Source organism: Perna viridis, chromosome 11 (assembly GCF_037379345.1).
Source record: "Perna viridis isolate PV_CMFRI_1.1 ecotype Kerala chromosome 11, ASM3737934v1, whole genome shotgun sequence".
Taxonomy (NCBI): Eukaryota; Metazoa; Mollusca; class Bivalvia; order Mytilida; family Mytilidae; genus Perna; species Perna viridis.
Window position 1 is genome coordinate 13,193,755 of NC_142455.1, and position 133,649 is coordinate 13,327,403.

At 33.7% G+C, this 133,649-nt stretch overlaps 7 protein-coding genes across 10 annotated transcripts; 5 read left to right on the forward strand and 2 right to left on the reverse strand.

The window, feature by feature from the left end:
• The first annotated feature begins 9,043 nt into the window (after positions 1-9,043).
• LOC148603051 (MOB kinase activator-like 4) lies at positions 9,044-26,037 on the forward strand. The gene is made up of 8 exons (XM_088551880.1): positions 9,044-9,125; positions 12,965-13,027; positions 13,601-13,701; positions 15,429-15,477; positions 16,815-16,901; positions 17,313-17,392; positions 18,593-18,704; positions 23,885-26,037. Exons 1-8 carry the CDS (start codon positions 9,057-9,059, stop codon positions 24,008-24,010), a joined length of 687 nt encoding a protein of 228 aa, XP_088408006.1. The 5' UTR covers positions 9,044-9,056; the 3' UTR covers positions 24,011-26,037.
• Positions 26,038-31,020: 4,983 nt separating this feature from the next.
• On the forward strand, positions 31,021-38,994 carry LOC148603052 (uncharacterized). Of its 2 annotated transcripts, XM_088552877.1 has the most exons (4): positions 31,021-31,513; positions 35,390-35,599; positions 37,466-37,578; positions 38,492-38,994. In XM_088552877.1, the coding sequence occupies exons 3-4, from the start codon at positions 37,468-37,470 to the stop codon at positions 38,759-38,761; spliced, it is 381 nt and encodes a 126-aa protein (XP_088409003.1). In that variant the 5' UTR covers positions 31,021-31,513; positions 35,390-35,599; positions 37,466-37,467; the 3' UTR covers positions 38,762-38,994. The 2 variants fall into 2 exon arrangements, with proteins under 2 accessions (XP_088409003.1, XP_088409002.1); XM_088552876.1 differs by lacking the exon at positions 35,390-35,599 and having other exon boundaries at positions 31,025-31,513; positions 38,492-38,869.
• A 13,299-nt stretch (positions 38,995-52,293) lies between these two features.
• On the reverse strand, positions 52,294-62,299 carry LOC148603053 (transmembrane protease serine 2-like). The gene is made up of 7 exons (XM_088553165.1): positions 62,168-62,299; positions 61,537-61,652; positions 60,038-60,144; positions 59,220-59,488; positions 57,174-57,322; positions 54,104-54,161; positions 52,294-52,479 (listed from the first exon to the last, which is right to left on the reverse strand). The coding sequence occupies exons 1-7, from the start codon at positions 62,208-62,210 to the stop codon at positions 52,352-52,354; spliced, it is 870 nt and encodes a 289-aa protein (XP_088409291.1). The 5' UTR covers positions 62,211-62,299; the 3' UTR covers positions 52,294-52,351.
• LOC148603054 (uncharacterized) lies at positions 62,268-73,137 on the forward strand. The gene is made up of 5 exons (XM_088553166.1): positions 62,268-62,410; positions 70,407-70,496; positions 71,381-71,584; positions 72,010-72,081; positions 72,978-73,137. The coding sequence occupies exons 3-4, from the start codon at positions 71,398-71,400 to the stop codon at positions 72,075-72,077; spliced, it is 255 nt and encodes an 84-aa protein (XP_088409292.1). The 5' UTR covers positions 62,268-62,410; positions 70,407-70,496; positions 71,381-71,397; the 3' UTR covers positions 72,078-72,081; positions 72,978-73,137.
• A 17,843-nt stretch (positions 73,138-90,980) lies between these two features.
• Positions 90,981-94,515, forward strand: LOC148603055 (uncharacterized). Of its 2 annotated transcripts, none has more exons than XM_088553141.1 (4): positions 90,981-91,102; positions 92,132-92,330; positions 92,750-92,822; positions 94,391-94,515. In XM_088553141.1, the coding sequence occupies exons 2-3, from the start codon at positions 92,144-92,146 to the stop codon at positions 92,815-92,817; spliced, it is 255 nt and encodes an 84-aa protein (XP_088409267.1). In that variant the 5' UTR covers positions 90,981-91,102; positions 92,132-92,143; the 3' UTR covers positions 92,818-92,822; positions 94,391-94,515. The 2 variants fall into 2 exon arrangements, with proteins under 2 accessions (XP_088409267.1, XP_088409268.1); XM_088553142.1 differs by having other exon boundaries at positions 90,982-91,102; positions 92,137-92,330.
• Positions 94,516-113,602: 19,087 nt separating this feature from the next.
• LOC148603056 (uncharacterized) lies at positions 113,603-126,340 on the reverse strand. The gene is made up of 7 exons (XM_088552351.1): positions 126,054-126,340; positions 124,366-124,459; positions 123,266-123,399; positions 122,008-122,095; positions 120,924-120,994; positions 117,686-117,812; positions 113,603-116,789 (listed from the first exon to the last, which is right to left on the reverse strand). The coding sequence occupies exons 1-7, from the start codon at positions 126,221-126,223 to the stop codon at positions 116,733-116,735; spliced, it is 741 nt and encodes a 246-aa protein (XP_088408477.1). The 5' UTR covers positions 126,224-126,340; the 3' UTR covers positions 113,603-116,732.
• On the forward strand, positions 126,312-132,947 carry LOC148603057 (uncharacterized). Of its 2 annotated transcripts, XM_088552349.1 has the most exons (6): positions 126,312-126,405; positions 127,112-127,335; positions 129,893-129,998; positions 130,500-130,606; positions 131,459-131,631; positions 132,471-132,947. In XM_088552349.1, the coding sequence occupies exons 2-6, from the start codon at positions 127,206-127,208 to the stop codon at positions 132,744-132,746; spliced, it is 792 nt and encodes a 263-aa protein (XP_088408475.1). In that variant the 5' UTR covers positions 126,312-126,405; positions 127,112-127,205; the 3' UTR covers positions 132,747-132,947. The 2 variants fall into 2 exon arrangements, with proteins under 2 accessions (XP_088408475.1, XP_088408476.1); XM_088552350.1 differs by lacking the exon at positions 126,312-126,405 and having other exon boundaries at positions 126,531-127,335.
• The last annotated feature ends 702 nt before the right edge of the window (positions 132,948-133,649 follow it).

The following is a 133,649-nucleotide window of genomic DNA, read 5'->3' on the forward strand; positions in this document are numbered from 1 at the left end:
CCGAGATATCCGAAATAACGCCGAAATGCATTCTGGGTTCTTCGGTTTTTGGACAAACCATTTAAACGTAAACAACATCTCCTAGCAACCCGATCACTGTAAACATGGCCGACTTTTTACAATGTAAATATTGGCACCGAGAATTATAATCTGACCGGAATTTAACGATTCAATGTTAAGGGAGACGCCGTTTGGCTAAACGAATGAGCAAGTCATTTAAGACAATTTAAACGATGGTAGGTGTCAATAAAATCGTAGAAAATATTTTTATTCAAATTTTAACAGTATGTTATTTATGTGACGCCGAGTATAGTGTTATCCTTTTTCTTGTTTCGCAGATGTTCAAGTGTGATACTTCTTTTTAAGTGCTCTGGAAGAAATTAAGTCGGTGATTAAAGCTTTTATCGATCTGTAACATGTGCTTAGCTAAGCGATTCTCAGGATGAATTGGATAAAAGAAATAAAATACTTAAATGAATTAAGATGAATCAAAAATATAACTGAAAAACCCAAATGGTTAGAAATCCTAAAATACGTATGCCCCGTGCTTCCTGTGCATCGTTTAATGCATCGATCCTGTAAATTACTTGATTGTTTAATTACCGCTCAAGAATTATGAATGTACGCAATCAAGGGAACCAAAATGCTAGCGGAAGTCAAAAGAATGTAATTCAGGGACAAAGACCAGACTTGGAAAACAGAGAAAACAACAAAGAAAGTAAAGTACTAAAATAATACTTACAAAGTAACAAAAGTAAACGAGCAACTCGGAGTCCACTAAAACTGGGAGCATGGGCCAGGTGTACCGGTAGGGTAAGCGTCCTCTGCTTTTCTAGAAACACCCGCCGAGTTGCTCATAAAAAGTCAAGTCCGGGGTAGACGAAAGAGGAACGGAAAACTATGACCCATTGAACAAATCAGTTTTCATGGCGCAGATGGATACACCGTAACGATCCACGAATTCATGATGACGACCATAAAACGTCAGTAGTGATGACATGTAGCAACATAACCCTGTTCCAGAAGCCTAATTGTAAGAAGTCTAGCGCGATACAAAATGTCTGCGTTATTACGGCAAGCTCTGGCATAACATATGAGTTGTGATATAAACACTCTATACGCAGGTGCTGAAAGGATGTTGCCACAGATGAAAGGAAAGCTGACAGTTTTGAATGAAAAGTCATCACGTTTGTCGTAAAGTTTGGTCAATAGATTTCCTTTACCATCGATCTCTAAGCGTAGGTCAAGATATGAGGCTAACTTTACAGTGTCTGTATTATCCTTTATCTCAAGTTCTTTTGGGTAGATGCGATGTATCAAATATCCCCGAAACGAAAGGATTGTTTAACGATAAGGACCTAGCTAAACGATGTTCATTCTCTCGGATCAGATCAGCTATAAAGTCAGCCTCATAAGAGTGAAGGAGTATGTCAGCAAGTAGAGGAGCGCTGTTGAAAAACCTCTTCATGGCCACTTCTTCCAAAGTTGGTATTCAAATATTGAAAATGGTGCTAAAACATTGAATTACCGACTATTCAAAAAGATCATGGTATTGAGAAATATTTTGATATACTTAATGGTAAAGATAAAGCAACGATTTCTAAATTTCGACTCATAAATCATAAACTTCTTGTTGAAAGTAGAAGACGGAGAAACATATCAAGCGATAACAGAATCTGCCCTTTTTGCGGGGACGGCGATTTAGGTGATAAATATCATTATATGCTAAAATGCAAATCCTTCATAATGGAAAGAAGAGTATATATAGATACGAAGTTTATAGTTACCTACAATGTTTTAAAGTTCAATAAACTAATGAATACCACAAAAAAGTCTGAACTCCGCAAGTCGTGTCAATTTATCAGAATTATCAATAAGAATATGGATTATCTCATTTAGCCATTTACTCATCACCCTGATTTGATCCACCATACATAGACCCACATCTTTTTACATGCTACTTATCTTTGTCTTTACCTCTCTTACTTTTTGTTAGTTTTTGTTGTTTATACTTCAAACTTTGTTCCTGACTGTATTCATCTTTCTTACTTTTTTTGTCTGTTTGCTATCTATACTTCAATCGTTGTTCCTCAGCAACTGTACATTAATATTGTAAAACATACATGTTTATCTGTATACCAATGTTTCTACATAGGTTTAGCAGATATAAAGCATAAAAAGCACAATTTGTTCCGATTGGAATGCCGACTGTTTGTTGAAAAACCCCTCCACCTCACTGGACAAAAAAATCACATGGGCCATGAACAGAAAAAATTATTCAATATAATCCCCATCTTCTATAGGGGGGTTGTAATTTGTGGTATGTTTGGGCCAAGGTTTTTAAGTGTTAGTCTTTTTAAGAATCATGTAAATTCTGTAATATGTGATACACCCCAAAAAAGGTTTTTTTAATTTTTATTTTTGATATTAGGTTGCTTTATAGATCTATATGATGAAATGCATAATTATTCATTCCAATCTGTCTGCTCTTAGAAGGTAATCCGCATTGAAAATCAAACAGCTTCTATTGTTGTTTTATTTTAGTTTCCTTTACAGAGTTATCTCCCTTAATTTTGAATACTACAGTACATTCTATATGATTTTTATCTCATAAGAACAATGGTTATATGAAAAGCCACATGTTAATTTCTGTTTAGTATAACATTTTAAACAAAATATCAAAAATAAAAATGTGTAGGCTTTAATGTCCAACCATGAATAACATTTTGCATGATTCTTATATAATATTGTTTCCTCTTCCATTTGTATTAATTCCCACTATTTTACTTAAAATAAACTTTCGTGCGCTGCCCAGAGACACCAACGGCAACAAAACCTTAAATTGTACATGTATAACTGGTCAAAACTTACTCCTACAACATAAGATATCGGAATTCCGTTCCTACATACCCCAAGGTGATGGCACCAAGTCAGAAAATAACTTGCCAGACAACCTCTATCACTGCTGGAGTAGTAAAAACTTACAGCCATTTAAAAACACACCTTTATAATCTAATTAACGGAACCACTGGTTAGAACAAATGCGACAGGCCGGGGCTTTCACATGCATCTTTTTGTCCCCAAGCAGGGAAATATATAATATACAATTCGGCTTTCCGTTCACCCGTCCGAAATTGTTTTCCAGGGCATAAGACACCGATCATTTTTATATTGAGGGGGGCTGGGATATTTTTTTTCCTAAAATATTTAAGTCACTTTGAAGAAAAATATAAAAAAAATTTCTGTGGCAAGGAAAAAATAAATGAAGTTCCCCAATGGTAAAAAAATAAATAATGTTGTATTCTGTTTTTCATAAAAAAAGAGTTAAAAAGTTTAGGAAGAAAGAAATAGAAAAAAGAAAAGGAGAGGAGTGGAATCTCATGTACATATTGTGAATGTGTCATAAATTGCTATTCAACATGTTTAAATTAGGTATGAAGAAGATTGTAACAAATACCTTTAATATCAACATTTTTACGGTTTATAGTCGCAAAATTCATGATGTTATAATGAACAACTATAAATGGATATCAATATACAGATACTTTTGTTTTATATTTATCCAGTATGTTAAACTTTTAAGAAGGATGCATAAAAATACACGAACTACCACTAAACATTATAACCAATTTAGATTTTATCTCCCAGAGAAGAGATAAGGATACCAGGCCGTCCGATTATTTCCCATTGTGGTTCTCCGACGCATTACTTGTGTAGACTTTTTGAATAATTTTTGCTACCTATAGTTAAACACCAAGGAACTTATGTACGAGACAGCTCGGAATTTTACAGTGTCTAAATAGCAAAAAATTTCCTGTGTACTTATGACATGACAATCATGTATTTAGAGGAGTTTTACAACCAGCTCCAAACTACCCTAAATAGAACACCACGTGACATCTTCATATGTAATGGGTGACACGAATGGCAAAGTCGGAAAAAATAACACAGGGAGAGAACTCATCATGGGGAAGGAAGGAATTGGTAAGAATCATTTGGAGAACTATTTGCAGATTTATGCTCCCACAACGATCCTTTTATAGGTGGTACAACATTCCCTCACAAGGATATAAACAACCTGGGTATCTCCAGACATGAAAACTAGAAACCAGATAGAGCACATTACAGTCGCCAGGAGATGGAGAGAGCATGACAGACGTTAGAGCTTATCAGCGTGCTGATATAGCACCCGATCATCAATTTGTGGTGGCTAAATTTAAGATCAAGATAGCGAGGGCAAATAGACAATATCAGATTAGAAGCAGAAAGTACAGCATAAGGAATAAGCACAGTAAACAAACAATGGGAGAATGAGTAAAACCCACATATAACACCACATGCCAAGAAGAACTTGGATTTTCAAAGAAGGAATACAAGATATGATTATCTGACGATACAATCGAGACAACTAAGACGCGTAGGTCTGTTAAGATACAACTTGACCAAGTCAAGACAATATTGAAGAAAAAATAGTTGACGAGGTAACACATAAGCATCAGGAAAGAAGTAAAGAGAAAAACCAAACGGGATAAAAGAACCTACATCAACGAGCTCGCTTCAAAAGCAAAGAATGCAATGGCCAGAAAAGACACCAAGACTGTGTACATCACATGCCAACTGGCAAGTAGGAAGATCAACACATCCAAACCAGTGATAGACAAAGATGGCAATGTGATAACAAACCTAGATCGGCCACTTTAAATGGAGAAGATATACCAGATGCTCCTGATCTACCTCCTGGAGAAGACCTTGATGTTGATACTGGTCTAATCACGGAGGATGAAATCATAAAAGCTCTATGGAGAATCAGGACTGGAAAAGCCCCTGGACCGGACCAAACTCCACAGGAGCCAAATGGTTCCTACTCCGATAGCATACCAAAGAAATGTTCTTTAACATACAAGGAAAGTTGCATCTTTCTCAACATACTGATTTTGCGTATTATGGCATGACAACCCCAGCAAGTTAAATGCCAAGGTTACCCCATTCCATCACCTATGGCACACAACCCAGTTGCTCCGTTGGCAGAATACCCTTAGCCCCCTCCAGAGCTCTGAGCATTATTTAGTTGCCCTTTACGACAAGCTTAGCGCTGCTGTGGGCCTATTCTTTTAACAGCCGCTCCGGGGCCCTAAAGCATCCTGCATGAGCTGTTTGACAATATCTGGGAAAGAGTGAAAATCTCTGAGGAGTTGAGTTTGGGTTACATCATTTAACTTCCAAAAAAGGGTGACCTGCGCAACTGCCAAAACTGGAAAGGAATTCAGCTACAATTCAAAGTAAAGTCCTGGCAAGAGTCGTTTTGGAAAGAATCAAGGCAGCAATAGATACAAACATGCGTGATGAGCAAGCAGGATTACGATGCAGTCGATCATGTAATGACCAAATTGCCACGTTACGGGTCATCATCGAGCAGTCCATAGAATAGCAATCATCCCTCTACATCAACTTCCTGGACTTCAAAAAGGCCTTCGACATAGTTGACAGAAATACAATTTATATGTACTAAGACACTATGGAATTCCCGTCATATAGTAAAGATTATCCTATGACTTGACAAAAACACCAAATGCCAAGTCATTCACAATTCCACGCGCTCACAATCCTTAAATGTACATACAGGGGTACGCCACGGTTGTCTCCTGTAACCCCTTATCTTCTCATAGACTGGATTATAAGAACACTGCAGTCACTACTTAGAGGAATCTAATGGTCACTCACTACAAAGCTAGAAGACACTGACTTTGCAGATGATGTGAGCCTACTATTCCACCAATTCCAGCACCTACAACTGAAGACATCGGCCTTGTACGAAACAGCCAAATCAACTGGTCTAGAGAGAAACACCAATAAAGTCACTCAGAGTTAACATACATAGCATAGTAGCCACCAAGCTCAATGGTGATTCCATTGAAGACGTTAGCAACTTCACCTACTTAGGCATTGTCGTTTCAAGGAATGGATGAGGACATCAAAGCGAGACTTGGAAAAGCCAGACAAGCATTGGTAACCCTAAGACAAATCTGGAGGAGCAGAAACATCAGCCTCAAAACAACAATCAGAATACACGAGACAAATGTCAAGTCAGTTTTTTTGTATGGATCGGAGACTTGGAAACAGACAAAGAAGTTCGAACATGATCAACAGGTCTTCGTAAACAAATGCCACTGACAGATTCAACAGATCAGATGGCCTGATAAATTACCAGAGCTATGGGAACATACCAACCAAACACCTATTACTGACACCATCAAGCGTAAATTGAGATGGATAGGCTACATACTAGGAGGCACAGATAGCAACATCACCGAACACTATCGGGAGTGTAATCCGCCAGGTGAAGCTTCCCGGACTGCGCCTGCACGAGTCCCATACTTTCTCGTGCTATCACAGGGGAAGCTTCCTGGACTGCACAAGTCCCAGACTTTCTCGTGCTTTATTATGGTTTATAAAAAAGAAACAGCTCCTTGTCCAATTCCTGGTTACAGGCAAGACATTGTCTTGTTTGGGCCAAGTAAATTTTATCCAACCCTCACCAACTATATTGGGTGGTTGGTAGGATATTATTTTTTTTATTTTTTACTCCTTACCAAATGTTTTTAATCCTAATTTTAGCTATTTGATGTAAAGACATGTTCTAAATCCATAGCCACATCAGTTTCAGAGAATAAACATTATTTTGGTCAACAAGAATTGAAATATTTGTATGTTATACCCAAAGCCTAAATACAAGAAACTGACATGAACAAAAATCCTGATTTTGAAATTCCCATCCCATTTTTTTTTAAAAGATTGTTACTTTTTAGGAGCGGGATGGGATTAAAATCTACTTATTTATTTTATTTGGCCTTAACAAGAATAAAATATTTGATTGAACTGAATCTTTACTTTTATATGCCCTCCTTTGATATCTATACAATATTTTCCATTTATTGTATATGCAAAAAAAAAAATTTTCTGCCATTTTCCTGAAAAAAAAATTATAATGGTAGGTCAATGGTCAATTGAGGTCACAAGTTCTTAATGACTTGAACTTGTAACTTTTGGGTTGAAAATTGGCTTCCGGGTATAAATTTGGATCATGTTCATATACTTTCATTAAATACTGTTGATAACTAATAATGTAAGCGGCGAGCGAGCATAGAATTCGGCTTACCGTCCGTTCGCCCGACATAGTTTAGTTTCCGAGGCATTATTACTTTTAAAGCAATAAACTTTTTCTCATTACTAATACCCCATGCATGCATGACCTCACCTCTGTTGCGAGGCAGGAGAATTGGAGCACTACTCTTGTAAATGTGTATACACACTTAAGAAATATAAATTTATGTGTGATGAAATCTTCAGATCATTTTACTGAACTGAATTTGATACTTAGGAAATAAAAAGAATTTTAATTTACCCCTGGTTACTCCTGAAAAAAAAATCTCATATATTACTAAAAATCACAGCTATCACCAACCACCACTGGAGAAAGAAAAGTCGATGTCTAATATTTTTTCAATGGAAATATATATAAACTTGCCTGTATGCAAACAATTCTCATACAGTGCATGTGTTGTTTTTTTTTGTGATGAGCTCACAGTTCTTCGTAGGGTAGTCATCAGTAATTTACCTAGCTGTGGTATGATTATTTTCAATTATCAGAATTATAAATTATAATTTGATAAATTATGTGTAATATAACTGTAATTTGACCTTATGATTAATATATGCATGACACCCTTATTGTACTGAACGACCTTTCTCAGATGACCAAGTGCTTTTAAAAAACAGATACATCTTACATGTATATAACACATATATACATGTATATAGTGGTGAATAAGTTGAAATGTATTACTGTAGTCTTACCCTGCCAGTGCACCTGGTCCATGCTCACAGTTTTTAGTGGAGTCCAAGTTTCTCATTTGCTTTTGTTATTTTGTATGTATGATTTTAGTTACTTTACGTTCTTTGTTGTGTATGTCTGTTTTCTATGTTTGGTCTTTGTCCCCGGATTACATTCTTTTGATTACTGCCATATCCTTGTTTCCATATGAAAGAGTTCAGAATTCAGTTTCAATATGATCAGGTTGTGGTATGAACCAGGTTTATCAATGTCCTAGCCGATGAGGTAGCATGTTAAATGGTGGTGATAAGGGCAGTGATACATTTATGACATAATATGAGGTAAAATGTTTCATGAAATTTTACAAATATTCAATATTGCTCCCATTAAATGTCTGTAAGTATGTAGAAGGAGTATAATTTCCTATAACTAATATAATTACAACTTATGGAATGTGTCTTTTACTGTTGAAGATATATAATATTTTAAAAATACTGAAATTATAAGGGATGTAACTGACATTTTAAATAAACAAACATGTGCAGCATGCAATTGTTTACACCGTTAGTTCTACAAAATTTAGACCTGTTAACATGGAAATATTTGTAAAATTAGTTGTGCAGTAGAAATTAATTATTAACTAATGATTGGCTGTCCATAAAATTGTTGTAGATCCAATGGATTCATTTAATTTCTACTTGTCAATCATTATCCGATAACCCTGGTCAGCTGATTGATCACCGATAATTACCTGAGGTTGACCTGAGGGTTAATTACGACAGCATGTAGTTCATGAAGGTGACACTTCTTAATTGGCTTGGGGTATTTTATTAACAAGAGTGAAAATCTCAAAGGGCCATTCAGATAATTGTAAATGGGCACTAAGAGGGTACTCAATAGTGGCAGAGGGGGGCGGGCGTGATAGGGGTGCAGCGCCCCTCCATTTTACCCTAGCTAGGACACTGATATTTATTTAATCTTAACAGAATCCAAACTGGACAGATATACCAACTTTTAATTAAAAGTTAACAAAATTAGGCTATTAACTTGGTGTTAAGTTAGACCTTCTAAAATATTTACTGATATTGATTTTGGTGTTAAACTGTTTAACACTAAAGAAGAATCAATTTTGAAGCGATTCTAATCCAGAATGTATAGGCACTTTGATTACGTTTTATTTTTTGGAGTTAGCGTTCGTTGCTCTTTATTTACAGGTGGCGCTGCAATGAAGATGAAAATGGCTGATGGAAGCACCGCCGTACTTCGTAGGAATAGACCGGGAACTAAAGCAGAGGTAGATTTTCTGCGAATGTTGAATTTTTTCATTTTAGACCTCAGATATCTGTTTATACGATAGAGTAAAAAAGACATGTGACCGACAGTACACACCGCCAGTAACATGCTAATTACCACGACTCAGATTCATTTTCCTGTCACGATTATTATGACTACACTCATCCCATGTCAGTCAGTATCATTTCATTTTATCATTCATTATATTTCATGAGAAGATCGAGAAGATGAATGTGAAACAAATGCTCTCTGCTGTTTCATAGACATGTGCTAAATGACAGGACCTAGTCCAAATAATTATGCCGTCCTTGCCCTTGGTGAAGTTGGGAGGGTAATTTTTATTTTGGTTGGTCTCCTCCCTTAGTTAGATATTGCTGCATAGATGTTAATTCTCCCCTTTTTTGCAGGACTCTCCCATAATTTTACCTTTTGACCTGCAAAATAAAAAGTCCCAATGTGGGAGGCAACGATCTCCTGGTTTCAAGAATTCCTCCTCTCTTAAAAACCTCCTGTAATTGAACTTATCAAATTTCTGTCAATTTTTGTCCGCCATTTTTGTTTATGTCAGCAACCGTGTGGGTCGTGAAAGCACTTTACCATCAAAATGCTTGGAACAGCTGATTGACATACAAGTCTCTCTAGAATTATCCTCATATCAACAAATAGCATGATTTACAATTTCAAATGGATAGTTTTGTCAAGGTTTTACAAACATTGTGGCCGAACACAACTTCCTGTTCCTTGTGGCTGATCATTTTACTGACTTTGTGAAAAAATACTTTCACTGAAAATTAAATTGCTAAGAAATTTTAATGTAAAAGGACTAAATGTACCCAAATCATATAGCTGGTTAGCGTACCAAGTCTTGAGGCTACAAACGTACAGTGGTTGAAAACTGAAAACAGAAACCATTCAGTATTTTATGTGGTGAAAGCAATGGTAGGGGTGCCAATAAGATCTTTGCTACTCTTGTTCATATTTTTAAAGATGGAAGCAGGTCCATCAAAACCAGACTCATTGATATGCCAGTGATGAAGATTGAAACAGGGCAAAATCTTTTTTATGCCATACCAAGCATCATTCTGTGAATACATGTATAATTCATTTTGTTGATTCATTTGTATACAATATATATATATGGTTTTGAAAAAAAAATATTTAAAATCCTATGTTTTATTTTATTTACATGTATAACATAACAAAATATGTCAATAATGTCGTCACACAAAATCCCCTGCAATATTATGATGGATTACAGGAGATCTCCCACAATTAGGTTTGACTAGGTTAACATGTATGATTACTGTTGGGTTTGAAAAAATGCCTCAGTGAACATCATGATTATAATGACTAGACAGGACCCTGCAGAATACATGTATATACTTGTATGGTACTCTTCCCACCCAATGCAGGACAACTCAGCACTTTGCAAATGTGGCATTGCAAATTCAGCATATTACAATCTCGACCTACTATGAATAAAATGGCTTGGGGAAAAAGATATTTCAGCATATCTATTTTATGATAAGATGTGTGTTTTATTCATCACAAAATGTATATGTATTCTGTATCCACTACTTGTACATGTAGGAATAAATACCTTTTATCCTGCAATGAGGTTATTTGTTAAACGAATAAAGGTATACGATTATTTTTTTGCTGTATCCGTACATAGCAGGTTATCGACTTTCTGGCTCCTCCCACTGACGTGATCGGGGGAACTACTTTTTTCTGGTATACGTAAATTAATCATGGCCGCCTCCATAGATACAATATAAACAAATTGCGATTGTGTATCCGGTTAATCTTTTTTTTGCTGTTTTGTTTCGTTGTCACCTGAATGAAATAAAAGATTTTATGTAAACCAAATAATGATTTTGTATTTTTTTCACCGTCATATATACACATGTATGGCAAATCCCAAATCTAGTTCAGATTTGATTCATTATCAGTTTGCAGACGACTTCCCCTATCATTTCAGTCATGTCGGACTCAGAGCCAGAGTGTCTGTCACAATTTAATATAAACTGGTCCCCACTTAAAGAAATTGAAGCATTACAATATGATAAAACTCGTGAAGAGACAAATGACCAGGAATTGTTATGGTCTTGGATTTATTACTGCATAAACCCCAAGATAATGAATCAGAGGAACACTACATTATAGATCTGCCCATACAACTGCCTCCTCTTCTTCAAAAATCTCAAATATTTCAAATCCCAAAGAAACTAGTGCACAAATTTCACCCCTGAACTCTACTGCCATATACCAAACAGAAACAAGTCAGCTTCCACCTTCCTCACGAAATTCAAAACTTTAATGTTCTTAAAATCGACTTTACAACATTCAAAATATTCGTATTTATTGTTCATTTTACTTATTTGTCTCTTGGAATTAAGTAAATTTTGATACATTGCTTATTTTCTTCAAACAGCTTTGATGGATTATATGGTGCGGATTGAATTTCAATGTTTACTGAGTCATGCGCCATGCGTATTAATTTTTTTTCTTCTGGTTTAACGATCGGGGCCCCTCAGGGGATATGCATTTTAAAATTTTATTTTAAAAATGTACACATGCACAAAACTATTAATATAACAGGATAAAAACAATATAGGTACATGTATATGCATTGCCTTATTCTTATTTTGCATTGTAATTGCCATCACTTGTCGTCCGTCTTCATCGTCGTTAACAATTATACAAAACTCTTCTTCTCTGAAACTACTTGACTGATTAGAACCAAACTTGGTATAAATGTTCCTAGGGATATCCTACAGAGAACTGATGTGGGGATTTTTGATTTGTCAAAAAACACGGCCGCTGTTACTAAAAATAGAACATAGCAGTCTGACAGTAGTTTTTCACATACATTGTATGTCTCCAAAACCATTAGGTTTAGCTGAATTCTGACATGGTCAAAGTGTTCAGCATGTTTAGATCTATCCAGGTCAAATTTTGGTTTTAATCTGTTAAGACATGTTGGAGTTATTTCCAACAATTTTTTGCTTTATTTAATGTTGTATGTATTTCTTTCAAAAATCTTCACCTCTGAAACTACTTGACCAATTGAAACCAAACTTGTTATGAATGTACCTTGGGATATCCTGCATAGAACTTATGTAGGGATTTTTGATTCGTTGAAAAACATGGCCACCATTACTAAAGATAGAACATAGGAGTCAGACAGCAGATTTTTGCATATATCTTCAAAACCATTAGGTTTAGCTAAATTCTGACACAATTTAAAGTGTTAAGCATGAGAAGATCTATTTCTTGTCAAATTTTGGTTTTAATCCATTAAGCTATGTTGGAGTTATTGCCCTTTTTCAAAGATTTTTGCTATTTTTTATGTTATTTCTTTCAAAAATCTTCTCCTCTGATACTACTTCACCAATTTAAACCAAACTTGGTATGAATGTTCCTTGGGGTATCCTGCATAGAACTGTTGTGGGGATTTTTGATCCTTCAAGACAGTAGTCTTTCACATATATCTCCCAAACCGTTAGGTTTAGCCAAATAGCTGAAATGATTCTTATTATTAGGACTACATAAGTCTTCAGGGATAAAGTTGCCAGATGACTCCTTGTAAGAGTTATTGCCCTTGAAAAAGAAAAAATGCCTTTTTTTTTAACAGTTTTCAGTTAATATCTTGAAAACTATGATAGATTAAAAGAAACTTTCATTTGTTGAAATGATCCTTATGATAAGCCCTACAAAAGACTTCTTGAATCAAAATTGTTGGACAAATTTTTGTTAAATTTATTGCCTTTGAAATGCAAAATTCAACCAGGTGGGCGATTCAGGCTCCTAGGAGCCTCTTGTTTAAATATCTTTTAGGTGTGGTCAAAATGGAGTGACTTAGCTTATGAAGAAATGGACAACACTCTTGCTGTTCAACAGGTACATACATTTGTTGTATTTTTTTACTTCTGGCAGTAGTTTGGACATAGAAATGGCTAAAGTCATACCCACTTCAACGTACATACATGTATCACTATACTTTGTAATGACACAAAATTTTTATGTATATTTTGTACATGTATTATCATACAATATGGGCCAGACGTGCCTTGCATTATGAAGGATGGCTTAGTCCTCTTAATTTTGATTCAAATTCATTTTGTATACATGTAGCTGCTCATTTGTGTATGTCAATGACTTTCAGTTTTACAGCAAAGGTTAAAGAGAAAACTGGAGAAAAAGTAGGATAAGAAGCAAAATTTATCTACATGTACATGTACAAATAATGTTTAAAGAAAGACCCTATGATACAGGTATTGCTTTGACCAATGATGGTCAATGACGATTCAACGGTGAATTGTTACAACTCAACTTTCAACCTTAAGTTTTTATAACAATGTAACTGTTCAATTCATTAGTTCAGTGGATTGTTTCACTATATACAATGTAACTAACAATGTGGTGAAATCCAGCACAATCCCTTACATCGTAATCTTGATATATATATTTCAGTACATTCAGCAAGCTATAAACAAGAATGTAAATGATGTCGAGGGCATTCTCAATCAGCCTGATGGTGTGGACGAGGGAGTCTGGAAATATGAACATCTTAGGTATAGTTCTAGGAAAATATGGTATTCAAACTATGTATGTATGGCTATGATGTGACCCATTTAACATTGAAAATGATACATGTATGTCTATAGATATTTATAACATGTCAAAGAGTAATCAAGGGAACCAAGGTTATAGCGGTAATCAAAAGAATGTAATTCAGGGACAAAGACCAGTCATGGAAAACAGACACACACAACAAAGAACATATAGTAATTAAAATCATACATGCAAAGTAACAAAAGCAAATGAGCAACTCGGACTCCACTAAAATCTGGGAACATGGACCATGTGCACTGGTAGGGTAAGCGTCCTCTGCTTTTCTAGAAACATCCGCCGAGTTGCTTATAAAAAGTCAAGTCAGGGGTAGACAAACGAGGAAAGGTAAACCATGACCCATTGAATAAATCAGTTTTCATGATGCAGATGGATACACCATATAGATCCACAAGTTCATGATGACACCATAAAACTTCAGTAGTGATGACTTCAATCTTGTAGCAACATAACCCTGTTCCAGAAGCCTATTTGTTAGAGCTTTAGCGTGATACAAAAAGTCTGCATAGTTTCGGCAAGTTCTGGCATAACGTATGAGTTGTGATATGAACACTCCGTATGCAGGTGCTGAAAGGATGTTGCCACAGATGGAAGGAAAGTTGACAGTTTTGAATGAAAAGTCATCACGTTTGTCGTAAAGTTTGGTCAATAGATTTCCTTTACCATCGCTTTCTAAGTGTAAGTCAAGATATGAGGCTGACCTCACAGTGTCTGTAGTATCCTTTATCTCAAGTTCTTTTGGGTAGATGCGATTTATCAAATCCCCAAAATTAGGATTGTTTAAAGATAATATGTAAAATAGCCTTTGGTATAAAGGGACATACAAATGTCTGTTTATTGTACCCTCCTTCGATGTGCCCCTTTCTCCTTCGTTTCAATCACAAAATATTATTGTCCTCTTTTATCCCAAAACTTTTTTTAGTTCTACCAACTTCTACATGTAAGTGCTTACTTGAACAAGGAAATACAGGTATCATGCAAATTGCAATTGCACTTACAAAAAAAAATTGTGTCGCTTAATCATAATTTACCCAAAATATATAACCTGTCTAGTCCAAAATGAACTTGTTACAAATCAAAAGTAATAATTGCATACCTGAAAATTATGAAGCTGTTTTTTATATATCTAACATTTTACCATCCCCTTTTTCACCATTACATGTACATATATGTGGTGGGATATCATTAATTTTAATGTCTCATTAAATACACTTTTTTTAACATTTTTCTTTGCAATGCCTTACCCAAAAAATATATCTGTAGCGAATAATTTCAACAAAGTTCAGTAAACTACATGTCCTCAGGAAGTTCATCAGGTAATGATAATTCAATCAAGGTAATGTGCGGTTAACCATGTTTCTCGCCAAAATGCAATTTATTACTATTACTGAAAAGCACCTTGATTGTTAAAACCTGAAACAGCAGCATAAAAGTTTCGTGAATTCCAAATTTACTCAAATTATGAGTGGCACTTCCTTGACTTCAAGTTTAAAAATAATGGTCCTCTTGTGATAAAAAAACAGAAATCCTCAACCAAACTGTCAGTGAACAGGGTTGAAAGTTTAGAACCTAGGTAATTCAAATTTGAAAGATCCTTTATCATAATTTGAAGAGACTTCAGACCCCAAGTTTACATTATTGTTGATGTTTTAATAATTTCTCTTTTCAGACAATTCTGTATGGAACTTAATGGTTTGTCAGTAAAGTTACAGGTATCGGTAAGAAAACTTACAGTTATTCTCTTCTTCAAAAAATTACAATTCCAAGTACAAATCAGGCAGAATTAGTAGGAGCTACATGTACATATTTAAAACTGACTATTCTCATATATATATATATATATATAATTATATATATATATATACACACACACACAGGTTTAGGCAGGTTTTTTTTTAGATTATTCATGGTTTGATTTAGACAGGTTTTTAAATTATTCATGGTTTGTTTAAGACAGTTTTTTTTCAGGTTATTAATGGTTTGTTTAAGACGGGTTTTTCTGATTATTCAGGGTTTGGTTTAGACTGGTTTTCAGATTATTCAAGGTTTGGTTTAGACAGGTTTTTCAGATTATTCAGGGTTTGGTTAAGACAGGTTTTCAGATTATTCAGGGTTTAGTTTAGACTGGTTTTTAGATTATTCTGGGTTTGGTTTAGACAGGTATTTCAGATTATTCAGGTTTTGGTCTAGACAGATTTATCAGATTATTCAGGGTTTGGTTTAGACAGGTTTTCAGATTATTCAGGATTGGGTCTAGACAGGTTTCATTGTGCTATATTCAAGAAATAATTCCTTTCAGTTGTAGATTTGTATTCATTTTAACACGGGTACGGCATTTATATTTGATTATTTAACACCGTTAATTCAGAATATAAATGCCAAACCCATGTTAAAATGAGTACAAATCTACCCCAGAAGGAATTATTTCTTTTCTAATACGGTAATTTTTGTGACAGAAATTTCCCTAGGCGTAGCCGAAATAATGGCTGTTCCATTTAAAAAAGGGTCAAATTATACAGAATTATAAAACAATCAATAGTATTTGATGTTCTACTATAATGTAGCTTTACTATAATGATAACTTTTGTCTCCTAAATCATTCATGAAAAAAGTCAATTTAAATCTTATTGTAACTATATATTCTAATGATTGGATGTCCATAAAATGGTGATCAATCCAAATGGGGTCCATTTTCTAATTTTCAATCTTCATCCAATAACCCCGATCAGCGATAATTACCTGATGTTTTTACCTTGGGATTTTTTATTACGACAGGATGTAGTTCATGAAGGTTACACTTTTTAATTGGCTTGGGGTAATTAACAAGAGTGTAATCTAAAAGGGATATTCAGATAAGTGTAATTAATAGGGCACTAAGTGGGAATTCAAAAGGGGCAGAATGGTGGGGTGCAGGGCCCTCCATTTTGCCCTAGCTAGGACACTGCACATGTATGTACACTACAGAAGGTTGATTTTAAAGAAAAGCATGTACATGTAAGTGTAATGGTGTAACAATAATGTATACATGTATGTACAGTGTTTTGTCTTTTTTCAGGCGGAGTGTAACCCAGAGACATGTACACAGATGACAGCAACAGATCAATGGATATTTCTATGTGCAGCACACAAAACACCTAAGGAGGTATATTTAAAAACTTCTTGTAGAATATGCACCATCATCTTTTAATGTTTCTGACTTTCATTTTCTTACCAGTTGTGAAAATCTACTCAAAACAATTTGGTTATCTTCACTACACTAAGAGAAATGTCCTCATATTATTAGCTGCAAATTGAATTCAAAACTCTTCTCCTCTGAAAGTACTAGACCATTTAGAACTAAACTTGGTATGAATGTTCCTAGGATATTCTGTATAGAACTGGTGTGGTGATTTTTTCATTCAATTTATTTTTCAATGACAGTTTATGGTGATAATGCTGGTTTTAACATCTTTGACTTCTGTTAATAATGCTAATATATAAGATGATAATATGAATGTATTTGGCAAGGGAGATAATGCAAAATTCACTGATTTCACTTGTTTTTTTTTTTCAGTGTCCTGCCATAGATTATACAAGACACACACTAGATGGTGCTGCTTGCCTGTTAAATAGCAATAAATATTTTCCTAGCAGGTAATTGTTTACATGATTCAATATGATTTTCTCTTTTTAAATACTGTAAACATATTAATTTTTGCATTGGACAGGAAAATGGAAGACATTTAAACTTTCTATCAGACAGTTTGAAATACTTATCAGAATGATATAAAATTTAGACCACATTCTCAATTGTTCAGTAAACTACATGTGCTCAGAAAGTTTATCAGGTAATGATAACTCAATCAAGGTAATGTGCGGTTAACCATATTACTCACTGAAATTGATAACTAGCTAATGTCTTTGACAGAAATGTGGTTGAGTATATGTAGACAAAAAATTGGTCTAAAGAAGTCCAGAGTAGGGCCCCAATGCAATGCTCTTGCAGGGTAGGAAACTCGTTCAAATTCTAGCCAGTCCTGAATACAACTTTTCAATACATTTACTATATGGCTATATAGATTTTTGCCAAAATTAGCAAGCCCTGTCAAAAAAAATTGCCAGACTTGGGCTGGCGGACAGGCTACTATTTCTTACTCTGGATCTTGGATTTTTTTAAAATTTAAGTTTTCCAGAGGAAAATTGCAAATAAAAATAAACCTTCCTGCAATTTTAGACTGCTTTCTTAATTAAAAAAATCCCTGCAGAAATTTAATTTTTTTTATTTTTGATATGTTTTTCATAATGTTTCAGGTAATAAAAGTTCAACAATGGCTTCAAATAATCTTTTTTTTTGTTGTCAGAAAAAAATCCATGGTATTAAGCTATCATTTTTTTTTCTTGTAAAGGGAGATAACTCTGGTTTTACCAACATTTTCTCTTTTAAATCATTTGCTAGAGCTCCATATTTAAAGTGATATTCATTCCAGTTTAAATGCCTCAAGCTAACTTTAATATAAAGAAAAAAATTTGCGACTGTTTTGAAATACATCAATTGTACAATATATCTAATTTGCATGATCCTAACATGGCTACTACTAGTAAAAATGAATTTTGTTTTTGCAAATAGAGATGTTCGACCCCCAATTGCATCTCTACAAGTATTGAACTACTTTTAATCTTGCGTATTTAACACTTGACGTTACCACTCAAAATCCAATGCACTGGAATGATTGTAGTGACTAATTATATTTGATGCTGAAGATCTTTCGGTGGTTTCCCGAAAGTATTTACTGGTAGGTTACAGGCTGGTGCATTTCTTGCATTTCACCATGTCTTTACTGGTTTCCTTTTCAGAGTGAGTATAAAAGAATCATCTGTAGCAAAGCTTGGATCTGTGTGTAGAAGAGTTTACAGAATTTTTTCACATGCATATTTTCATCATAGGACATTGTTTGATGAATATGAGGTAAAGTATGCTTAATTTAAAGCTATAAGTAGCAGCCTTTATAGATAGCCGGCAGGAGGGAATTCATGCATGTAAAAAAAAATACTTACCGACCACATAACCAGTCTTAGTTTGTCATTTGGTTGAAGGAAGGATTTATGATATACATGTACATAAATAAAAAAGGAATAATTTGTTTGGTAAATCTGCATCTTGAGTCACCTCTACATTTGGCAATGCCTGAATTTCATTTAGATTGATACTTAAAGGGCATAAATTGTTCTTAGGCTTTGACATACAATGTACTAACAGAACAGATAAAGCTTAATATTAGGCCAAAAAAAATATTCATTTGTTTCCTGTTTCCTGACCGACCTGGACTAATATCCCACACCTTGATTTTTTTCTAGAATTTCCGGAAAACACCTGTAATTTCAGAATTTTTATAATTTTCGGTTCTGAGTTTCTTTTAATTCTGATCCGCATAGGCCTTGTTGACCAGCACTCCTCGGTATTTTTTATTCTGAAGTAGGTAGTGTTCCGAAACGCAGTGGCAGACGTAGGTTTTGTGTTTAGCACTGCACACATACCTTTCAAAATTCCCGGACATGCTTCAATTCTAACAATGGTTGACAATCGGATAACATTGCGTAAAATCATTCACTTTTCCTGACTTTGTAAGATTCTTGCATTTTCTGAGGGCTGGCTGCAGTAAAAATCAAGACGCTGTTTCGGATCTTGGGGAAGTAAGTTCAGACTGTAAATACGGAACTGCAGTCTCTGCTTTATTTAGTAATGCACAGACATTTTTAGATAATTTTTAGCAATACCATTAACCAAAACAAAAACAAGCTAAAACAGTATGAAGCGCATCGTCTATCGGTAGTAGGTGACAACCAGGGAGAATCACTATAGGTACATGCAACATTACAGTTGGGGAAGTCGTTGCACTTTTCAATATAAGGAAAGAGGTGCAGTATTGAAAACAAATTTACATCTCAACCTCTATGAGGGTAAGGTATATAACAACATACAAATATATCTATAAATGTTGTCTCCCCAGTATCTTGTCCTCCTTTTTTTATTTTATTTTTTTTATAATCAATGAACAACAAAAAAATTAATCCATTCATCTATTGGCCTCTCCATTGGCCATACAACTTTATATACTTCCTTTGGGCAGGGTTTTTAATGTTTACTTTGTATTTTTTACCTGGTTACTTCCTCATGACAGTTAATAAGTAGTTCCCACATCCTTAACTTCTTATTCTGGTCCCACTCAGTCCCTAGATCCTGCCCCTTTAACTCCTGACTCCCTTCTTGGTATTGTGATTGAACATTTTTTATATGCATTGAGCCATGCTTGGCACACTTTTCAGTAAATTATTTCCCGTTCATTGTGAAAGGTGTTTTATTTTTTGTGTTCCATTCTCTCAGCTGCCCTTCATACCATCAACCAAGCATCATTTTTTACAAAATGTAGTTTCTCGATCATGTGATTGTAGTTTACAATTCTCATTTTTCTATCCTCATAAACCCCCTTTGCCACCTTTAGTATGAGGTTCCTCGATTTCAGGTCTTCCACACTTCTATTTCATGTGTATTTATCCACATACTCAGTGGTGGCAACTACATTTAGGGTAGAAGCTTGATATTGTTTTGCAACTTACTGAAGTATATACCGGTAGTATACTGGAAATTTTGCAGCCCATGCAGGATATTTTATCAAACTTCAGCAGACGTTTGTGTCAGTCTTTTATATACTCAGATAGAAAATAAACTTAAAAAAATATTTTTATTTAGTTATTTTAAGATTAATATTGGAAATTGTTTTATTTCATCACATACTCTGTCTTTTACAAACTATCAGAGCGAGTGAATGAGTTTGGTTTCAACCACACATGGATGTTCTAATATGTAAACAAAACTTTGTATCTCTCAGACTTTTTCATCACATAGGCAAACAGTCGAAAACTTCCAAGTGATGAAAAAAATGTTCATTATTTATAAAAGAAAATTGCGGACACATTTTGTTCTATATTTACAATTGAAATTACAACAACATAAGTATGACTTGGACAAATAATTTTGTTATGTCCAACTCATGACAGTAGGGGGCATGCAGTGTTTGGTTCTGTCTGTCCATCCGTTAGTCCAAACCCTGGTTGTAAACCTTATGTTTTAATTTTCTTTTCCATGAGAGAAATGTGCATAAGTTGTCATGACAACATGCATCTGACAGGGTGTAGTCAACAGAAAATCAAAAAGTAATTTTTGCCTCGATCCACATCTACAACATTTTCATCAACGACTTCTTTACTCCATCAAAGTTGGACTTTTCAAAATCTGTTGTTGAAACTGCCATATACCTACATACTGTTCTGTGTTTAAAACATAGAGTTACCCTTATCTGCACCATGTCTTGGCACAACTTTTAGTAGTAGCTTATTTCCAGAAATACATTAATATTTGTCAATGCAAAACAAATAATGCACACCTGTCGTATTAAAGTGCATTACTTTTTGACTGTGCCAAAAATTTTTAAAAAATCCCTACCTACCTACCTGGATTTTTTTTAAACAGGAAACAAACCTATTTGTCCCTTACCCTAGTTCTACCTCCTTGAGCCTAGATTGTTTGCTGTTATCTCAATGTAAAATGGTTTTTTTAAAATAAAATAATTCACCACCTACATGTATCTTCCCCTTTTTTTCTTGCTGGTAGCAGAAAACAAGACTTTTTTTGGCTTGAGCTACATCTAATCAGTTTTATGCTCTGATTCAACAGATGACAGATTACACATTTGCACACACCATGTTTGTGAAAAAAAATTCAAAGTTTGTTCAAATTGTTATAAATGTTAATCATCCTTCTATACAATATACATGTATATTGTAAATTGAATCAGCGTTTGAAGGTCATCTTTTTCTAAGTTCCAAGCATGAGTCATGACCTAAATATAGAGTACCATCAATACGTGTACATATACATGTATGTTAATTGAACTCATTTGAATGTCATCTTTTTAAGTTGTTAATATTGAAAGCTCAATTTCAGTACTTTACATTTGCGTATGATTTGCATATTTCATGTATATATTACTATTCCACATTAAGCTGCTGATTTGTAGCGTGTTTACCGTCATAGTTTCATAGTTCTGGTTCATAGTTCAAAAGAATAGGCCAGCAGCAGCGCTAAGCTTGTTGTAAAAGGCGACTAAATAGTGCTCAGAAACCTAGCTGGGGGCTAGGTGCTCTGCCCTCAGACCAACTGGGATGTGTGCCCCAGGTGGTGGAATGGTGTACCCCTGGCATGTTACATGCTAGGGTTGTCAGGCTATAATGCGGAAAACCTGACTGCAAACCATAGTGGTGCACTGTGCTGGAAAAGATGCCACGTTCCTCGCATGTTAAAGAACCCTGCTGTGTTATTCGATAGGAGTAGGAACCTATGCGCTCTGCCACAGGAGGCTAAATTGCCTGAACTTACCCATCCCTCCCTTTTATCTTGTGGCAATCAAACTTTATCGACCCTTTATCCTTGTGTCCCATCCCTTTTTTCATTTCATCATCATCATTGCATGTTCATTTTATCATCCCTTTCATGTTCATCACCTCAATATAGCTGAAATATTGCTGCTCGGCATTAAACCCCAACAATCTATCAATCAATCAATCGTAGTTCTGGCTTCATTTGAGATCAAAATGTTCCTCTTAAATATCATACACATGTGTCCTTCATGTGTTTTTGTTTGTATGAGAACGGGAAGTTTACATTAAAAGATGAACTGATCAGTTAGCATTGAACCTTACCCAGTTTCTGGTTTACAGGGGCTCTTTACAATCGACTATATAACTCAAATACAATATCATGGCCCTGATATTTATATATAGCATTTGCAAGTGGTTGAATCTGGTTCCTGGTAACCAGTTGTTTTGATTTAAAACCTTTTGGACATCAGAAAAAGGAAGGATTATGAAAGAGTAATCATATCATGGGATTCAAGATTCTAGCAGAAGTCACCCGATTTTAGAGCATATCACATTTGTGGCTTTTTGGGTGTTGAAATCAAGCCAAAATCAGGCATAGAATATTTGACAATTAGCACCTTTTGAAGACTTCAGTCTTTGAAAGTTCCCAGCATGAGTCATGACCTTAATAAATACACCTACATATAAGTGTATTGGAATTAACAGTCTTCAGTCTATGTCTTTAGATAATAGCCACATAATGTCTAGATGTACAAGAACATATTATAGTAAAATTTGTTTTTTTCAATGAGTACCAAGGAGTTTAAAAAAATAATGGTATAAAAGCAACATATTCAACTATGATTAAGAATTGAATTGGACAAATTTAAACAGCTACCTCTGCCTAGTACATATGCTTTATGAGGTTTTTATACACCCCTCAGTTTAGACATATTTTGGTATACCAATGTCTGTCTATCTGCCTGTCCGTCTATCTATCGTTAACAATTTGCACAAAAAAATCATACATGCAGCCACCAATTGTTGTGAGCTACCTCTTGATTTTTTTTAACACAAGATTTTTGTTGTTGAGTTAATATGGGACTTTATTTATACAAAAATGGGGTGGTTTTATGTTTTCAGACTAACTTAAAAACCCTTCCAGCAATGTCAATGAAACTTTCAATTTACCCATTTTGAGTTATGGGACTTTGTTCATAAAAAGGTCGGATTTCACAGTTGTTTGACTATAACTTAGTTGTGAGACTTTGTTAAAAAAAGTTTATTACTATTGATGTTAGCTCAGTCTTCAATTGTTTTGAATTTCTGTTCTTCTGTTTTTGAGTTTTTAGACTTTATTCTCAAAAAAGAGGAAATATCCAGTATTGCACAGTAACTTAAAAAAACTTTAAGCAATTTTTGTGAAACTTGGTTGACCTTGGAACTGTTTTTTTTTTGGTTTTTTTTTTAAATAATGTAAGCTTCTTTGTGATTTTTATGTATTTTGTATCAAATACTTAATCACAATCAAGTTCAGAGCTGTATCAAGCTTGAATTTTGTGTCCACATTTGCCCCATCTTTTCAGTGTAGGCATATCTAGCTGCACTCTGTGAAGCATTTTATCATTTTGTGTTGAAACTACTGTATGTATTTGAATTTTTTAACCCTTATGGTATTCAAGTTCATTTGTATGTGACCTTATTCACTTATCTTCAATTTCTTTTTTTTAGGCGGAGACGAACTTGTGTAGAAGATTCACCATATTTGTGACAAAGTACAATTTAATGTCGAAGGAAAATCTAATCGTTCCCATTTTAGATGAGCAAGAGTTGATAGAAGGCGAGAGTGAAGCATAGTCCACTTATTCATGCATTAATCTATAAATTTTGAAAGCTTTAAGTGAGTGATGGTTTATACTATATGGGTAGTATCAAATTTAGTGCTAAAAAGACACTTTGTCAAATGATTCTGTCATAATAGTTTGACCATTGTGGTAAATGATTTGCTTTGTATTGTCATGACAGTAAGACAGTATGTCAAATGATGCTTTCATGACAGTTTTACACTGTGTCACATGATACTACCAGGAGAGTTTGAAAATGTGTCTGTCATTATTGTCATGACAGTAAGACAGTATGTCAAATAATATTGAAGTGACGGTTTTACACTGTATTAAATAATGCTGTCATGACAGCTAGACACTGTGTCAAATTATACAGACATGGCAGTTTATTTTGTGGAAAGAAATATTGATAGTGGGTATCAGCTTCCTTGATTTTTTTTGATGGTTTCATCCATATCATTTTGTTAAACAAAATTTCAATAGCTCTAAAGAAATCCATACAGTGTAAAAGCGCACAGATTACTGCAATTTAGTTCCACAAACCTTGAAAACTTATTTCTACAAATAAAAGTACTTTGACAGTAAGAAGGAATTCATTTGATATACTATGTAATATGCATGAATATTCAAATTCAAAGAATATAGATCTGATATTTAACTAATAATTTATCAAGAATCAGTTGAAATCAGAAGTCCAAGGTTCACCCAGGAAAAAGTCTATGATCCTTTATCAATAATGAAAGGTCCCGAGAAAAGACAGGTTTCAGGTACCAATGTAGTTCTTGTTTAAGGTGTCAGTAAACAAAAACAGTTAAACCTGTCTAAACTGATCCCTGGATAAAGCAATAACCTGTGTAAACCAGACATTATCTAAAGTCCCTTTATATCTGTTTCATTACTTTTTAACCTGTATAAAATGAATACCTCTCATAAGGAGGTAGAACTAGGGTAAGGGACATAACTCTTACACATCATCCAAAAGTTTCTGTAAAGCATTTTACATCAATCTCATGTAAGCATCAAAGTAACTTAGATTTATTTCATTCTATTTCAAATGAAAGCTTGATAGGCTTAGATGAAATTAAATATGATACAAACTGATTTCAAGAGTTATGTCCCTCATCCCAGGTCTACCTCCTTAATCAAAAAAATCTCTTTCAAAAGGGGTTTGGTTTAGACAAGTTTCACTGTATAAACTTTACATTATTGTTGTATGTATGATCCACTTATTAGGTATCTAAACCTGAACATCTATGCCAACTTCACCTACCTAAACCTACTTCAACAATGCTAGATCTTGTCTGACAAGCCATTTTTCGACCCTCAGTTCAATGGAACAGAGTTTCAACCTCTTAGTTGTTGGAGTAATCTAATTCTACACATGTAATAGGTTGGAATTAAGAGAGAAAAAAAAATTTCACCCCAACTCTAGCATTGCTTGAGTATTTACAAATATTCTGCTTTCAGACATGATTTTCTTCTACTTTAAAGAAAATTCCGCTTGTTCACAAGCAACTTATTTTCTTTTTTTTTTCGCAATAACAAATAATATCAGGAAAAGAAGTTGTCTTGATTGTTGTATAAATTGTCATTTAGACATAGCTAGTTGACAGAATAATGGAAAAAGCTTGTAAGCCTTACATTTCTCTCCCAAAGAAAAGAGAATTGGGAAAGGTTTCCATGAAATCTTTAATTGTCTCATATTTGAGACTTCAAAATGTTTTTGCCTCGTTTCACTCAACTTTTAGTTCTAGTTTAATTTCCCTGACATAAAATCCTTCACCTGACCCAGGTTAAAAAGGATTGAGGAATGGGATAAGGCTTTAATTTAGTGGCTGGGATTAAAGGAGAAATTATATATACATGTATCAGTAAATATGTTCCTTATACCAAGAAAAGAGAAAAATGCATCTATCAAGCAATTTATATTACATATACTATATACATGTAATGTTCATTTGTCATTGTTCAAAATGTAACTGCATTTTTTAATCATGTGACAATTTTCTATTTATATGAAATAAAAAAAATATCATCTTATTTACATTAACTTTTTATTCCTGCATAGTTGAGTTAATTTCTTTAATTATGAGGTGATAAAGCTATGATCTTAACCTTTGGAACAGTTCATGTGGGAGAGTCTCCCTCATTAACACTGTCTCGTGTGGGAGATTCTCCTTCATTAACACTGTCTCAGGTTGTAGATTTTTACAGAAAAGCAATTTTTTATGCAAAATTTCGATGATTTAGTATTTTCACAGAAAACATGGTAAGTTTAACCAAAATTCTCCCACAAATCTTACATTCTTTATATTGGGGATTATTGATTTTGTGGGAGTCTCCCCCCAACTGTTGGATGGTTTACAGGTACATTGTATGCGAGATGGATCCAGATCCTGATATTAGCAACCTATTAGCTTACAATTTGATGTGTATGTGACCCACCATGTCCTTCTGTCTGTCTGTCTGACCGTGTACTCTAAGAGTGTCACTCCTAAAACTGAATATAAACCTTGAATATTATCTGTGGATCATGTGCATGGAAGAAAATAGTCATTGTCTAATGTTACTAGACAAAGTTGAGGGGTTTCATATTTTCAGAAAGGAACCTTGGGGTATCATTTTGCCTTCTAAATGTGGTTCAATTTAATTCATTTGTTATAAGTCGTTAATTCTGCTTTCAATGTTTATTGAGTGGTGTTTTATTGTTGGGTCAGACAGTAGTTTTATCGCATATATATCCAAAACCATTAGGTTCAGCTAAATTCTGACCTGGATAAAAGTGTCCAGTCTGATGAGATCTTTCTGCTGTTAAATTTTCATTTTAATCCATTACGCCATGTACGAGTTATTGCCCTTTTTCAAGGTTTTTTTTTTTTTCTTTTTTTTTTTTGCTATCTTTAACGTTATTTTTTTAAATATTCTCCTCTGACACTATTTTACCAATTGAAACAAAACTTGGTACAAATGTTCCTAGGGGTATCCTGCATAGAACTGATGTGGGGATATTTGATTCGTGGAAAAAACTTGGCCGCCGTTCCTAAACAGAGCGTAGAGGTCAATCAGTAGTTTTTCGCATATATCTCCAAAACCGTTAGGTTTAGCCTAATTCTTTCAGTAGCTGAAATTATCCTTATTTTTAGGACTACAAAAGTCTTCAGGCATAAAAGTTATCAGATAACCCCTTATAAGAGTTCTTGCCCTTGAAAGGGGAAAATTATAATGTTTTTTTTTACAATATTCAGCCAATATCTTGACGTTGGAGATTTGATACATCGCATCTATCCACAAAGAACTTGAGATAAAGTATACTACAGACACTGTGAGGTCAGCCTCATATCTTGACCTACGCTTAGAAATCGATGGTAAAAGAAAACTATTGACTAAACTACGACAAACGTGATGACTTTTCATTCAGAATTGTCAACTTACCTTTCATCTGTGGCAACATCCCTTCTGCACCTGCGTATGGAGTGTTCATATCACAACTCATACGATTTGCAAGTGCTTACTGAAACTACGCAGACTTTTTGTATCGCGCTAGAATTCCAACAAACAGGGTTATTTTGCGACAAGATTGAAGTCATCACTACAGAAATTTTATGGTCGTCATCATTAAATCGTGGATCGTTACGGTTTATCCATCTGCGCCATGAAAACTGATTCGTTCAACGTGTCATAGTTTTCCTTTCTTCTTTTGCCTACCGCGGATTTGACTTTTTTATAAGCAACTCGGCGGGTGTTTCTAGAAAAGCAGAGGACGTTTACCATGCTCCCAGTTTTTAGTAGAGTGGGAGTTGCTCATTTGCTTTTGTTACTTTGTATGTATGATTTTGGTTAGTTTATGTTCTTTGTTGTGTATGTCTGTTTTCCATGTCTGGTCTTTGTCCCTGGATTACATTCTTTTGATTACTGCTATAACCTTGGTTCCTTTGATAACTCTTGAAAACTATGATAGATGGAAAGAAACTTTCAGTTGCTGAAATGAACCTTATGATAAGTCCTACCAAAGTCTTCTTGAGTAAAAATTGTTAGGAAACTTCTTGTTAAATTTATAATTTGCCCTTGAAAGACAGAGTTCAACAAGCGCACCAAAGAATTATACAAAAAAAAGAAAAAAACAGTTAGCCGAATTATAATTGACTGCAGACTTTCCTAACAACTTAATCTTTCAGACAATCACACCATAGATGCGTGAAGAATGGATACTGTGCATCTCCCCCTTTTTTCTACCCCAAACTCCTGAATAGCACATACCAGCTGAGAAAATATTTAATGGCATGATACAATTGTTGCTCGACATATCTCGACTACAATATGCATATGGAGGTAGAAATTAGGCCTTGATCACTGATTTTGTGTTCTGTTTTTTTTTGGGGGGGCGAGGGGATGGTTGAGTGCAAAAGGGAGTATAGTACTCATTGTGCACATCTATACTAAAAAAATACCATGAAACACCAGTAGTCTTATCGAGTTAGAATAAGAACTGAAGTTGGAAACTATTGAAAAAAATCACTAATTATCACCATAAAACCGACATTTTTTTCTTTACTAAATTTACTTTGGATGGCTCTTGAACACTCAAGCTAAATAAAATTATACCTCAGTTTCCTGTTACATGACAGAAAAAAAATGGGTCAGTTGGTCGAGATTTTATTTTATTTTATTTACTCCTCCGCGACCAAATTTCACAGAAAACATCTTAATACTAACAGTGCGGACTCTGGAGAAACTAGTCTGGCCGGATGTCACGGCATGAGTCGGTCGGATAACAGGAGACAGAGAAAATTTATTTGATCTAATACACGATTCTATTAAAATTTTTAAAATTCAAAAAAATACATAATTTTCGCCCCGATATGAACGATTTGAATGCACTTTCAAGTGTAAATTACTTTTTTTTAAACTGCATGTCCTCCTGTTTTTGAACCTAGTTTCGAATACGTCACAATCAGGTGGCAGTTATTTGATTTTTACGCAACCTCAACCAAGTCTAAATGAATTGGTTTTGTCTTCCGGGTTCTTAGCCCAACGACAAACGCTGTCATTGATAAAACTAAAGAAATAAATCGAGCAAACCGAATTAACGCATTATATGTCCAGAAGCATCCAAATTAAACGAATTATTCACCATTATAATCAATATCGTCGACATAACTTGATTTAAGATGAATCCAAATAAAATGTAATATCGGTTAAAATAAGAAAATCCTTGTCATTCAGAACTTAATAGGAATCTTGTCATTCACATGTCCAGCAAATCATTATTCGAAATTAGTTTGTAATCTCCTAAACGGTTATTTACAAGGAAAAATACGCAACTTATTCTACTGACAGAATTTAGAATGTTTTTTAAACACAAAGACCGGGATTTACATAAATATCTTTATGATGATTTACCACTAAAAGTCCACAAGGAGAGGATACAAGAGTTCTTGAAATTCTTATTATATATTTTATGAATTAGATTCCCTAATCTGTGAACGAAATGGTGGAGGAGGCGTTTAGATTTTGGCCGAGGATAGGGTCCGTCTGTCCATCGCGCCTTATTTTAATACTTTAAAACTATTCCATTGAGGTCGGCGTCCAATAGATTTGCTTAAAGTCCCTTTCTGCTTAAAAATAAAATTATATCAAGTTTATATAAAAAATGTTGCTATGGAGGTACCTGATTTAGTCATAGAAGTTTTCATCAAAATGTACACAGGCAAATGTGCCACACATGAGAATCATATGGTTTTGCATCATATGATTATCATGTAAATCGAGCACCACATGATAATCACATGATTCGCTTTACATATGATAATCGCTTGATATATATATATACGTCTCAGAATGTGACGGCTCTATTCGAAACACTGCTCCCTCGGATCAAATTGATACAGGGAAGATATGTAAACGTATAGAAGGGTCTGAAAAATTCCCAACGATGTTAGAACTGTCAAATTTGAGAAGTCAATTTTTAGTCGTTCCTTTCGCGGGACTCATATGTATATAAATTTAAGGGTCTGATACATTTCCAATCAATGGGGAACCGATGGCGGGTCTAGAGAATCGCCTAAGGGTGGAGAGGGCACAAACACACCCTTGGTAAACACAGTCATTTTAATGCATGCATTTAAATACGCTTTTTCAAATATTTTGCGAATTGATAATTAAGGAGGAACAGCACCCCCCCTTTGATCCGCCTAGCCTATGATAACTGTATAAATGTAAACAAGTACAATGTATGTGGTTGTTAGCTTACATTGTAAAGTCAGCAAAAATAAAATAACTATCCATACTCCACCGATATGTTGGATTTTGGCTAGGTGTATCATTCCAGTGGTGGGTCTAAGGTTTTTGGTTGGTGGGCCCAAGTCTTGATTCCCCCCTCATTAGTTGGAAAATTTGTTTCATTTCGTTCGATATTTGATAGCATGCAATTTACCAGTAATAGTCTGGAATCTCTCTCGATCCCCTCTAAAAAAAGGCTTGATTAACTTTCTGAATAAATGCTCCGCTACATTATATTTGTTTAAGAGAATAAATGCTTTCCGTTACAGTGGCAGACCCATGAGACCGGACATTAGGAATTTCGGTTAGTTTCTGGCAAATTAAACAAAGGATAGCCTATAAGGACCCCTTTTCTATAAATTGCAGAAGCTGACAGAGTTAGCTTAGTATCGTATATACAAGTGAAAGAAGTCCACGAATTTTCTAGGTGGTCCATCCTTCTCTGCTTTTGAAATTTTCAGCATTTACGCCCCCTCCCCAACGATTTTGTTGATAAAGGTCCCCTTGTAAAGTGACTTACTGCATGAATATAATTAACATTGCCTATAATATGTGCATGCTTCGGTTAAGGCTGGTTTTACTGTTATCATTTATGCACCAATGCTTCTTCAAGCGTAGTTTCATGTAACTACTAATTACAGAACTTCTAGGTAAATTAGTGATTGTTTTATTTTTAGTTGCTGATGACCAATAAAAGACTATTATCAAAACATATATGTATTGATTTTTTCACGTTTTGTGTTCTTTATAATATGGCCAGAGTTTTAGTTTGACAATTGAATGGATCACGCAACTGATCAAATAGACTTTGATGTATCGTTTCAATATTGAATACAGTTTGTTCAGGTGATAGCTATCTTTATTCAGTCATATCTTATATCTTACAAACTATGCTTATACAAATGGATGTTTTGAAATCTAACAATTAGAGCCATTATGAATAAAATGTTTGATTTATACAATTCAAGGAGAATGCACTCACAATAGCATTGAGCAACAACTGGTGGGACAAAAATGCTACGATGTAGTTTCACTTTAATCATTTGGAAATAAAGTTTTAAATATTATCTGATGGAGTAATGGTTTCTTTTTTCGATGTTTGTATTATGTATGGACATATAAGATAGTGAATGTGAAAAAAATATCTCTAACAATGCGTCGGTATAGCTCTGACCCCAAATCATGAGAAAAACTTTCTCGATTCTCTTATTGATGGGATATATGTTAGCAAGCGAAGGTAAGGACTATTTTTCAACTTATACTTTTAAGCAAGCCGCAGATCCGGAAATTTTGGAAAGAGGGGGAGTGTCCAGACTAATGTTGATAATTTCTCACAAAATGCAAGGATGAAATAAGATGGGGTGAGTTTAAATCATCGAAAATTTTCAGGACCCGCAACAGTAATACCAATTTCCTCGCTATAAGAATAGGGATACATAAGAATACTCGAGTCCGTCCGTCCGTGTACCTTCCTATGTTATAAAACAAGTATATGCCATAAAGCTGAATTGTTAACTTAAACAAAATAACATACCGATTATAACCACGTGAGGTATTCAGTTAGAATTAAAGGCAAAATCTGAAGCTTGGACGTCCATTATAAACACAAAAACGTGAAAGTATCAGTACCATACTAACGATGAGAATTCATCGGTTCTGGGATGTTTTTTTTAGATTTTACCTGTATGTAAATGGATACCATTTCACCTTGTATACAATAACACTGATTGGTACGACTGATTATGATTCCAATTCTAACAATTTCTTTTCCACCAGTTTTGGATGCTTGTGTGTGGTTGCGGGGCGGGATTGGGGTATTTCTCTTTCCACCATGGAATTCGTTTCGTTGATAGCTTCTAGATTGTCAAAGGAACATTTCTGTAGTATATCAAGGAATGAGATCTTTATTCAAATAGTACATTTAAATTGTTACACTATCATATCTGTATAAACTTGATACCCGAAAGCTTAACACCCATATGACTGTTTTTTTTTATGTAAATTAATTTATAATTATTTGTTTTGCGGTTTTATAATATTTCGGAGAAAAAAAATAACTGTTTTCGAAATTAGAAGTTTTACTCGCATTGCTAAATCTTTAACTTGATCTAAGCAGGGTTATTCTCCCAAAAAAAAAACAAAAACAAAAAAACAAAAACAAAAAAACAAAAACAAAAAAAAAACAAATAATAAAAGAGATATAAAAGCTTTTTCTCAAATCTTTTGAAAAAAAGTATTCGAATAAATCGATGCCAAATTATATCACTCTTCTAAAATAATTGGCTATTTGAACTTATCAAAATTATATACTAAACCTAGCAGAATACCGAAGTCAGGAAGGATCGACCCAATGGGTCTCAGACAGTGCGTAATTACATATTAAATACAAATGTATACATCCTGAAACGATGTTATATCTTTTTACCAAAGAACAAGAGTGTTCAAGAACATGTGTTATTCCATCGTTATTTTGTTTTATTCTTTCATACATGTATGATTCGAACCCAACACCCCCTTTTCACACGATTACTTAATTGTTAAATTTATAATATCAGTTTAATCTAACATTTCCCCGAAAGTCCAAGGAGGGGGTGAGCTATTGGAATCCCCATTTTTTGCTGAAACAAAATGGTTGATTTTGTGCAAAATTTTGGCAGAAATTAGCAAATGCGATAGCAAGAGCCCCTTTAAAATGTTTGGCTCGGAACTCACCCTGTTATATATTTCTGAATCCGCCTCTGGATTGTGTCAACTCTTACATTTCCCTTCTAGTAAGATTACATTGGTTTGTGAAAATATTTATTATCACTGGTTCATTGATAGAAGTCTGTATGTAGAAACAATTCTTATTCATATTGATCATTTATTCTACGATAGGTAGATGAATCGTAGACAAAATTCGTTATAATATGAATGAACGCTTAAATTTCAGGGTATCAAGTCCACGATGGGCTGCCCCAAAATTTTCCACACCCACAGACGTTATTTTTAAGTTTTTAATTATTTTTATTCACATGTGGAAGACAAATAGACATATTAGTGTATTGGAAACAGTCTAATTATTGGTGATGTTTTAAACTGTGGTTTTAAGTCCATTCCACAAATAACGATAATTGTGCTTTGATACTCCAATTTCGGTTTATGTACATTTGATGACGTAATTGATTTTGGCAATGACATCTTTTTATGCATTTGAAGGCAATGAAATAAAAACGGCACATACAACGCCCATATAACATTCGATCGACTTTAGACAGTTACGGTTTCATTGATCGTTCTAATGCTTAGTTATTAAATCTTACCGGTTTTTGAAATGCTGACCAATTTCAAGTGACGTCAAAGACTAAGTTTGAGGGACATTAACGGTAGTGCGTACAACAGTCAAGTTGAACTTATTTATTGCTTAATACTTGCACAGAATTGCTGGCAACGGTGATGATTGGGGTTACTACTGTACGAGGCGCGGAAATTGTCAAATATTTTCATAATTCATGGAAGTCTTAAATTATTTCAGGATATCATTTATGGATCTCCATATTCGATTTCAGAACCTCCTAAAATGAGTATTTATGGAGGTTCTGAAATTGAATTGTAGAGGTCCTGAAATTTTTCAGGAGCTCCTGAAATCGAATTATGAAGGTACAGAAATTTAAGGACTTACTTAAATAGAAATACTACCCTCATGGATTTTTCCCTTTACACAAATTATTTTACAAGTAACAGTGTTATTAACCCGAACAGAGCAAACGTCTGGACTGTTTTAATTTTACTCTGGTGACGAGGCCAACAATCGAAACAAGTCTAACTTTTTGAAAAAAGTAGTGGATCCGATTTGGCCGAGCTGTTCCGGTTGTTGTTGCCAACCGTGTTGTACATGTACATGTTGGGGTGCATGAAATCTTGATCTTTTTTCGCGAAATTGTTTCGACTAACTTCGCTCAACCTTTAATTCTATTAACGCCCCAAACCTGAAATCCTAGATCCACTCCTGGTCCATTTACACTAGTTGCACAAGTACGCTAAGTAAATTGCGTGTACTTCGACCGCCGTTCCTCTTTTTATATTTTCTTGCTCGTATGTTCAAATTCGACCTGAGAACAGTCCTAAAAATTGTTGCATTATAAAATAAAAGGAATGTACATTTCCGTTGTCTTAATTTGATACGTTGGTAGAATCTTAAACTTCTGGCGTCGGTTTCACAGAAAGTCGTAAGTCTAAAATTGATCGTAAATCATGACGTCACAATGTTATTTTAGTTTATGACGTCATTATTTCCGATAAATTTTACACTTACGACTTTTTGTGAAATTGACGCCTGGACCCCATTCTCTTCCACGGAAAATCAATAACTCTTTGGAAGAGGATGCTATCTGGACCCCATGTAAAGGAAATGGAAGTAATTAAATATAGGTTAGTCAGACAGTGACGGTCCAGGGGAGAGTTTTGTGGGCAAAACTGAGCATATGATGGAGCCCTCTCTATAAATTTCTGAACCCTTTCGCTAGCAGTACTGCAGCCCTTTTCACAAAAAATCGTAAGAGTAAATTAGTCGTAAGTTATGACGTCACAATACTTTTATTTACTATGACGTCATAACTTACGTCTAATTTTACACTTACGATTTTTTGTGAAAAGGACCACTGAATAGTACACAACAGTAATCCCTGTTGGAATACTTCAGATTATAGGGAAACTTGTTTAAACCAGACCTTGAATAATCCCAAAAGCCTGTCTAAAACGGACCCTAAATAATCCAAAAGCCTGTCTAAAACGGACCCTGAATAACCCAAAAGGCTGTCTAAGACACTTTATAAGTTCTTTAACATTACTTTTAATGTATTTAGACTGGTGTTGTAAACCGCGAACTCTTGTTTAAACTGAATCGATTTTTTTCAGAAGGATTTTTGTGAAGACAGGTTTCACTTTAGATTGTTTTTGTTTGTTGATATTGCCATATGTATATCACCGTCTTTTTATAAATATAAAATTGTTAGTCGCTTGACCATCCGTCCGTCCAACGTAAATAAAAAGGGGACGAGCATGAGATGTCACATGCTTTATAAATCACAAGATCTTCCTTATTCTATCAAATATTGTGCTGCGTATTCGACAGTGAGAGCAACCCCCTGTGATCAAGTCTAAGACCTTCGTCGCTGAGTTACGACTCCAGCTAAAGCTACAAATTACATGCACTTAATACAAAGTGTGGTTTTGTGAAGAAATGGTTTACGCTCCAATCAAAGACAAAATCGTTGAAATTAATACGTCAAAGACACAGAAACCTTACTAAATAGCCACAGCCTAGATGGTTCTCGAAATAATAGTGAGTAGTCATCAGCTCAAGACAGTCCACATGCCTTCTATTAACAATGAGAAATTCCTACGCCAGGAGTCTGTATACATGTACATTTGGAACGTGTAAACAAAACACATTTCTACTTACCCAATTACAATACCGAAGTTCAGTTGAGCCGGATTTGACTGTACATGTACTGTATATAAATTGCATAATTTTCAGAATCCTCTGTGATTATTCCTGTTATTTCATGGAGGAAGAAAGTTAACATTTCGGAAGCTTAATGTTTATAGCCAGTATTTTCTGTAATTATTTTTAATAATAGCATAGAACTGAATTATTGAGAATTTAACGCCGGGTAATTTGATAATAACTCTCTATCTAATACTTGGAATCCTCACTTGAGTTGTTCAATGTTTCATCCTGATAGTTTATATTACAATTAATACGCCTAAGTTCGTTGAGAAAACACAGTCACTGCATGCACTGGTAGCTTAATCAATATAGTACAGCAGAACCTGTCTAAACCGAACCCTGAATAAACGGAAAACCTATCTAAACCGAACCCTGAATAAACGGGAAAACTTTCTAAACCGAACCCTGAAAAAAACGGAAAACCTGTCTTATCCAAACTGACCAAAGTATTTGCTTTTATATCATGTACAAACTGATCCTTTGTAAATCGAACACCTTCAACCGGAAAAGATCATTTGGCTTCGACAGGTTTCATTGTATAAGATTTTGTTTATAATAACAACAATTATGTACGTCTTCATATGTATATAGTTTTTATCTAGATTTTATCCTTGGGTTTAAAACTGTTACACTTACATGTAACTACATTCAATTTGTACATGTACACGCGCAGGCTCAAGCTGTGAATACATGCAAGAGTTAGTAAATACATGTATTAATATGGTTTGAAGCCCCACTTTGACATTTTCTCATATTCTTTTGTCATTAATTTATTTTACAGACCATTACCCTCCCCTTTCTCCTCTAGCCCTGCGATCAGAAATTGATATACGCTATAGGTATTACTTTCGAGGATTACTAGAGCATTGATCTCATATATTATCCTTTTACTGAAATAGTCTGGTCTCGCGTTCGATGTCTTAAGGAAACGCAGTCAGCGCTTTATTTCTTTTAATTAAAGCAAACAAACCACGTAAACTTCTTGGGAAATTTATTCTGTTCTTCAAACGCTTTCAAAAACCGAATATGCCGTTGTTATAATATAGATAGCAGTGTTTTCTCAAATGTTCCCAGTGTAATAAATTTTGACAATTTACACTGAAATAAATTCGGTAATTTCTTTCTCAGACTTTCTCCCGCCAAAACGTCACAACTTTTATATCAATCCGCCATTCACAAAATTTAAAATTCATGTTGAAAATATCGATAAAATACGAAGAAAATCTATATAATAAATAGGATAATCTCATGGTTATCGTGAATAATCAAAATATAATCACTCGTGCCAAGAACGCTTGAGGATTAAAATTTTAAGTCGTGCGCGAAACAAGTTCCGCACACTCGTTAAATCTTGGCGTTCTTAGGCACTCGTAATAATAATTTGGTTTTTCACTCTTTCCAATTAATTATCCTATTAATCTCTGTTAGTCAATTCGTCATTTCCTATTTTTTTTTAATAGAAAATAGACGCGAAAACAGGATGCGCCCTACCTAAAATTCCGAGAAAATTAAATTATTTTCTTGCTTGAAAGCTAAATATTTCGATATCTGTCTTGTATTTGTTTTTCATTCAAGTTGAATATAAATTCTTAGTTCTAACTTAAGTTTTGCATGACATGACCGTTCCAATAGAATTAAACATCACAGAAAGCTTCGAAACACATTAACCATTTGCTTTCAGCTACCTTCTTATTGCAGATATGGTGAATAGTTTGCAATGCTGGAAGTGTATTTCCGACGACTGTGAAGGTGACATGGAAAGTAATAACAAAGCGGAAAAAGTTACATGCAAAATTGAAGAAAGTTGTATGGTAAATATAATACATAAACTTGAGATACCGATTTTCGTGGTTCGAGCATCATTGAAACTCTGCATCCTGAGAACTTTTGCCATCGTTTTCACTGAACCTATTAAAAATCATTTTACGAACCAAGTGAGCACATTATTGTATCCATGAATGTTACTTTACTCAATAAAATTTACAACCACAAACAGGGGCTTGCTCCTACTATCAAATATTTGCAGCCCGACTCATAAACACTCACTACATGTAAACACTATACTTCCACAATCAAATACTAGTATGCACCTCAGCGTAATACAAATTGAGCTGCATATTTTAGAGGGGGAACAAGCTCCTGTTTACCAACTATACACAGCTGTACAAAAAATAGTGTAAAAAAAAAATTACAAAAGTACATTCAACTTAATTAGAAATAAACGGTAAATTTTTTGGACCTCTATAAAATGTTTTCAATCAGACAGTACAAACCACGTTTCACTCTTTGTACTTCCGGTTTGTCTGGGACATATACGAATCGATGATATAACCTTGAACTGTAAGGAACGATGAAAAAAAAACTTTTTTGTAAAAAAGCCCAGACTATGACAAAGTACACACAAAACTCAAAACTAAAAGAGCAATTTGAGCTTCTTAAACACACATATATATAATAGGTTACCGTGTTATACACAGAAGGGGACAGATACAGTGAAACCTCTTAACCAAACCCTGAATAACCCGAACTTTGTTAAACCCATACACTATTTGAAAGTTTCTTGTATCGATTGAACTATACCTTGAACCTTGGTAAATCGAACACCTGTAAAAAACAAAACCAATTTAAAGTTCAAAAGGGTTTGTTTAGACGGGTTTTGCTGTATAAACCAATTCTTGAGTTTTTTTCATTTTTTTTTTATTTAAAGTTATAATTTTGTTTCAGAAAGTATTGTACAAATTTCAAGACAACAGTACGATATACGTATCGGTTATCAAAACCTGTTCCTCTGGCCAATGCGAGCCCACATCGCTTGATGAATTCAATGACTGTTTAGAAAGTGATCATGATTACTTGGTGCGTGGATGTTCGCGCAGACTCTGTTGCCATGATAACATGTGTAACCATGGTGGCAGCCATTCCACTGATCTGAAAACTTTTCTTGGCAGCATAGTGATTGTGATTTTTAATTCAATATCATATACTTTTGCTTAATTGTTTACGTGATAAATTTACTCAGGGTTTCCCAGACAATGTGTGTGTGTGTGTGTGTCTTGTCATAGTTGTGTGTGTCATAATTGTAATATTCATTTGATTACTTCATGTGATTGTCCTTTTTTCATTAGTTTTAATAGTTCGCTAACCAACAAATCTCAGTGATGGATTAAAACATTAGAAAGAAAGGACATATTTAGGAATATTTCAGCAAATTAAAAAAAAAACAAGTATCAATTTGACCCATCTTTTTTATGAAAATGATGACATCCGCCTTCTCCATACATTTCCCCCTTTACCTTGTTCTTTACGGAGGTAGACCTAGGGTAAGGGACACAACTCTTAAAAATCATTGGAACGTTTGTATTCAGCATTTTACATCAGTCTTATCTAAGCATCTAATTAACTAAGATTCATTTTATTCTGCTTCAAACGAAAGCTTGAAAGTTTTGGTGAAATTGAATATAATACAAACATATCACTGATTTCGTGAGTAATGTCCCTTACCCTAGGTCTACCTCCTTAAAATTTTTGCCTTTTTTATATTGTTCTATGTAAATTTCCATCGCCATCTACTTACATCACATCTGTCCTCCAGACGATAAAGGATAGGAAACAGCTGCTTCAACTGGTTCTAATACTATTATGAAACGTACGTATTGCATAATTTAAGCATCATAATAAATAAATAAGTTAATTGTTTATCTAAGTGACTCTTACACGATCTCACGAAGTCACGTTGTAAATATGAAGGGTATAATAATAACAAAATTACCGAACTGATAAATTCTAGGCAATTGTCAAAAGAAAAATCCGTTTATCAAATGGAAATATCAGGGTAAATCCGAAAGACACTGCTATGCAGAAGTTAGTTACATGCATCAATCTCCTCCACATACCAATTAACCACTTGCATGTATAGTCGAGAATCATGCGAAATGTGATAATGGTTGAAGAGCCTGTATATTTTTATTTTTGATATTTGTTGATTATCTTTTAAGAGCAGACAGATTGGCATGAATAATTATACATTTCATCATATAGACCTATAAAGCAACTTAATAACAAAAATAAAAATATGTAGCCTATTTTGAGGTCTATCACATTTTACAGATTTTGCATGATTCTTACAAAGACTGCTACTTAATTCCTGATTAAGCACGTACCACTCGGAATGTAATACATGGTGCTCTAGAAGTGCACATTTTTCACAAAGCATGATCACTATACATTACAAATCTGCAACACTGCTTACGGTTAAATGTACTATGAATACAGAGGCGGAACTTAGTTTTGAATGTTGCTCTTTCTTCTGGGCCGAACGTATATTCGCTAGTTTGAAGCTTCTACACCTCTGCCACACTCAGACTTCGTGCAAATCAATACTGCAAACCGGAAAAAAAAACACGGAGATTTGTGAGGAGAAAACTTCGTGATATTTGTTAATTTTCTTACCCTGAAATGGCAAAGCTAGTGGAGTGATGAGTAAAAAACCGGGAAGCAGTTTTGAGGTATGCGGAGGAGATTGCTTGTTGTAAAGTTATTAGGTACCAGTCCATATAAAATTCAGACGCCGCCAGTGGTAAAATGATTCATGGTGTAGAAAAACTTAATAATTTTTATCTCAAAAGCGCAACTACCAAATGAAAACCTAAGACAGGTTATGTTACCAGTGACCGTTTCTGAACAAGGAATAAAAGTGAATTTGGTGGGATTTTGACATGCATGAATCACCTCCTGTCTGTTTTGTGTACAGACAGCTACTTAAATTTTTTTAAAAAGTAATCAAGGGAACCAAGATTCTAGCGGAGACCAAAAGAATATAATTCAGGGACAAAGACCGGACATTGAAAACAGATAAACGACAACAAAGAACATAAAGTAACTGATATAATACATACAAAGTAACAAAAGTGAATGAACAACCCACTCGGACTCAACTAAAAACTGGAAGCATGGATCATGTGCACCGATAGGGTAAGCGTCCTCTGCTTTTCAAGAATCACCCCCGAGTTGCTCTTAAAAGGTCAAGTCCGGAGTAGACGAAAGAGGAAAGGAAAACTATGACACGTCGCGCTAATAAGTTTTCACGGTGCAGATGGATACACCGTAACGATCCACGAGTTCATGATGACCATAAAACTTCTGTAATGATGACTTGTAGCAACATAACCCTGTTCCAGAAGCCTAATTGTAAGAAGTCTAGCGCGATACAAAAAGTCTGCGTAGTCACGACGAGCTCTGGCATAACATGTGAGTTGTGATATGAAAAACTCCATATGCAGGTGCTGAAGGGATGTTGCCACAGATGAAAGGAAAGTTGACAATTCTGAATGAAAAGTCGTCACGTTTGTCGTAAAGTTTGATCAGTAGTTTTCCTTTACCATCGATCTCGAAGTGTAGGTCATGATTCGCAGTGTATGTAGTATCCTTCATCTCAAGTTCTTTGGGGTAGATCCGATGTATCAAATCCCCGAAACCATGATTTTTTAACGATATTACGACATTTATATAGAGTAAACTGAGATTAAAGGATCTAGCTATACGATGTTCTTTCGGATCAGATCAGCTATAAAAGCCAACCTCATAATAGTAAAGGAATAGGTCAGCAAGTAGAGAAGCACAATTTGTTCCCATTTGAATGCCGACCGTTTGTTGAAACACGCGCCACCACACTGTACAAGTATGTTGTCGATCAAAAATTCCAGCATTTAGAAAACATCTTCTTCTGTATATTTGGAAGATGATTTGAAATTATTTTTACAAAGTATGAGGAATCTCTACCAGGAACTTTATATTTGTATATACATGTAACTATACCATCTTTTTCGGAGAAACAATGGTGTATAATAGTTTTGAGTCGGGATTTTAACTGAGTATGGGGAATAGAAGTATACAGTGTTAAAAAAATCATAGGTTTTAATGCAAATATGTATGTATTTCTGCGCATGATAATGAGTAGGTCTTGGTCCAACTTTAAAGTTGGTAGAGCTTGCTTGACACTAGTGCTATTTAGGAGAGGAGCAGTTTGATTTAAAGGCATATATTTCATGTGAAAAATCAGAAATCAGTGATTAGCTAGAAAAGGATAAAAAGTAAAGTTTGTTGTTTTGCTCATGAAGTCAAGGTCATTATCATGTTTTCCTTATGAAGTCAAGGTCATTATCATGTTTTCCTCATGAAGTCAAGGTCATTATCATGTTTTCGTATGAAGTCAAGGTCATTATCATGTTTTCCGTATGAAGTCAAGGTCATTATCATGATACTAAAACCACACTTGCAAATTGATTTTGGTTGCTGTGTATTCTTTGTTGTGTATGTCTGTTTTCCATGTCGGGTCTTTGTCCCTGGGTTGCATTCTTTTGATTGCCGCTGTGACCTTGGTTCCCTTGGTTGCTCTTGCAAACATACAGAAGGTTGAGATTATATTATAGTGATACGAGTGTGAGTTTCATTCATTTCTTACTTCCGTTACACAGAGAGGAACTTGTCATTTAGTTTAAACAGTATTTTATTTTTAAAAAGTGCACAAATAATACAATTATACAATATAATTACTGGGATTCGGAAAGAAGAGGAACTTCTATAAATCCGTCTCTCTTTAAAAATAACAAAATTAGGAACATAGTATAAGAAGCCTGTATAATAAAATTTTCAATTCCCATTACATATTTATTCTGTGGTTTGCCCGTTACTCAGAAGTCAGTTTGATCGAAAAATGTTATCAACTCATTTTTTTTTATAATTGTGGTCTCACATGTAGCAGTGAAATATGTAAATGTTTCGAAAATAAAGCAAATTAAATTAAAGTTTCAACATCTAAATCGACATAAAAATAATTGTTTATGAACCAAATCTCCCTGTTTCTAAAATTAATCATTGTACAACTTTAAAAATATTTTCGTTTTCCTCATCACTGATGAGTTCACTACCTGGTAATAATGTTTGTATTTTATATCTTGGTAGTGTAGAAATGGTTTGTGTCCTGATGAGACTACAATTATCACATTTTAGCAAATAGTGTTCGGTGCTCTCAACCTGTCCACATGTACACAGGCTGGAAAGAACAATATTTTTCTGGAAAAGGTGTTCATTTAAGCCACTGCAGTTCAACCGGAGTCTGGCGTGAAGTATTTGGCCTTTTCTACAACCAGTATTATAATATGTAGGGACTTTCTTAATATCTCGATTTATATAATTTTTAAGTGTAAATTTAGATGGATTACATCTAACATCTTGTGGAAAGCTGTTCCATTCACGAATAACAGATGGTAGGAAGGAATTTTGATAAAAAGTAGTTATACAGTTCATATTTTGAACATCAAATCCCCTTTTAGTATTATATTTATAGACTTGATAAAGTTGTTGAGGTACGACATTACAAAGATAATTAGGAGCTTGATCATGGAACATTTCGTGAAATTAAATAATTTTATGTCTCACTAGAACTTCTTTCACTCAGAGATACCCATCCAGTATCATTATAAAGTTTAGATTAAGAGCAATGTTTGGTGGCACCTGTGACTAGCCGCTTCTACGTGAATGTCCGTCAGTTTGTCCTTTAAATAAATTGGTATGTTATCCCACACAGTACCCGCATATTCGAGAATAGGCCTGATGAAACTGATATAAATAACTTGTAGATTATTACCGGATAACTTAAACTTTAAACTCCTCTTAGTATTTAAGATTTATCCTTTCATTTATTCGTCACTCCTCCTTCACTGCTAACTGGAATTTAAAAAAAAAAAATCACCAAATATTTGTTAAATATTGAAGATGTTTTTTGTTTGTTTTGTTTCAGGTTTTTTTTTGTTCTATTAAAGTACCAGCATTGACAAAAATATAGATTAATCGTTTAAAATTTCCCTTAATAACTTTTGTAAGTTAATCGCGCCACATGCAAAAAATACATGTATCTATAATTCATGGTGCATTTTTCGCAATTGAATAAATATCGATATAAAAAATGGTACCGATGCAGTCAAAGATAGAAACAAACTGGCTACACAAGCACATTAAATGCAATTTCCTATGCATAATTGTAGCATTTCCATGACCGACACAAATGCATTTAGACATTTTATGATGGCGGGATTCGTCATTTACATTTATATTGCGAACGTTACCAATCTAGATCTTAATATTTTATCTGAGATTACTGATACAATATCAGGAAGTCCGAAGATGTCGTAAACTGCCCTTTGGGTTTTTTTTCTAATTGATGTACATTGTACGTACAAATTTAACAACCTTCAATTTTACCGAAAGCAATTCTGTTGTGTTAGTAGGATAAGGTACGATAAGGGGTATATATGGTCCCCTGTTCATAAGGAATAAGTTTAAATGACAAAAAAATGCGAAACGCCGAAACACAGTATTTAAATGATGATAATATTGTTTAAAAATTGTTTAAATGTTTCACAATATACCAGTTGCCAGTTTTATGGAAGCTTAAAATCTGCAAAAACAACAAAATGGGGGAAATATCAATTTTCAATGCTACATTTGTTAAATTCAAAAGTCTCCACCAACGTGAGCCAGGATTACTTTATCTGATTCAGTCTCCTATCAAGAGGCATTTACAAATCATAAACAGTAATTAAGGGTCAAGTTGGCGGAGGCACTCAATAGTTAGGAAAATGTTCCATTTTAGCGTTCGTTTAAATGAACGATAAACGCACGATAGAAGCGTTCGTTACAGCGCACGATAGAATCGTTCGTTGATTACAGAAACGCACGATAGAGGCCTTTGTTTAAACGTACGATAAAAGCCTTTCTTTAAACGCACGATAGAAGCGTTCGTTTATTTTTGTACTTTGATTATTTCCTTGATTCAACTGTTATTTTTATATTTTTTGCTGTTATTATGTCTAATTTCATTAATTTTATTATCCATTTTTTCTTTCTTCATTATTTGTTAATATTAATATTAGTTTTCATTGTTCCTCTATCGAGCGTTTAAACTCACGATATGAGCGTTCGTTCATCGTGCATTAAACGCATGATAGGAGCGTTCGTATAAGGAGGTAGACCTAGGGTAAGGGACATAACTATTGAAATCAGTAATATGTTTATATCATATTCAATTTCATCAAAGCGTATGAAGCTTTCATTTGAAATTGAAATGAAAATAGTCAAAGTTACTTTGACACTTACATGAGATTGATGTAAAATGCTGAATACAAACGTTCCAGTGATTTGAAAGAGTTATGTCCCTTACCCTAGGATACCTCCTTAAACACATGATAGAAGCGTTCGTTTATCGTGCGGTTGGTGATCGTTTAGTGTGCGTTTGGGTATTGTGCGTGCGGGAAACCTAACGTCTCAAGGAGTGTAACAGAAAAAAAAAGAAAAAAAGAAAAAAAAAGAAAAGCTGGTCAAACTATATTTTGAGGCTTCATTACTTTTATTCAGGGGCGTAGCTGCCTATACGCAAATACGCAGTTGCGTACTTTGGGAAAAAGTAACAAAAATAAAAACACAAATTTTAAAGATGAAATAAAGGTTATTTATCACATATGCATACCATGAACGTAGTATAGGCTCTGAAAAACTGGCTCCAAAATCGTTAAAATTCAGGAGTTTCCATCAGGGCTTTGCCTTGCCGGACTCACTGGGGGCCTTGAGCGACCCCCCCCTCCCTAAGACCCCTTGCCGTAATTTTGCGTACAACTAAAACAGGCCTAGCTACGCCCCTGCTTTTATTTAAACATGTGCTACAATGTTGCAGTTCTACTGACATACTCTCGTATAATTCATCGATGGATTCCTACATTTGAATATTAACATATTTATATATATACAACGTCTCAGAATGTGACGACTCTCTTCGCTACACTGCTCCATCGGATCAAATTGATACAGGGAAGACAACGTAAACTTATAGAAGGGTCTGAAAGATTCCCAACGATGTTAGAACTGTCAAATTTGCGAAGCATATATATATAATCTGAACTTTCTACGTATTTTTGTTCTAATGCTAGTGATGAGAGGTTATACAGTGGCGGATCCAGAGGGGGTGCAGGAGGTTGGCACCCCCGCCCCTCGTAAATAGCAAATAATGTCCTAGCACCCCTCCTTATTCTGATGAGCTTAGACTAGCACCAACACCCCCATCCACCTTTCCAAAGTGTCTAGATCCGGCCTTGTTATATATACTACCTGAAACACGTGTAATTGCAATATTTATGGTTGTTCCATGTACTTTAGTATTTCATGTAGTTTTAACAGCATGACTTTGCATTTCTCCTTGGCACATTAATGCCATAACATTTAAGACAAAGTATTGAATAGGTGCTATTTGCCATATACATCACAGACACATTTCAAAAAAATGAACTAGGAACATTATTTTGTTGAAGTCAAGATAAACTACAAGTTTAAATGCCAAAGATTCGCACTAGAGAATTATGGATTTTGTTTTTTGTTTTTTTTTGTACATCAGGGACTACATTATTGTTGGATAACGTATGACAGATATAACACATTTTAAAATTGAGGACGTATTCGTGGATAACAGCAATAAACAATCGATATGGATGCATTCAATTACCGTTAAAAACTCGGTCATCTCACGCTTAATTACAATATTGTCAATCAAAAAATAAATTTGTGGAAAAATACTGGAATGTTTTCTTTTGATATCTTTAATCATATCTCGTTTTTTACAAAGAAATCGCTTTTACAGATAGAAATAAGAATTTAATTAAGTTCGCACCTTTTCACCTTGCCGTATAGATTGCGTAACGAGTAGTTAATGGATATTCTAATGAGAAAAATATTCTAATACAGTATACAATTCAAAGAGATAAGATGTTTATCTAAAGGGACATTTTTCGTGGGTCTACCTCGATAATTATATCGATTTGGAATGCCAGTTCAATCATTGGTATGTTATTTGTATCTTTCCGACCTTCACACATTACGGTTTACGTTTGTGTTACATGTATTATTGCATAAATATAAATTTGATAAATCACGAATTATTGAAAAAAAAATCACGAACTACAAATAAGCCGGTATGGTTTTGCGTCTATTTCCATACATTCGATGAGTAAAGCATTTTGTTTCCACTCTAAAGAGAACGTATGGGGTGTTACATGTAAAACTGGAGGCTCAAGAGAGCCCGAATCGCTCACCTGGTTAACCATTTGCTTACATATCTAAGTGAATAACTTGAGGAATGAGACAGGCTAAGTTAAAATTAACCGAATCGTTAAATGCAGGAAATGCTTTTAATAGCATTCTTATGACCTGAACTAGAATTTTGCTGAAGGCAATTTTGAACTATTTCCAAAAAACTGTCTTCCAACCCCTACAGGTACGATCTCTTCTAACCTCTCTTAAATTCTGTCAGAATCTGTCAGGATTTCTGTTCTACGACAGCAGATAGAACAGAAATCCTGACCGATCCTGTCCTGGGTCAAGACACATTTTCTCCTATTCCCAGACAGATCCTTACAGAAACTGCCCTGGGTCGTGACAAAGAAAATACGAAAAGCTGTTCTAAACTGTCATACCCCTGGACAGTTCCTGACACTAAATCTTTCTATTCTGTATGACGTAATTTAGAACAGGAAGTCCGCGATTAATAAATGAAACTGTGTGACTAATGTAAATTAGCTAACCCAATTAGGAAAAAAATCTTTATTTCAAAATTTACATTGAATTTCCAATTGTATATATATAGAGCTCGTCGTGATCGTCATCCCACAGACAGTAACTCGATCGTTGTTCATGTTCCAATTTTCGTCGATCACGGTCCAGTCACTCATCGTTCAAAAAATATCATTGTTTACATTTATATGTTCTTTTTACATTCTGTCATACAACTGTGATATTAATTAAATCATTTTTTATAAAATAAAAGGTCTATTTTTCTGTTCTAAGTGTAAAAGTCATAACAGATAACTTTCAGATGTTTGGTAGTTCTCACGAAATTTAAGATTGACAAAGTTCACGTTTATGACTTTGAACACTTCCAATTTCAGTACATGGTCTAGATCTTATATGTATAAAATGTAGAAATTAAAAATGTGAGTTTCATATAAGTGACTGTGACACCTTTATTTCATTAAAAATTCTTCAAAAATGTCATATTCCAGCATATGTATGAGTACCCACACTTTTAACTTGCTTGAGGGTGTCAAAATTAATGACTAAAATTCTATTTTTTTTTCAATATAAATGTCATATAGTGGCTGTGACACATTAATTTGAGTCAAAATTCTTTAAAAATGTCATATTCTTGGAAAATATATGAGTGCATGCACTTTTCATTTCCGTGAGGGTCTAAAATGCTAAATTTTTCAATATAAATATCATGTGGTGGATGCGACGCATTTTTGCAAAATTCTTTAAAAATGTCATATTTTTGCAAAATGTATGAGTGCCCACACTTTTAATTCGCTTGAGGGTATAAAATTATTGACTAAAATGCTAATAATTTCTATATAACTATCATATAGTGGCTGTGACATATCATTTTGAGTCAAAATTCTTTAAAAATGTCATATTCTTGTACAATGTGTGAGTGCGAGCACTTTTTGTTTCCATGATGGTCTAAAATTAATTATAAAAATGCTATTTTTTTCAATATAATTATCATGTGGTGGCTGCGACATATTAGTTTGAGTCAAAATTCTTTAGAAATGTCATATTATTGCAAAATGTATGAGTGTGCACACTTTAAATTACATTTGTAGCTTGAGGGTATAAAATTATTAACTAAAAATGCTAATTTTTTTCATAGACCAAAAATTCTAACAGTCAATGTGTGCGAGATGGCCTGAGGTACAAATACGCCAACTTCCATTGAATTCTGTAAAATGGGTTTTGAGAATAACAGATTCAAAGTTGCACATGAAAAAAAATGGCAAAAAAAACTGTTTCAGGAACCGTAACTCCTTCATCAAACTATGAACTGTTTTGAAAATTTCGGCATAAGCCCGTCTCATGACGCTTAACAATATTACTCTGCCAAAGGCAACAACTTTTGAGTTATTTGAAAAAAAAACTGCTTTCTGACCACTATGTTCTATTTGTAGTAACAGGGGCCATGTTTTTTTTTTCATGGATAAAAAATCCCAACTTTGAGTGGGATACACTGAAGAACGAAATATGCAAACTTTCATGGAATTCCGTAAAATGTCAAAAAGTTGTTTCAGTGACCATAACTCTAGTCCAGCAATGCTAAAGGTTGTCTGGTAAGCTATTTTCAGACTTGGTGCCATCCTAACCTCTAGCATCTGACATGTTGAAAGCCACCGCCAATGTGAATTAGCTAAATTTGTATTTTAAAATATTTCAAGTCATTTATTTATATAAAAGATGTTTAATTTACCGGAAAACGAGCGATAAAAATCCTAAAAATGCCTAGAAAACATTTGTAACGAAGACAGTTGTAAAAATGACCAGCCATTTTGAATTAGGTCACTTATTTTACGGAATACAATATGTTTTTGACAAAACGAACTTAAGGTTGGTAAAGGCAATTCTTTGGTTCACTTGATATGTTCGTTTCGCAAATTTTAAAATCCGTAATTTTATCAACCGCAATTACACACTCAAAAAGCTAAAAAGCAAATATGAAGTTCATTTTAACTGCCTTTACAAAGGATTTCCAGGATTGCTGGATTTTCTCATCAGGTAGGTCATTTGTTTTTCTTCAGTTTAGTCACCTTCTGCCGTGCTATGGTAAAGAAATTATATAAAACGTTTTAACTGTCAAATAGTTAACTATAATTCTGCCGATTTCCAAGAGCGGCGGAACGAGCGTTATGCAGTATGGCGCTCGGAAGTAAGAGGTTGGGGTATGGAGGAACGGAATTCCAACCTCTTACGTTGTAGGAGTAACCATAACTCCTACTTCATTTGATAAACAGTTTTGAAAATTTCGGCATAAAATTTTGCTTAGGGCAACGGTTTTTCAGTTATTTGCAAAAATGCCTTCAGACCCCTGTGTTCTATTTTTATTGACGGCAGCTATGTTTTTGCACGGATTATAAATCCCAACGGTCACTTTGTGCACAATACTCCAAGGAAAAATCATGCTAAGTTAATATCCTGTCGGTCCAATAGTTTCAGAGAAGATTTTTAAAAAAACTGTCCTCGACGACGACGACGGACGCCAAGTGATGGCATAAGCTCAGGCTAAAAAGTAAATTCCTGTGTTTGGTTTCCGGTCTACTTTCCATGTTTTCAACACATTTCACGGAAGACAAACTGATTCATCTTCAGCTTAGTCTTGTTTTAAAATATTTCTTCGATCGATTGTAAAAGCTTAGATTAAACTAGAAAACAGGGCATTCATGGAACATTAAGTGATACACCCCCACGTAATGGTGAAAAAAGTTGAATTGCAAAATATTCAAAATAGCTTAACTCGAAAATTATATTTTGGATTTTGCTGAAAATGACCTGACCTGTCAAACAACAATGCAAAAAGTTTATTAAAAAAATCATTGTTTCGTTTTCAAGCTATCATCTGGAAACCGTCATAGACGGACAGACAGAGGGACAGAGGGATGGACTGACTGACGGACACGCAACTTTTCGGAGGGTACTATTATCACATTATACTCCGCCACTTTGTGTGGCGGGGTATATAAAAACAGTGATCAGTGCTCACCTAATTGATATCCCCACATCCCATTTTCATAACGTACCTTTTGACCTCTAAATGAGTTAGACGAAAATCTAAAAAAACAATATGCACTATAGTAACATGTAATAAAAATTTTGACTGTGAAAGTTTCATTAAATTTCACTCCATTTACTGGTGTAGGAGAAGGTACCCTATGTCCGGCCTCATATTCATTTTATGACAAAGTCCATATTTTACTATATGTGAAACATCCAATATGATTTTGGTCCAAATCTAAAATAAGAGGTGCACAATAGGATTATGAAACAATGATTCTGTGAAAGTTTCATTTAACTCCAATAAATGGTGTAGGCGAAGTAACGGATAAGGGATGCCCCATATCACCGTATTCCTTTTAGAAGTCCATGCTTTGCTATGTAGAACTACCAAAATTGATTTGTATCTACATCTAAAATGAGAGGTGCACATTAGGAATGTGTGATAAAATTCTGTGAAAGTTTCATTGAATACTATTCAGTGGTATTGGAGGAGTAACAGATAAGAAATGCCAACCTCCTCCTCTGCGTAACGGACGGAAGGAAGGACGGACACCCCTATCACAATAAATCCCCACTTTAAAAAGCGAGCTCTTATGAGCTTATGAGAACGTTTAGAACTGAATTTTACCATCTTGAGTGAAAAATGATTTAAACATCTACTTTCTAACCCCCTCCCCCCACCCAACAAAAAAAAACGCAAAAAAAAAACAACCAAAAACAAAAACAGAAGCAAATCTGCGTGGTTCATATGTAACACGCCGCTATTATTTCAACAGCTTAAAATCTTAAAATATAAAGCGATTATATTGAGATAACTGCGGATGCGTGAAAAATGCACTAGGAGGGAAGAGTATACGTGTATAAATTTCAGCCAACATTTCACTGGCTTATCGCACGTAGCGGATTGAGAGGGTCGTTAGGGAGCAATAGGAATTCTGTTTGTTTATCTGACTGGTATACAATTGAAAATAAATTTGATTTGAACCCTGGGGAGTTAAATGAGACTCCTGTATTATTTTGGCTATTTTAAGTTCCGAGTTGTGTATGACTGTTTTCCATAGCTGGTCTTTGTCTGGATTACATTATTTTGATTTCCGCTAGAATCTTGGTTCTCTTGATTACTCTTTCTAACTGGCACGATGAAAATATTTGGTTAACAGGGGTGAATTCAGGCGGGGCGTGGCGGGCATTCCCCTCTAAAATTTGCAAAGCATGGGTTTTCAGGGGTAGATTTAGGCGATTTTAGGTTGAAACTTTAATTTCCCGCTAATTGTACCACTAAAGATATCTACATTGCATCCACTCTAGAAAAATATCTCAAAAATTTAACCTCATCAAAATTCTCGCCTCGCTTCGCTCGGCCAATTTTAACTTTGCGCCCCCCCCTAATCTAATATCCTGGATCCGCCCCTGGTTAAAGTAAATTGTTACCTTGTTAACTATTGTTTGTACAGTTTAGAGTACTAGTCATTGAAAGAATCATGTATGGTGTGAAACATGGGTTGCTCTCTTTTATACCGCTCGTTCACCTTGAACCACAGATTAGTGTTCCAATATTCCATCATTGGTTCCTACCAACTGGTGTGTCTAAGATATCGAACCGGAAGTAGAATTAGTGATTTCGTACCATTTAGAACAAGTCAGGTAATAAAAAAGAACAAAAAACGTCATCACTTAAAATTGAGAGTACATGTACCCGGTACCACCCAACTTCTACAAATTACAATTTGTTTGGAATGTTGTTTGAAACAAACTACTGTGAAGCGAACCAACTACCGCACAATTATGTGACTCAACTAGAGAAACGCATAATTAAACATTGTATTTCAACATCAAAAGTAAACAAAAATGACCAGAATGACCTACCACTTTATCGTTTAGTTAAATAAGATACTTATATTTTATTTAATAATTACAACATAAAATCAAAGAACATTTGCATGTTCAGCCGACTACCGGAGAGCTTGTAACAGGGTTCGTATTGTCCATTATCCATTGAATAAAAGTGTATACTTCGGTATAAACCCCTGGGTAACCCGGCTGTGCACATCCAAAACCCCAGCTACTCATACCTGCAATGTAATTAATTATCTAATAAGTAAACACATTATAAAATTCCCTAAAATTTTCTAATTTACGGGCAGTGCTTAACTTTTGAACGAAATAGTTTTCAATGTAGATATAAATTATAATTCGTTTCGTTTCGCTTTGTATACTTAATTGGGTTTTGTCTTGTTTCGTTCAATGCGTTTCGATTTCGTAGTTTATACATGTAGCACTGCCCCCGATTAAAAAAAAAAACTAATTATAATTCTGCTTCCCAAGATGTGAAAATTTCGAAATGCATGACAGTATCTATTTAAACTCCTTTGGGCTTCTTCCACTGTTCTAGACTAATTGTATATAGAATCTGTATTTAGCCCTAAGTATAATAGACGCATACAAGCTTTGAATTGCAATTTCACAAGGTCTATGCGGCGAAGTTTGTAAAATGGCCAAATTGGCCTTATACAGCTAGCGCAACTAAGCAAGAAATATTTTTTCTAAAGAGATTACCTTTGCCCATCGATTGTTTAATAGCCCTTCATCATATTCCCGACTTTGATTTATTTTTTTTAAATTTTAAGCAAAGGGAAGTAACTTTCTTACCAGGCAGAGACTGGTTTAGTGTCCAATTGGAGCAAAGAATAGCAGTAGACTTAAAATTCAAATATTTAATTTATACGAGCACCGGTAATCAGTTGGATACTTTTAAATAACTTATTTCAAACCATTTTGGTACTTACAGAAGTGAAAATAGTTTAAGTTTCAAAGAAAAATGTTTACTGTTCGTCTTTTCCCCATGTGTTAGAAACCCTGGTAATATTTTCGATCCAGAGTTTCAAATATATTTTCAGCGATCCTAGGGTCGCTTATGACGTTGACCAGGGAACCAGATAACCTTTTTCCCTTATGAGACCGCCAACTAACAATCGGAACTACTCAGTCATTCAATTTTCTTTTGTGTAACGAGAAAGGCTTATGAGTTCCAATTGGGCCGACCAGGTTGTCATGTCTTTCAAATTGGTGGGCTACGTGCCTTTTAAAACACTTGCTAATATGGCTTGCATTCCATAAATAAGAAAAAAAGGGTTATAATATTTATCTCTTTCCGAGCAACGCACCTGTCTTTCGAAATTCACTCTAGCGAATCCTCTCCGAAAATGCAAGAAAAAGGATGTTCTTACGTGACCCAATGGAATTTTGAGGCACCTGTCTGCAGCAGTTGGTAAGATTTTCGCTAGTGGATCTTTAAGAGCTTTTGGCCTCATTGGTTAGAAGGGGAAGCAGAAACTAAAACAACTGCCACCGAGTAAGCCCGATTCAAACGTATGTTTGTAAGTATTCAAAATAGACACGTAAATTTCGGCAGACCGGGTTTGAAATGAAAATCAGGTAATTCCGCGCCATCATGTTTTTTTTTTCATCTATGGTGTTTCCAATGTGGGTGCAAGGGAAAATGAGTGTATTTTTGGTTATTTTTTGGTTTCAGTGGGAATACCACATTCCTTTGTAAAGGAATAAAAACGAAGTAGAAGGTGCATAATGGCATCGTGTGATCAATGTGACATGTGACAACTTTTTAGCTAATTTAAAAGTTAATAACAGGCAATAACCACATGTATGCATGTGATAAAATCTTTGATTTTTTCTTACCTACTAACTCCCATTTTCCAGTAGAACCTTTACATGCAAACGGCACTCCAGAATCGTACTGAAATTAATAAACCAAAGACGGAAGTCTTCAAAGTCGTTAATCGTCAAATATTCTATGATACTGATTTTGGCTTACTTTCAAATCCGAAATAGCGCAAATGTGATATGCTCTGAAATCGGGTGACTTCAGCTAGAATCTTGGTTCCCTTGAAGCTATGGCGGTAAACACGGCACATGCCAGCAGCTTAATGAGAAGTGGTAATTAATATAATTACAATTATGCAAATAATATGCGAATGTAAAGTACTGAAATTACGGGTGTAATTAAGAAGTCGATAACAATATTATCAACTTAAATTAAAGGTTACATGAATAAACTATGTAATATTATTACATGTTATATGATTCAGTGTCAGTTTTCTTAACTTTTCCTATAGTTATTAACAATTTGTTCTTATTTTGTTTATTATTCAAGTACTCCTACGTCTTAGAATCAGGCAAAATGTGTATACAGTGCAGCACATGAAGAAAAAATAAATGATGATTATCACTTTCCCCGTAATTTCACATCTTAAATTTAAAATGTTCTGACATTAGTTCTAAGTACCATCAAGAAAACATTGACATGTACATATGCATTCTTGCACCGAGGATATATACATACTAGAATATCAGGGCAATTTCACCCGGTTTTAATTTCAATTGAGCAAATATGTTGGCCGGAAATCGCGTATATTCTAATTTTGCTTCAATACAATGTCAAGTTTACTTGTGTTTTTGAAAATTCGTTCTTTCTTTCTTTTTCCTTAATTCCTTAACAATTTGTCAAACACAGAAAAAAAAACAAAAGTAAACATCCTTTCATGAAGAAAAAAATAGTACCAACTAGAAAACTGTGACAAAAGCTAACTGTGTGATACCCCAACCCCTCACTACCCGGAAACCATAAAACGACTGGTGTAAGGATGTTTTGGGATGTTTGGCTAATCAAGAGGTTATGATGGGACGACATTTGCAGACAGTTTGGTTTCACGAGTCCGCTATAAGTCTTTTGGGAGAGGAAAGCCCTATATTTCATTTTGTGGAATTTGTAAAACACTTATCAGTGGCAGGTTCAGAGAGAAGGTTCCGACCCGGAACGGTCCCGAACCCCCTTTTTGTTGAAAAAATGTTAGTTTCGTGAAAAGTGTGGGCAAAAATGAGCAAATAATAGCATGGACCTCCCCTAATTCAGAAACACATTTTTAAATTTCAGGATGTGCTACATATAATTAACCAACGTGACGGTAGACTCAAGGATATGTCTATACGTGTATACATTGAGGCTTGTCAACAAGCTGACACCATCACTTTGTCCATAAACAATAGGTTATGGATATGTTTCGAACATAATCAAAGATATTAAAACGCGATCCATCAATTTTCTTTTGTTACCAAAGGGCGATAACATTGACAATGATGGCAGGCACATTTTCCATAATTCCTCATTTGCAGAAGTTTTGAAAATGATTGTCCTAAAATGTTCATCTCGGCATATTTATTCTAGAATACGAACTCTGCTATACAGGAAGAGTAATCAAGGGAACCAAGGTTATAGCGGTAATCAAAAGAATGTAATCCAGGGGAAAAGACCAGACATGGAAAACAGACACACACAACAAAGAACATAAAGTAACTAAAATCATACATACAAAGTAACAAAAGTCAATGAGCAACTCGGACGGACTCCACTAAAAACTGGGAGTATGGACCAGGTGCACCGGTAGGGTAAGCGTCCTCTGTTTTTCTAGAAACACCCGCCGAGTTGCTCATAAAAAGTCAAGTCCGGGGTAGACAAACGAGGAAAGGCAAACTATGACCCGTTGAATAAATCAGTTTTCATGGTGCTGATGGATACATCAAAACGATCCACGAGTTCATGATGACGACCATAAAACTTCTGTAGTGATGACTTCAATCTTGTAGCAACATAACCCTGTTCCAGAAGCCTATTTGTTAGACTTCTAGCGCGATACAAAAAGTCTGCGTAGTTTCGGCAAGCTCTGGCATAGCGTATGAGTTGTGATATGAATGAAAAGTCATCACTTTTGTCGTAAAGTTTGGTCAATAGTTTTCCTTTACCATCGATTTCTAAGTGTAGGTCAAGATATGAGGCTGACTTCACAGTATCTGTAGTATCCTTTATCTCAAGTTCTTTTGGGTAGATGCGATGTATCAAATTCCCGAAATTAGGATTGTTTAAAGATAATACGTCATATATATAGGAAAAGACACATTTCACAGTGCACGAGCACTTACTCGATATAAATCCCCGTACCTGTATCTGGTGCACTGTTCTGATTTGCGTAAAGGGGCGGGTTTAGTATTGAGTTTGTCAGATGTGTAAAGCTTTGGAATCAGCGCAGATTTTGGGAAAAGCTTTGAAGTAAGTAATATTCCCTTTGTGCAGGAGATCAGTACTCATTAGGTCTCGCAAGCGCAATAAATAAAAGCTTAAAAACATATGTCCACAACTACTTTATTATGTTCCACATACTAACCGTATATATGTACATGTAAAATGTAAATCATGAGTGAATAGTTATTTAATGATGATCGATATTCACACGATCATTAATTTAGTTTTAAACGCTGCCAATTACTCTTATCGGCAAACACAATCTGTGCAGCATCGTTGAGTGCAACGGGGGTAATATAGTGCAAGATCATCAAAATAGTCTAAGGCAGTTCAAGAGAAGAAACATACTGAACCCTTCAAGGATGAATTAAATGAAAGCAGAATCCCTGAGATCATATATAATTACCAACAAACAAGGTCCAAAAAAATGACGAAATCAGTCTGTATGTGTACTCTAATGTAAAATTCTAATATTTTGTCTTCTTCAACTTAGGTGGGCAGTGGGCAAGCACGTACATAAAACTTAAAAAAAAAAGAATCAGTCTGAGAATATTGCTATCTTTCGTGCAAACTCAAAACAAAGTTTTAGGATTTATTGAACATTACAAATAGTTCAGAAATTCTCAGACAAAATTGACCAGATCGGTGTACAATGAAAATAACTTTACTTACACTGCAAGCGTCAACTCCACCCTGAAGAAGATCACCAGCGCACAACATGGATGATGTGTTATACCCGTATACACCAAGAGCGTTGTTACAATCGTTGTCAGCTATTATAGGCTTATAGACTTCATGGAGTTTGTCGAGTGGTGGTCCACCTAAAGGAGAATATTTAATTTTTTTAATATCTTAATTTTGTCTTAATTGTTGACCAAGCAAATATGCGAAACTAAACAGAAACCCACAAAATTGGAAGAAAGACAAACAGAAGCCACGGCTCAGTTGTTCAAAACATTAGCCTTTGGATAAATAGTTATCTCCTTGGATAACTTGTGTACATGTAGATTGAACTAGATTTATTCAGGGGATAACATTTGCCTAGCGGATAAACCTTACGAACAACCGGGCCCAGACGTCCGATCCGCGTGTCCTAAAATTAATCCACCTTTTGAGTTTATTCCGTGTATATACATGTATAATTACTAAGGCTTCAAAAATGTTTCAGCGAAAGGGGGGGGGGGGCTCTCGGATTTTTTTGGGGAAAAATGTTCTGAATTGAATTGGTTTTTTTTTCACTCACCAACTGAACAAAAACGATTCTTTATGTCCCTTTTACTTAAACAATGCAGATTTTCAAATAAAAATATTGATTTCAGTTGCTGCTGAAGTTTGAATAAAAAAATTGTGCTTGTGCGAAAATAAAAATTCCTATCCAACATCAAATCCCAGCCCCTCAGGATAATGTCATTTCTTCACCTTCATTTTCCATCGGAATCTATGTTCAAAACTACGTAAGTACCAGTACACATACAATTCAGACATTGCCAAAGTGATTCATGGTGTAGAAAAACATACCAAGTGAACGATGCTTTTTCGGTCTAAATATGCTATATTTTCACATAACGATAATAATTTCTGTATTCAGATCTGCACTTTTGAGAAAATCGTACATTTATCTTCCGCTAAATTAAACCAAATCAAACAAAATCAAGAACGATAACTCTTGCAAAGTGCCAATTTCGTGTACAATGTATATATAATTTTTTTTTCTCAACAGTGCAATAACAAATGAAAAACTAAGACTTGTTATGTGATCAGTAACTGTTTCTGAAAAAGAAATAAAACTGATTTTGTTGGTTTTTGACATGTACGATCACCTCCTGTCTGATTTTTATAAAGACTGCTACTTGAAGAAAGGTAAGGAGAATAAAAATGATGACGTCATGATAATAAACATGTGCTGGTGTATATATATGTATGGCAAAAAACGAATAGAACAACTAAGCTTTCTACTATTGTCGAACTTTTCCTGTTATTGTAGATAATAAGTAGCTTGATATCGTCTCCTGTCACTTTTCGTCATAAAGTTGCTGTAAACGTATTTAAAAATTTCGCAATTTACAAATTTCGCTATTTTCACAATTTTCAGCGCAAAAATTATTAATCGCGAAATTATTAATGCCCGCAAAAATGTCCAATTTAAAGAATCTGCTAAAATCAATATATTTCAGGATGCTCCCTAAATAATACATCCGCGTTCTAAAACCTTAACTGTGTCTCAACCAGCAGATATTGCCTAGTAGTACTGTGTGAATTTATGAAAATGACAAATTAGCCCAAATGCATGTATAGGGTATGTAAGTCTCGTCATGTGACTCCGTGGCTTCATGAGAATGGGTCCTCATCTACCATTCAAATGCATGGAAACTTTGTCATTTACAAAGCTTTGAGTTCAGAATTAAAAGTTAAACATTTTTTTTCTGACTGTGTAAAAATATAGAAAAAAATAACAAATATGTAATTCTATGTGACAAGAGTGTTAAGAAAAGCAATAATTAGAAGATATTGCATGACTGTAACGTAGCGTCCTGAGATTTCAGAAATAAACAAGAAATCTGTCTTCGGATTTCAAATTGAAAAACACATGTACGTTCTACATCGAAAATTCCGGTAACCTAAAGGAAAATGAAAGTAGAGCGAGACTTACAAAGTTTTTAACCCTATTGTAACTACACTACATAACAAAACTGCTGAAACCACAATTTTGATACTGACCAACTACTTCTGAGCCCCATCCAGATATTACACATTCTTTTCCAACTAAAGCTCCAGAATCTACAGACGTCAGACAAATTGGGCTAACGTAATCATTGATCTGTATCGCTGTACTTGGTTTCATTATAGCGATGTCATCACCAAAGGTCATAAGGTCAAATCCTGGATATTCAATGACCTCCTTTACTGAGTATTCCTTTCGGTATTGCTCCATAGCGGATCTTGAATGCACTCCAACAATCATCACCCAATCAGCGGGATTGTCTTGTCTTTTGGCAGGAAATATTTAAACAATACATATTTAAAAAAAAAAAAAAAAAAAAAAAAAAAAAAAAAAAAAAAAAAAAAAAAAAATAGAGCAACTATTTAATTCTTGAGCGTTGTGTAGATTACGATCAAATTAGAAACAAAAAGACAGGATCAGAGATCTATTGCATATAGGAGAAAAAGGACTTGATAAATAAATGAAAATAATTTTTTAAACTCCTCCCAAACATAAATCAAATGACTACTCCCTTCGATCATGCAAACCGGGAGTGACCCTAGCCCAGGTACATTTTAGTAGAATAAAATAATCATGTAACTTGTGATGAATATAATAAATTGAAATGATGGATACATTTGTAACGATGAAACTCATTTGAAAATGGAATTTTCTAGTGAAGTAGCACTTTAGCATCGGTGATGAAGAAAATAATTTTTTACAATTAAAAAAAATATATCGTTTGCTCGTTGAATGCTTTAATTTTTGTTAAAGTTCTGCGAGAAAAAGACATATTTACAAATAAATATATGAAAAAAGTATAAACTAAGCTTACCCACTAGACACACAATGGGCTGCAGTAACGACTACGAGAGCACCGTCAGCACCTCTCACTAATGCGCCTGCGCAGGTTATCTCTTGACTTCGAAATTTCAATAGTACCTAGTTGAGAAAACAAATAAAAAAATACGACCTCAATCCTGTCATACTGTTATAGATGTTCTTCCTCTTTCATTAGACGTAACATTCAACGAGAAGCAGGGCGAATGGGTGTCTTGCACGAAGCAGGAACTGCTTACCTCTTCGAGTCACTTGCGTTCACCATCGGGTTCTTAATGGCTTTGTAGTGTTCGTATTTTTTGTGAGCACTTTTACATGTAATTTATTTGTTCGTCGTCAGCTGTCTGTTTAGTGTGGCGTTAGTTCTTTTTGTCAACGGCTTTTTTCTCCTTTGTACCGCCGCCTTATATCGGTTGATCAAATGGAACAACAGTAAATTTAATATTTTGTTAAAATGCCCATGAAACAAAGATCCCAGTACTACAACAAGAGGGCACTGAATTCTCTTCATCATGACGTGGAGTGGGTACATGTAACTCAATAAACAGCAAGCTCATATATGCCCTTACCAGACTGAGTGATGAATCCAGTGGGAGGGTTCAAGGGCTTGGAACCCATCTTTTATTGAAAAACTTTGAAAATTATGTGCAAGATATGGTCAAAATCGAGCAAAAGATAACCCGAGTCTCCATTTTTTAAAATTCTTGATTCGCCCCTGCTCGGCTTATAAAAATGTACATAACACTCATACTTTATTAAGAAATAATCCTTGAATTTTGAAAGTGACTGAATTTACGCAATTTACTACAAAATTTTGTACAATTTAATGCAGATATTCTAATGTCAACCTAGTAAGATAAAATGAGTTAAATCTGTCACCACCACCACATGTACATGTACATGTAAATATGCTAGGTTCTTTCATTAAAAAAATCATTGACACTGAGGGCAGGGGGTTCTGATGTATTAACTTGTATGAAATTATATACTTTTTACTTTGTTAATTGTATCATGTTTGCCAAATCAACGTAGTTTTTTTCATAAGGCATTAAAGATTTGAATTTGAATTTATATTTCACCTTGGATAAATGAATGGTCAATTTACTATTCCCGACGTATGCCTCGCGGGTAATAGGGCAATGTGGCAAGAACTGCCTCGAGACTCTAAGCTAGATCTGTATACATGTAGATAAAGCTCTTGCTGGTCCAAGATTTTGACTAGAAAGCAGTTTTGTTTATTTATGGTTATTCTGTTGTTGTTTTGTTTGTTTGTTTTTATTATTTGTTTATTTGTTTACTTACTTTTGTCAGTAATTTCACAGTTTAATAACTGGGCGCTTAATAACGATTTTTTTAATACATGTGAACAAAACATTTTGAAGGGGCATTTATAAAGTTCCGAATAAACAACGGTTAGCGCTTCTTTTTATGTGTTCTGTGCATGAACATCTCGTTGATATTTGCAAGGTTTCCTATGATAAATTTTAAACTTACCGTCCATGGCCAACTATGAGGAACTGATTCTTGACCACCAACAATACGAAGACTTCCGGGATGAGAATGAGGCTTGAAAACCTGAACGCCACAGCTGTTGTTCTGTCCTGAAATTACTAAAACAAAATAAAAGATAACCTGTGAAAACTCGTCGGAAAAAATAGTGAAAAAAAAGGCAAAAATCTAAAACCTGAGAAAACTGAATGTGTATCGGACTATAATACACTTAATCTAGAGCTTTGATGATATTTATAAAGTTTTTCCGATGTAATACCTGGTCATCTCTTCTCTTCTCCGCTCTCCTGGTTTGTTTTTTTTCTGACCAAAGGCGTAATACCTTTGGTTTTATCCATTATTTCTGGTCTGGTACTACTTGCTTCTTCCAGACTTGAACCTAACTGTTTCGCCATTAATCAACACGATTTCTATACCTAATGTTCATACATACATGTATGTTTAAGGTCAAAAGTTTAAACACATGCCACGCCGAAGCCTCTACGCTGACCATAACCTTTTGTAGAAATTTCAAAAATAAATAATCTTGTCAATCGTATAACTGGCAAATTATCACTTAAGACATTCAACTAAAACATTCATATTTGTACAAAACTGTGTAAAATAGTAGACTCACAGGTAGTAACAGAAACGCCGATTAAAATAGTAAGTCCAATCATGGTCGTTACTGGTCACGTTCCTTATCTCCACAGAGTGTAAACTACGATGACGAACCATATCTAAGGTCCAAAACATTACAAGTTTTCCTATTACATGTACGAAGTCCAGGAAATTCCAAGATAGTGTTAATAATCTTTCAGTACGCAAGGTCTCAGTTGAACAGCTATAATAACTAATATCTTAAGGCAGTATACCTAAGGTAAGGGACACAACTCTTACAAATCATATGAACGTTTGTATTCAGCATCTAACATCAATATAATGTAAGCATCAAAGTAACGTGGACTGATTCCGTTCTGTTTCGAATGAAAGCTTGATAGGCTTTGGTGAAATTGAATATGATACAAACATATTACTGATTTCAGGAGTTAATAGGCCTACCTCTTTAATTGAACGGCTACCTAAGATCTTCGTTATACATCTAGCTAAGGGCCCAATCAGACAGCAACCCTAAACTCTAAATTGAACAGCTACATAAGATCACGATATTCATCAAACTAAGGACCCAATTGGCCAGCCATTCAAACCTCTGAATTGAACAACCACCTATATAAAGCCCCTGTTTAACAGGCACCAATGGTTCCAAATGACTACATTTTGTACGTGTACAAATGTATCTAACATTTGTTAAGAGACTGTTAAAGACTACAATTGGGCAGCTACATGTACTTAAGTGGTACAATGTACCAAAGTCTCACGAGCAACTACATTGTACCTATATAGGTAAGGCCCCAGTTGCGCAGACAGCATTGGTTTCAGATAAACAGCTATCATAGGACTCTGTTGAATTTCTACATGTAGCCGTGGGCCCTGTTTAACGGCTTCACGAAATGACCAAAAGGATAGCTATCCAAGACCCAAATTGAACAAGTACATCAAGATCCAATTGAATATTCACATGGCCCTAAATTAATAGGCATTTAAGGCCCAAATTTGGCTGCCACCTAAAACTCTAAATATAGAACTTCTACTTATGTCCAAATTAGGACATCTACCTTAAGTTCACGTTGAACGGGAACCAATGGTTTCAAATAAACTGTTTAATTCGAAAATCTTCCGTTGGATAACTAGTTAAGACTTCTTTTGAACACCTATCAACGATCCAAATTGAACGGGAACCTAAGGGCCGGATCGGAAATGCAATAGTCTTCCAATGAATTGGCATCAAAGATCAAAATTGAGCAGTTACGAATGTGCATTGTATCTAAGACTTCCGTAACGGTTAAATAGCTAGTCTATATTGAACAACTAGCTGGTTCAGGTCATTAGTCATGCTAAGTTAAGGGGCATAACTCTTACAAAGCGTTAACCACTATACATAAATCTTATTCAAGCATCTGAGTAACTTTAAAATCATATTGTCAATGATTTGCATTATAATTCAAATAAATGCTTGAAAAGCTTTGATTAAATTGAATATGATACAAACATAAACGGATTTCAAGAGTTAATGATACAAACATATCACTGATTTCGAGAGTTATGTCCCTTAACCTAGTTCTACCTCCTTCATGTCTCAGTTGAACAGCAATCTGATGCTCAAATTAACAGCTACCATAATGGATCCACTGAACAGAAACGTTAAGTTTCTACTGTACAAGTTTCTAAGGTCCCTTTTACGCAGCTGCAGATGGACTTAATTGAATAGCTAGCAAAGGTCCCTGTTGAGCAGCTGGCTAAGAACCCGACTATAAAGCTGAAAATGTAATTAAGGACACTGTGGAACAAAGGAAAAGACCCTAATGGAACAATCAAATTAATCCCCAGTTGAATAGCTACCAAAAATTCACAATAAAATACATTGTAGCAAGCAGAAGTTCTCGACGAATAGCTATCTAAGTCTTCCGTTTAACAGCTACATGTAGGTAAGTTGTTGTTGGGGTTTAACGTCCGAGCAGCAATATTTCAGCTATATTCAGACAATGAACATGAAATGGATGATGAAATGAACATGAAATGAAAAAAAAATAGATGGGTCACAAGAATAATAGGGTCGACAAATTTTGATTGCCACTGGAAAAAGGGGGGATGGGTAAGGTCGGGCAATTTAGCCTCCTGTGGCGGAGCGCAAAGGTTCCTACTCCTATCGAATACCACAGCAGGGTTCTTTAACGTGCGAGGAACGTGGCATCTTTCTCAACACGGTGCACCACTATGGTTTGCGGTCAGGTTTTCCGTACTATAGCCTGACAACACCAGCATGTAACACACCAGGGGTACCCCATTCCACCACCTGGGGCACACTTCCCAGTTGCTCTGTGGGCAGAGCGCCTAGCCCCCGGCTAGGTTTCTGAGCACTATTTAGTCGCCTTATACGACAAGCTTAGCGCTGCTGCAGGCCTATTCTTTTAACACCCGGACCTGCAAGACCTCGTATATTTGCTACTTAAAACTCTCGTTGACACCTTAAGATTCACCTAAAGTCAATATCTAGGACAAAACTTGTCAAGAGAATCATGATGACAGGAATGCAAATATCATGTTCCTGACACTTTGCGAAATGCTCTTTTTATAGTATTCTAGACATTTCCTTCCTTAGTAAAACATTCTACTAGTTAAAACTGTATTTTTCAAACAAAAAATTGTAAACATCAAATTTAAAAATAAATGTACATCTTCACCAGAAAAAAAATTTTATTCGGAAATGCAAATACACCTAAGCCTACCACTAATTTGTAACATATTGCCGGATCGGATTGTACATTTGATATCTCATGTTTTTTTTTAAAGTTGGTATTTAGCTGGACCATCACATTAAATATCCCAATTCATTTAAATTTAAAGAAATGGCTATATTTTTTTTTAAATAATGTTAGCTTGCACTGCATAACATATTTAGGAACAGTACTAAATGTGTGTAAATTTTGGACTTGAAATCTTGTTTTTGACAGCTGTAGATTTATTCCAAGATATGTTGTCAAAAAACATTTTTCTCAAATTTTACTTGTGCTTGTGTATTAAGTAGCTATCTTCGCAAGAATCATGCAAAATCTGAAAAATGTGATACACCCCAAAAGAGGCTACATATTTTTATTTTCGTAATTAAGTTGTTTTATGGGTGTATATTATGAAATGTGTAATTATTCATTCAAATCTGCCTGCTCTTAGGAGATAATTAACATTAAAAATCTAATAGATTCTATTGTATTTGAGTGTCATTTACAGAGTTATCTCCCTTAATTTTGAATTCTACGTTGCATTATATACAATTTATGTATTCTATGAGCACGGAGTATACGAAAAACCAAGTGTTAATTTCTGTTTATTAAAGCATTTTAAACAAAATATCAAAAATAAAAATATGTAGGCTTTCCAACCATGTATCACATTTTGCATGATTCTTAGCTGGAATGCTTCTTATATACATACATGTATAAAGATGCATTTAAAAATATATCAGCGGTACATTTAATGCGCTATCAAAACTATGAATGAACATATTTCAATAAGAAATGTCCTAGATATTGACTTAAGCGGAACCTTAACTTCTTCCTTCCACTATCGAACAATAGCTCGATTATGCCCATATTTCCTAGCATGCTCATACCTCGATGAAATAGGCTATAAATACCGTTGGTGGAATTTCTATACACTAGTATAATGAGAGTCGTTTATACATATGTACATCTTCCCTTTGCCATAAAATCACTTTCTTTGTATCCCAATTTTACCCAACCGAAACTTTTTGCAATGATTATATATGAAAAATCTTCTTCGTCTTTCTTTACCAATTAGTGACGAACTTGAATGTGCAATGTACGATTTAGCATCCCATTGAACGTTGAACAGTGCCCTATTGCTGTATTGTTACAATTTATGATTAAGAGACCGTCCATTTAGAAATCAGGCAGTTCCTGTGATATGGATGGCAGATGGTACATTTTAAGACGGAGTTTCTTGTTCAACTGTAATATTTATATCATATATACAATGTATATACATGTTCAATTGTACAAAGATTTTTTTTAATCGACAATTGATGGCTAAGAAAACAATTTTACAGTTCCCGAGGAAAGGCAACCAAATTTTGCACAAAACGAAAGAGTTATCTCTTTTTTCAATGAATTTCAGTGCTTTCTATCTATTTTTTTTCTCTTTAACCCTTGCAGTTAATAAAAAACCAACATTCAACTTTGAGAAAGGATGCATTTGCGATATGAAATAGATGAATTAAAAAAAAATGTCATGTGTTACCCACTGCCTGGTTTTTGCACGGATGTCCTCCTAAAGGACAGTTGTATTAATTACAAGACAACCGGAAGTCTTATAGTAATTCTCTAAAACCATGTTCGCAATGCCTTTCGGTAGAGACTACAAATTTGCATTAAAAGCAGGTTTGTAGTGTAGAATGGCAGAGGTGAAAATCTGTTTAGCGATCAATTGAATTACTCCTGTACAAAAATGTAGGGGGAAATCAGCAAACAAACTGTAATGTAACCTACTAACCCAGTTTCTAAGTCACGCTAGTTGTTAATAAATCTTCAGATCCAAAGGACGGTTATGTGACGTTGACTTCTTTAATTTTAGTTACTTTTTACATCTTTAAAAACAGAGGGTCATTAGGCATTTTTTATACATTTCTGTCGGTTGTTTACATGTGCTAAACGTGGCATCTTTCCCAACACGGTGCACCACTATGGTTTGCGGTCAGGTTTTCCGTATTATAGCCTGACAATCCCAGCATGTAACACGCCAGGGGTACCCCATTCCACCACCTGGGGCACACTTCCCAGTTGCTCTGTGGGCAGAGCGCCCTAGCCCCCGGGTAGGGTTCTGAGCACTATTTAGTCTCCTTTTACGACAAGCTTAGCGCTGCTGCAGGCCTATTCCTTTAACATCCGGACCTGCACGGGGCGGCTTAAATTGATAATATGACATTGGCATACTGAAGCCTAAAACAGTCAATATATTTTACCAGTGCAAATAAACCTTTTTGTGGTAAGTTGGTGAACATGCTCAATGTACACTTCCGCGAGGTAGGGCTTGGGTAGAACAACAGAATTTTCCTCGCGGAAGTGTATATTGAGCATGCTCTACGCATGATCATCGACTATCTTACAGTTAGCACAAAAGGGTCTATAGGGAAATTGCAGTATAAAATGCAAATGCATGTACATGTATATCAAAAATGGTTAAACAAATGCAGTCATATAATACAGCATACAAAAAGTAATGATACATAAAGTGCATGTATATATACATGTATGAACAACAATTTTAAACATACAGTCAAAACTCCTCAGCTTTCTAGTTACAGTTAATTTTTAGTGTAGCGGAAATGGCCGAGCAGTTCCGATCGCAAAACATACTGTTGCACTTTGACCAATGTTGTCCCTCCCAAAGTCATTAGCAAATGCTATAAAATCAAATCTAGGAGTCAGATTTAAATTGTGGGTTGATTGTAATAATATATACATATATACGTCTCAAAATGTGACACTCTATTCGCTACACTGCTCCATCGGATCAAATTGATACAGGGAAGATATGTAAACGCATAGAAAAGTCTGAAAAATTTGGTGGGGAGTTGTGTCGCTTTAAAGCGGACGTTTTTTTTTTTTTTTGCAACTTCTTAGACGTTCCTCTATTTTAACATGTAATGTGTGCGTTTACTATCACCGTGTTTAATCCACAACGCTGGTGTTAGCAAATTTAATGTCATTTCCTGAGAAAAAATCTTGGTAGCGTTAGTTAAGTCTCTATAGCAATATGAGCCCTCTCTTTATGCGGTTGCTTGTCTACAGAGGTTAAAGTGTATCAATTTCTCAATCATTCGTGAAAAGCAAATGTAAACAAGGCGATTTTTGTCCCCTTTTCTTGCTTTTTTACCTCAAGACGATCTGACAGAAACCTCAAATGCACAAATGAGACACTCCTTTTGTCATCATTTTATTTGCGCTTATCAAATGTTTCATTAATGTTGTTATAATTGCAAAATTACGGAATTTTTAATGCTGGGTTTTACGGTTTTACTTTCTAGCAACGACGGTTGCGACGGCTGCGTATCTTTAACAAAAACAAACCGTTTATTTGTTTGTTGCTCACATCCCAAAGTGTTGTTAAAGTATGAAGAAAACAAATCCTAGTTGATGTAAGATTGTATAAGGCATGCGGTTTTTGAAAACATCAATATATTTTGCCTTACATGTTACACTTGCTTCATGTCAGATTTCGATAAAGGAATCTATAGGGGTGGGGGCTCTCTTAATTTGCTCTTTGCTGCCAAACTTATTAATTCGATGGCAGTTTTCCTTTAATGCTTATAGGGCAAATTTGACGCATGCAACACCATGTCTAACTGCCCTTTATAAGGAGATACATTATTTCACAATTATCTTCTTCAATCCCATGACAGTTTGTTCTCTCCAAATAAAGCAAGGACCTTGTGACGTCATGTATATCTCCTGTATTCAAGCCTTTTTCATTGTCCAAAGATAATGCCTTATTATAGTCTTCTGTGTTGGAAAACGTATTCGATTTGGTTTTCCCTTTTTTAAGAAAATCGTTCTTAATATTTCCAAAGAGCAATAAAGTACAATCGATCAATTGCCAGAGAGAACTGGCACAAAAAATGTCAAGTACAATGTAAATAGCTTATGATTAAAACTGTCATAACCGCCCCTCCTTTGCGATCATTGTACGTATCAATCGGTCGGTTTTTCACCTTTTTTACAAAATAAAAAAAAAACAAAACAATTGCATAATTAAGATGTAACATTTTGAATGTTAATTCTTAATAAGAAATAGATTGTACATTTTTTTCATTACCTGTAAAATTGAGAATAATTTGAAATTGAATTTTGTGACACAAAATCACAGAATGACACAAAATTGAAAATTTGTAGTATGCTATAAATTTTGTTAATCTGAACTCATTTTTGTTGACCAAAATTCACTTTTGTCTGTACAAAATTGAATTTTGAGTACAAAACCATAAGAGTCCCATCGGCGCCCAGTTACCCTCGTTTTGAAAATGTTCCAGTTTTGTTGTCATTGTTGAAAAGGTAACAAAAATGTACTGAAAATATCTAATTAGTAACTGTTGTTCACGACCCTTTGACATCCTCCGTCCATGATCAAGCTGCGATACTTGACATTTATTATCGATCGGTTCACGATCATTTCTGTCGCTCGCTTAACAGTGTGACGGGATGAATACATCGGAGGAAGAAAAAAGACGGATCAGTATCTTACAATAAATCGTGACCCATCGACAATACTCCTTTTTCATGTTTACGGAATGCAAGCCATATTAGCAAGTTCACAAAAGGACGTAACCCACCGTTACACGTCTAATTGGGGGAAGAGAGAGCAGTATAGAAACTTTTCTTTGAATTAAAACCTTAAGTACCTAAATCGCTTTAAATAAGTTATTTCGAAGTATCCAAGTATAATTACTGCAGTCCCAATAGTTATTCAAATCAAATATCAACGTTTGAAGTCTCCATTGCTCCAATGGGACAAAAATCCAGGCTGTCAGGTTGGAGAGTTGCTTCCTTTTGCTTGTATTAAAAAAACTATGTCAAAGTCGGATATAGGATTTATTTGTCGTTGGAAATGTTAGTTCCGTTTTTATTTATTTATTTATTTTTTTTTGGTTTTTTTTTTGTTTTGTTTTGCATTCCCGTTCTTTATTTCCAAGCTTCATATCATAATGGGTGCGTAATTGGTAAATAAGGAAGAGTTTGAATTTATTACCGTTTTTTTTTTTTTTGCCAGTAAAAAGGGATTTCCGCGTCTTGGTGTATTTTCTTGGTGTAGTTCCTCGTTGTCATTGATGACCAGCTCGCTTGAAAGTTTCTTATTTGTGATAAATATTCCACATTTCCTTTCTCCTGCATTTCCCGCTCCAATTTAAATACGTACAATATTTTCATATATATATATTTTTTTCATTTGAAAGGTTCCTCGCTTCTAAATTTTACGTGAAATATTTGTGCAATAAAAAAAAACTATTCAAGAATGGACTTTAAAACTGATAAAAAAGAAGCAAAATATCATTCCACACCAATTACTTTATTAAAAAGCAAGCTTTAAATAATAAACAAGCTTTCAGGTCTTTCTGAAAAGGTAAAAAATCAACAACAACAAAAAAACAAGTAAATTCTAAATCGTGTACATGTACATGTTATAACATTATACGGATCTGCAGACGTTCCTTCAACGTAATTTTACATGTATGACAACTCTTACAGGAACAAATTATGTCAAGTTGCATTCGATAATGGTATAAAAACCCATCGAACACCGTTCCGAGCAGATCACTTTCTAGGAATCTCATTACAGTAAGTAGCTTGAACATTCTATCTTATTTTTCGATTTACTTTAATTTTGTAGAAATTCATTCAACACAAACATCGTATTCAAATTCGTAACAATGTACGTAGAAAACATATTGCAATCAAAAACAAACAAGAGAAACTACCGAAATATTGTATTTTTTTTATCTTTGAAGTTCGGAGTGCTGGATTGTTTTAGAAATTTTTTAAAATATTTTTTAGTTTAAAGCCCCAAATCAAGAATTAAACTTAAAAAAAATAGACCGATTTTCTTTCTTTTCTATTTATCTAAGTACTGGTGCGTGGACAGTATCGTATGGCTAGTTCACACCAGAAAAGGATGCTAATGGGAACTTCAATCATGCAACCCTGCAAAATATTACGCTAACTTAAGCCAAACTGTCTTCAATACTTTTACTTTTCTCTTCGATCTAAGAAATTTTGGCAACTAAATTTCACGTATTTGTTTTTTGTTTTTTTATTCAAAACTTAACCGCCCAGATCAAGGGCAAATTAAGGTCTACTCAAGTAAATTGAAATATGATGGTAAGCCTCATATTAAAAGAATTTACCATCTGGTGGGATAGTAAATGATATTTTTTTTTGTACCCCACCACGTTGCAAAAATTTTTGGGGGGTTAAAACAAATTAAAATAACCATAACATATGAGTAACTAATTCGATCAATCTGCAATTCGAACTCGATCTGTGCTTTATAGTACTCAATAAATATACAAAGTTTAAAAAAATCACTATTCTTCCGTCGGGGTATGGAGCCGTAACTTTTCTGAGATTATCACATATTAGTAATATATCGCCACTGTATGTTGCGGTGTATAAATAAAAACAAAATAAACTTACAACTAATCAATCAACCAATCTAATTTCAGATCTTCCCAATCTCATCATGAACAAGTCAATCCTTCTCGTCCTCGTCCCATGTCTGTTGGCTGTAGCTTTGAGCCAATTTAACAATGATATCCAAGGCGGTGACTATGGCAGTGCATACAATGTGTATCAGACACAGAACAGACTCTACAACTACGGAAACGTAGCCACTGCCCAGCTCCAGGGAGCTAGAATCCTCAACTATCGTAAGTTAAAATAAAAAATGAATTCGTTGTCATATTTTTCATCATTGTAGAAATGCAACTGGGTAGTTGTAAGCTTTAACCCTCGATTCTCGATTATACGCATTTTTAATGTGGGAATTTGTTTTATAGATGAAACAACATAAATAAAATCACGTTATAGAAAAAAAAAAAGAAAATCACAATATAATGAATATCTGCAATAATTTCTTAATTTTCAACATATGCACAAGTCACTATAATAGCACTTTATTTAATTATAAAATATTGATGAAAATATTGGGTTGATAAAACAAGATTAATGAATGAAGGAAAGATAATAGTGCATTTTATTTAGCAATTTATCTCTGAATCAATTATTTTATGAATTACTTTGACTTTAAGTTTTTCAAAGAAGATTATGGCCTAATTACATTTTCTATTTTTAGTGTTCGGATTCCTTCTTCTTCTTGACCTGACCAACGCTACTGGAAACTCACTTTCAACTCTCGGTTAAAATGGTAAGTTTACTTATCTTAAGACTATAGTGAAATCTAGTTTAACTGATTTTTTAACAACCAAACTGTCAGTCTTTAAGTAGTCCCATGCATGTATCATATAAGAAGTTATTTTTTTTCTTTTTTTTTGTGTTTGACGTCTTTCTCTACGCATATTTTACCTTCTGTACGAATTGAAAATTTAATTTCTTAAGAACTTGGTTTATGCAGATTTCACTGTGACTTATAATAACTTTGTTATTACATCGATTGACTAAACGCACTCTTTTATAAACACTATCTTGTAAATTTACATGATATTGCGTAATGTATACAAGACGGGAAGTAATCAATCGATCGAAAATGAGTAAAATGAACTTGAAAAGACTAAATTTTGAAGAAAATATATAGATAAAGTTAACTGTAACAATTCAACCTAATCAACTCCTGAACATGCCGCGCAGTTCAAATCGTTAAACAGAGCTTACAAATAGTTAGTAACACTTATTGTATAAATAGGGTATGTAAGTCTCGTCACGTGACTCCGTGGTTTGGCAAGAATGGGTCCTAGTCTACCATTCAAATGTATGGAGATTCGTCATTAACACATAGCAATGAGTTCAATATTAAAAGCGAAGTATTATTTTTGGGTAAAAATACTGATTAAAAATGACAATTATCAAGTTCCAATAGATAAAAATGTTTAGAATAGCATAAAATAGAAGATTTTGCATTGTGAAGCAGCGTTTGAATTTCCCGGAAGTACACACTAAAATGCATATCGGTCTTCGGATTTCAATACGTTCTACACCAGAAATTCCGGAAGAGAAACTGAAACTAGAACGAGACTTACAAACCCTATACCGATAGATATTAAGTTACCGAAAAAAAATGTACTTATTTGGTTTATTTGTTTTCAGATTAGAAAATAGGAAATTTCAGAGGAACAGACGATACAGATACTATATTCAGTTCCGGTTAATATGATGCGCCACCTAGCTTCTACGTTTTGAATATAAACACTGACGTGTCTGGTTCAATATTAGCTTTGTATTGTCTTGTTGCTTCGAAAATAAAACTTCTAAAATACAAACTAAAGTAATTTTAATTGAGCAATCAATCAATGCCTTAGAACAAACGCATGTTATGCATGTAATTAAGTATGGACCTCTTCCAGAAACCTTACATCTCGCTTTGTGCTGTGTATTGCTACCCTTGTTAAAGAACGGATATGTTGAAACACCATACGAAATAGTGAATACTTTCAGAGAAACCAAAAGTTATTCATTAAGTCTAAAACACAACTTTAAGTAAGCTCTGAAAGGCCCGACAACAAGAGTGAAAAAAATCCAAGGTAATAGAACGATGACACTTAAAAAGGTAGACCTAGGGTAAGGGACATAACTCTTACAAATCATTGGATTGTTTGTGTAAAGTATTTAGCATCAATTTGATATAAGCATCAACGTTACCTGGATTGATTTCATCCTGTATAAAATAAACGCTTGATTGGCTTTGGTGAAATTGAATATAATACAAACATATCACTGATTGAAAGAGTTATTTCCCTTACCCTAGGTCTACCTCCTTAAATATAAATTAAAAAGTAAAATACTCGAAGACAGAATACATGACCAGATCTCTTGACTGTGAACATGCGCGACGAGCAGACAAAGCCAATCTCTAGTGTAACTATAAAACTGCTGAAACATGTAATTTAGAAAAACAATTTAAAATTTAAATACTTTAATTAAATCACTCTTTACAGAATTTTCCAATCTCTTCATAAAAGTTATCTGCATTTTAAGCATTTGTATCTTTTTTTCTAAAATTGCTAAAAATGAAAGTATGGAAAATGGTGAGTCTTGTGAGTCTATTCAAAAATGGACTCAAACGTTTTAATTTATTTAGCTGGTGAGATGCCTTCCTATGCAAACTATCAATATGAATATCAAAATTAAGTTTATAATAAATTTCAATACCCAATAACTTCACAGTATTTTCAGAAGATAAATTTGCAGAATGGTTGTTTTCAAAGGTCTTTTTACCAACTGCTAGGACCTGAAATTTGTCAGGATTAGCCTGCATTTTATTCAATTTAAAACACTCAATAATCTAAAGAGAAGATTCAGTTTCTAACCTAGAAATGAGAACATCATGATCAGGTGAATAAAAAGATAAGGTTTTATCATCTCTAAGTTATATAGTGTGCCATGTTTTGATTAAGTAAAAAATATCATTGATAGATACATTGATTGAAAAGAAGAGGGCAAAGGATATATCCTTAAAATTGTGGTACGCCTTTATGAATGTCAACCCAACTACTAAGAATACTATTCATTTTGATTTGCTGTTTTCGGTTAGTTCTGTAGGAATTAGGGAGGTAGACAAAGGGTAAGGGACATAACTCATGAAATCAGTGATATGTTTGTATTACGGTGTATATTCAATATCACCAAAGCCTCTCAAGCTTTCGTTTAAAGCAGAATACAAATATCCAAGTTAATTAGATGCTTGCATAAGATTGATGTAAAATGCTGCATACAAACGTTCCAATGATTTTTAAGAGTTGGGTCCCTTACCCTAGATCTACCTCCTTAAGGAGAGCTACTGAAAGCTTGGAAACTCCATATGCTCCATATTTTTAAATATAAAAAATTATCAAGCAAAATTTTACGAAGGAGGCAGTCGAATGTCTTAGACAGATCCATGAAAACTGCAGCGACATTGTAGTTTTATCTAGTGCTGATTGCCAATCGTCTGGCAGTCTCAGTAGTGTAGTTTGACATTCATGGCCCCTACGAAAAGCACACGAATAAGGGTGAAAATAGAATCAAAATACTCGCTCAATTGAGCTTCTCAAACTTGCCCGCTTAATCTCGAGTGGAAAATATTATATCCCTTCACAAACACGAATCTTTCTTACGAATCCTAAAAATGTAAAAGCTAACAATAACTAACAATAGTTCCTTGTTTTAGATCTTGTATTGAGTCAAGAGTAATTATAGAAGATATTATTGGATTGCATCAAAATTGTATTTCATTCTGTTTACTACATTGAGTATGTAGATCGCATAAATTTTGGCTGTATGCATAGATTTTGATGTGTGTGAATTGTCCTTTACCTTTGATGCTTTGGTATTTTATTTTTGTCAACATTCCATTCTTAGGCACCGACCACTTATATCATTATAGTGGCCTGGGATTTGATGTCGGAAAAGAATATTTTTCTGGCAAGTACTTTTTTATTTCAAAATACATGTATGCCTGATTAAGTAATTTGAAAAATATAGAATCACTACTTTTTTTATTCTTTTCAATGGATGAGTAATTAGGTAATTTTCTCAAAAACATTTATAACATTTTATTCTTCAAAAAGATCACAACCCTCCCCGTCCTGCTTATAAAATGGTCGCTGCCTTATTGTCATATGTAAAAAAATAAATACAAAATAAACTGGCTATGATCATTTCATATCGATAAATTATGCAGAAAATCTAAATAATTAATAGGATAATAAATAACTAGAATATGATCACTCGTATCAATTATCACATTATTATTATGTATGAACTTAAAAATAAACGAGCAAACAATTCAAAACAGCAATTAACGCTTTAAATTAAGTCGTTAATTACTTTAACCTCATGGTCGTATGGATGAAAAAAGGTGACAAATGCAAAGAGCACTGCAATGCACGATCATAAAGTGGGCGTTGTTTAGCGCATTAAAAACAAATGTGATAATGGCGAAACATCTGCCTAAGAATGCTGATACATATTAACATTAAGTCATTTAGTAAATTAATGTCCAATTATATATTGTATAAGTGTCATATCATTCAAGAGAAAATCCACTACATATCAAAGCAGTCACATCTCTCATAGCAGCATATAAACAAATGAATTCAATATTAGGTAACTCTAGCAGATTCAGCTTAAAGAGACAGATTTAGGGTAAGGAGCATAACTCTTGAAATCAATGGTATGTTTGTATCACATCCAATTCCAAGGCCGCTCAAGCTTTAGTTTGAAGCAGAATAAAATAAATCAAAGTTAATCAGATGCTTACATAAGATTGATGTAAAATTCTGAATACAAACGTTCCAATGATTTTATGTCCCTTACCCTAGGCCTACCGCCTTAAACTCACACTAACTGAAGTTGCATTAAGTAAAAGGACGCAGACAGTAAGAAAGTAATTATTGTAGGTACAGAACTTATTGTAGGTACAGATTAATTTACTTCCAAAGTGAGTGCGCAGTGGTTCATTCATTTGCGACTGCCGTTGACTTTCTACTTCTATTCCGATTTACTTTGGAAGCAAAGTGATCATCCTCTACTTCATTTTTTTATGGCAAAGATTCAATAAGTAAACACCATATCCTATTCAACATCACTTTTCTGTTTAATTTTCACCACACACTTCAATGCTATTTGAAAAGCCGTTATATTGACAGAAGGCAATTCAGGAATGACTGTTATATTTTTTTCTGTCTATCCAAAAATAACCAAAATCACGAGTTGCACAAAAAATAACCTACAACGCAATGAAACTATAGTCCTTTATGCGCACAGATCTATACTTATTTTTTTTAGAAAACCCTGCGTTCATCTAGCTCCCACTTTAATCAACCAAATCTAGAACGATTGCATTTTTTTGTTTCTAAATTCTAAAAAAAATACCATAACTGAATGGAAAACTCACAATAGGAAACTAAAGTTTGTCATACCTGTTTCTGAATAAAAACGATATCAAAAAGCCGATGGCGTTGAAACTCTGAAGTCATGAGATACATTTATATAGGTATTTTAAAAACTTCATAATCCGCTGATTGTAACTTGTTCCTTCTGTACTTCCGAAAAGATTAATTATTTACAACGGACCAGCGCTTTCATCACTTCTATAACTACACATCCACACAATACTGATGATTCAAAATTCTAAATTAAATTTCGTTTTCTTTTTTCTTTTCTTTTTGTATCGTTTCATTTTGTTTTTTTGTTTTTTGGTTTTGTTTTTTCTTTATCAGTTTGTAAACTTGGCAAGCTATTTTTTGTTTTAAACCTCGACAATCACGTAAAATCCATGTGTAGATATCAAAGCATTAATAAAATCTAGTTCCAACTTCTAAATATGCATTTGAATTTTTCTTTGACAATCAATCATGTAAAATATAATTTCAATCGTATGCTATAAAAACGGGCAATGTATTTGTACGACATAATCAATTTGATTCATTTCAATAATCATCCACCAGACCTCTTTCGGGTTGGGAATACTTTTTAAGGCGAATATCAACCAAAAGTCCTTTTGATTGACATCAGATGGTTTTAATCCTCACATGTCTTCCGAGTAAAACAAAAGAGTGGTGTTGGTTTTTTTGATATGCAAAAATCATCTCCTGTATGTTTTTAACATAGACTAAAGAGTGTCACTTAAGTATCAATCCACATAAAATTCAGACACTATCAATGGTAAAGTGATTCATGGTGTAGAAAAACCCACCATGCAAACAAATGGTGCTTTTTCAGTCTACATATGCTATACTGTCACATAAAAATAATCATTAATTTCTGCATTCCGTTATGCACTTTTTAGAAAATCATGCTTTCAACTCCCACTGAAATCAACCAAATGAAACCAAATCAAGAACGATAACTCTTGCAAAGTGCCAATTTCATGTACAATATATATATGAAAAACTACAACAGTGCTTATGTGATCAGTAACTGTTTTTGAACAAGCAATAAAACTGAATCCGGTGGGTTTTTGACATGCATGAATAACCTTCTGTCTGATAAAAAAAAACACTGCTACTTAAGTACTTAAACATGCCACCGGACTAATACCATTGTTTTTCATCTTTATTCTGGTTGATGTAATTTCACCCCCCCTCCCCCCCCAAAAAAAAAAAGATAAGTAATATAAAATATATACATGTAGAGTAATAATGTGTTGGGTAATGTTTCAAATATAAAAACGTATTGTAATACGTGATGCATATCGTCATACAATGAACATTTATTTTTCAAAATATTGGCATTCTTTGAAGACACCAAATATCCCATGTTAGGCTCATATTATTGTCTTTCACGGAAGGGATGGCATTTTAAGTTGAGTTAGATAATTAACAGCAACAACATTACACAATAACAACCCGCATACCTTTATCCTTTAACAGTGAAAATTTAGTCAAAAAATAAAGAATGAAAAATCAAGAAAATATGCAGTAAAGTCTTGGATGAATCTTTTTCTCAGAGTAGCGTCAGTTTGGTTTCCAGAGACTAAACGCGCTGTTCGTACTTGTTTCAAAATAGAGGCGTAATCGACCATCAAAAAATGCGATAAAACTAATTAATCTGTAGTAATCTATCGAATTATGAATTATTATTAAAGAATATGGGTGTAGCAATATATTTAGCTGGATAAATGTCAAAATAAAGCGCCGTAGTCATATATATACATCCTAAAAATGTTGAAATCTGTAATTGTTCAGCTGTCCCAGGTAACATTTTTAGTCGCATGAATAATTTCAAAATGACCTAGAAAATTTGTTTTTTATAATAAAACGAATTTTTTTAAAGAAAAAACTGGCAAATATCCACGTTTTTTAATGTTGTTTTATTTTGACGTCAAGGTGACCTTATTCCCCAGCAATTGTTCAGAAATACCAAGAACAAAACTGTCCCACAGAATACAACAGAACTAGTACACCAATTCAAACAAAGAGGAGTATCACATACGGACAGCGGTATATTCTTTTTACATTTGAGTAATATTATTTTACTCAAAATCATAAATTTCAACATATTTTAAAAGAAAAACAGAGTTTTACGAAATACGGCAACTTTTATTGAGTCTTACAAAATGTCACACATGCTCTTTTTCGCATTACGGCAATTTATGCAAAGTCCACGTCTTATTTTTATATTATTGCTACATTCCGTTTTCCAACAACAGCTGTTTTCTGAATGTTATTCTTCTCAGCTTTTCATTAAGTCCTAGACTTTTAATTTCTGATTCTTATTACTCTTACAACAGCATATTTTACAAATCTTACAAATTGTCACAACGCAATAAAAATCACGTTTTCAATAACGGTAAAAGCGACGTTCCGTAAGTGTGGTTGGCGATTTTTTCGTGTGAGATTACACTTAACAGCTACAATTCGCATCACAAAGTTTTATTCAAAACACAATTAAAATACGATATTATCGTATTTTTTTCAGAAAAAAAAATCACCAGTGCGGTTTCGAAAATGTAAAAGACACACATCTAGCTTAACCATTAAATTAAATATACATGTATGTTTTATTAAAAAAAAACATATTCGCATCTAGGCCTATAAAAACCTTTTTTAATTTTTACCATCACAGTTGTCATAGTGATAACGTTAACGTTGATACACGGGTTCGGTGAAAAAAAAACTATCATGAGAAAGAAAGGATATGGGGAAATGTCATATTAAATACACAGCACATCAACCATGGCAGGAACATTTTTTTTTTGTGTTTCCTCCCCATGAAAACTTTCAACAGGAGGGAATCAAACAAAAATATTACTGAATGAGGCACCGACACAGATATTTTAAATATGTCTTTAGAAAAAGAAGGGACATGCGAATATGTTACAACCACCAAACGCACTTACAATAAAATAGCGTTTAATGAATATTTATTTCAACAGGATTACTAATAGTAGTATTGCTATCTTGTTTATTTCTTTATAAAAGCAATTTCATAATTTATAATACATTACAAACATCAGACTGAGTTCTACAAAGCTGTTCTAGATTGCATGGTGCAGTTGATCATTAGTCACAGAAAGTTGTGATTTTTTCGTGGTTATTTATCAGACAACTTGTTATCAAAGAAAAATAGCGTCCACATTTCCTCTGATTTTCCCCAAAAGCGTTTTAAGGTATCCGACCCATAAATGGCCTAAAAACAACCAGCAAAATAATTTGGTTTTTTATCAGTAGTTATAAGCAGAAGTGTCAAGTGTTTCTTACCATAAAATAAAAATCCGTAAAATGTTCACGGTATTAGCACAGGGCTTGGTTATATAACCCCCCTTTTTTGCCATATTTTGGGGGTTAGTGGGTGAAGAAATATTCAAATGACAGTAACCACTTTAATACAATATACTACTATATACCTCAAGAGGAACCATAAAGATGTTCTTTTCAATTGAAACTAATAAAATTCTCATAGCTATAGGTTGTTCTATTTTTAGACATGTATGGTTGTTACTAAAAATAGAAATAGAAGAAAAGACTAAATAGGCACAACCTCAGAAATTAAGGAGTCCAGAAATACAACATTTTTTGAGGCACTCAACATTTGCATTAACAATAACTTTAGTTATTGTTTATGTTGTAAAAAAAAATTCGGAGACTTTTACCGTGCCAATTTCTATGAATTAAGATTCGAAATGTTAAGGTCATTGTCGTGAGATGTAGACTGGCAATCAATTATATATTTTTTTGGTGTCTCGTTTCAGTTTACCTCTTTTGTTTTTTCACAATGCTTTAAGTTTGCATACAACTTTGATAGTGTGTTAGAATAGGGACATTTAACAACCAAAAGGTTAAAGGTTAAGGTCACCTTAAAGGCTAAAATCTGATAACAATTTCCTTTTAATGCTCAATCCTCAAAAGTGTGTATTTTTTTTTAATAATTTGATCAACTGATACTTGCTATTGACAGTTTTACACCTGAGAAATGTCATTAGATGTAAATGGTCAAGTCCAAACTCCAACACAAGGTATTTTGGAATTCATATTCTTGCAAGTATGCATTTACATGTATCATTATTCCAAACTATAGATATAGAAATGTGCGACTATGGTGCACGAGGGTATTAAACTATTACACAAAGTGAAGTTGGAATTAAAAACCTGATTATTAGGAATGACGATTTCTTCCCTGTCGATTGAAAATGATTTCTTGAGGTCATTGGTTTGTAGAAAAGTTTAAAAGACTCTTTTTCATAAATGAGACAATATGAAAGCCAAATAAATATTTGGCATCTTGGCAGCAAATCTAACAAGGGTTCCCTCAACACTTATCTCGGGATCCTAACTGCATACATATAATAGCAAAAAACTGCACAAATATAAAATAATTTATTTAAAAGTAATCTATACTCTGAATTCTAAATTCATATAATTCTTTTCATCACATAAAAGCACGAGTTGCAAATGTTTACAGTCATGTAATGTCTTGCAATACATTTTTATTCTATTTGGTATGAATCAAGAGATGGTTCTTGACAATGAATTATCTTCAGTAAAAAATATGTTTTTTATGAAAAATACTTATCAGAAGATTAAAGAAAGAAAAGGGCCAACAAAAAAAAAGAACCCCATCAACACAGAAGGCTAGTTACATGCATTTATTATACCAACATTATTTATCAAGCATAAATAAAAATAACAAAATAAGTTATGACAAAAATATGTGATACAAATGTATCTATCAACTAGAGTATTTTAGGAAACCTAATTGCTCAATTGTAATAAATGATTTAATTAACATGCTTAGATAATTCAAGTCCTTCAAAACACTTATAGCTATAGCTGGTCACGTCTTATCAAATAAGAATAAAAAGCTTCACAGAGTGCAGCATGATACATTGCAGTGGTCAAATCCTGAACACTTGAGAGTGCAAACACAATATTAGTTTTTGGCACACTTAAGCATAGGGACTTACAATTCATTATGGACAGAACAGGTTTGGACGCAATATGCACAAAATTTAAAATTCAATCAAAATATTTCAAAATCAGATCAAAAATAATTTGGGATGTGGCCTTTTTTACCCTTTATAACTCAAAAACTGAATGGGATATCTGAAATCTGATTGAAAAAACACCAGCAGGACTTTTTATGAGGAATCAGTTAAAAAAATGTTGAAAATAGACCAAATATTTAACAAAGTAGTAGGAACCTTCCTTTAGTCAAAAGTAAAATAATATCCAAATTTCGCAACAATGGGTTAACCACACGCAAAGTAATTGCATGAAAAAAAAGTCACTGTTTTCACTATACACACACTGCTTAACGTTGTGTTACCATTGTAGGTACGAACAGCGCGCGTAACGTCAAAGAGTAATCAAGGGAACCAAGGTTATAGCGATAATCAAAAGAATGTAATCCAGGGACAAAGACCAGACATGGAAAACAGATATACACAACAAAGAACATAAAGTAACTAAAATCATGCATACAAAGTAACAAAAGTAAATGAGCAACTCGGATTCCACTAAAAACTGGGAGCATGGACCAGGTGCACCGGTAGGGTAAGCGTCCTCTGCTTTTCTAGAAACACCCGCCGAGTTGCTCATAACAAACAATTGTCGTATTCGAGCAACGAGAAAGCATTGACAAAATATTAATGAGCAAATGTTTAATTATATGTAGTATACCGACATACTGCCATTTGACCAGAAGTACAATTCAATTTTAATAAAATTAGTTTTGCAGGTACTATTTTTCTTGCTTTTCTGTCCACCGCGAAAAAAGCGGACATTGGGACACCGCGAAAATCAACATATTTTAAACAACACTTTTCAAATAAATGTAAACGATAAAAGAGACAGGGGAAAGAAACAAATAACAGCATATTGATGTATATATAACACAGAATTTTAGAATTAAAGATTCAGAGTTGTATATTGAAACATCATATCTATCTTGAAAAGTTTAGGCGGTCGAATGTTTTTTTCCCGACGCAGTCGGTATAGTTTCTCTTTTTACCCATTTACCTTAAAAACGCTCTTGAATGGAAACGCAATTCAAGTCACCTGATCGCAATTCTGTTCTCGGACTGGCCAAATATAGATAACTTAGTGGCGTTCGTAAAAACTGTATCGAATATTTAAACTGCGTGCTATATGTTATTTCCTGAATGAAATGTAAAAAAAAAAATTTAAGTAAAAAGGACAAATTTTACTGCCTCGGCTATCTTTCTATTTATTATTAAAAACTATAATAGTTTTTATTTACAGTGCCTGAGGCAACTTTGATGTAGCTTTTAACTTGATTGTTTTTTTTTCTTCAATTACAAATGTAATATTTGATCAACGTCTTCCCTGGTCAATTTATGTGTACATTTCCTGTCAATTTATGTGTACATTTCCTGTCAATTTTATGTGTACATTTCCTGTCAATTTTATGGCACTTCTGGTGGACCAAAGGTTCTCGAAGGTCTTAACCAGCCCAGTAGTCAGACTTGTCTACAATGTCTACCTGTATACAATATATTATTTGATTTATTTAGTCGATCCTGTGTATTTGGGTCCAAAAATGCTTCTGGGCCATGGTTATCACCACAAAAGTTTTATGGTATTTATCATGAACCCGTGGATCATTGTGGTGTATCCATCTGCACCATAAGAACCAATTCCTTCACCAAGCCATAGATTTCCTCTCCTCTTCTGTCTACCCCGGAGGGGATGTTTGATGAGCAACGCAGCCGTTGTTTCTCGAAAAGCAGAGGACGCTTACCCTACTATTGCATCTGGTCCATGATCCCAGTATTTAGTTGATCCCGGGTGACTCATTTGCTTTTTTTTTTTACGTGTTACTTCGGGTATTTCAAGTTCTTTATAGTGTGTGTCTGTTTTCCCTGTCTGGTCTTTTCCTTGAAATATAATTAAATTCTTTGGAATTCCCACTCAAATATTGGTTTTCTTGATTTCTCTCTAATAAAAGTTCGGTAATATGAGACAAGCACTACTTCGGGTGCATATCATTACAGTCTGCTGATAACAGCTGCTATGACAGTCTACCGCTTCCATGAAGCTTCCTACACGTAATTAGCGAAATTAAAGAAAAATCAACTGTCGGAAACCCCCTTTCCACCGTCATGTGGAATTTAATTTTGGACCCATAGTAATATCTGATCATTAACTTTCATTTCGTCAATTTTGGACTTTTCTTCCATTTAGGTCGCTTTGGGGTCGGATCATAATAACAGATTACAGATTTCTAAGTTTAGACCCTGTTAAAATCATTTAATAGATTTTCTTTAAATTTGACATCATTAGACACATTTTGTTTCTTCCTTTTTTTGTTTCTAAATGATATGATTTTATTCCTGGAAATTTCTTTAAATAGGTATGCCATATTCTGGAACTCAATTTCCTGTTTGAAGATTTTTTTACCATATGTATGGTTCATGGTTTGGGAGCGTGGTATCTTTTTGTGACTTATGGAAGCTCACAGTTTGTCTCTTTTTTTTTAATTTTTACCAAATTTTTTACAGCTCATATTATTATTATTATAATTATTATTATTATTATTATTATTTTCATCTAATGGCTTCCACATAATGAACTAAAATTTCCAGTACAAAGATTGTTCACAGCTAATTACAAATATTCAATATTTAAATGTTACAAATTAAACCTAATTACACAATGTTATAATTTTTAACGTCATATTTTGACTATATGCTTTCAAGGTTTTGGAGTGTGACCTTTGAAAGCTCTCAGTTTGTTTGTTTTTTTTCCCCTATATTTACCAAATATTTAACGGCTGATAACAACATAATATTTTTATTATTTTCGTCTTATAGTTGCCAAATAAAAAAAACTATTATATTCCATACTACATTTTCACAGTTTAAGTTACTTATTATTACAAAAGCTTATCTGTTTACACGGTGTTACATGTACATGATGTATCATTTTAAATGTCATATCAATGGTCAGCCCCATATGGCCCGACGTCATAGTTTTCTGTGATGCAGCTGTTACACTCCACTCGAGTCGTCTTTAAACAAATATGTTATGAATTGTGTTATGTTTTTTTATCTCGAACTTCCCATTAGTATTTGGTCATAATGCTGCTGGTGAAAGTTTATCGCCACGAAACACCTGTTCAGCATACCGAAATGCGCAATATTAATATAAATGGTATTTTTGTATTTTCGAGTGAATTCCATGTAGTATTAGATTAAAATAAAACACACTGTTTTCTGTTTGGGAAGAAGCGCAGCTAGCGTAGTTGACGTCTGAAAATCAGGGGAATTAACCGAGGCCATAGTTATGCGTGAACATATATATATATTTTTCCATTCTTAGCTGTGGATTAAAAATGCACGTGACTTTTTAAACCACTGGGCGGTGATTAAATTTCCGAGTTCACAGATCTCATGGGAGAAACCAATTGTTTAGAGCTAAAGCATGTTGAAAATTTTAATTTCACTGTCTGTCTCGAGTGGAGACTCATTACTGAAGAAGAATCTGTATTTCCAAAGATTCAATTATATAACAACACATTTATAGAAACAACAGAGAACTCATTAACGAATTTCAAAGTCTATAACCCATTCTCCAGTGAATAGCCCCTGTTATCTACTTTCAGCAACACGTATTGTATCTTTACATGAAGAATATTGAGAAGTCAATGAATGTATGCACTGTTTGTGTTTCAATAAACGAGTCGATATGTAATTCAGACATTTAAAAATTATAAGTCAACCAGGGTTTGGGTAATCAGCTGTAATCGATTACATTTTCTCACGTAGACAAGTGTTATCTGTAGTCATGCCTTTTTATGATTACTTGTAATGATAATGTATTCGATTACAGCTGTCAAAAAGTGAGTAATCATGATTACATTATGATTACTTAATGATTACTAAGTTTATGATTACAACATGATTACTTATATTTCTTCTATATAAGATTTTTTTGTAAATGAATATGTGGAAGTATTCTACTTAATAGGAAACAGTCATTAATCTTAACCTCAGGGATCTCTACAATAGGATGATGTTTTAAGGTCATCCTGCTTGGATTATTTTTATTTTTCTTAGTCCTACAAGCATTACTTCATGAATAAAATTACACTTGTACAATTAAAACACTGTGTTATAAATTTTATTTAAATCTTTTTGTTCTTAATAAAAATAGACCAAACTACCCTCAAGCAAATTGTATGGGATTAACTATTCAAGATCTCGCGGAAATCATAAAACGGTTCACATTTTCATTTCAGAAAATAAAATCAGTTTTGTTCAGACATCTGATCGATGCACAATGTCTGATGTTTGGAAATATTTGGCAATGCCAGATAAAAACCTGACAATGGAAATATAAAAATCAAATTCAAGCTGAGTCCAGACACTTACATTTCTTGAAGTATTAAAAGTGCATCAAATTTTGCTGCTTATATGAAGATAAGCTTTAACTTTTAAAAATGTTCTGATTGTCCATAATATTTGACAGTTCAAAGAGGAACATCACCTATGTCTTTTCCATGTGTTTTCTACATTTTTTCTACAATGAATTGCATTTAAAAACGGGTCAAATTGCAATATAAGGTTAATCCTGAAATAAAATATTTTTATTAATATATTTTTCTTATGGTGGACAATCAGAAATGCAAATTGATCCATAGTTTTGTTTCTCTTTTTTAAATCATTGTATCATCTTAATAATATGATAATTTCAATGAGAAAACAACCAATCATTTGAAACCAATGGATATTTTCAAGATTCAAGATTCAAAGCTTTATTTCAATCTCTCATACAATTTATAAATATAAGGGTACCTTGTACATTGTATAATGCGCAGGAATATATTTGTCTTTAAGTATTGATATGTTCATATATAATTATATTCAATTTGCTTGTTCTAGTTAAATATCATGAATGATGTAATAAGTCATAAAAGAACAGACGATAACCTTTTACATGTCTCTAGGCTATAAAAAAAGACAAGCTGCTAATTCCAATCAAATATCTTTTCAAATTAGGTGTCAACTAGAGACAGAGCCCTATTGCATTATGTAACATGGTTTATCTGTAACATTAATTACAATTACAATTTAATAAAAAACTAAAATTAAGAATATTTTTTTTAATTCTTTTTGCATGCATTATGAGTTTCAATGATGTACATTTTGTATTATACGAATGATATCTTAATTTCTAATGGGGAATATGTCACAGAAACAATAACCAAATCATTGAGTAATCTTGATCCATGAAATGTATTCGATTACATTTCAAAGTAATCGGCTCCATCCATGAAGTCAATAGACTGTTTGTGTTTCTATAAACCTATCGATATTCAGGGAAATACGGGGGGAATTTTGTTCGTTACGTTTTTGTGATGGAGGATGTTAGCCAAATTGATTGCATCTATACCTTTGTTCTTGGAATCAGTTATATGATTGCAACCTATTCAATTTCTTCAAAGCCTGTCGTACATTCATTTGAAAGAGAATGTAATTAATCTAAATTACTTAATTAGATGCTTACATGTACACGAGATTTATGTACGTAAAACATAAATAAATATTTATCAATTATGGACTTTTAACGAAGTCAATACGTTATAATTGGACCTGTTCAGATTATACTGAACGAGGACGAGGTCTGAAGTCAATATAATCGAACAGATCCATATATAACGTATTGACTGAGTGAAAGTCATTAATTAATATATTACATATGTAGACAATGATTTTCTTTTTGTCTGCTTCGATGATTGGGGGAGAGTATTTACGGAACTGAACGGTCTATATCCGGATCTAAATTTAGAAGTATAGCGTCAATATACATATAATTAGAAACATAGCGTCAATATATCTTAAAATAGAAACAAGGCTTCATGTACGTGGAATGTCTTTGCATCACGTGATCATAATAACCAATGAACAAAGAAGACTGTCACACCATATGTAATATTAAAATTTGTCCTGCTTATATAGAAAGCATCAGATAATTGCTTGAAGAGAGCGACAGACATATGTATATATCCAATTTTTTGTCAAATTATGTTCTTCGCTGCTGACACAAAATGCGTTACTATAGAGCTGTAAAATATCGCTAGGTTCTATTTTTTATGCTTTATAGATTCGTGAGTTTCGAGGAATCGCGCAAAACAAAATAAAATAACGGGTATTCGGAATGAACTCTGCAATTATCAAAATACTAGTTAAAATGATCTAAAAAAAAAAAAAACCACACACACAGACACAAACACACACACACACACACACATAGCGATACGCAACGCATTTGGAAAATGAAAAGAAAAAAATAAAATTAACAGGATGACAGCCAAGAAATATTTTGTATAACTTATACCCAAGCATGTCTAATTAAACTCTTTCTGTGCACATGATTTGGTAGGAAAATATAATTTTCAATTTTTTAATTGAATATCAGGGGCGTAGCTGCCTATACGCAAATACGCAGTTGCGTACTTTCGGAAAAAGTAACAAAAATAGAACCACACATTTTAAAAATGAAATAAAGGTTATTTATCATATATGCATACCATGAACGTAGTGTAGGCTCTGAAAAACTGGCTCCAAAATCGTCAGAATTCAGAAGTTTCCCTCAGGGCTTTGCCTTGCCGGACTCACTGGGGGCTTTGAGCGACCCCCCCTCCCCCAAAGACCCCTCGCCGTAATTTTGCGTACAACTAAAACAGGCCTAGCTACGCCAAAGCCAAATCAATACCGATTATTTCACATTCCTATACTGTAGGATGCACTATACAGTTACATTACGGCGCACAGTTTCGCACAAAAAAGTTACCCCCGCCAAATTTTGTAAAACTTAAAATTAAAAGTTGAATTTTGGTGGATATTGTTTAAATGTAGTTAAGCATTTATACATAGACAGATGTAATATATGTATTGGTAAACAAGTGTGATTTAAATGAAGAATGGTATCCGGAACGTTTCAGTCCCCTGTCGTATTAGGTTCTCTCCTCAGCATCATATGGCGGATTTTCAAAATAATTTCAAAATAATAATTTCGCACGAACTTTTGGAACTAAAATTATGTATTATTTTTACCCTTTTTCCACCTACTCCATGCATGCTTTCATCCTGTGGTAGTGTCTAAATGCCCGATATTTTATAAAACAGTATTTAGATCTTGGTTTTGGAAAGGCACCTCTGATTTGTATTAAAACTCAGTAATATTTGTTTTCAGTATGTTACCACGGCTACTGGATTTTATAACAATAATCACTAAATTACTTATAAATGACTTGAACCCCCACACACCAAGGATTTAAAAATATGCACTTTTTCTTAAGACAAAACACTAGAAATTGCTGTGAGGACTGCCTCAAAACAGCTTTATTTCAACAAAATGAGACAAAATTTTCAGAAATGACCTAACTGTATTGTACTACCTCACCTATTGCATCCACAATTTTCAATTATAAAAGCTATTGTAGGACTTCGAGATTGAAGACTTCAATTCTAAATCACCTAATTGTTCTTGCAAAAATCTCTCCATTCAAATATGGTCCACCCAGTCATGTCATTACGGGAGATTTAAACATCATCGAAAACGAATTACTCCGTAAGGTCCTTTTTAAAGGTCCAAAGTACCGTGAACCACGCTCATTAAATTGAAATTATGACTTTTTTAAAGTTCTTATGGATGACGTGTAGGACTTCGCAAGAAAATAGATAAAACGAGAACCAGAAGACATTGATTCTCTGTCAGAGTAGGTAAAGGTTGTGGGGTCTCTGTTTGATACGTATGAAAGTTAAAGGTAGGTCAATGAGTGTCAACGCTACATCAATTTCCAAAGACCCCGTTGTAGCAAACACATTGTCTATTATACACGACAAATATGTTGTAATACCAACAGACAAAGACCAAAACTATATTTTTTTGTCTGCAAAACGTATTTAATCCAATGTATATTATCAGAAGTAGACGTAGAAAATAATAGCAGTTATAACACCTATATTGTTACCATACTCTCCAAAGAAGAGATAGTGGAAAACCATGAATCTGTGCTATCCTGTTTATGTATTTCTACCAATGCTGATGGTTGTGATCTACCGTCTATGTACTGGAATCCTAAACTCCACAAGAATCCATACGAACAACGCTTCATAGCTGGATCTGCAAAAATGTACCACCAGACCTCTTTCAAATCCTTTAACTTGTATACTCACAGCTGTCAAAGAGGGTCTCCAGACACTTGTTACCCTCTTAATGGTATTAATTCAATGTGGATCCTGAAAATTTGAAAGACCTTCTGGAAACCCTTAATTCAAGATTTTTATCGGGATTCAATAGCAGTTAAACCTATGGTTATTTCTTTCCTCTTTCGTCTACCCCGGAAGACGCTTACCCAACCGGTTCACCTGAACTAAGAACTGCATGGAAGCATGGACCAGGTGAGCGTCCTCTGCTTTTCTAGAAACAAAAAGTCAAGTACACGAAAGAGGTTGGAAAAATTGACACGTTGAAAAAAAATCAGTTTTCGTGGTGCAGATGTATACACCATAACGATCCACGAATTCATGGTGACAACCATTAAACTTCTGTAGTGATGACTTTAATTTTGTATCGACTTATCCCTGTTCCAGAAGCCTAATTGTAAGAAGTCTAGCGTGATACAACAAGTCTGCATAGACATAAAACACAAATGCAAAATTTTAAGCAAAAAACAATATACTTATATACAAATCCATAGGTAACAGTACTTAAAATACGGAAATCAGATAATTTGCAAAAGTGCTTTTATTTCATTTTATAGTTTTGTTAAACATACATAAACAGCATAAGCACTCTTTTATCCATATCAAGTATTTTATTTGTGATAATTGTATACATATTGCATAAAATATACTTCAAAATATGAAAAGCTTTTCAAAATATACCTTCTTCCTGCAAAAATCATCAGGTATATAAAAAGTAAAATAATTAAATATTGTTCTGTGAGTGTTATCAAATGAACAAGTAAAAACAATCTATATGGGTTATCTCCCTTCAATTTTTCCATAATTCTTATATATGAAAATAAAGATGCAATCAATCAACCATAGGATCGTTTATACTATGTTACTAATGTAGTACAACTAATATTACTATATCAAAGTAATCGATGTGTATATTTTTAATCATTACATAAGTGCCTAGTTCCTTGTCTGAGCGGATATGTACATGATGTAAAATTGCAGAATTATACAGAGAAAATTGAGTATATATAGCAGTGGCATCATTAGATTTGCCAGATCATTCTCAAGAAGTCATCTCAAGGTTAGTTGAACCCCCAATTTGCTTGTGTGTGTGTGTGTGTTTAATTATTATTTTGTTTTGATTTTGTTTTTTAAGACGATTAGTTTAAAGTGATTATTAAAATAATATTTAACAAGAAATTATGATAACAATTAAAGAATTAATGAAACCGATAACAGTAAAATATTGATAATAAATAAATACAATAATAATGGTTAAAAACGAAACTAGAATAAAAGTATGATAATAGTATAAAAATATATACGAATAAAAACAATAATTATTATAAAAGATAAACGATATTGATTATTATTATTATCATTATTTACATTATAAGTGATATATCGTCTAACAAAAACACTTTTCGCTTTGTTGTTTCCCTTGGTTTAATTTTTTTTATCTCCATAAGCTCTTCAACGATATTGTATATTAATGTGTATCTATCAAAGAAAGATATATACCCTACCTATGTTTAAAGTGTATTTGTTAAGGCGATTGGTTTGTTCCTTAAAAACATAAAACTTATATATTAACACACTTCACTTGTTTTTTTTAGCGCCACTGGCATTTTTGATTTTATCATACATAATCATTTCAAATATTTATTTCACAAGGTTTTTGTCATGACACTAGTTTTAAAACAATACTTGAGAAAATTAGGAGGTTAAAGGACGACCATTTGATTTGATTCGAGAATAGGGGAGTGGTGGAAGAATTTTTGACTCGGACTGTTATGAAAATGAATATTTTGATTTTTAAGATAAAAAGATAGAAGAAAAAATACTTTGATCCTTTCAAATCACTTTAATCAGAATATCATGCTTTGATACATATAAAAAAAAAATGATTTGTTTCGATGCATGTAAAAAATATATCCAAAAAAATCTTCCTATTTCGAATGGTCGTCCCCTGACCATATATTATGTCAGTTTTTTCTCATAAATCGGACTAGTGTATTATAAATGACTTGAAATTAGTTGAAGATATGCACTACAATAAAAGATATCAAATACTAAAGATTTAAATTAATAAGTATATCTTATTTCTAAGTTTAGTATCACCATGAACAAGTCAATCCTCTTGGTAGTCATCCCATGTCTGCTGGCTGTAGCTTTGAGCCAATTTAACAATGGTATCCAAGGCGGTTACTATGGCAGTCCATACAATGTGTATCAGACACAGAACAGACTCTACAACTACGGAAACGTCGCCACTGCCCAGGTACAGGGAGCTAAAATCCTCAACTACCGTAAGTTTGATATTTAAATAATTTGAAACGGCAACAGCGAAAATGTTTTTTTTGTAGCATTCATCGCACTGGGGGAAAAATGTGTTAGAGTTCTGACGGATTCGCTTATCATTTCCAGAGAAAAACGCGATTACGTTGAAATAATAAATTATCCTTATTTTAAAATTACTCTAGCCGTTGCGAAAAATCCAACTGTCTTACCTAAGGTATTGTGGAATTTTATTGGATGGGGTCGCTTTAGGAAGAATTTAGGGTACACTCTCATTATCAACAACAATGTAATTTTAACTTCTGTAAACTTTTTTCACTTAGCGTTGTCAACCAGTCATTAAGCATGAACTTGATTTTTGATTAAATCATTATGCAAGAATTGAGGGCCAATCCAAAGATCTGTTATAACTAATCATTTTCATTTGCAGTGTTTGGTTTCCTCCTCCTTCTTGACCTGACCAACGTCACCGGAAACTCACTCAAGACACTGGGTTAAACTTGGTAGGTAGAAATAGAATTACATGTAAAAAACGATTTTTCTGTGACTTTTGAAATTAATGCGCATGTTCATTTTAAGACAGAACTATGAAGCACTCCAGTTAAGAATAATTCAAGTTCTATAACATGTGATACACACCCAAAAAGCCTACACATTTTTATTTTTGTTGTTCTATATTTTTATGTAATAACTATTTCTTCCAATTTGCCTGTCTTACGAGATAATCTACTTTGAAAATCCGTCAGTTTCTATTGCATTTTAAAAATCATGCAAAATATGATTCATGATTGGAAGCCTACATATTTTAATTTTTAATATGTTGTTTCAACTGTTATAGTAAACAGAAATTAACATGTGGTTTTTCATATAAACCGTGTTCTTAGTAGACATATAATATAGAAAGTACTATATAATTCAAAATTAATGGCGGTAACTCGGTATATGATACTAAAAAACAATAGAAACTTTTGGAATTTCAATGTGGATCTATGAGTAGGCAGATTGGAATGAATAATTATACATTTCATCATATAGACATATGAAGCAACTTGATAACAAAAATAAAAATGTGTAGCCTTGTATGAGGTGTAACACATATTGCATAATATGCATGATTCTTACAAATACTACTTTTTAATAAAAAAAGTTAATGGTTCTTTTATGTCTATAATTATCAAGGAATATAGTCAGCTTCATATTCAAATACTACAACCCTTCCAAGTCAATTTTTATCTTCCTGTATTAACTATGAATGACCTTTCAAACTTCCCACACTTTCCAATCATTAACGCTGTGCTATGCACCCTTCCCTTAAATTGTGTACATTTCAAAACCTACACAAAATGTTTCTATCACCATATTTGAAATTGGTCGTTATCGTTTCAAAGATTTATGCGTTAAGTACCACGTGACCAGGGTTTAGCAAACGTTTCAACTAGAAAAAAAATTGTGCTATGCTGAACTAATACCTTTGTCTTTTTATATATCGGTAGATCGTTCCCATCGAAATTCACAGATAAAATTATTTCATATCCCAAAATATAGTCATTCCAAATTTGAACACCATCGTTAAACAGTAAGATATCACAAAAAGCGGGAGGAATATGCGCGGTATGATGAGTACGACCTACATTAGCTGTGAGCTGTTGTACTATGTTCTTTTTTATATCATGACATTTAAATCATTTTTAAATGGTAGTTGTGAGGACGATTTCTAAAAAAACGAAGCAATATTCTGTAATGTGACCTTTCCATATTATGCATATGTGCTTTATTTCTTAACAAATAATTTGAAATATTCATGATTGGTATTTTTGTATTTCATATAATCTTTCTGATATAGCGTCGAGATGAATCAAATGCATATTTATCAAGCCAGTTCCTCCCAAAATGCGACGAACCAATTCGCTACAGAGCCCCACAGGGTCATGTCTTTTTTTATAATTCAGGAAAGATAATGTAGGCAGATAAGGTCCTGGTGCTTTCCAAATTTGACATTTCTAACATCGTTGGGAAGTTTTCAGACCCTTACAAATGTATATGTATTTCATTTTTAAATGTTTTTTTTCAGATCTGCTAACTTAATAGGAGTTGGAAACAATGGCTAAGGGAGAAGAAACATCACTGTTCGATGTTAAAGAAAATAACAAAGTATAATGCTGGTGCTACTGATTAATAAAATTATGAAAATTGTAACGTTTATTATTGTGTTAATATGTATATTTAAAATAATCTCTGTTGGAATCATGCCTTGAATGAAGCATGTTCAGACAAATATCATCACTTAAATAATGAAATTTCACAACACGTGACACCAGATTACAAAAGAGACCAGATTACTAAAATTTACCTTTGTGGCCCAAGTTCCAATTTAATTGATATAAACTGCAAGTGAACAAAGTCTGTTAAGAGGGTGTCTACGCAATAACCAGACAGTGGGCGACACATAAGAAATTTTGCTCTCGGGGAATTTTCCTCTATTTCATATCGCAAATGCATCCTTTCTCAAAGTTAATGTTTTGATTAACTGCAAGAATTGAAGTGAAGTAAATTACATAAAAAGCATTGAAATTCATTGAAAAACGGGGATACTTTTAAGACACGGAAAACGGAAGGCCTTGTGAAATACAAAATATATAAGACAACTGACAGAAAAATTAATCGTTTGCATCAAATTCGTCACCATTTTGATCATTTTCAACTTAAAGGCACTTTCTCTCGTTCCATCGATGTATAAAGAATAAACAAACTTCAGAATTTCTGAAGGAGCAACAAGTAGTAGGAACAAAATTACAATTGCCAGTAACGTAGCCGTAATATGATTCGTCCTTGAGCGTCTCTTATATAATACCTTTCCTTTTTGTGAATATAAAGACAAAACACTATGCCTAGCAAAAAATGTATTGCCTTCTGCCATATCCTGCTGTTTCGACATATTTGGCTGTGAGGGCTGTTTAAAAAAACTTTTGTTTCTGCAATAACCACGCGAAAATCCGTCCTGCTTTTCACTTTCACATTTGTCATATCTAGACGTCTCTGACGCTGAGTTCCGTCGAGTTTGTGGTGAAAATTGTTCTTTTATTTCAGAGTACTCAGGAGATTCTGTAAGTTTTTTAATCCTCGGTAAGCTATTGGCTTTTCCTAAGTCCGGTATGCTTTGGGCTTTTATAGGGCCTATGCTGTTTTCGTTTTTGTTAGCTAAAATCAATGATTCATTTTTTACAACTTCTTTAAATTTGTAATTGTTTTCTGTCAAATCGACCTCCGTTTGATTATTCTTGTTAAGACTCGATCTGCTGCCACTATTACTGCTGTTGTGTTGTTTCCTTGGTTCACAAAGATTATGTCCAGCTAACATTGGTATGTTTGTCATTCGACGTCGACGTTGCTTCGAAAAAATGAGCTTTTTTACAATAAACAGATTAAAAAAGCATATTGATATACATGGGACAAAATCAAAGAAAATTGCCCATAGAATTCGTCGATGAACAATACCATTATCGGTGATTCTTTGTTCTAATGTATAAATAACTGTTTTGTTGACTTCTAAATATGAAACTTGACATTCAAATGCTAGCGGAATAGTAGCACCGAAGCACGTAATGAATACTGTTACAACGGCAAAACGTGACCTAGAAAGGGATATTACTCTTTTTGCAATTAGTGGATGGATAACTGCAATATACCTTTCACCTGAAATCACAACAGTAAGCCACGTTGACGTTGATATAAAATACGTTATAATGCAAGGGACAAGCAGATAGAAGTATGCCATCATAACAGTATTTTGTTCATCAACTAACGAAATCAAGACAACAAATAAGCAGAATGCTAGATTGGATGCAGATAGTGCAAGTAAACTCAAATTGGATGATTTTTCCATGGCCTTTACTGACACTTGGAAATAAGTTCTGATAAAAACAATCAAGTTAAATGCATTACCAATCATTCCGAAGAGTGCAATGAAAGGAATGCCTCTTTTCATCACAATCGAATGAAAAGCCTCCTCTAAATTTTCATAATAGTTTGTCAAATTCAAAATAATTTCTTCTTCATCCATTGTTTCGTTTAAGTACCAGTAATAAGATCCCATATCTGAAACTACAGAAAATGTTACACTTTAATTAAAGAAGCATATACATGTATGTAGATATACTTCCTTAAGAATTATTTGTTTAACGAAACTGTTCTCCGATAAATTTCCAGACTATTGCTACCCAATCAATATCAGAACTTTAGGCTTTACACATTGCAATTAAGTCTTGGTTTTTCGCAAAAAACACATCTTAAAATAACTCATACCTGGATAAAACTTTCAGATCTTCTAAATAATTTATTTGGATTTGATATGAGAATTTTATAGGTCATTAAAGATAAAATAAAGATAGAGGTATCATGTTGTGAAATATGATTTTTTTTTTATAAAACATGATAATTTTCAGAAATTTACACTCCTTAGTTAGGTTTAGCAACTCGGGGGGGGGGGGGGGGTCTTAAGAAATCAAAGGACGCGTACACTGGTCGATACTCCAAGGTTTCAGTCGAGTATTGGTTGCCAATTTCTTGTTGTTTCGTTGTGATATTTTGGTTATTTCATGTTCTTTGTTGTGTATTTCTTTCCCTGCCCAGCTGGTATCCTTTGATTGTATTCTTTTGATTACCCTTACAATCCTGATTCCCACCTACTCAGAATTGAATAAGTGAATAATATATAAGTGAATTAAATAATGAATGTTACCATCACCCTTTATATTTTTTATATTCCCGGCTTTGGCTTCTTTTTTATAAGATTCAAAGCAAAAGGAGGTAAATATCTACAAATTTGACATCCGACTGACTGGTTTACTGTCCAATTATTGAAGCAACCGACAACAGTAGACTTCAAATTCAAATATTTATTTTTTTAGGGCCGCGGTAAGTACTTGGATATTTTTAAATAAGTTATTTCAAAACATTCTGGTACTTACCGAAGTGAAGATAGTTTCATTTTCCTACAAAAGGGCTTTCTGATTTTCTTTTCCCAAATTTACCTCATACTAATCCCGATCCCTGTTTATGAATTTAAGAGGAAGTCCATGCAAAAGCCAGGCAGTGGGTGCATCCTATCTACCTCAAAGTTGAATGTTGTTTTTTGATTAACAGCAAAGGTTAAAGAGAAATTAATTACACAAAAAGCGTTTAAAAATCATCAAAAAGGGAGACAACTCTTTACTTTTGTGCAAAATTTGGTTTGCTTGGTTAGGGAAAAAAACAGTGGTTTCAAATTTACCATGTGGCAGTCATATATAACATCGGGATACATTTAAAAGTATGTAAAGTATAAAATGTTTACTCTTCCATTACATCCGGGCCACGTTCATGATTTTTTATGTACACATTACCATGTTTGTCTGTCTGATCAAAAGAATATGATCGAAGGATAAAGACTAGACAGGGAAAATCATAATTAAAATGATGATGTCATTCCTAAGTTAAATTGTTGTTTTGGTGATTGTTTGTGTGTGTGTGTGTATGTGTTTTCCTGTGTGTCGTGTGTATTCTATTTTCCCTGTCCAGTCTTTATCCTTCGATCATATTCTTTTGATCTACGTTAGAATACTGGTTCCCCTGATATCTCTTTCTACCAACCAAAATAATACAATGTAAAAGTAGAAATTATATTTTAATTATTATCAATTTTATAATTATTACTATTTTTTAATATCATTATACATTTTAACTTAATTCAAATACTAGTACTTTTATCATCATCATCATTTGAATATATTTTCATCATTATCATCAATATTATTATCATAATTGTTACTATTATTATCACTATTATCATTATCATTATCATAATTGTTACTATTATTATCATTATTATACTTATTAACTTAAACCAATACACTTACCTCGTCAAATGAAGGAAAATTAATGGCAATGAATGGCCAGTCACGTGACGAAAGTTGTAAGAGGGAAAACTGTAAGGAAGGATCGTCAGTAATGCGATAACAGCTTGATAATTGTTGATATTTAATTGCAGAAAGCATTTGTATTCATTGTGAGAGCTACGACTCGGTAAGAATTACTGCAATTTGTAAGAAACAGGCAAACTTGAAAAATAATGACTCTTGCTCAGACAAAACGTACGAACTTGAGTAAGGGGGTACATAATTTAAGGTCCATTAAAGACCAATTGAGACACTGCATTCGTCTTAGAAGTTTCAGATGATACCAAAAAGAGATTTCAAATTTACAACAAAATGATAGGGGATAGACTGATAGGGGGAAAAGTGAGTTATCTCCCTTTTTATGGTCATATGATTTATACCTAAAATTACTAATAATTGGAAAATAATTGAATGCTGTTTAAGCATTTCAGATAACATTTTGAATAAGATTTCATTAAAATATTTTTGGAATATGATCAAGTTCTACTTTCAATGTAATTATCGATACATTAAATAATGTCGACTTACAACATAATTTAGGTTTAATATTCTTTTTTTCATTTCCTTTTGTTTTTTTTTTTTGTGTATGTTGGAAAGTCAGAAATAAAAATGATAGTTTTGTATTATTATTATTATTACAGAGATTTCCTTGGGTTAAATTTGTTGCCTCTGGATTTGGCCTCCTATTTGGATGTGAGGTTATAGAGTAATCAAGGGAACAAAGGTTATAGCGGTAATCAAAAGAATGTAATCCAGGGACAAAGACCAGACATGGAAAACAGACAAACACAACAAAGAACTTAAAGTAACTAAAAGCATACATACAAAGTAACAAAAGTAAATGAGCAACTCGGGCTCCACTAAAAACTGGGAGCATGGACCAGGTGCACCGGTAGGGTGAGGTTATAACAATCTTATAGAGTTTCATATTTGCACCTCCCTAAGTTTTAATGCTGCTGGTGATATGTCACTCCTTCATACACGTTACAGCATACATACTGAAAATAACAATATTCATATCAGATTGCAGTTGGTACTTTAGTATTTGAAATTTGGAAACAAATAGTATACTTTAACTAAAATAGACTTTTCAAAATCTTAAAGAGACAAAATTTGCAAATACTCCGATGGTTATTTCAGGAGATTGTGAAATTTAAAAACTTGGATAAACAATATAAACCCCTGCATGTCTTTTTTCATGTACCGCACCTTATATATATATTTCCTGATTCTAAGACACAGAAGTACATAATTAACACCCAATCTACCATAAAACCATGCAAAAGCTTTACAAATGGGTCCACATGAAAAGTCAATGGATTTTATTGAAATTTTGTTTATATATTAAGATGGATATGGGCATAAAAAAATTTTTTTTTGTTTTTTTTGTTTTTGTGCTCTTAGTATAGATGCTACAGCGCCATCTGTAGAGTGACAATATTTCCCGTACTTTTTTTCTGCTTATTTGTTGAAATATGACATATTTTGATCCCATAATTGTGTAATGAAAATTGTATTTACACTTGACATATATTGTTCTATCAAACCAGTACGAACTATTCTTCAATATTCAACCCAGAAAAATTCTATCTGATGATCCTGTTTCCATAGCAACTGATTAAAAGAAGGCCTTAATTGGCCTATTTTAAATATCCCTTAAACTTTTATCCATTAAAAGCTTAAAAACTTCCAAGGGACCACATTTTAAAAAAATTTTGGGTTCTTTCATACCATTCAAACAAAAATTGAACTGGGCCTTTTATATTTGTTACTATAGTAACCATTTGAAAATTCCCAATTTTTAGATATATTTCAGTGATTTTATACTTTTAACCTTAGGAAAACACACTATTTTGAGGCAATAATTATTCCGATCTTTTTCTTCATGAACAACCACCATCTTATTCTAATATAGTTGCATTGTGACAATTGCTGATGCTGTTTATTTCTCTTTAGATACCAAATTATTGGGGGAAAAATCTGAAAAATCTGCTTTCCTCTCTTAAAACTAGTCTCAAATTTGGCCTAATTATGGTATATCATGCAGAAAATGCATCTATTGTTTTGTTGACCATATTGCTAATAAATATAATTATATATTTTGTACCAGTGTAAAAATACTGCCGAAAATAAATGCAAATTATGAAGGAGTTATTTCCGCTTGCGTAACTCTCCACTTTTGTAACCATGAAAACAAAAACAACATCTGGACCAGACACACAGACAGAGGGATGATGAAGAACACAGGAATATATATATTTATCTAACCATAGCAGTTGGCTACAGATGTAAACAAATGTATTATAAGTATTAAAAGCATGTTTTCAATGCCCTCTCCCGATTTTATTTTATTGGAAATAATTATTCGCATTGGATTTACCATTACAAATCTTAACGAGAAATGAAAGACGGGCAGGGTGTCATATGTTGGAGACTTAAGAGAATGGTAATGGTAGCATCTTGATTGAGATGATGAAAATTGATATACATATTTATGTAAGTATGTTATTTAAGGAGGCAGACCTAGGGTAAGGGACATAACTCTTAAAAATCATTCATACGTTTATATTCGGCATTTTACATCAATCCTATGTAAGTATCTAATTAACTTGGATTCATTTTATTCTGCTTCAAACAAAAGCTTGAGAGGCTTTGGTAAAATTGAATATAATACAATCATAATTGTCACTGATTTCATGATTTCAAACTTAAAGGTAAACAAGCACAAAATCATTGACAAAACTTACATTCAATAAAAGGTGAAACCATAGTACAAGTATCAGTGGAAGATATATATATCTTTGCTATCAAACTACGTTTCTGTTCATATTTTCCTGGCATGTCTACTGTATCTGTAAGATTTGCTGGAATGATACTAAGTAGTAATTCGTTTACATGAACCTAAATGCAGAAAAAGCTTGATATACATTTATAGTAGTACAACAGCTTTTTCAGATGTTTCAACTTTTACGCTACGTGTCTAGTTTTAATAGAAATACAGAACCCAAAAGAAAAGGAAGAAGATATCATCTTGAGATGCGTATGAAATGCAGCACAAGATCATAGAAAACAACTTTTGAAAGTTGACCTACAAATTGAACTTTTACTGAAGTTACTACGTAGTGTAGACAACCAAGATGATAGTTGTGACTCCCTATTGCCCCTTGTTGGTTGTTTACTTGTTGATTGCTTTGCAAGTATTTTAATTGCTGGATAACAATTTTCGTGGATTGGGGAAGAAACACAAAATCGTGAATTCGCGGTTTTGAGATTTTCAGTAAACACATCAAAGAGAATCTCCTTTTCGTTTGGAACCAATTTTCGTGGTTTGGCTTACCAATTTGTACCACACGAATAATAATACTATCACAGTATAACTTTGATATGACTACTTTCATACCCATTATTTATATCTCCTTTAAAAATATCTTTTGAACGGATTTTATTACATAATATTTTTAACTTTTGAACAGGTTATATGATATAACCAGGTTTTCAGCAGTTTACACTTACATGTACAAGTTCGTGGTTTTTAAAAGGTATAAACTACATGTATCTATGCCATATCCTCTATCACACTTTGAAATTATCCAGAAGAAAAACCCTTCAAATGAACTAACATTGGCTTTTTCTTAACATTTTTATCATGTGAAAATAGGTATTTGTCGTTTTTATTGGTATTTGTAAACAAAAATATGTTTTGCTTTTATATACTGAACCCAACGCTCTGAAAATGGCAAATCTCTAAGCATTTGAATGGTAGACTAGGACCCACGGAGTCACATGGCGAGACTTACAAACCCTATTAGGATACATGGTTTATTGTGAATATGATCACTAGGTACTTTCTATTACTTTTTTAATGTGTAACTTCTGTAAATTACATGAGATATTGCTGTTCTCAAAAGATACAAACTAAGAAAGTATTAGATACTAAAAAAAATCAAACCAATGAAATATCATTTTTACATGGCTTTCAATATACTACCGGCAGTATTAAAGTATTAGACTTTATAAAAATCAGACATTGGGTGATTCATGCATGTCAAAAACCCACCAAAGTAATCATTATTTCTCATTCAGAAACAGTTACAGATCGCATAACCAGTCTTAGATTGTCAATCGTTTGTTGCACTTTCGAGCTAAAAATTATATAGATTATGTACATGTATAACATTGATACACTTTGCAAGAGTTATCCTCTTTAATTTGGGTGATTTTAGTAGATCTGAATACAAAAACAACTTGATAAGTGAAAATATAGCATACTATTATGTAGACCGAAAAAGAATCGTTTGTTTGGTGGGGTTTTCTACAATAAGAAGTGTCATTTAAATGCACTCGTACTTAAAACTGACGTAACATCAACTTACATTACACAATGCACGACACCACACATGATTTTAACCATTGCAAAAACTACATTGCATAAAAAAACCAAAAATCCATCATGTTTTGCACTTTCCATTTTCCGTAACTCAGAAACAGAAAATTTAATGTTAAAAACATATCGACTTGTCTTTGTCTAACAGTCTGTCCGTCAAGATCATTGTTATTTCCAGGTTGATTATCTAATAGACTCTGTTTGTTTGTTTGTTTGGGTTTAACGTCCGAGCAGCAATATTTCAGCTATATTCAGACGATGAACATGAAATTGATGATAAAATGAACATGAAATGATGATGAAATGAAAAAGGGATGGGACACAAGGACAATTGGGTCGACAAATTTTGATTGCCACTGGAAATAGGGAGAGGTGGGTAGGGTCGGGCAATATTGCCTCCTGTGGCGGAGCCCTATGGTTCCTACTACGGGAGAATACCACAGTAGGGTTCTCTAACGTGCGAGGAACGTGGCATCTTTCCCAACACGATGCACCACTATGGTTTGCGGTCAGGTTTTCCGTATTATAGCCTGACAACCCCAGCATGTAACACGCCAGGGGTACCCCATTCCACCACCTGGGGCACACATCCCAGTTGCTCTGTGGGCAGAGCGCCCTAGACCCCGGCTCGGGTTCTGAGCACTATTTAGTCGCCTTTTACGTCAAGCTTAGCGTTGCTGCAGGCCTATTCTTTTAATACCCGGACCTGCACGGGGCTCTAATAGACTCTGAACTTCATTTACTTGATCAATTACCTCAGCCTGTAATAAGGGGAAATTGTCTTCAATGGCTTTTTTGCGAAGCTTGAAACTGGATGCAACAATCTTTACGCACTTTGGGGGTCTGTATGGTAGGTGTCCTCCAATGTTATGCAAACATCTGTAAGAAAAGAGTTATAATAAATTTTGAACATTAAAATGAACTATGGAAGTTTGTTTTCTTTTTATTTTGGTATTATGGAGTCTTTATAACACAACGTTGTGGAGTATAATTTAATGTCCCATTAGATGCCTTTTTGTTTATACAAGTGTATTAAAAAAAGAATTAGCAACACTAAATATTTAAATATTAAAACGCCGCTATCTAATATAAGGTTTTATCCATTTTGGCTTCCAATACTAAACTCGAATTCACCTCAGCCTGTTTGCATTTTTTAAAAATTATCTTTTATGTTACTCATAAATTCCTTTTAAAAGAAATGCCATTTAATTCATGTCGTTCTATACTACAACTCTCATACTCTCATAATTATTTCTCGTTCTTACCTCCAAGATCGAAATATTTCCATATTTATTTTTTCTACGAAAATTTTGCACTGAACGTATTGTTTATCCGCCATCTAGTTTCTATGGATATTTTGAAATATTCCCTATTATCACACAATTGTAGAGCTGAAAAACCACCATTTCCCGCCATATTTCTGCTCTTTACCTTTAGTAAACAGAAAAACCAGAAGGTCCGAATGAAAATGCTACAACTGGAACTTAATATGAGAATTACCACATAAAGTATTGAATTAGCAGGGAACCAGAAATATAGCGGGGAAAATCATGGTATTTCAGCTCTTCAATTGTGAGGTAATAGGGAACATCTCAAAATATCCATAGAAACAAGATGGCGGATAAACAATACCTTCAGTGCAAAATTCTCGTAGGAAATATAAATTTTGAATTTTTTTTGTCTATCCAGTTACCCTAGAGTGTTTATTCTACTGTAAAAATAGCTTATTTGTTATTTACGTTCAATATCATCACAATTGATACACCTGGGACTCAGTTAATGACTTGTGGCGATTTTCGTAGTCAGAACATATTTTTTTAATTAAAAAAACATGGGAATTTCGACTCCCGCGAAAATTTGCATAAATTCGACTCTACAAGTGATTGCATGACTAAATTTATTTTCTACATTAATAAACCACCAAAACTAATTTTCAAGAAAGAATTTTCAAAATAAAAATTTTAAAATATTACCCTTACCCCTAGAAAACTGGTCTCAGTATCAAACATAATTTTCATTCACAGCATACCGACACTGTGAAACTAATATTTTAGGCATTCAATATCTTATGTCATAAAGTGTTGGCCTTTTGGTTGAGAATTTGAAGCCTAGATATTGTTTATATTAAGCTCATCTTTATGATTATTCAAAATGTTCAATAATAGCCTTGGCTCCTTTATTAAAACAATACACTTAACTCGAATTATTAAAAAGGGATTAAGTCATACAAAAACATCAAACAATGGACAGAAACGTAAGGGAAAAAGACGCATACACAAAACAAACTAACGAGTAACCCGGATCCAATTAAAAATAAAAGTGGCAGGGAGTAATTAAGTGCACCGGTAGGTAAACGTCCTATGGTTTAAAAAAAAACGTCGAGTTGCTCATCTGGGTATGTAAGTCTCGTCATGTTACCCCGTGATTTCACAAGAATCGGGCATAGTCTACCATTCGGAGGCATGGAGACTTGTCATGTAGAGAGCGTTGAGTTTAGTGTTGAGAGCAAAACGTCTTTTTTGATAAAAAATACCGATAAAAAATGACAAATATCTATTTCTAAATGATAAAGGTATAAAAAAACAACATAAAATAGAAGATTTTGCATTTTTATACATTGTTTCGAGTACCCGGAAGTACACAATAAAATTCAGATCAGTCTTCGGTTTTCAATACGTTCTACGTCGTAAATTCCGGTAAAGTAAATGAAACTAGAACGAGACTTACATATCCTATTCGCATCCAATGAAATAGATGTTGAGAGACAGCGAAATCCAATATGTCTGGATCTAAAACGTGAATGGCTCTAAATCGCTCTCGATTGTCGGAAATTACTGGTTTAAAGTGATTATTTAAACTTTTTAATGCAGCCGCAGAGCTGGTGTTCTAGAAATTATACATGTTTCCATCCCAAGACATCATCAACATTCCATGCCACTTAAAAATTTTAAAATTATCTCAAATGCAGAAAGAAGACATTTTTCTTGGATTCCAAGGGAATTCTATACACAAGGTGTCCCTTAAATTTATGATTTTGGTTAGAAATCTGTTAAACTGAAGAATTGTAACTCCTTCAAGAATTTAGGCGCGATGATAGGCGCTAAGAAAAACGTAATAGTAAAAAACTCAACCAGCCAAACTATAATTTTAGAATAGGATCGGACAAAGTCTGGACGGATTCTACCGCCATAGGCATACTAGGTTTTTTTGTGTAGCGAGAAAGGCTGAGTTGTTCCGTTAATTTGATCAACATTCGTTAGTTTGGCGCAAATACAAAATGTAGTTCCGTCCGTCTTATGTAAAGCCTGGCCCAAATTCATATAGTGATAAAGAACCAAAGTAAACGGTGACAAATGGTAGAAATTTCTCCTCATTAGGTAGGTCGATGTGGTTATACATCCTATGCTCCTAAGGTTTTATTTGAAAAAAAAAAAAAAAAAAAAACACACACACTCTTAAGAAAAAATGTAGTCTTACCAACCTGTACATGCTTTATAGGTGGATTTAGTCTTATACTTCAGGGGGTAGGTCTAGGGAAAGGGATATAACTCTTGAAATCAGTGATATGCTTATATCATATTAAATTACACCAAAGCATATCAAGTTTCATGAGATTGATGTTAAATGCTGAATACAAACGTTCCAATGATTTGTACGTATTACCCTAGGTCTATTTCCTCAAGGTATAAACAGATAAACGAAGAAAGGACGTCTCATACCAGCCAACGAAGAACTCAGCACAGGAAAATTCGGACCGCCAAATGTCAAAATGTACAGCTCGGTGGTCCTTGGCCGAAATGCCTCAGGACCAAGTCAGGGGCGTAGCTAGGCCTGTTTTAGTTGTACGCAAAATTACGGCGAGGGGTCTTGGGGGGGGGGTCGCTCAAGGCCCCCAGTGAGTCCGGCAAGGCAAAGCCCTGAGGGAAACTCCTGAATTTTAACGATTTTGGAGCCAGTTTTTTAGAGCCTATACTACTTTATTTCATCTTTAAAATGTGTGTTTTTATTTTTGTTACTTTTTCCGAAAGTACGCAACTGCGTATTTGCGTATAGACAGCTACGCCCCTGCAAGTTGTCTTGTACTCAAAGCTATTCATGAAATTCATGACATTAATAATGTCACTGACGTGGGAATTCTGAATAGGGAGAATGGGAATTTGGTTTAAAAGTATTTATTCATTACAAAATTATATTTGATGACTGATAATAGATTTATTATTAATTAAATAACACTATAACAATAAAGTTGAAAATGATAGCACTTTCCGTATATCCGTTACACCCTTCATTTCGTGCATTATAAAGCTACGACTTCGTTGCTTCTAGTAGAATCACTAAAATCCCCAAAAATCTTTCGTAACACAGTTTTAGCTAATCATTTGCACGATATGAGAGACACTGACCATTAGCTGACTATTCTTATACTTGGTGTAATTTTTTTTTTCGTGTTAACATATAATACTCAATACTGTTAGACCCGATTTGCACTCATAAGTGGTATTTGAAATTCATGCCGGACTGAGGGGTTTCTTGGCTATCATTAGGGGGTCTCTAACGGACGGTGTAAAGCATCAAAGCGTTTACACAGTCCCCGAGCATAGTCATACCCGTGAATGTGGGTCACGGTGTATTCGGGGAAATTATAGTAGTCATGTGACCACGTTCATTCGTTCAATTCATTAAAGATTTGATGTCGATCCGTGACCTAGTGATCCAATTTGTGATCTGCACGCTTATATTGTACAACTTGTAGCACTTGCTTGACCCAGCAAAATACTTTTCGGGATAAAATCAACAGTTTCGAGTGCATGTAAGACAGATAGGTAAGACAACTTATTGGTGCATACCAGTCAATCTCCACGGCCGAAAAAAAGCTGTTTCCGATCACCATTCTGAAATTTTGTATGGTCGGTAGGTAGGGATTTATTTTTATTTAAACCTTTTGAAATGAAAGAAGTCATTATAGTGACACCAAACTCAGAATACAATGAAAACCAACCATGCAAAGACAAACAATTACATTGTAATTATTTAAAATTTTAGTCCACGGCTAAATCTTTTTTGGGATTCGCCGCTTGAAATATTTTTTCTTTTGATGGCGGTGGTCTGAGCTCATTTTATTATGATATTGTACAAGTGTGCATGCAAGATAAAATACATTGCACATGCAATATTCTTTAAACGTATTATATAGCAATAGTGATATGTCAGATGGTGATTTTCTTAGATTATTCAGTAGACATTGATTTTGAATTGCACAGTTAGATTTACTGTATATGATAATAGATGTAGAGTAACACCATACACTCAATCAACAAATGCAGGCATTGATATACAACTACATGTATGTTAAACAAAACATTTTTGATTATTTTTGTCAAGTATTAAAAATAAATGTTTATACTTTTTCTTTTCTTATATTTGCAGGTAGACAAATATGGATGAATCGCTTTTCTGTTAAAAGGATGAAAGTTTTGTTTAGTAGCAAGACATTAATACTACACACGTAAAATAACTAAGTTTTATTAAATTGTGAAGATTTACAGGGTTTAATGAAATAGAGATTCTAAAGAAAAGTCAATGACAGTGTTTTAAAATCCTGAATGTACATATATGTTACGTTGGTTCTGAAACCAAACGATACTGGCAGTGCTTCTGGTTATCTGGATATACACCTGCAAAAAAAGTACTGTAGTATACAGTTTTTGTCCAAGGAAATATTTTTTCCAGGCTACAAATGTATATAACTATTAAGAAGTTGATTAAAATTTTAGAAATGTTTGGTACAAAATTTAGTTGGAATATTGATTTTAAAGTGTTAACTTGAGACAGTATCGATGGATTTAGTCTTGAAGTCCTTCATATACCAGTATTGTAATTTTGTTTCTTAAGAATTTCGAATGTTATCTGTTGAGTACATGACTGTAAGTGGGATTTTTTTCCATTAGGTAGGCTTTTTAGGGCATTGAAAATGGAGCATTCCCAAACCCGGAATTAAGCTATTATGTATACATTTAATATAATAGTGTCACCGCAAAACATTGTATATTGGTATGTTGCTGACAGCGGCGTCCCAGTCGGCGGCGTCCGTGTCGTCGCCCATATTCACTTGGTTTTCGTGCGATGACTTTATAGTTATGGTTGATCAATTGTTATAAAATTTTGATATGACTTTACTAACTACTAAAGAAATGCTCTTATTTGATTTTTAGTTTATGGCCCCTACCATTTTAAAATAAAGGCCACCATGTAACTGACTGATACCACAGAGTAGGTTTCTGGTAATCTAAACAAAAACTGAGATTCCAGAATTTTATCAAGCTAACTTGTATAATGTGAAATGGCAAATCGTTAACATGACATGACAAGTTCAACACATCCATGCAAGTACCCCTTCAAGGGAGAAGCATTGTAATATTTATATGACTTGTCTTATGGCACTCCAGAGTGGAATTTGTTCCCCATTTAGATGTTAAGTTAATAAATAAATTAAATGTCTAAGTTTTAAAAATGTAATAATGTCATAATATCATAAAAAATGGCAAGGGGATTCTACAAGAAATGGGGAATTTTCTATGGGAATGAGGAAAAGGGGTTATGTAGTATATGGTGTAATTCCCCCTTCACATACACGAATTTTTCTTAGGCCGGAATTATTATGAATCATTATTTACATATACTGTGCGTTAAGCTAACACTAATCCTTATAAATAAGCGACTTTCGAGGTCTTTGCGATTGGTTACGATTAAAAACAATTACTTCAAGATTTATCAAGGATGAATGCAATGTGTTTACGATAACAGTTCATGATTCATTGTGGTTGAAAACGAGCAACTTACGAATGCATACGAAACATCAAGAATAATTGCAAATCGTTACGAATTTGGTCAAACTTTAAGCTTTTATTAATAGTTGAAAAATGGTTTATAATAACCTGACGAGTTTTTAGGATATTTGTGCTTTTTACGAATGTTTTACAAACGGTAATGATTTTTCAGTGGGATTGTATTTACTCGTATAGGTTTCAGCCATATAGCCTTATGCATTCTTCAATAGGGTATGTAAGTCTCGTCACGTGACTCCGCGTTTTCATGAGAATGAGTCATCGTCTACCATTCAAATGCATTGAGATTCGTCATTAACATAGCACTGAGTGCAACATAAAAAGCAAAATATCTTTCTGTGTAAAAATACTGTTAAAAAATGACAAATATCTAGCTATACAGAATAAAAAATTTAAGAAAGGTATTAAAATCGGAGATTTTACATTTTGATGCAGCGCTTCGATTTCCCGGAAGTAAACAATAAAATGCAGGTCGGTCATCGCATTTCAATACGTTCTACATCGAAAATTCCGGAAGGGAAACTGAAACAAGAACGAGACTTACAAACACTATTGAACGGGAGAAACAAGTAGGAACTCCTTAATTACGACTTCTTCTCCCATTGGCACGACAACCTATTCCTCTCCGTCTTAGGCAAAGTATTCTTTTGTATTCGGAAAGTGCTCGCGCGAAATCGTGTTTATTCGTTCATCCATCGAAAACTATTGTAAAATACTCACAATTATTCGTAAGTAAATTATAAAACAATCGTTTTAGATAACAAACTAACGCTTTACAAGTTCTTGCTATCCTTACGTCGTTTGCAAGCTGTTTACGAGTAAAATAATCAAAAAAGATTCGTGGATATTCATATAAAATGTTATATCTCTTTTCGCACATCAATTCAAATGTTTGCGAATGTCTACGCGTTGTTAATTAGATTTCAAATACCGAATTTGGCACCTACTAAAGGCTACAAATCACTAATTCAGATTCCCATTACTCTCTATGTTAATTTGCTCATTTTCAGGGGATCCTCAGTAATTTACATTAAGTTAAACTAACCAAAAGCATATAGCACCTGAAACATACAAAAGTACTGCTATGTCAATCAAAATTTCACATTTACTATCTTGCAGTGCAGCATTGACACTCGAAACTCATCTACTCTAAAAATAGCATGGGGAATCCTAAAAATTCTTTATTTAGACCATCTTTGTTTATAGTTCCACCAAATTAGTTTATTTAAGTTTGAGACAGCATAATACTTTGGGCTCAAAATTATCAGTATAAAATTCCCTTTTTAAAAAAAAATTCATTTATTTAAAAATTTTGTCAACTTTATTATAATGACATGCTAAAGGGACTACTTTGTACATTTGTACCTTGGCGTAGGACTTTTTTTGCTGTACGTTCCAAATTGATGATGCAATTGGTGGTCTGTAACCTATAGCAACAGTTAAGTACGTAACTCCACTGACACAGTCAAAGTGACCAGGGCAAAATACTCACTATGGTTCTTTTTTCGATTAGAAATTACACTGCTATCCCGAGAGTTGCATTCACTTAAGTTTTTATTAAAGTTTGTATGCTCATGCCTGGAAAGATCAGATTTTATTTTATCCTCTACCGTTAGTGGATGTATTTTATATTGATTTTTTTTTTCAAATTTTATCGTACATATATATATCAATACAAGGGCTTTGCATTATTGTATTTTTGAGGTATAGTCTATACATAATTAAATCAAATGTTTTTAAAATATGTCCTTTTTTCGAGCTACAAGAATATGCATACGCAGGACCGACTAAGATAATTGCCTGTAATAAAATTTTCGATTTAACTTACTCTATCTATTGTTTGGAAACGTCGTGCTATATTTCGTGTTAGTGCTTTCAGAGAGATATACATTTTATTTCTATTGAAATCTTCAAGTAAATTTTTTGCCATATGTTAGTTTTTACTGCAAGATTTATCCTTTTGTGATATCAAATACAAGATCAAATTCAGGCTGTTTAAAAATATAATTGATAGTGACGTTTGTTTTACGGTGATTTTTGTTACCTATATTTTGAATCTACAGGTACATTGTAATTTTGTCAATGTCGGATATGTTTCAAGTTATTTACACGTTATGAATTATTTGGCCCTAGATAAGTATACTTTGTGTTTTACATGTGTCCGGAAGCTCCATTATTGTTACAAGATTATAACTAGATTATACTCACTTACAATATAACGGGTCCGCTGGCGGAGCAGGACATGCTTATCCTTCCGAAGCACCTGGTGTGACAAAAAAACCGGCGACATATGTTTAGTATATGTTTTGTATGTAATTTAACGTTACTATAAACATGTAACACTTGAGCCTTTCAAAATTGTTGTTCGTATGGTATATTTGTAACAGCATAAGAAGGTTGACCTAGGGTAAGGGACACAACTCTTACAAATCATTGGAATGCTTGTATTCACCATTTTACATCAATCTCATGTAAGCATCAACGTAACTTGGACTGATTTCATTCTGTTTCAAATGAAAGCTTGAAAGAATTTAGTGAAATTGAATGAAATACAAACATATATCACTGATTTCATGAGTTATGTCCTTCACCATAGGTCTACCTCCTTCAACTCATTAATTCAAGTACACCCCTTAAGTCGTTTAGGTTACCTGCACGCACGATACCTAGACAATCGCTAAGGTAAACGCTTTAAAAAACGTTACGCACGCTATTGCATCATATGCAGCAACGTTGGAATTCGACGTTTGGCAAAACTTGAAACATCTTAAACATTTCTTAGAAAATCGAAAAAAATTAAATTGATTATCTGTATATTAAATTTGTACATGCATGTGCACCGCTGCGCGGAATGTTACCGCAACATATTATGAACTCTGTCTGTCTAGAGATGGAACATTGCAACTTTTACGTAAGATAAGTTAAAATGTGCATTTTGATATACATGTATGATTTTATGTTACATGTACCAAAAGCAGAGTATTGACCTTTCAAAATTTAGTATTGCCATTGAAAGAGCATTATATTCATCAGAAAATCTGGCTTTCATCAACACCCTATCAGATAGCCGCTCATTGATGAAGATTTTCGTTTCTTTTGCTCATTTCCGTGTTCCGAAATGAAAAATGTTTATGATTCCCTTTTCTACTTTCATTCTTTATATTAGCATTCTGCTTTTCTATACTTTTTAAAGTTCTGCCTACTCTGTGATGTGTTTCAGTAATTCCATGCACTCCTATCAAATTTCTTGTGTCTAAACTAAGAATTTATTCATGTTTTTGCTTTTTTTTTTTTGGTTTATTGATATTCTTTCGTTTAAGACAAAAAAAGTTATTCTTAGTCTTTTTTTATACCACCGATTTCGATTTTTTGTTTCTTTCAGTTGTATGTTTGACACTAGTAATTGCAGAGGCGAGTATAAGTGTATGGTTCTTGTTATCTAATTGAAAGTGGATTTTTTTCCCATTTGATTCCCCCAAATTTTCATCGACGGAAAACGTTCAAAATGTTCAAGAAGTGAAAGTTTGACAAATCGCGAGACATTTGTTTTGTTCGAATTTTATCCGTTTTAAACGGTTTAAATCATGAGAAATGAAATATGTGTATTCCTAAGTGCATGTAAAATAATAAAGTATCATTATTCATAGAAGAAATTGCCAATTGATAATACAATCACATAGGAGCTTGGAATTTTCTCAACGAACACAGACAAAATTGACTTCAGACATTTCTTGACACATTTTCAAAAATCCGTAACTTTTTGTTTGCACTGAAAATTTTATCAAATGCTGACGTAGAATTGCTGAAAATATGTACATCTATAGGAAATATAAATCGGAAAAGAATATTGTGTATATTACTTACTTTAATAACAGAATTTGATTACTGAACACTTTTAGAAATCTGACCATTTACATACACTTTCATTTTAGTATTGAATATTTTTTTGCCCAAAATAAACGCAATGTCGATAATTATCTCAAAAAGAATATATTATGAAGTTATTCATCCATGCAAAATTTGGCGAATTTCATACCCTCTGTAGGAGCGCAATTCACTATTTTAGTTTTTTAGATCTACAGTTTGTTACACCTGAGAGGCGGAATTTTGACGCGTTTACGGGTTTTTGACTAGTTCAATTTATTACAAAGAATTAGAAGGACCTTTTGTGACAAATATTCAGAAGTACGTGTTTGTCCTGATTCCAACAGTATAACGTTTTCACATATTCACAGTTCTGATTGTTTACAATAGTCATTTATAGAAAGTATAGGTGTGTTTTCTTTCAATACAGCCGCAAAAGTGTGCGTAAAGTCTAACCAAACTCGAACGCTCAAAGCGTGCCTTAAAACGCACGATAGACGAACAATGAAAAATAATATTAACAAATTATGAGAAAGAAAATAAGAACATAGAATTAATGAAAATACAAAATAATAATAATAATGACAAAAAAATAACAGTTGAACAAAGAAAATAATGCATGTACAAAAATAAACGAACGGTATTATCGTGCATTAAACAAATGCTTCTTTCGTGTGCGTTTAAACGAACGCAAAACGATGTGTAATCATAGTCACGATAAACAATGCACGCACGCTAAAAAGGAGTGTATTTCTCGTCCGTGACAGTCCTATTACTATTACAGGTCAAGCAAGGAAAGCATATTTAAAAATTTTGTGCTTGTCGACAGGTTTGGCATAGAAGTTATTGAAGCTTTAAGGGCAGCTCATCAAATGACAAACTTTAAGTTTAAATAACACTTAGCCTATTAAAATAATATTGATAATAATGAAAGTGTTTTAATCCATTTATATAGTATATAGTACGTGTATGGCAAAATTACATTTATTTTAAAAACCTTTTTTCATAGGGGATTATTTGCGGGAACTGGCGGGAAAATGTTCTAAGGAATTGAAATGGGAATTTAAGTTTTAAGTGTTTCTCTTTTAAATATAAAAAAATGTCAGGTAAGTGTTCATTGTACAATTTTTTAAAGAAATGTAATCTGCCAAGTTTTTAATATGAAGCGAAACAATGAAAATTCCCTACAGAATTTATATAAAAATTGCCTATATTTAATTACCTCAATTACCTGGAAATTAAGTTTGGTGAATGACAGTGACCTACATTTTTTATCTTAATATTTTACAGTATGTTTGTTCGAGGTCATCTCTGAGAAAAATCAAGGAAATCTGTGCCTTCCACTACATGATTAAGGTACGACAGGATTTTTAATCTTCAAGCACAAATAGAAAAAAATATTGACTTTATTGTAAGTGTATTAGTTTGGGAAGTGAAACAAACTTTCAATTGTAATATAATATTCGATGGATTGATTGCCATGGTTAATAAAATACATTTATTTAAAGTCGAAAACATTTGCTTTTGAACTTTGCTAGAGAATTAGACATGTAGTGGTGTGTTCGTTTCTCGTCTAAAAGCCCTGTCACAAGAAATATATAGTATATAAAGATATTACATCAAATAATATCAGTTTCTTAAAATTTAACTTTTTTATTCCGATAATCAACAAAAAAAAAGCAGAGCAATACTTCCCTGCCATAGAATAGATACAATGTATAGACATCTTTTATGATGACATTTAAAACGGGAATGGATATGGTGTATCTGTCAAAGAGACGGCAATTCCACCGGGATGGAAAATGGCAGCCGTATGCTGAAATCATTATCATTTTTAAATAAAAAATAAATTTTTAACATTCTTCACAATGAAAATATTATATTTGTTTTTTTTCCAGTTTAATTTCGTACAGTTTGGTGTACATATATAATAAAATATGTTCACTCTAAAAATGGCGATTTGGGGATCTGCAAAATTTGGATTGCTAATTTAAATTAGAAAGAGTTGTTACTAAAACTGGAAACAACTCGTCCTTTGAATAACTGAGTTCTTGAAAAACCAATGAAAGGCATTTAAAATAACTTGAAAATGATATTTGACAGACGCATCGGTCTAAAACGAAAAGAAAAACAGCAGGAAAATCCAAACGTATACAAGTACAATCATATCATGAAATGATTCTTACCCTACCGGTGCCCCTGGTCCATGCTCCTAGTTTTTAGTGGAGTCCGAGTTGCTCATTTACTTTTGTTACTTTGTATGTATGATTTTAGTTACTTTATGTTCTTTGTTGTCTGTTTTCCATGTCTGGTCTTTGTCCCTGGAATACATTCTTTTGATTACCGCTATAACCTTGGTTCCCTTGATTACTCTTAGAAACATCACAATTACGTTAGAAATTAAAAATACACTATTTTACAAAAACCTCGCAATAATAATTATGAGAAGCTAGTCGTTCGTTTTCAACGATAATCTAGAAATGTGTAGGGAAAACATTTCCTGAAAATATTATAGAAATGTCTCTATGAATGACCAAACGTTTTAACGTCATTTAAGTAGATGTCTTTGTAAGAATCATGCAAAATCTGAAAAATGTGATACACTTAAAAAAAAGGCTACATATTTTTATGTTTGTAATTAAGTTCTTTTATGGGTCTAAATTATGAAATGTGTAATTATTCATTCAAGTCTGCCTGCTCTTAAGAGATAATCAACAATAAAAATTCAATAGATTCTATTGTATTTGAATGTCATTTACAGAGTTATCTCCCTTAATTTTGAATTCTACAAGGCATTCAATACAATTTTTATCTCTTATGAGCACAGGTTATACGAAAAAACAAGTGTTAATTTCTGTTTACTAAAGCATTTTAAACAAAATATCAAAAATAAAAATGTGTAGGCTTTCCGACCATGTATCACATTTTGCATGATTCTTAGCTGGAATCTACTTAAAACACATTAAAAAATGTTTTCAAACATTTTTTGGAAACGTTTTAAAAACATTTTAAAAACTTTAATGTGCTACCTGATCCACCATCTTTAATTTTGCGGAAAAAAATTCCAATGATAAGTCTCTCATGGGGTCCTACCAGATGCACAAATGTTTATACGTAATTGCAAATACCACTTACGGAAAGTTTTGCACGATTTTTTTCATGGACAGCCTCCTAAATTGACACACTGAAGCTGATGAATGATAATGGTGTAACAAACGTAAAATATAGTACAAGTCATAATGCATGTATCAGTTCAATTGTTTCCTGACATTTAACATTGCACATGATACGAATATGGAAATATTTTTTTTGGCATTATAGGAACATAACATTCAAAATGATTTGTGGAACGATCTTCTCACAATCCGGAGATTACTTTTGCCTTGTTCATATACTTGAATATGTTTGTCGTTTACCACGTGTCACCACAAAAGTTGCACCATCCTGAAACGAAAAAATATTGAAAATTCGATCCTATTTTAGACTCATTGCTCACAACTGAATTTGAAATATCTAAATTTACCCAAGCAAAAATTAAGAAAACGAGATCTTTTTTAATTTGTTCAGTATATTACTATAATAAAAGTTCGTTCAATCTTCATATTGAACTATTCGCCGTCGACCAAGAAGTGCACCTTCCATAGTTTGATGAAAATCTGTTTAATTACAAGATTGTTTACATTTTCAGTAATTGATCTCCGGCAAATAGTTCGTTTGTACATATCTGAACAAGGACATATCAAGTAAAACAAAACATATACTGTGCTACCGACATTTGTGATTAAGAATTTTAAAGAAAGAGCAACTTATCATGCCATACAATTCATGCAGACACATGTTAAGACTTGAGAACTTACCAAATGAAAAGCGACTATCGACTTAAAAGTCCTTTCAGAAGACCAGTAAGGCAAAGCTGGAGGAATGCATGTTCCTCTTAAAAAAACCGGATCGGGGCGATAAACGACATAGTAACATCATTCAGAGGTCGCATATCCAAGGACAAAAGCAATGTAAAAAAAAAACAGAATAAATGACGAAATAAATAAGTAAATAATAAAAAACAAAAACATGCACAGCAATCCCAAGTAAATCACCGATCGTAAGCAGTGTAGTAATATGATAATCAACTTGAAAAAGTGAATACCAGAGACAAACGAATGCCCAGATTTAACGCGCATGCGTTAAATCTTAATGCTTTTTTGACACGAGTGATTGTATTTTGGTTATTCTTTATTATATATAATAGAGTTATCAATACCAGCAGGAAGGTGGTCATCTGGTTTTCTGAATAGGTAAAAACAATCATTCATGTATATGTATCACAGCTGAAGCGATCATACCTTGATAAGACCAGGTATGGATGACCAAACAGTATAGTTTGGTAACCTGTCTTTTCCCGATGCTTTCTTCACAAATATCTGAATAATAACACCAACGACTAGGTACAGGAAAATTGTACTAAACAATCTATTGAAAAAAATAAAAAATATTATCAAATAATTTACAGTACAGAGAAACCGGTCTAAACCGAACCACGAATAATCCAAAAACCTGTCTAAACCAGAGTCTTTCAAATCCCGTTTTATCAATTTTTAAAAGTACCATTCTGTGTAAGAATCAGGCAACGGATGGCACATCATTTTCCCCAATGTAGTCGTTTTTGCCTAATATACTCGAATTCACTTCAGCCTATTTGCAGTTTTTTTTTTAAATTATCTTTTAAGTCTTTTAATAGCTGAAATACCATTATTTCCCGCCATATTTCTGCTCTTTACCTTTAGTAAAAGAAAAAACAGAAGTTCCGAATGAAAATGTTACAACTGGTACTCAATTTGAGATTTACCACATAAAGTATTGAATTAGCATGAAACCAGAAATATGGCGGGAAATCATGGTATTTCAGCTCTTCAATTGTGAGGTAATAGGGAACATCTCAAAATATCCATAGAAACAAAATGGCGGATAAACAATACGTTCAGTGCAAAATTCTCGTAGGAAAAATAAATTTTGAATTTTTTCAATCTCGGAGGTAAGAACGAGAAATAATTGTATGAAAGTTGTAGTACAGAACGACATGAATTAAATGGCAATTTTTTCAAAGGAACTTTTGAGTAATAAAAAAATTAATCTAAAAAAAACTGCAAACAGGCTGAGGTGAATTCGAGTATAAAATATATTCATTATAACAACCAAAAAGCTATTTAAGTTTATCCTGACGCATCTATGACGTAGATATTTTTGACTGCTTGTATAGGGAAAGAGTGCGGGAAATTTTTCCCTCCATTTTTCCATAGTGCAATTCAACTGTATCTGACCTATCAATATCATTAAAATGCAAATTTTAGAAACACTTTGATGGTTATTTCTGGTGGTTATCAGGTATAATTAATTGGTTAATGTAATTAAATCTCTGCGTTTTTTTTTCCTTTATGTGCCGCGCCTTATATACAATTTGTCCGATTCTTAGACGGAGAAGTACTTAAATACTATATATAATTTAGAATCTGTTTGCCTGAAATGCGCTGCATACATTTTCCCGTTACCTTTATTCAAAGAACTAGTCAAGAGAAATCGTCAACATATGATTACATTGAAACTTGTATAACCGAACCCCTCTCGGAGAGTAGAAATTGGGTCGGTTTACATAGACAGGTTTATAATACATCTAAACTGACTCATAGATGTTCGCTGCTCTGTTTGATAATAATAAGGATTTCAAACGTTGTGAAAGACTTTAAGATATTTCATCAATATGAATAGAAAAAAATGATGGACAGACTAATTAAAATTAACCCCTCCAATTTTTATTTGTTTCCCGGAACATATGCGAACACAAAAAGTAAGAAAAATCACAAGGTCTTATTTAGCATTTGAAATTTTGGCAGGAAAAGCGGGTGTTGATTTTTCATAGGTTTCGTCTTCGTAGGTTTTTTTATTAAAAAAATAGAAGAAAAAACATAGATTTCCTAAAAACTTCTCAAATAACATTTTAAGGTGTGTTAAATGAAATTTATAAGAAAAGAAAATGGGAGTCACGGGACAAAAGATATTAATGAATAAAATGGATAAAACAAGAGGTGTCCGAAAATTTGAAAAAAAAAATTACTGAACATGAGCAGCGAACCTCCTTAATAGTACTTAAATAGTCTCTGCTTAAGACAGGTTTTCGGTTTGGACAAGTTCCTCTGTACTAATAGTTGTACCATGTGTGTTTTATAGGAGTCGGTATTGAATTCATATTTGGCATTTTTTTTGGTTGTTTCAATATCTGCCTGGTTTTTACATGTTCATGTACATGTACATTAAATGTGTAATATTCCAGTAAAATACTCAATGAAACAAAATATATATGATACTCCCATTCGCAAAACTAATTCTTCCTCAACCTATGGTGACAATCTGAAACTTCTCTTAACCGAACTCGTATTTGGACTTTAAAATTGGTTCGGTTTAGGCAGGTGTTCGATTTACAAAGTTTCAAAATATATTTAAATTGATATAACAGGACTTTAAAGGGTGTCTGGTTTAGACATGTTTTTGGATTATCCAGGGCTCGGAACAATAGCCCGTGTTTGAATTCAGTAACGTTTAGCAACAAAACAATTCTTAATAATGAATTTTAGAGTTACTGTAATATTTATAAACAATGATCGGAACTACTCTGCCATTTCCGCTACACTAAAGGCTGTGGAATCTCAATTGAATATGTATGTAAGTATATTAATTCATGGAATGCGTGAATGATAAAATTATTAAAATTCGTACCGAGAACACACGCAACTTACCTCAAGCTGTGAACTTCTTTCCTTGAGGAGTGTTCTTAATTAATGACCACGTTATGCGAAATGTCAAACTTTGGGACAATTAACGCTTCATGAACCGCGAAGCGCTTAATGAACAAGCAATATCTTCCCTAAAGTTGGTGATGCGAGCCTAACTTGGTCAAAAATTAAAACAATCCTTTTAAGTCAAAATTAGATTTGTCCCTTCATCAAAGCCTTATTTAGTTTGGAATTATTTGAACTGTGGATAGTGGACTGATCGACGTTAATCACAGCACCAAGTTATAGCTTATGGAAAATAACCTATCTTGTCCAGATGAGAAATAAACAATCAAATTAAATTATTTGATTGTATAAACAATCTTATTAAGACAAAACGTACAAAAAACAAGTACTAAAAAGATAGCCGGCGCAGTACAATTTTGTTCTTTTTACTTCTAATTTTCAACATTTCATTCAAGAAAATAACACATGGCACACAATACACAGTTCAAATTTTTCGAACACCACTTTACGTTATCAGTATTTGGCCAATCAGGAAACAGAATTGCGATCAGGTGACTTGCGCTTCCATGGAAGAGCGTCTTTAAGGTCAAAGGGAAATAAACGAATCTATACCGACTGCGTCGGAAAAACAAAGGTTCATATGCATTCACACCCTTTAAGATTTTCCAGTTTTACACAACTGACATTTGAATTATCTTCATCATAACTTATTAAATTTTTATTTATAAAAAAATAAATCAAATCAGTAGTCTGTTATGGACTGTTCTGTTTTTGAAGGATAATTACTTACATTATAAGTAAAATACTTCCGACGGAAAGTCCAGAACTTCGACAAGCATACTTAGTTTTCAATTCAAAGAACTGAAACGATAAAAAAATACTAGATTACAATATGTTCATGTACATGTATGTGCAAGCCATTTTTTTTCTCATGTGGTGGAATTCCGATCTGATTTAGCTTCAATTAGACCGTTTCGGTGGTCATCCAAGTAAACACATCTAGCTATTTCATAAGTTCAATAATAATATCACAGCGGAAACCCATGGATGATTACGCTTTGTACCAGAAGGGAGGTAAGAAGCGTAATCAGCGGTGTCCGATGATAATATCACGGTAAAAGACAAAGAAATGGAAATTATAAATATACAATGAATAATAATCAATATTTATATTTCCCACTCGAGAACGCGTTTCTAATTATGCCCATCCCATAATTTACTAAATAATACAACCAAGTATGTTGGAAAATTTTACTAGTAATATACATGTGAAATACACGTAGTAAAACCGTTTATGTACATTTACAAAAGACAAATTCTACTCTTGATACATGAACAACATGCAAGGCATACATGTGTAAAGTAAACATTAAAATGCAAAGCTAGGCCAAAAAAAAAACTAAATAAAGGTCAACAATACCTACAAGAAGAAATATTAGTTATGATCATACACAACGATAATGATAAACCTTGAGGGCGAAGTTTGGGGTTTGTGGGTGGGTAAAAAATTCAAAAAAAAAATAAAAAATTCCAGAATGCACTGACAAAATTCTGTTAAAGAAGCTAACGAATAATTAATTAGTTTACATTGACCAATCAAAGTGAAGAATTTTATCATACTTTTGAGGTTCAAAATGGGTGCATAAAAGTATACTAAATTAAAAATGACATTGCACTTAATCGTTGGCATAAAATTAGTTATTAAAATAACTCTGTATCTATATACTCGAATCAAAATGCACTACTCTGTCAAATTGTATTCGTCAACTCGTCGTAGCTATGTTGTCATTTAATTATTAGTACTTTTTAAATATGTAACATTTATTCATCGGAATAACAACCACTGTAATAAAAATTAAAAATAAGGTGCTTACATACTGGCCACTGCCGACAGGGTTTTCTCCCGTAACAATAACTGCTCCTTCTTGACTTTTATCACATGTCAGGGTAAACTCAGAAGATCTGAAAATTTTCATTTTCACATCCACTAGTAAATATTTAGTAAAATATATGTCTAGTATGTTGGTATTCTCTACAATATTGAAGTAGCTGGTGAAATTAAATTGGTATCTGAGTATTAAATTGAAAGTTCGTCACAAATTTGTCAAGTTGTGTGTGCATGTGTGTCCCAAAGCTCAGAATTTACACTTGTCATTTTCCTTAGATGTGATTTTTATTGGGGGGGGGGGGTGGGGGATGGGGGATATTGTCAGACTCCATAATGCAGTGAAACTGTACAAACTGATATTGAATAATCCGGCAACCTGTCTATTCAAATGGTTGTGCAAATATTCTCTGGTTCCAAATTGTGCTTGAATGCTAAGGCAGCTATACATTTGAACTGATCTTGTGCTCAAAAATTGTTTCAGTTGAAACAACTCTCTGCGGGACATATTTGCCATTCTGGTAACGCAAATTTGACATGCTTAAAGAAAAGTCTAGAAGGATGTATAGTTTTCGCTTGATAATTTTTTTTTATCTCTTTGCATGTCAGGTATGCTTAGGCTATTAAAGTACTACATGATCAGTGAAAAAAATCCTACCAGACTTTCCTTTAAGCATGTCAAATATGTCGTTTCCAGAATGGCAAATTTGTCCCGCAGAGAAGTAAGCGTCTCGATGACTTAACTATTATTGAGGAAAAAGTACATTTACAGAGACGAAACGACCAATCAAGGCGTAATGACGCGATACCATAAACACACCGAGGGTATATTCGCTATTTCAAAGCTTTATTTATACCTCTGTCATACTAAGCGGTAAGCCTAACCCTTTTATGCAAATGGGTACAGTACACCGGAAACATATTCGCAGAATTGTAATGAGAATTATTATTATAGTGCTCATGCCCTAGGATTTTTTTCACATTCTGTATAGAAAATCCTATATAAGCTAGCGTAGTGATACGAAATTAATCAGGAAGCAGTTATAGGTCGGCGGAGGAGATTGAAACATTTTGAATGGTCGTACATGTATGAAAAATCCTAAATTATGGCGTCATGACATATTTTGTCCCCCTTACTTTTTCTGTTTTTTTTTCACCAGAAATAATTTTGTCGGGAGTTTCTGAAAATACCTCGTATGCATACATGTAAGTTACAAAAGACCTCGTGAAGGATATGAATGTAATACCTTTGTGCACCTCCAGTTCCTAGATGTAAATATGTCAACTTAGTCACATCACCCTCGGTACTGAATGTTGCCGAGTCTTGATCACCAAGAGGAAAAAATTCTGGATTAGGCACGTTTTGGTGGAGATTACATACCTAAAATAGAAACGATTATATCGGAACAGATCGAGTGACACGGGTACTACTTATTCAGTCAGTTATAATGGTATTACCCCCTCTCTCTCTTAAATATTATGAAGTGAAAGAGGAGTGAATCAATGATGAAGTAGCAGTCTTTATAAAATCAGAGATGGAGTGATTTACGAATGTCAAAACCAACCCAAACTCACTTTAATTTTGATTTCAGAAACAGTTACATGACTTGTACAGACTTAAGACATGTACATGTAACTGTTTCTGAAATCAAAATAAGTCTTAAATTGTATCTCGGTTGTTACACTTTCGAGATAAAAAATATAAAGATTTGGTATTATATTTGTACTTTTTTTTAAAATTTAGTTTTGGTTGATTTTATTGAGAGATGGAAGTATTATAGTTTTCTCAACTACAAAAGTTTTCTTTATAGAAAGGACTATAATTTTGAGGTGAAAATAAAGCATAAGTAGACCGAAAAAGCGTCTTTTGTTCCATGTTTTTTAAACCATGGATCACATCTTCCATAAGTATTATCTGAATTTTATAAGGACTAGTATTTAAATCTTGGTTTAATGTTGAAAGATATGTGCGTACTTGTAATCAAATAATGCAATATACTTTTGTATGCCTTTACATACACTGTAACCTGTGAATACAAATAATCAAAAAATAAATATCATGTCCAATGTGCATATTTGTTTAGCTAAAATCCGTAATTTCCTGATGAAAGAAGACCAAATTAATGCTGATACAGTCAATAGATGGACGAAGGCCTCTGTTAAGTGTCAAAGACGGATCCGGATGGAGGGATCGCGGGGAATTGACCCCTCCAAGTGTTTGAAAATATTATTAATTTTGTACAAAAAAATGGCAAAAATGTGCAAATTATTCCCTGGAATCCCCCCTCCCCCGGCGTTTAAAAAACATCTGGATCGATCGCACGCGCGCCTGAGTGTTAAAACTTACGGCGACATTTGAACAATCGCCCTCTGTGAATGGCTGACAAGGATTCCATGAGTAATAATCGGCTGTGGAGCTTGGATCGTCCAAATCTTCAAACCTAAGAAAATACAATCACTTTATATTTTGCATTTGAGACAAAGATTTTGCTGTAGGCCAGAAAAAAACTAAAAATAAAATTTATGGAAAATCTTCCCGGATACACGTGTTCCTCCTATAAAGGTTTCGTTCCAATCAAATAAATAACGTAATGGGGGTGTAAACCTGGGTCAGACTTATACAAAAAATAAAATCTTTTTGAAAGACTGAAAACAAAACAAAATTCTGATCAGTTTAATTATTGATCAATACGATTTTTTTAATCAAACTGAAGATACATTTACGAGTTCTTAAACTACTGATCAAGAGGGCTCAGTAACAAAGATCTGGAAAGTTCTACGATTGTCATTCTAAATGTTCCGAGATCGTCATTCCAAAAGTTCTACGGTCGTCATACCAAAAGTTCTACGATCGTCATTCCAAAAGTTCTACTGTCGTCATTCTAAAAGTTCTACGATTGCCATTCAAAAAGTTCTAGTACGATCCTCATTCCAAAAGTTCTATGGTCGTCATTCCAAAAGTTCTACTGTCGTCATTCTAAAAGTTCTACTGTCGTCATTCTAAAAGTTCTACGATTGCCATTCAAAAAGTTCTAGTACGATCGTCATTCCAAAAGTTCTATGGTCGTCATTGTATTACGGTCCGAACGTTGCTTTGTCCTTACTTTCGCTGTTACTGGTGCATTTTATCCTTCTGTTGTTTTCGAGGCATTGTTTTATCTGTTCGACCTTCCCGATGTTTTGTTTTGTCCTATCACAGTTTCCGTGCGTTGCTTTTTTTCGGTGTTCCCGGTGCGTTATTTTGTCTTTTAATTCGGCATTCCCGTGTGTTGTTTTTTCTATTCGGTGTTCCTGATACGTTGTTTTATTCAAGCTCCACGCAGCGGCAGGCGTTCGTTTATCTCTCACTAACCACTGCAGACAGACCTTCCGAAATTCTCGGTCATTATTAAATTCAAACGTTTGACAATCGGATAACGTCGCATAAAATCATTCACTTTTTCTCGACTCTGCTGGCTCTTGCATTTTCTGGCTTCAGCGTCTAGAGTAAATTTCGAACGTTAGACGCTGTTTTGGAGCTAGCGTTTTAGTGTTTTATCCTGTCGGTGTTCTCAATGCGTTGTTTGTCGTTTCGGTTTTCCCGCTACGTTGTTTTGTCCACGGATTTTCCTTCATTTGTATATCTTCGTTAGTTTTACTTTTTTTTAATTAAAATTTAACTTTAGACTCTACAATGAAATGATACGGAACACTTTCCAGTCAAAAGACAAAAGATATCTCAAAATTTACAACACACCTAGAAAAAAAAGTTCATGGATTATTGTAAATACATGTAGAGCTGAAGATTAAATATCTAAAAGGTGATTATTCCTCCCAAGGATGGATCCAAACACTTTGAAAAGGAGAGGTGACAGCAGGGGTTCCTCAGAAAAGAGGGTGCAAGGACATTTTTTACCATTTTTGTCAATTTGACACATGAGAAATTAATTTTTCCAATAAAAGGGAGAATGATGACCCCCTGCACCCCCTTGGATCCGTCCTGCATGCTCCAGCCCAACGAGGTTTTTAGACGGAACCATACCTAATAATTCTTACCTTGGAGTATTATCATTTTTGGCTAGCTGATTCAGATCTATAACATCACCGTCAGAAAATTTACACGAACACGAAGAGGTCTTTTTACAAATGTCATGACACAGTATGCAATTATCCGTAATAAATATAATTAGAGAAACTAGACGAATTATTGAATATTTTATATTCATTTTTACTTTAATTTTCGTTGATTTCTTAAGTTAACACGTTTACGTCTAGTATCACATGTCAACCTTTGTATAAATCGCTTAGATAATACGTGATCATCCATGGTTGATAAAAATTATCTTTCTTGTACTCATTGATGGCCACCAAAAACGGGTTTTCTGTGTATATAATGTACATGTACAACGTATGTAACAGGGGCAGATCCATACATTATGAAAAGGAGGGGTACCATCCGGGCCGGGTTCATCAGAAAGGGAGGTTATAGTATATTGTTTGCCATTTTTTGTCAAGTTTACTCATGAAACTGATGGATTTTCCGAAAAAAGGGGTGACAACCCATGCACCCCTCCTACTTCTGATCCACCATTGTGTAATATTTACACAGAGATATGGAATACCTGGGTTTCATAAAATATTTCTACTAATACGGCATTTTCCCTTAAATCTTAAAATTGCACTTCTAGTATTTTTATGGAACCGTGCCCAGAAAATTTAGGAAGCCACTTCACTGGAACTCCTTCTACATACCTCCAACACCCTTTTCAACAGGGCCGCGCTCACTTCTTGAAAATAAATATGTATGTGCTTCCTCACCATTTGAAATGTTGATAAACTACCCCTTATTTTTGTATATGTGTGCACTTCAAGTATTTCTTTAAAATTGCAACCATGTATATTTATGTTCTTATACTATCGATCACAACGCTCCTGGTTGGATCTAGACACTTTAAAAAAGGGGGTGCCAGCCGAGGTTGCACAGAAAAAAAGGGGATGCTAGGACATTATTTACCTGATTAATCATGTTTTCAACCAATAAATGAATTTATTTATTAATTCAATTCCCGTTTATAAGCTTCGTTGAACAATCTGATCCGTTAAATCTTTCATAGCTGATCCTACCTTGTTGGGATTTACTCACTTGAAAAGTCCATCCGGAAGTAAACAAAAACACTTATGTAACTGAAAGATTATCACTGTCCTGATATGATAGACATGGGCAATGCACTAGCTAAAAACAATTTGGTAAGGGCAGCAGCAATCGATTTTGGTGTACAATGGGCATGCTGGGCTGTTGCAGCGACTTTCAAAACTGAAAAATTCTATGATTTAGCAGGTAGGTTATTTAAACGTAACTCGTAAAGTTCAATTTATAGGACGTTACATCTGCACAATTTATAAATGGGAGTCAATTTTACGATACTGCGAAGTAGTCTGTTGGATATACAAAATGTTAACATAAAAAAAAATTATGGGAACTTTATATAGCAAAAAAGAACCTTTTCGTCGTTTCATTGTTTCAGCGGGACTGATGGACCCCGTCAAGAACTTGTATCTATGGCACACCAAGGTGGACGAAAATGAGTATTTTCTAATATTAAAAAAATATATTTCTTATATCACTAAACCCTTTTTTAATTTTTAAAAAAAAATCATAATTGAATTTCTAATACTAAAAACGATTTTTTAATATTAGAAATTGATTTTCTAATGTTAGAAAATGCATTTGTTGTATTAAATTACGATTTTTAATATTAGAAAATGCATTTGCTGTATTCAATTACGATTTTTAATATTAGAAAATCATTTTGTAATATCAAATAATGTTACTGATTTTGCAATATTGCAAAGTGATTTTCTAATATTACAAATTCATTTTCTAATATTACAATATGTGTGATGTTTTATAATATTAATAAATCAGGAATTTGTAATATTAGAAAATCAATTTTTAATATTATAAAATGAATTTCTTATATTAAACATTCATTTTCTAATACTACAAAATATTGATTTTTGTTCATTTTGGCTTGCCATATATATGGCAACTTCAGCAGTGCTAGAGGTTGTCTGGCAAGCTATTTTCTGACTTGGTGCCATGGGGAAACGGAATTCCAACCTCTTACGTTGTAGGAGGAATATCTTGCATCTAAGTGGCCTTCTTGTTAACAGGAACTGTATGTTACTAAATAATATAATTTAAAAGTCCATGTTAAAAGCTACATGTAAATTGTACAAATGCAATAAGTGTATTCATACATATCATTCGAAGCATTTACTTCTTCCAATACTTAAACATTCAATGCCTTGTTTTAGACCCTAAGGGTTAGTTTAATTTGTTTTGTTTTATTTTTGTTTTGTTTGGGAAGATGGGGGTGGGGGGGGGGGGCGGTTGTGGATCCAGGTTAAAATTTCAATGCAAAATTTTATTATATTTTAAATTACTGAATTTTCTAATCTATATTTTGGTAAATTACCATTCTTCCGGTGTTGTTTAGTTTGTCTGTTAGTCTCTGTGTTTCCTGGTAACATGAAATGCTGGGGCAACCCTTCTCCACAAGAAATCATGCGTCAAATATTCTTGCTTCCATTTGCATTCATGTATAATACACTGCTCAGTAGATAAACATCCATTCATCCAATCTAAAGAGGTCTGCTTGAAAAAAAAACGAGTTTTTTTTAATGAATTAGATTTGGTGCAATATGCATGGCTTTAGCGAAAAAGAGATAGGTTTATCTGTAGGTAATTTAGAGATTCCAAATAAAGAAAACTGTAGAAGGTCATCTATCAAAATGTGCGATATTTTCCATGCAATTATACTAAATTATACTTTTGCTATAAGTCCTAGCTAGTATATCCACCAATTGATGCAAGTTATTTCAAGCTTAGTGCAATATTAAAAATGTTATGTTAGTACAATATTACTGACAATAAATTAATAAATTACTCATCTAGTTTTCGACAATGTTTTCAGAAAAATCTGGGAAATTATCCGTTTTGTATAGCACGTTTATAATAATATTGTCTGTTATTTGGTAACATTCCATCTAATTCTGTGTATGGAATTTTCAAATCCCAGCTCATGCGCTATATTTGGAGTTTTCCAGTGTTTCGCGGACTTCTTGTATCACACAAAAGCTTTGAGCGCAATTATGTTACTTCAAGATTTGAATCATTAATAATTTGCTTCGGTTTTTAGTGGAGTCCGATTTGCTCATTTAATGTCGTTGCTTTGTATGTATTATGTTAGTTATTTTGTCTTCTTTGTTGTGTCAGTTTTTGTCCTAGGATTACATTCTTTTGATTTCCGCTAGAATCATGGTTCCCATGATTACTCTTCAAAAGTTGTTCAGCCGCACCTTAAGTTTTTTGACCAAGAAAAATGCTGCAGATGAGTGTCCATCTCCTTCACGAGTTCGAATGTTTCATCTTCCGACAAGAACAATTCAATTGGCGTTTCGAACATACAGTTCAGTTGGTTTTTCCGAAAAGTAGAGGGTGCTTACCCTCGATCGAGGTCTTGATACATCTCGTCATGCTCCGAGTTTGTGGACGGAATCTGGTTTGTTAAGTTATTCTTAGTTTATGTGTGCTTTCTTTCGGTTCCTGTATGTTGTTTTCGTCTCCGCGTTTGTTTGTATTTTGGTTTGGTTTTTTTGTATATACTTGTTCTTTGCTCCGTAACTTTCGAGTTGCGGTTTAATTATACTTGCCCTTGGGTTTACCTTTTTATGTTGAAGAAAAAGTAAACTTAAAAATCTCAGTGGTCCATCAGATATAGATCAAATAAGATGGAGTAAGTTGTTTCTTGACGAAATATTTTAATGTGTTAAAACATACATTGTTTAATCGGTATTATTTTCTTCAATTCAACACAAGAAATTTCTTGTAGGTTCAAGTACGTTTTTCCTGTTGGCTTTGCAGTCTTTGAGATGGAACAAAACGTTTTTCACTCGTCAAAAAGTCCAGACTGGCATGGTCATGGCATGGGCTATCAGGTAGTTATATACATGTAGAGTCGGATTACACTGAGTGGATGTGCTGTGAAGCGCCTTCTTAAAAAAATTCTGCATTCGTCTCTGCTTGCATATTGCAATTTTCTCGTTAGCAAATAGTAACCAATGTGTAATTAAAGTTGACGATGGACATACCAAAGTCATGTAATATACTAATTGAAAAAAGAACTTCGTAATTAAAACGCAAAACGGACTGACACAGAAAAGAAAAAAGACCGTATAACCTTAATTATTAGAAGTTTTGGGTTCTCTTTCCAATGACACAAGAACAAAAACTAATAAAAAATAATAATTTTGCAGCTTTCACTTTCTAAAATTATTTTATTTTCAAGATCTTTTAATCTGTATGATATAAAATTTAGTTTAGTATTCTTGTACAGTAGTTGTTGCGCAATGGTTACAATGTACATGTGTACATGACTGTACTTAAAGTTAAGAGTCTCTATCACTGACTTAGGTTTTTAATGCATTTGTTTCTTGTAGATTAGGAACGTATTTATTCACCAGAATACTGAAGGAAGGGCACGATCGGCGCTTTAATAAAGTTAGGGATAACCCACGAGTTTTCTGGGTGTATTGGACCATCCAAGGTAAAATTTCGAGCTTACAGGATATTAGTGTTTCTGTAAATAGTTTTCCGAGTAGGTCAGAATTGTGTTTAAAACCATGGCGAAAACGGCACAAAAACTGTATAAATTAAAGAAAAAGTAAAAAAAAGATAAAAAGAAAGAAAAATGTGAGTATTACAAAAGTCATGTAAGTACTCAACTTACCTAATAGGGAATGGTCTAGTCCTACCAATAAAATATACATGTATCTCATTCTATTTAGCATTTAATAAACAGAAGTTGTTAGTGACTATCAAATTCATACAAAGCAAAATTGACTATGGAATTTGTATTCCGTTGATACATGTAAAATACCTATTACCTACTGAACTTCCTCTTGTAGTTAAATGGACAAAAGACTGATTCTAATTTTTAACCTCCTTTTCATCTGCACCATGAAAACTAATTTGTTCAACGTGTCATAGTTTTCTTTTACTCTTTTGTCTACCCCGGACTTGACTTTTTATGAGCAACTCGGAGGGTGTTTCTAGAAAAGCAGAGGAGGCTTACCCTACCGGTACACCTGGTCCATGCTCCCAGTTTTTAGTGGAGTCCGAGTTGCTCAATTACTTTTGTTTCTTTGTACATACGTAAGTATTATTTTTATTTACTCTATGTTCTTTGTTGTGTTTGTCTGTTTTCCATGTCTGGTCTTTGTCCTTGGATTACATATACATTTTTTTAGTTCCGCTAGAGTCTTGGTTTCTTTAATTAATCTTAAATGTCCACCTCCATCAGGTAATGGTCATTTAACGGAGAGATGACCAAGTATACCTGAAATTACTTATTTACTTGGCTGTAGGCAGACTATTTTACCAAAATTGTGTTTTGCAGGTGTGTGGGTGTTATTAACACTTCTACCTGTACTAATTGTTAACAATAAGACGGAAGACAAACCATTAACAACACGTGACTATGCTGGTTGGGGGTTGTGGATTGCGGGCTTCCTTATAGAAGCGATATCTGATTATCAAAAATCTAACTTTAGAAACAACCCAGATAATGCGGTAAGCTAAAAGTACTTAAGTTGAGTACGGTCAAGGATTTACAGATACATGTATAGGCATTTTAATTATGTTGATTAAAGTACTGATACTTCAAGAAATTGAGAAAATAGTGGACATCGTGTTATGATCCTCACGTATCAGACACGTCGTCTTAACTTATCCGTGTTTGCAATCCTATATTCACGATTCTAGGTATTAGAAATTTTGAAGGGAAGCTTGCACATCAAGTATATGCAAAGAAATGTTAAAATCTTCCTTACAGTACACATTGCAATTATGGAATCAATGTCGACGATGGCTATTAACACATTTTGTAGCAAACATGACGTGTTTTATACAAGCAAATGTATTGTAACGAACTTCCAGTTTCACGTAGTTCGGCTTTAAAGTTCGTTCCGTTTGTTAATGATGTGGGCATGCCTTGATAATTTGATCGTATCAAAACTTCGCCTTGCTAAAAAAAGGTTATGCCTCGAACTCGAAAATCTCATCAATAGTTTACAATCACCAGCAGAATAAAATATAAAAGGCTTATTGTATGTAGTCCGGTTGAACCCAGACGTAACAAACTTATATTTTGACCTTAATTGTTATTACCTCCCCTTAACAAAATAGTTCCAGGGCACTCAAATTAAAATAAGACCTATAAAAAAATTCTGAAATTTGTATAATTGATGGTACGCAAATGTAACTACTTGTTAAATTGTATTCCGTATTTCAGGAAAAAAAACAAACATCTTTTAGCAAACTATATATGCCTTATATTTACAATAAAGTCTAGTTTGCAATGTAGATAGCTTTGATGTTACAAATGAAATAGCACTGTGTTTTTTATTCAGGGTCAGTTTATAAATGTTGGTTTGTGGAAGATCGTACAGTATCCAAACTACTTGGGAGAAATCATGATGTGGACGGGTCTTTATCTGTCCTCTACCACCGTCCTTAAAGGATGGGAGCATGTAGGCGTTCTCTCGCCATTATTCATCACATTTTTATTGACAAGACTTAGTGGAATACCACTTCAAGAAAAGTCCGCAATGAGGCGATACGGCTCAAATCCAGACTACCTCAACCATATCAGAAATACGAAGAAACTCGTCCCATTTATTTGGTAGAAATTGTTTATATCGTGACCCCTGAACAAAAACTGAATGGTGCCTAATACTTACATGTACACATTATTAGTTTTTGATTTGACTTGTACATGTCCTTCGTGTGTGATATCAGCTACATCATTTTAATAATGTACTATCTCTGATAAACAGGATATGTATATGTAATATTGATTTCACTCAATAAATATATTTATTTTCAAATTTCATTTATTTCATGCATACTGGTAATAAATAAGGTTACCATGTTGGTTATATTATACTTTTATTTGTCAAATCGTTAAAAAGTAAGAATGATAGGATGTATTTTCTATGTTGTCTAAAGTAGCTTAATAATCTACTATGAAAAAATATCCCAGTTGAAATACTTTTGTTTTATTGATGTCTACCAAAGCAACTGTTTCTTTGGCTACTTTTAGGATTTTTTGATGATACTTGTAAAGGAAAAAATGATAGTCTGGAAATATTATTGTACCATAAAGTCTCTAAAGAAATCAACAACCCGCATGTGTGTCCACTTTTATTAAAACGGGTGGGGATGAGTGGGGATGGTGAATCGCTTCTTCTAGCCCCGAGAAAGTACGGTTCGTCAATCATGAAGGGAGGCCATCCACGAAAAAGACTCTTGTTTACCACGTAAACTGCATGACGAAAGTCGGTTTGCTAAACTTGACTAAAATGCGTCTTTGCAAGGTTAAGTTAATATTTTTACTTTCATCATTTAAAATGTTTTAAAACTTGAAATTAAGGGCCACTCATAATTTAAGTGACATTCGGGTCTTGTTTTCTCTCTTGTTTAGACTGAATAGGCGAAGTTAAACATGTTAATAAAACAACAAAAACGTAATATGAAACAGTAATCCTTGTATTCCAAGCACAAACCTTTCATTCCGAACGAAAACCCGC

Coding starts and splice junctions, on each gene's coding strand:
- LOC148603051 (XM_088551880.1), top strand. CDS start 9,057: ATGAAGATGAAAATGGCTGATGGAAGCACCGCCGTACTTCGTAGGAAT. Junction 16,902..17,312: donor CACACAAAACACCTAAGGAG/GTATATTTAAAA, acceptor TTTTTTTTTCAG/TGTCCTGCCATAGATTATAC. Junction 18,705..23,884: donor CATTGTTTGATGAATATGAG/GTAAAGTATGCT, acceptor TCTTTTTTTTAG/GCGGAGACGAACTTGTGTAG.
- LOC148603052 (XM_088552876.1), top strand. CDS start 31,459: ATGAGAAAAACTTTCTCGATTCTCTTATTGATGGGATATATGTTAGCA. Junction 31,514..37,465: donor ATATATGTTAGCAAGCGAAG/GTAAGGACTATT, acceptor TTCTTATTGCAG/ATATGGTGAATAGTTTGCAA. Junction 37,579..38,491: donor AAATTGAAGAAAGTTGTATG/GTAAATATAATA, acceptor ATTTTGTTTCAG/AAAGTATTGTACAAATTTCA.
- LOC148603053 (XM_088553165.1), bottom strand. CDS start 62,210: ATGATTGGACTTACTATTTTAATCGGCGTTTCTGTTACTACCT. Junction 61,653..62,167: donor CGGCGTTTCTGTTACTACCT/GTGAGTCTACTA, acceptor ATTTTGTTTTAG/TAATTTCAGGACAGAACAAC. Junction 57,323..59,219: donor ATGGGGCTCAGAAGTAGTTG/GTCAGTATCAAA, acceptor ATTCTCCTTTAG/GTGGACCACCACTCGACAAA.
- LOC148603054 (XM_088553166.1), top strand. CDS start 71,398: ATGAACAAGTCAATCCTTCTCGTCCTCGTCCCATGTCTGTTGGCTGTA. Junction 71,585..72,009: donor AGCTAGAATCCTCAACTATC/GTAAGTTAAAAT, acceptor TTCTATTTTTAG/TGTTCGGATTCCTTCTTCTT.
- LOC148603055 (XM_088553141.1), top strand. CDS start 92,144: ATGAACAAGTCAATCCTCTTGGTAGTCATCCCATGTCTGCTGGCTGTA. Junction 92,331..92,749: donor AGCTAAAATCCTCAACTACC/GTAAGTTTGATA, acceptor TTTCATTTGCAG/TGTTTGGTTTCCTCCTCCTT.
- LOC148603056 (XM_088552351.1), bottom strand. CDS start 126,223: ATGAATATAAAATATTCAATAATTCGTCTAGTTTCTCTAATTATATTT. Junction 117,813..120,923: donor GGAAGTATTTTACTTATAAT/GTAAGTAATTAT, acceptor TTTTTTCAATAG/ATTGTTTAGTACAATTTTCC. Junction 116,790..117,685: donor CCATACCTGGTCTTATCAAG/GTATGATCGCTT, acceptor TTTTCGTTTCAG/GATGGTGCAACTTTTGTGGT.
- LOC148603057 (XM_088552349.1), top strand. CDS start 127,206: ATGATAGACATGGGCAATGCACTAGCTAAAAACAATTTGGTAAGGGCA. Junction 127,336..129,892: donor AAAATTCTATGATTTAGCAG/GTAGGTTATTTA, acceptor AATTTCTTGTAG/GTTCAAGTACGTTTTTCCTG. Junction 131,632..132,470: donor GAAACAACCCAGATAATGCG/GTAAGCTAAAAG, acceptor TTTTTTATTCAG/GGTCAGTTTATAAATGTTGG.